The sequence below is a fragment of the Triticum aestivum genome, chromosome 4A (genome assembly GCF_018294505.1).
Source record: "Triticum aestivum cultivar Chinese Spring chromosome 4A, IWGSC CS RefSeq v2.1, whole genome shotgun sequence".
NCBI classification, from domain to species: Eukaryota; Viridiplantae; Streptophyta; class Magnoliopsida; order Poales; family Poaceae; genus Triticum; species Triticum aestivum.
In genome coordinates, this window is record NC_057803.1 from 361,122,850 (window position 1) to 361,267,028 (window position 144,179).

At 45.9% G+C, this 144,179-nt stretch overlaps 1 protein-coding gene and 1 long non-coding RNA gene across 9 annotated transcripts; one reads left to right on the plus strand and one right to left on the minus strand.

Moving 5' to 3' along the window:
- Positions 1 to 22,646: 22,646 nt before the first annotated feature.
- LOC123086106 (ubiquitin C-terminal hydrolase 12) lies at positions 22,647 to 70,582 on the minus strand. Of its 8 annotated transcripts, none has more exons than XM_044507823.1 (32): positions 70,363 to 70,582; positions 70,133 to 70,208; positions 69,844 to 69,994; positions 69,434 to 69,591; positions 68,424 to 68,689; positions 68,130 to 68,348; positions 67,952 to 68,060; positions 67,731 to 67,846; positions 65,409 to 65,507; positions 60,484 to 60,593; positions 59,204 to 59,278; positions 49,935 to 50,013; positions 49,698 to 49,844; positions 49,532 to 49,612; positions 49,322 to 49,441; positions 49,112 to 49,234; positions 48,467 to 48,544; positions 48,278 to 48,366; positions 48,074 to 48,182; positions 47,838 to 47,906; positions 47,636 to 47,746; positions 34,123 to 34,178; positions 33,850 to 34,027; positions 33,647 to 33,748; positions 33,491 to 33,562; positions 27,238 to 27,303; positions 26,893 to 26,958; positions 25,375 to 25,458; positions 25,177 to 25,293; positions 24,498 to 24,572; positions 24,323 to 24,409; positions 22,647 to 23,061 (listed from the first exon to the last, which is right to left on the minus strand). In XM_044507823.1, exons 1-32 carry the CDS (start codon positions 70,558 to 70,560, stop codon positions 23,020 to 23,022), a joined length of 3,528 nt encoding a protein of 1,175 aa, XP_044363758.1. In that variant the 5' UTR covers positions 70,561 to 70,582; the 3' UTR covers positions 22,647 to 23,019. The 8 variants fall into 8 exon arrangements, 7 of the variants coding, with proteins under 7 accessions (XP_044363758.1, XP_044363757.1, XP_044363754.1 ...); XM_044507822.1 differs by having other exon boundaries at positions 69,844 to 69,997; positions 70,363 to 70,579; XM_044507819.1 differs by lacking the exon at positions 22,647 to 23,061 and adding an exon at positions 23,860 to 24,233.
- Positions 70,583 to 70,679: 97 nt separating this feature from the next.
- Positions 70,680 to 72,727, plus strand: LOC123086108 (uncharacterized). Its single transcript, XR_006440441.1, has 2 exons — positions 70,680 to 71,207; positions 71,295 to 72,727. It is a non-coding gene; the product is annotated as an uncharacterized lncRNA (long non-coding RNA).
- The last annotated feature ends 71,452 nt before the right edge of the window (positions 72,728 to 144,179 follow it).

Consider the following 144,179-nt stretch of genomic DNA (forward strand, 5'->3'; position numbering starts at 1 on the left):
CTGTCGCGTTGACCGCGATAATGCCTGAGCCAGATCCAGCCGGCCCACTTGCCCCGCCAGCCTGCTGCTTCCACCAACTGGGCCTTAGCCCAATGTGAGCCACCCCAAGCGCCCCCTCCTTTTTTTCTTACCGCTGGGCCAGTTCAGTTTCGGCCCAGTGGATGTTTTTTTTGGTTCTGCGAATTTAGCTAATTTCCAGGGATTTGCAGATTTACAGAAAACCCCTAGCCTTCATGCATTTAATATCTCACAAACTAAGCATCACATGTAAAAACTTTGTATATGAAACTTGCTTAGTTTTTCATCTAGTTTCATAATATGTCTTTTTCATCCATGTTTAAAATGTTTAATATGCTATTTGATTAAATTTGCTTAAATAACTTGCTAAAATGCTTTATTTCATAACTTAATAACCGTAGCTCCAAACCTAACAAACTTTATATGTAAATGGGGTAGAATTTTGCATAGTTTAACTTGGTGGCATCACTTTGCATGTTTAACAACTACAAAATATGGTTTAGGGCAGAACAGTACCAAACCAAATATATGCATATGAGGGTTTTCCGGACTTGTTGTTTGTTGTTCCGGCCTCATTTAAACTTGCCTAGATAGGTAGTTTTCATTTGTTTCACCCTCTTGCCATGTTTAACAACATTTAATATTGTTGGGTACATAAACGAGATCGAACTAAATAACTTGAATGTGGTGTTTCGTCAATATGCGACAGAGTTGCATATTGTGCTCCACTTAATTTGTAGGGTTGCTTGTGCACTTTGCCATGCCATGCTTCATTAAACCGGACATGCATCATACTTGATTGTGCATCATGCCATGATTATGTGATGGTTGTTTACTATGTTGTTTGCTCCTTTCCGGTGTTGCTTCTTCGAGTTGGTTCCGGTAACGTTGCGTTTGTGAGGATCCGTTGACTATGTCCGTTTGTCTTCTTCGTGGACTCGTTTTTCTTCCTTGTTGGATTTCAGGCAAGATGACCATACCCTCGAAATCACTTCTATCTTTGCTTGCTAGATGCTCGCTCTTTTGCTATGCCTATGCTGCGATACCTACCACTTTCTTATCATGCCTCCCATATTGTTAAGCCAAGCCTCTAACCACCTTGTCCTAGCAAACCGTTGTTTGGCTATGTTACCGCTTTGCTCAGCCCCTCTTATAGCGTTGTTAGTTGCAGCTGAAGATTGAAGTTTGTTCCTTGTTGGAACATGGAGATGTTGTTCCTTGTTGGAACATGTTTACTTGTTGGAATATCACAATATCTCTTATTTAATTAATGCATCTATATACTTGGTAAAGGGTGGGAGGCTCGGCCTTATGCCTGGTGTTTTGTTCCACTCTTGCCGCCCTAGTTTCCGTCATATCGGTGTTATGTTCCCGGACTTTGCGTTCCTTACGCGGCTGGGTTATAATGGGAACCCCTTGACAGTTTGCCTTGAATAAAACTCCTCCAGGAAGGCCCAACATTGGTTTTACCATTTGCCACCTAGCCTTTTCTTTCCCTTGGGTCGGCCAGCCCAAGGGTCATCTTATTTTAACCCCCTCGGGCCAGTGCTTCTCTAAGTGTTGGTCCAACCCAGAGCACCGTGCGGGGCCGTCCCTTGGCAACTTGGGTTACGTTGGCTCCCGTACGCTTAGCTTATTCGGTGTGCTCTGAGAACGAGATATGTGCAGCTCCTATCGGGATTTGTCGGCACAGCGGGTGGTCTTGCTGGACTTGTTTTACCATTGTCGAGGATGTCTTGTAACCGGGATTCCGAGTCTGATCGGGTTTTCCCGCTAGAAGGAATATCCTTCTTTGACCGTGAGAGCTTGTGATGGGCTAAGTTGGGACATCCCTGCAGGGTTTTGAACTTTCGTAAGCCGTGCCCGCGATTATGGGCAGATGGGAATTTGTTAATGTTCGGTTGTAGAAAACCTGAAGTTTACCTTAATTAAAATGCACCAATCGCGTGTGTAACCGTGATGGTCTCTTCTCGGCAGAGTTCGGGAAGTGAACACGGTGTTGGAGTTATGCTTGACGTAGGTTGTTCTAGGATCACTTCTTGATCATAGTTTTATCGACCGCGCCTTGCCTTCTCTTCTCGCTCTCATTTGCGTATGTTTAGCCACCATATATGCTAGCCGCTTGCTGCAGCTCCACCTCATACTTTTCCTTACCCATAAGCTTAAATAGTCTTGATCGCGAGGGTGCGAGATTGTTGAGTCCCCGTGACTCACAGATACTTCCAAAACCAGTTTGCAGGTGCCGATGTTACCGAGCAGGTGACGCAACCAAGCTCAAGGAGGAGCTCGATGAAGATCTTATCCTTTGTGTTGTTCCGTTCTAGTTGATTAGTAGTGGAGCCCAGTTGGGGTCGATCGGGGATCTGTGTAGCATTTGGGGTAGTCTTCTTTCATTTTGGTTCCGTAGCCGAACCTTGATTGTATTTGAATGATTAATGCTTTATTCATGTATTGTGTGAAGTGGCGATTGTAAGCCAACTATGTATCTCTGTCCCTTATGTATTACATGGGTTGTGTGAAGATTACCTCACTTGCGACATTGCTTTCAATGCGGTTATGCCTCTAAGTCGTGCTTCGACACGTGGGAGATATAGCCGCATCGAGGGCGTTACACATCTAGTGCCCCTTAGTGATTTTGGTGTATTGAAGACTTCTAGGTTAAGGGACTAATGCGTTTGTGAGTGTACACAGGTCTATAAGTCTATGAGAAGTTTGATATTTACAAAGAAAGTCGACCCCTAAAAATGAAGTTCTTCGACTGAAGACTTTGGATTTCTGAAGACTTTGAAAGTGAAGAAATTGGTGTGACCTTGAAGACTTGGTATTCATTCGAGGAACATGAAGCGTGAAGACTTTTGTTTTCGTAGTTTCATTTTCTCTTTCTTGAGTCATAGGAAACACCGTACTGTTAAAGGGGGTCGAGGAAATACTAAGGAAAAATTATCATGTGATGCTCAACTCAAAATCCTACACCTACCAATCCTTTCGAGTGAAGCCATTGGAAATCTCATACAGTCCAGTCATATTCTTCAGTGACAGAGACGAAGTTCTTCTGGTCTCTAAGGAATTTGTTCTGACTGAGGAGTTAAGAATTCGCCAGTGCGGATTGCCTACACAGTGAGGAACATGATAACCCTGAGGATTTTGCCACTCAAAATTCCGACTGTTGTTGTGCTATGCGCCAGCTGTCCCAAAATATCTATCCACCTAACGGTCATATCATTGAAGGGCATTTATGTCTTATCATGTCGGGCTACTCCCTAGGCTATAAATAGCCGCCCCCTACAACCACTAGCTGGTTGGCAGCTCCGAGAGAAACTGACACTTGTCATTTGAGAGCAACCCATCCTCCGAGGACTTTGAGCGAAAATCATCAAGTGAGGAAAACCCAAACCCAAACACCTACAAACCCCAAGTGATCGAACATCACTGAAGAGATTAATCATGCGTGGATCCGACGCTTGTTACCTTTGAAGACTGTGCTTCTTCCAGACGGTTAGGCGTCATGGTCTAGAGCATCCAAGAGGAATTGTGGATCGCCGAGTGACCAAGTTTGTGAAGGTTTGGAAGTCACCTGAAGACTTACCACGAGTGATTGGGTGAGGTCTGTGTGACCTTAGCTCAAGGGGAATACGGTGAGGACTAAGTGTCCTGAGCTGCGTGTTTAGGACTGGGTGTCCGGGACTGTGTGTCTTTAGGTTTAAATACCTAGCCGCCCTAACCAGACGTACAACTGAGACAGCAGTTGGAACTGGTCTACCAAATCATTGTCTTCACCAAGCTTACTGGTTCTATTTCCTCAACTCTTTCATTTCCTCATAACTGTGTTGTGTGCTTGTTCATATCTGTGTTTGATGACTTTGACTGAAGATTTTCTCAATTTCCTCAGTTCAATTTCTTCAGTCTGTTTGTCTTCATCCTGTGTTATCTTGTGCTTACGCTCTCTGTACTCTGTGCTTGTCTTCATTTCATCATGATGACTATGCTTGTGCTCTGTTATGTTTACTTTTGAGTACTTATTCCGCTGCTAGTAGTTCTTCGCTAAGGTTTTTTCCTCACCGGTAAATTCCTCAGTGAAGAATTCATAAAAATTGCCTATTCACCCCCCTCTAGTCGATATAACGCACTTTCAATTAGTATCAGAGCAAGGTACTCCCTTGTTCTGTGTGATTTTGGTTTAACCACCTGGAGTTTAGTTATGTCGACCGCAGGTATGAAGAAAGTGACATGCCCCATCTTTGACGGTCACGAGTATCCCAAGTGGAAGGCCATGATGAAGAAGCGCCTCATGGCGATGAACAGCGAGTTGTGGACCGTCACTGAGATTGGTTTGACCGATCTGTGCAAGATGGCGGAAGCTGATGACATTCGCAAGTACACTCTTCTAAACCTCACGGCAAAGGATGTCATCTACTCCTGTCTGTCTCAAAATCAGTTCAGGAATATTATGCATCTCGATCATGCGAAGCTTATCTGGGACCGTCTCTCTAAGGTCTATGAAGGTCATCGAACCTGTCATGATCCTTGGTTTGAGGACTTCAAGGAATCTCTCAAAGCGATGACATTTGAACCAGAATCATCATCTTCTGCATCATGCCTTATGGCAAAAGATGCTAAGGTAACTGAATGCTACTTATCCGAGTCTAGTGATGATGAATCTGGTGATGAATTTGGACCCAGCTATGTCAAACTTGCTTCCCTTGCCACTAAACAACAAAGAGCTTTGGAAAAAGTTCAATACATGCTAAATAAGAGAGATGATATGTTGGGTGAAGAAATGGATCAGTCAAAAGCTTTGGCTGAAAGTCTTCAGAGACTTCATACTAAGTATGACACCCTTCAAGATCAACATAACACTCTTTTATCTGATCATGAGAAGCTTTCTTATGAATTTCTTCAAAGAAAGCAGGATCTTGAAAAGCTAAGAGTGAGTTATGAAGATCTTCAGAAGGAGCGCGATTCATTACTTGCTCAACAAATCAGTGCTTCTCAAGAAGAATTTGTTCCTTCATGCTTAAAGTGCATTGAACATGAATCTGCTAATTCGTCACCAGAATGTTCAAATGCTGCTAATGTTTCAAATTCTTCACATGCCTCTGCTATCACTAATACATCATCTGAGGACACTGCTAGTATCACTGACGATGCAGGGCTGAAGGAATTGTACATGACAGGCATGTACAAAAGCCTCAAAGGGCATCAGACTCTTTGTGATGTGCTTAAAAAGCAGATCCTCAACAGGAACCCTAGGAAAGAGGGAATTGCCTTTGAGAGGAAACTCAATGCTGATGGTACATATTGGAAGCCTGAGCAGTACCCCAAAACTACATGGGTTGCTGCAAAAGGACCTCTAGTTGATCCATCTAACTTATCTGGATTTGCATGTGAATCTCTTCATTCTGATGATGAGTCATTTGACTCCAACTATAAACTGTTCAAAAATCAGAATGGTGAAGTATTTGCTAGATATGTTGGCACTAACTGCAGGAACGGTTCCCCTATGAAGAAAATCTGGGTTCCCAAAAGTGCCTTGAAAGTCTTCAGGTGAATGTCCTCAGGACACCACCTGTGAAGAATAGGAACCCCAGAGCAAATTCTTCATATGGACCAAATTCTTCATATGGATCCAAGTCCTCATACGGACCAAACTCCACACGTGGATCAAATTCCTCAAAAGGATCGAAGTCCTCATATGAATATCATCGTGCTAACAACTCTGTTTCGCAGGGAAGAGCTAAGGGCTATGAATATGAGCATTATTCTTCTAATCATCATGTTCATAAGTCCTCGAAGAATTTCTCTGATTATTCATATGCTTATCCTAACTCCTCTTATGTGAAACGAAATGGACTGGCTTCTATGCCACCTTTCTCGTATGGAGCTCGCAGAGTGATGAACTCTTTGCCACCCCTTCAGATGTGGGTGGTGAAGAAAAAGAACCAATCTCTTCTGCAGGGTCAGGTCTCCAGACGTACGTAATCGTCTAAAGAATTTGCTGGAGACCTGAGTATGCCTGAAAGGACGCAGGCTAATCATGAAGAAATGAACTTTCATTTCTCACATCCTCATACTGCTTTATCTGTTCTATTGCTTGATGTAATTGATCTGATGAATTGATGTCATATTCTTCACTGATGAAGTATATGAGTTCGTAAGTTGCACTAATTCATCTGCAGGATGATCAACCCAAAGCCACTGAGTGGGTCCTCGATAGTGGATGTACAAATCACATGACTGGTGACAAGAATCTATTGATGGATGCTCCATTATCTCCGTCGCATATGAATCATATCATCTTTGCCGACAAAGGCAAAAGTCAGGTATTGGGTATAGGTAAGGTTGCGATCACAAAGGATCGACACATGGACAAAGTCATGCTTGTCGAGTCCTTAGGATACAACCTCATGTCTGTCGCAATGCTTTGCGCACTTGATATGGTTGTTGTCTTTGGCAAGTACCGCTGTGTTGTGGTTATGGAAGCTGACAATTCCAAAGTCTTCGAAGGCTTTAGGAGAGGAGACTTGTATATTGTTGATTTCTCTACAGGATCACAACCACCCATGTGCCTACTTGCAAAAGCTTCAGAAGGCTAGCTATGGCATCGATGACTTGGTCATGCAGGCATGAGGAATCTCCACACGCTTGCGAAGAAGAAGCATGTTATCGGCATCGAGAATGTCAAATTCCTCAATGATCACCTATGCGGAGCCTGTGAAGCTGGGAAGATGACAAAGGCTAAGCATCCAGCGAAGACTATCATGACCACTACTCGTCCATTTGAATTGCTTCACATGGATCTCTTCGGTCCTGATCATTATTCTGCTATTACAAATGATGCATATCTATATGGCTTTGTTATTGTTGATGATTACTCTCGATACACATGGGTACACATTGTTACTTACAAACATGAAGTGCAGGAAGTCTTCAAACGATTTTCCTCAAGGGCTTCAACCAACTTTGGTGTGAAGATCAAGCACATCAGAAGTGACAATGGAACTGAGTTTCAAGAATTCTGGTCTAGATGACTATCTTGATGAACTTGGTATTACTCATGAGTTATCTGCTCTTTATACTCCTCAGAAGAACGGCATCGTGGAGCGCAAGAACAGGACTCTTGCTGAGATGGCTCGCACTATGCTTGATAAATACAAAACGCCTCGTCGTTTCTGGATTGAGGCAATTGATACTGCGTGCCACATCATCAACAGAGTATATCTTCACAAATTCTTCAGGAAGACTGCCTATGAACTCCTCACTGATAAGAAACCCAATGTAAGTTATTTCAAAGTCTTCGGTGCTAAATGTTGGATTAGGGATCCTCATCACAACTCAAAATTTGCACCGAAAGCACATGAAGGTTTTATGCTTGGTTACGGAAAGGACTCGCACACATACAGAGTCTTCAACAACGTTCTTCACAAGGTTGTTGAAACTGTAGATGTGCGGTTTGATGAAACTAATGGCTCGCAAAGAGAGCACCTACCTACTGTGATAGATGAACCAGCACCTGAGGAAACTATCAAGTTCAAGGCTACTGAGGATGTCATTCCTACTGAAGAATCTGCTGAAGAATTCATTCCAGAACATGAAGAACGTCGAGCTAATGCACCTGAAGAAAATGGTGCTGAAGAGAATGCTGATCAAATTCATCAACGACAACCAGCTCATACTCGCATTGCAAAAGAAGTGCAAGTTGAAAAGATCATCAATGACATCAAAGCACCAGGTCCTCTCACACGCTCAAAAGCTTCACATTTATCTAACTTTTGTGGGCACTATGCTTTTGTCTCTATCACAGAGCCCACTAAGGTAGATGAAACATTTCTAGAGCCTGAGAGGATTCAGGCCATGCAAGAAGAATTACATCAGTTCGAGCTCAACAATGTCTGGGAACTGGTCAAACGTCCAGATCCTCGCAAGCACAATATCATTGACACAAAGTGGATCTACCGCAACAAGCAAGATGAAAATGGCCTTGTGGTGAGGAATAAGGCACAGCTCGTAGCTCAAGGCTACACACAGATTGAAGGAATTGATTTCGATGAAACTTTTGCACCTGTTGCTAGACTTGAGGCTATTCGCATATTACTTGCTTATGCTAACCATCATGATATCACTTTATATCAAATGGATGTGAAAAGTGCATTCCTCAATGGTAAGCTTGAGGAAGAAGTATATGTTGCTCAACCCCTAGGTTTTGAAGATCCAAAGAATCCTGACAAAGTCTTCAGACTCAACAAGGCCCTCTATGGCCTCAAGCAGGCCCCACGGGCATGGTATGATACTTTGAAGGAATTCTTCATGAAGAAAGGCTTCAATCCCGGTTCACTCGACCCTACTCTTTTCACTAAATATTATGATGGTGAATTGTTTGTGTGCCAAGTATATGTTGATGATATTATCTTTGGCTGTACTGACCAACGTTATAGTGATGGATTTTCCTACATGTTGAGTGAAGAATATCAAATGTCTATGATGGGAGAATTGAAATTCTTCTTAGGTCTTCAAATTCGTCAACAACACAATGACATATTCATATCTCAGGAGAAATACCTCAAGGATGTACTGAGGAAATTCGGCATGCAAGATTGCAAAGGCGTCAAAATTCCTATGCCCACAAATGGCCATCTGTGCACTGATGAAAATGGTATTGACTTCGATCATAAGGTATACCGCTCCATGATTGGTTCTTTATTGTACTTATGTGCATCTAGGCCAGATATAATGCTTAGTGTTTGCATGTGTGCCCGATTTCAAGCTACACCGAAGGAATCACACCATAAGGTTGTGAAGCATATTCTTTGATATGTAGCTCACACACCAACACTTGGATTATGGTACCCCAAGGGCTCGGCTTTTGATCTCATTGGATATTCTGACTCTGACTATGCTGGTGATCGTGTGGACCGCAAGTCAACATCTGGTACATGTCATTTCCTCGGACGATCTTTGGTCTGTTGGTCCTCGAAGAAACAGAACTGCGTATCACTATCTACTGCTGAATCTGAGTATATTGCCGATGGTTCTTGCTGTGCTCAATTGCTATGGATGAAGCAAACTCTCAAGGACTACGGCGTCAACATGAAGAATGTGCCTCTCTTCTGTGACAATGAGAGTGCTATCAAGATTGCTCACAACCTAGTTCAGCACTCGAAGACTAAGCACATTCAGATTCGTCATCATTTTCTTCGTGATCATGTGTTGAAGGGCGACATTTCTATTGAGCATGTTAAGACTGAAGAACAGCTAGCCGATATCTTCACAAAGCCCTTGGATGAGAAGAGATTTAGCAAGTTGCGGTGTGAGCTAAATATCCTGAAATCTTCGAATGTTCTTTGAAAAGGGCACTCATCCTAACACTTATGCAAAATTGATGACTTAGATGTGCAACACATGAAGAAACGTTTTTCTTCAATCAATGAAGAATAACACTCTAAGTGTGAAGAAATTAACGAAGAATTTGATTCTCAGAACCCTACGACAATTGTACGCGGTGTCTGAAATCATCATTCTTATACGGTGGGTCACGCCACCACCAAAAGTTGAAATTCCTCAGTTGTTCAAATTCTTCAACTTTGCATTATCTTCACTGTTTCCGTCATTTTTCTTCATTGGCTATATATATGAGTTTATGTCCTCTACAGCATTCACTTATGGCTAATTCTTCAAGTTGGTTTTTTTGCTAAGTGAATGTGATCGGACCCTTCCCCTCTATGCTATACTCAACCCAATCTATTCACAAATTCTTCATGTGCGTTCTATTTGAAACTCGTTCAAAATCTTCACTGTGTCCTTGTCAGCTGAATAATTTGCGAACGGAACTTTTAACTTATCTTATCCAAATTTTCCGCTTTGCCGCTCAAACCGTTCCACATCCCACGACATACTTATCCATTCACCCACGATCTAACACGATCTCCACTTCTCAGTACGTGAGTGACACATGTCATGCCAAGGAGAAGGGTCAGGGGCACATTCGTCCAAATTCTTCGAGCGAACAGTTTCTCACCGTGGCTATAAATACCCCCTCTCCCCTTCCTCACTTCTTTTACTCCGCTCGACCTCTCTCCAACTCGAGCTTCTCAAACCCTAGCGCCGCCGCCACTTCATCATCGCCGGTGAGGAAGAGCTTCACTGCCTCGACCTCGTCGCCGCCGTACTCGCACCGGCCGCGGAAATCTTCACTCCGCCACCGCCGTAGCCGTCTTCCTCCGCTGAGTTAGGGCGTGGAAGATCTGCACTGACAAACTTCACATCTCCACATTCCAGTTCGTCGTGTTCTTCGTCCAGGGTAATTAAAAGTTACTTTTAACGCCCTAGTTGATTCAAATGATTATCTACAAAATCTTCAAAGGTGTTTTTCTTCATATCTTCACACACTAAAACACCTCACATATCATTTGTTCTTAATTCATTTCTCTAAGCTGCAAATTTCTCTTCAAGATTCCTCAATTGTGCGGATTTCTGATCTGTACAACTCTGGAACCTAAGACTAAGAACGCTCAGTGAAATTCTTCAAGACTTATCTGGTCAAATTCCTCAAACTTGTTCTCTATAAAAACCTTCTGAGGACGCATATGACCTCTCCAAATTCCTCGCAACTATACTCTGTTCATAGGTACTCATGTCAGCTGCTGAATCACTAGGTTCTCATCAACTTAACTCATTTGCAGTGTTCCTCGAAGAAAAGTTGCATACTTCTTCGAAGAATTTGATTGTTCAAATTCCTCAACTGAAGAAAATGGCTGATGGTAAGAAGCCACAGAAAGGAGGAAAGAGGCCTGAGGTCAACACCGCATTTGAGATCCCTGATGATATATATGCTGGGTACTGCACACCTCCCGAGGAAGACAAAAATCAGCGCAAGTTGTGCATTCAGAAGAGAGAGAGGAGATGGGCTAGAGAGTGGAAGGAGTACAGATATGTCACTCCCAAATACATGAAGAAATTCGCACTCAATCCTCCATGCCCAAGATCTCCATTGGCACCTGGCCAAATAGCTGATCCCACCAGCCTCAAGCGTGGTGAGGATTATCCTGATGAATGGGCCAAGCGCCAAGCCAAGTTGGCTAAACAAGCCAAAGAAGCTGTGAGGAAATTCAACGAAGACTCTGCTGCTGCCGCTGAGGCCTCTGTCAAGCCTAAGAAGGTCATGTCAAAGCAGCCTGCGCACAAGCCAAGTGCTTCGCCTTCAATGCCCTCAAGGTCAAGTTCCTCAGCAATGCCCTCACGGCCAGAATCTTCAAAGCCATCAAGGCCAATTCCTCATGATGCTCATGCTCCTCCCAAATCCTCAGCTCACAAGTCCTCAGCTGCTCCGACAAAGTCCTCTGCACCTATGCATCTCACCACGTGTCAAAGGACCACAGGCGTCTCAATTGCCTCAGGAGCTTCAGCTAGTTCCTCAGTTGCACCAAATTCTTCAACGGGACCCTCTCTACTGAAGACAAAGGCCACTGCTGGATGAGGTCCTCGCCCTAGTCCTCAGAAGAAGCAGGTCGCCTTCCAAGTGTTGTCTGAAGAAGACGAAGCTGATGATGATGAACTTGCTGAAATCATCAGAGATAGGCAAGTCAGGGCCGCTAGAGCCAAGGGAACAGATGTGCCACTACTTTTGGATCCAAAGTTGATCCTCGAATACATTGATGTTTGGCACAAGGACCCCAACACTCCCATGCCTGACTTCAAGCTGACTCCTGGCCAAAGTCACATGCTGACCCACTTCATACAAGAAGAAAAATGGAAATATGAGAAGGCCAGGCAGATCAAGAAAGCGCAGTACAAGAAGGAGCGCTATCTGAAGAAAAACGTTGTCTCTATGACAACTGAAGAACTTGTCACTGTTCAAACTGAGATCAAGAAACTCGGTGATGAATTTGATGCATACCGCACTAATTGGCTTGGAGCCAAGGTTCGCTTTGTGAAACTTGCTGATAACTTCACCTCAAATGTTGCAGCCCCAACACAACATGAAATTCCTCAGGACAAGGACTTCACTCAACTACAAAGCTGATTTTCAGAATCACCTCTGCTACTTGCCCCCAATTGAAGTCCTCAAGCGGACCTATTCCTCAGTTGATGAAAAGGGAAAGGCACCAGCTGTTATAGATGAAGGCATTCGTCCATTAGATGGTCAGTTTCGCAAAGCTGCATCTTATTCCACCAATGATGACTCTGCCACACATGACTCCGCCAATGCACCCAAGTATATTCCTCAAGCCACTGCTCCTCGTGTGATGACTGACCATGAGCTTCTGCTTAGTCTTCACCAGAAGGTGGATCGAAACCATAAATGGGTTAAGCGTCAGTTTGGTTCATTTCTTCACAACATGACTGCTACACACAATGCAGTGAAGAAAAACCATTACTACCTCCATGAAGTTTTCGGTCGCACCTGGGCAATACTTTCACATCTGTATGGTGAAGAAGATCTCAAGAAAATGGGTCTCAAGGAAGATTTTGACTGGTCTGCACCTCCACCGAAGAAATTCAAGAAGGTCAAGGTTCCTTCCTTGGTGGCCAGCTCATATTCTTCATCGCGCGACACCGATGAGAATGAAGACTTGGACGACACTGAAGCAGGCCCTTCCACGACAAACGACCCCAACAACGCTGGCGCTCCTTCATCAACTTGATATTTTTCAGGGGCGTTAGTCCTCATATTCGATCCTTTTGGTCATTTGATGACAAAGGGGGAGAATTTTGAGTTAGTCTTCAAGCGGGTCTTTCTATATGGGCGTTTTTTTGTTAAGTTACAACTCTCGTTCTTCTGAGACTTTATTGGATCGAGTTGTAAACTTAAACCCGATGGTGCTCTGATACTTTTGATATGTTTTTCTGCATGCTTATTCCTCATATATGCTAATGCACGCATGCTGAATTACATCAGTCACCATATTTCATCATGCATTTCAAATTCTTCATTGTGATATGTCAAATGCGTGTATGAATTACAAGATATAGGGGGAGATCTCCATGATTCTACTCTTCAAGTGTGCAATGCTTCAAAAGCAAATACCTCACCATGCACATATTCAGAGGGAGTTCTTCTATATCTTGCAATCAAATTCCTCAATATCAGTATTTACACTTCACATGTTTATCCCCGTTGAAAACTTAACCTATATTGTCATCAATCACCAAAAAGGGGGAGATTGTAAGTGCATCTAGTGCCCCTTACTGATTTTGGTGTATTGAAGACTTATAGGTTAAGGGACTAATGCGTTTGTGAGTGTACACAGGTCTATAAGTCTATGAGAAGTTTGATATTTACAGAGAAAGTCGACCCCTAAAAATGAAGTTCTTCGACTGAAGACTTTGAATTTCTGAAGACTTTCTGAAGACTTTGAAAGTGAAGAAATTGGTGTGACCTTGAAGACTTGGTATTCATTCGAGGAACATGAAGCATGAAGACTTTTGTTTTCGTAGTTTCATTTTCTCTTTCTTGAGTCATAGGAAACACCATATTGTTAAAGGGGGTCGAGGAAATATTAGGAAAAATTTCCATGTGATGCTCAACTCAAAATCCTACACCTACCAATCCCTTCGAGTGAAGCCATTGGAAATCTCATACAGTCCAGTCATATTCTTCAGTGACAGAGACGAAGTTCTTCTGGTCTATGAGGAATTTGTTCTGATTGAGGAGTTAGGAATTCACCAGTGCGGAATGCCTACACAGTGAGGAACATGATAACCCTGAGGATTTTGCCACTCAAAATTCCGACCGTTGCTGTGCTATGCGCCAGCTGTCCCAAAATATCTATCCACCTAACGGTCATATCATTGAAGGGCATTTATGTCTTATCATGTCGGGCTACTCTCTAGGCTATAAATAGTCGCCCCCTACAATCACTAGCTGGTTGGCTGCTCCGAGAGAAACTGACACTTGTCATTTGAGAGCAACCCATCCTCCGAGAACTTTGAGCGAAAATCATCAAGTGAGGAAAACCCAAACCCAAACACCTACAAACCCCAAGTGATTGAGCATCACTGAATAGATTGATCCTGCGTGGATCCGACGCTTGTTACCTTTGAAGACTGTGCTTCTTCCAGACGGTTAGGCGTCATGGTCTAGAGCATCCAAGAGGAATTGTGGATCGCCGAGTGACCAAGTTTGTGAAGGTTCGGAAGTCACCTGCAGACTTACCACGAGTGATTGGGTGAGGTCTGTGTGACCTTAGCTCAAGGGGAATACGGTGAGGACTGAGTGTCCTGAGCTGCGTGTTCAGGACTGGGTGTCCGAGACTGTGTGTCCTCAGGTTTAAATACCTAGCCGCCCTAACCAGACGTACAACTGAGACAGCAGTTGGAACTGGTCTACCAAATCATTGTCTTCACCATGCTTACTGGTTCTATTTCCTCAACTCTTTCATTTCCTCATAACTATGTTGTGTGCTTGTTCATATCTATGTTTGAAGACTTTGACTGAAGATTTTCTCAATTTCCTCAGTTCAATTTCTTCAGTCTGTTTGTCTTCATCCTGTGTTATCATGTGCTTACGCTCTCTGTACTCTGTGCTTGTCTTCATTTCATCATGATGACTATGCTTGTGCTCTGTTATGTTTACTTTTTAGTACTTATTCCGCTACTAGTAGTTCTTCGCTAAGGAATTTCCTCACCGATAAATTCCTCAGTGAAGAATTCATAAAAATCGCCTATTCACCCCCCCTCTAGTCGATATAACGCACTTTCAGAGGCTGGGCATGACCCAGAAAAGTGTGTCCAGACAAAGGGGATCGGGCGTGTTGGGAAATGTGGTGCACCCCTACAGGGAAGTTGATCTATTTGAATAGCAGTGTCCCTCGGTAAAAGGATGACCCGGAGTTGTACCTTGACCTTATGACAACTAGAACCGGATACTTAATAAAACACACCCTTCCAAGTGCTAGATACAACCGGTGATCTCTCTCTCACAGGGCGACGAGGGGAGGATCATCGGGTAGGATTATGCTATGCGATGTTACTTCATGAACTTACCATCTACGCTCTTCTTCTGCTGCAAGATGGAGGTTACCAGAAGCGTAGTCTTCGATAGGACTAGCTACCCCACCCCCCCCCCCCTCTTATTCTGGCATTCTGCAGTTCCGTCCACATATGCTACCCTTTTCCATTTGATACCAATGCATACATATGTAGTGCAGCTCCTTGCTTGCGAGTACTTTGGATGAGTACTCACGGTTGCTTTGCTCCCTCTTTTTCCCCTTTCTGTACCCGATTGTTGTGACCAGATGTTGGAGTCCAGGAGCCAGAGGATCCCGAGGTTGATTCTACGTGGAGTTTGACTTCGAGGAGTAGTTAGGAGGTCCCAGGAAAGAGGCCTTGCCTTTTCGATCGTTACTACTTTTGTGCTAGCCTTCTTAAGGAAAACTTGTTTAACTTATGTCTGTACTCGGATATTGTTGCTTCCGCTGACTCGTCTATGATCGAGCTCTTGTATTCGAGCCCTCGAGGCCCCTGGCTTGTAATATAAAGCTTGTATTATTTTAATTTGTGTCTAGAGTTGTGTTGTGATATCTTCCCATGAGTCCTTGATCTTGATCGTACACCTTTGCATGTATGATTAGTGTACGGTCAAATCAGGGGCGTCACATGCGCCCTGGTTGGTTGTGCTCTCCTCGGAGCACCCCCCCCCCCCAGGCGCGGCCTTGGCCCATTAGGTGTCTTCTGGTCCATAAAAAGTCTCTGTAAAGTTTCGTTGCATTTGGACTCCATTAGGTATTGATTTTCTGCGATGTAAAAAACATGCAAAAAACATCAACTAGCACTTGGCACTATGTCAATAGGTTAGTACCAAAAAATGATATAAAATGATTATAAAACATCCAAGATTGATAATATAACAGCATGGAACAATCAAAAATTATAGATACGTTGGAGACGTATCACGCCCATTCACAGAAGATGAAATCTGGCATGCGGTTAAGGCGCTCCCCCGCGGCAAGGCCCCGGGACCTGATGGGTTCACTGCCGAATTCATCGTGGCATGCTGGGACATGGTTAAAGCCGACATTTGCCCCGTGTTCGACAAGTTCTACTCCATGAATGGGCGCAATTTGCAACACCTCAATGAGGCCCTCATCACACTCCTCCCGAAGAAGTCGGACGCCTCCTTCCTCTCTGATTACTGCCCCATCAGCTTGATACACCTTGTGGCCAAGCTCATCGCCAAAGTTCTTTCGCTCCGCCTTGCCCCGCACCTTGGCCAGCTCGTCTCCACCAATCAGAGCGCGTTCGTCGCGGGCCGGTGCGTTCATGACAATTTCATGTTGGTCCAGCAGACCGCCCGCCAGCTGCACAACCTCCGAGTGCCTCGTGTCCTCAAGCTCGACATATCGCGCGCCTTTAACACGGTCTCCTAGCCTTTCCTCATCCATGTCCTTCGCCACCTGGGCTTTGGAGGGCGTTGGATCGAGTGGATCATCATTTTTCTCTCCACATCCAGTACGCGTGTTCTCATCAATGGCTCTCCTGGGCCTCCGATCGCCCATGCCTACGGGTTGCAGCAGGGAGACCCCATTTCCCCCATGCTCTTCACTATTGCCATTGACGCCCTGAACTCGCTTCCTCTGCATGCCCACCAGTGCGGCTTGCTCCAGCGCCTCACCGCTCGCCACGCCTCGTCGAGCATATCCCTCTACATCGATGATGTTGTTATCTTACGCCACCCCTCGGTCCGCGATCTTCGAGTTATCCGCGAGCTTCTGCGTGTCTTCAACGAGGCATCCACTACGTGCTCGACGACACCCATCCGTTGCGGCGATCCCGAGTTGACTACTATCAACAACGAGCTCATGTGTGCCACCATCTGCTTCCCCATTACCTACCTTGGGATCCCTCTTTCGATTAGGAAACCCTCCGCTACATTGCTTCGCCCAATTGTCGAGAGGCTTGCTAAGAAGCTCTCCACCTGGCGCGCGGCGCTCCTCTTCCACAGCGAGCGCCTTGCCCTTGTTCGCCACGTGCTTTGCACGATCCCATCCCACATCATGGTGGCTATTGCTCTTTGTCCGACAATTCTCAAGAAGGTGAACCGGACCACTAGGGAGTTCCTTTGGCACAGTAATAAGGAGATCCGCGACGACCATGGCCCTATGCACTGGCAGCGCGTCTGCCGCCCCCTTCAACTAGGCGGTCTCAGCATTTCAGACCTTCACCGACAAGGGATCTCGCTCCATGTTCGTTGGTTGTGGCTACAACATACCGACCCCACCAGGCCTTGGGCGCATCTACACCTCCCTACTTATCCAGGCTCATCCTCCATCTTTCGGGCATCCACGTCTTGGGCCGTCGGCTACGGCTGGACCTGTCGATTCTGGACAGACCCTTGGATCGATGGCCATGCCATCTCCAATATCGCCCTACTCTCCTACCCCTCATGCCCCGCCAATGGCGGAAGGGCTTCAAGACCATAGCTGGGTTGCCGACCTGCATGGCGCCCTGACGCCGTGCAGCTCTCGAGGCGACTCCGACAGCTCACTCTATCCAACTCCCCCGACCGCCTCATATGGCGTTGGACTGCGGACACCAAGTACTACGCCAGAACATGCTACCGGGCCTTATTTGCTGGATCTACTATAGCCCCATTCTGGCACCTGGCCGGGAGATGTGGGACTCCTCTTCGAGTCAATGTTCACCTAGCTTGCCGACCTCGACCGCTACTAGACCGCCGCTAGATTGGCCCATCACGGACTACCGCACAACGACCGTTGCGTTCTCTGCGACCAGGCAGAGGAAAGCATGCAACATATTATCATCGACTACCCTGTAACACCCACAATGCGGCTATATCTCCCACATGTCGGGGCACGACTTAGAGGCATAGCCACATGGTAGGCTTGTCTCAAGAGGGGTAATCTTCACACATCCCATGTACTGAATAAGAAAGGGATAAAGAGTTGGCTTACAATCGCCACTTCACACAATACATAAATAATTCATACATCATCCAAAATACAATCAAAGGTCCGACTACGGAACCAAAATAAAAGAAGACAACCCCAAATGCTAGATCCCCGATCGTCCCAACTGGGCTCCACTACTGATCATCCGAAAAAAAACATAGTAACGGCCCGAATCCTCGTCGAACTCCCACTTGAGTTCGGTATCGTCACCTACATTGGTATCCTCGGCACCTGCAACTGTTGGGAAGTATCCGTAAGTCACGAGGACTCAGCAATCTCACACCCGCGAGATCAAGACTATTTAAGCTTATGGGTAGGAAAGGGTAGCGAGGTGGAGCTACAGCAAGCACTAAGCATATATAGTGGCTAACATACGCAAAAGAGAGCGAGAAGAGAAGCAGCGCAACGGTCGAGAGGCTAGCGGTGATCAAGAAGTGATCCAGAAGCTACTTACGTTCAAGCATAACACAAGACCGTGTTCTCTTCCCAGACTCCGCCGAAAAGAGACCATCACGGCTACACACGCAGTTGATTCATTTTAACTAAGTTAAGTGTCAAGTTCTCTACAATCGGATATTAAAAAATTCCCATCTGCCACATAACCGCGGGCACGACTCTCAAACGTTTATACCCTGCAGGGGTGTCCCAACTTAGCCCATCACAACCTCTCATGGTCAACGAAGGATATTCCTTCTCCAGGGAAGACCCGATCAGTCTCGGAATCCCGGTTACAAGACATTTCGACAATGGTAAAACAAGACCAGCAAGACCGCCCGAATGTGCCGACAAATCCCGATAGGAGCTGCACATATCTCATTCTCAAGGCACACCGGATGAACACTACGTACAACTAAAACCAACCCTCAAGTTTCCCCGAGGTGGCGCTGCAAGTGGCTCTGTTTTGGACCAACACTCAGAGGAGCACTGGCCCGGGGGTTTAAAATAAAGATGACCCTTGAGTCCGCGGAACCCAAGGGAAAAAGGCTTAGGTGGCAAATGGTAAAACCATGGTTGGGCCTTGCTGGAGGAGTTTTATTCAAAGCAAACTGTCAAGGGGTTCTCATAACACCCAACCGCGTAAGGAACGCAAAATCAAGGAACATAACACCGGTACGACGGAAACTAGGGCGGCAAGAGTGGAACAAAACACCAGGCATAAGGCCGAGCCTTCCACCCTTTACCAAGTATATAGATGCGTTAAAGTAAATAAGATATAATAATGATATCCCAACAAATCCATGTTCCAACATGGAACAAACTTCATCTTCACCTGCAACTAGCAACTCTATAAGAGGGGCTGAGCAAAAGCGGTAACATAGCCAAACAACAGTTTGCTAGGAAAGGTGGGTTAGAGGCTTGACATGGCAATATGGGAGGCATGATAAGCAAGTGGTAGGTAGCGCGACATAGCAATAGAGCGAACAACTAGCAAGCAAAGATAGCAGTGATTTTGAGGGTATGGTCATCTTGCCTGCAAAGTTCTTAGAGTTGTCGAAAGCTTGATCCTCGTTAGCGTACTCAACAGGTTCCTCCGTCACGTACTCGTCTCCCGGCTCTACCCAAAGCAATAACACAAGTAAAGGACCAACAATCAATCACAATGCAATGCACAAGCAACATGATGCAATACATGGCATGATATGCAAGACAAGATATGCAATGCATATGTGTGCTCCGGAAGGGAAAGAATGATCAAAACATCAACTTGGCAAACCAAGTGTGCCGCTGGAAAGATGAGGTGATTTTGGTTGAAATCGATATAAAAATCACCGGAAATAGATGCACGGTTTGCAAATGGCAAGCAAAACAAGGTTGATGCTATTCTGCGATTAACAGCACGATGCCACTTAGAATGCAACAAGAAACTAAGATACTGCAATCCAACATAACAACAAAGCATATGGCAGTGATGTACAAGAGATGCTTGACAAAACATGAACAGTGAGCTACGGCTAAATAATACAAGAGCATGATCAAACAAGCATGGCAAAAGTGCAAAAGATATCAGCATCATAGACTTAGTGAAAATACTAACATGTCAAAAACAATATCAGGAAGCATTATTTAGAGTAAGCAAACAACATGCTACAGTAACATATCATAGCAAACAAAGGCATGGCATGATTCTACTAAATGCATAGATCAAAAGTCCCTTACTGATCATGAGCCAAAAAGGCACAGAAGATATGATGGCACCCATGTAAACATAGCAAGTTTTATTAACAGTTTCAGACTTAGCAGAAAAACAGAGCATGGCATAAACAGAATTATGATAGCAACTTTGCGAGATCAAACCACTCGCCACAAAGCATTGCATGGCAATATAAGCATACCAATAGCAAGATGACATGTTCATGAAGCTAACCATGGCAAGAGAAAGTTCATAGGATGCATGGATCACTAGCAACAACCATGGCAATATTGATTAACATGTTAACATTCTGCCAGGAACATTTTATAGCAAAAGTAGAGCAATAACAAGACATGCTAAGGCACTCCATAATTGCAAACAGGGGCATGGATGGATAGAGCATAACCACATGTTCAAAACATCCTTACTGAAGTATCTCAAAATAAGCATGGATATCACTATAGCATCAAGTTTACATGGCATCAAAATAACAGCAGGAAAAAGACTTAGCAATATCCTAAGTCCCTGAACACAGCAACATTGTGAAGCCTAGTTTGCATGCTTGTGCTAGTCACCACAATGATCACAAAAATACAAGACAAACACCACTCTAAAGATGGCATGTTGTAGTTCAAAACACATGTAGACCCCAAGCTCATACGATGCACACATCAAATGCAACAAAAATGATAAAACCTCATGATCTGATAAGTACCAGCAGTTAACATTTTATAGCACTCTTGCATCAATGAAAAAGGCATCAAAATGTACAGTATCATGCATGGAAATGCTTCTAACGTGAAGAGCTCATCGAGACGATCAATTCAACATATCATATGCATGAATCGGAGTCACGGACACCGAGATATGAAGCAATGAAGGAGGCATAAAATTATTGCAGAAAAGGACTTGGTGGAAATTATACCCCGCAAATCTGGATCTAGGGTTCGTCGATACGCTTCCCGAGGTTCGCTGGACGACGAGCTCGCCGGAGTTGGACGCCGGGTGGAGGGAGATGGCCGGCGACGGGGTTCCTCCGGGTCGGATCTCGCCGGATCCGGCCGGCGGCGAACCGAAGAGGCGGTGGGGCGACTAGGCAACGGGCGGCGGCGACGACCCGGTCAGGCGGCAGCGGGGTGAAGCGGTGCGACGAGGAAGAGCGGCGGCGCGCGGGAGGCGGAGCCGGGAGGCGCGGCGAGAGAGAGCGGCGACGTGGGGAAGGCGGAGCCGGCGGGAGGCGCTGGGCCCGCGGGGGCCGAACGCGGGCCTGGCGGGCCGGTGGCGCGGGGACGGGGCGGAGCCACGTGGCGGCTCACTATTGGTCCGGGTGCCATGGCGGTTTCGTCCGGTGATGGCCGGACGTGTCCGGCGGCGTGGATGGGAGATAGCTAGGGTTTTGGACCCGAAATTCAGGGGAGGGGCACATATTTATAGGTGGAGGAAGTTTAGAGTGTCCAAATGAGGTGTAGTTTTCATCCACACGATCGTGATCCGACGACGGAGGACATGGAGATGGTTTAGATGTGTTATTGGGCTGTTTTGGAGGGGTGTTGGGCTGCAACACAAAAGAGGCCTTCGCGGTTACCTGGTTAACCGTTGGAGCATCAAACGGCCTCCAAATGGAACGAAATTCGACATGCGGTCTACCGGTAGTGTACCAAGGCCACTTGACAAATCTCGATCAATTCCGAGAACGTTTAACACCCGCTCACAGAAAGAGACAACAGGGGTGCGCCGGTGCATGTGGGAGTGTCGGATTGCGAAACGGCCAACGGGGAAAATATTCGGATGCACGAGACGAACACGAATGCAAATGCAATGCACATGATGACATAATATGAAATGCATGACATAAACAAAAAGCAAAACAACGTCAAAACCCAACCACGAAGGGAGATCTCATAACTTAAAGCCAAAAATGGCAAGAGTCAGAGTTACAAATATGGCAAGTTACATACGGGGTGTTACACTGCCCCTTCTCTAGGTAAATCTGGCATGATGTGCTAGCCTGGGTGTGCGCTACCTCACTTAAAGCCAAAAATGGCAAGAGTCAGAGTTACAAATATGGCAAGTTACATACGGGGTGTTACACTGCCCCTTCTCTAGGTAAATCTGGCATGATGTGCTAGCCTGGGTGTGCGCTACCTCCCCCCCCCCCCCCCCCCCCCCCACCTCCTCCATCCGGCACCGAGGAGTTTCTCCTGCGGTGCACATCGACGATCACGAGATCCCCCACTGGCCACCGCAAGGGCTTGGCCACGTGGCGATCCAAAAGATCCTAACAGCCCGGTCCATCTGGAGAGCAGTTGATGTGTATTCCACGGCGAGACAACCTCCATCTCACGACTTTTTGCGTCTATCCAAGACGAGGCCCGCTCCTAGGCTAGGGCAGGCGCGCACGGACTGAACTCGTTGCTAGCATTGGGTCATAATCTTTTAAGCAGCCCGTCACCAATCCTCTGCAGCTCTTTGTCTTGCCTTTTGATCCCCAAAAATGTACGAATTTTTTCAGATGGAGGTAGTATGTTAGTCAAATGTGACTAACAATTTTACTACTGCACACCCGCAAAAAACATTTTTACTACTGCAGCTACTTAAACCAAGAAAAAGTCCATTAGTCTCCCATTATCGCCAGATTACAACAAATGCCAATATCAAGTCGCAAAACTATACCCTTGTATACAAGCCCACTACCAATATCATATGTACTCGACTTTGCTCTAAAAATGAACCAACATCCAACATCTACCCTTAGGAGGGTGGCCTTTACACCCAATTTACAGAAACTTGATATCGTGCACCCTTGCGATGATGAACCTTGAAAAATCGTCATGGCCATGCATCAAGAGCAAAAACTGTAGCACCCAAATGGCCAAACATGCTGCTGCTTTCACCTGTTGCAGCCTACTCCTTTTCCACTCCCAGATCAACGCCTTCATCAGGGGACCAACACAGTTTTAAGGCGTACTAATTGTATATCCTCACCGGCTTCTCATGCGTGTGACGGTTCTGCAGGTGTATAAAACCACCAGCAAAAGCAAGGATATATAAGATACATGTCCTTGTGAAATAGAATGAATTAGGTGAGGCTTGCACGAAATCACGCAATAATCAAGGAAGATCTGCTACTAAGCAGGCCCTGCCCTGACGGGAGGGGGCGGCCACCCGGGCCCCCCGAAACCAAGGAGCCCCTCAGGTATGCCGTATGTCCTTCCCTATAGCCATTCATGGCACACAATGCAAAAGCCCGATCGAGCCAGCCACCAAGCTAATGCGTGTGCATCTAGCGATCTTCTAGACTGAAATAATACCACGTCTAGCTCATACTCCAATCGACCTACCACTATCTTTCGGAGATCTGGTTGATTGGCTAGCCGGCTGGGTTGTGCTGCCACTACGAGACCGGAAATGGAATACTCGAGTTTCCAACAGAGTATACCCAGCCTATCATAAAAGAGCTGCTAGCTAAACTGGGATATGATCCATAAGTGCACGTCTTGCCTCCATCATCATCCCACTCCTTAATTCCTACTTTAGTTAGCTAGCTAATTTCTTTCTTACATATTTAGGGTTAGATATCATTGCAATTTGTGATTTATCATCTGTGAGTTCGAAATGATAATCGGTAAGATTTTACTGGTTTAATCTAACTTTGTGACTTTAGCTTTGCGCCAGTTTTCAATTACTTATTGCTCTAAATTCCAGCGCAGCCATGCCATCTACAGTATAAAGTATGCATCCGGCCATGAGAAAGGAAAAAAACAAGTAGATGAGTTGCCAGAATCAAATCAACAATAACAATGTGAGTGATCATAAGCACATATTTAATTCATTACAGAAACTGCTAGTCTTGATGGGTACCAAGCACGTGTAAATTATTTGATATGAATGTTGCTTTTGGATGCACTCTACGTGTTTACTGGTAACAATTCATACATACATATATTGATTAATACATTGATGTTTACATTAAAAGCCCAGGATTATAGTTTCGCCCTGGGCCCCTGAAATCTCAGGACGGGACCTGGTACCAAGGCTACACAGTATAGGGCTGTGGCAGCATATCTATGCCCAAGCATGAGTGAGAATTAAGAAGAAATACTGTTTGACAAAAATGCAAAGCTTTGCACAAAATCCTGTAATAGCAAGGGAAGCTCCGATACAGAGATAACAAAGCATGGCTGCAGCATATTAAGCCCAAGCATGACTAAAGGTAAAATTTGACATCCAAAGTTTGGTAAGTTCACTTCCCAGCAAAGCAACTGCATACCTGATTGGCTGTATAGGCCCTTTTTGGTGCAGTGTCAGTATGCTCCAGCCCAAGATATTGTTCCCAAGCTCCATAGACATCTCTCCTCTGTAGAAACCAAAAGAAATCAGAAACCACCGAAAACAAATGTATGGGCAGAACTATAGAAGCATGTAGGGCAAAATCACCAGTTTACCTGGAAACGAGCAGATACAACATCAGAATCTTGTAGGTAGTCTGGCCGATTCATAGATATGAATGCAAATTTCCACTGAAGACATAAGCATGAATAGGTATATTAGTTCAGTAGCTGTACTATATATTCATACTACGATGCAATGCAACTCCAGGTAGACAGTAAAACCAAGGATGCAGACAGGACATGAAGCTTAAGCAATACTTCACAGCCCCTTCTATAAGATTAAGATCTACAGTGCTTTCAGCGCCAATCACCACCCGTTTTATTATGATAGCAGACAGCAGTGCTTTATTTATTGATTTAGCATATTACTAATCAACTTTGAGAGTAAAGTAAGATACGTAAACTATTCTCAGTTCACTATAGCACAACCAACTGGCTACAAAATCGGTGCTGGTTCTAACATTTGTGTTTAATTTACAATATCAGCATTATTTCAAGATTAAAAACCCTATCAGTATGAAGGGAAAAAAAGTAACTTTTATATCGCATCTACTCCCTCCGTTCCTAAATATTTGTCTTTCTAGAGATTTCAACAAGTGACTACATACGGAGCAAAATGAGTGAATCTACACTCTAAAATATGTCTATATACATCCGTATGTGGTAGTCCATTTGAAATCTCTAAAAAGACAAATATTTAGGAACGGAGGGAGTAAGAAACAAATAAGATCACCTTGGAGAATTCTTCATCAGGGACCTGGAGTTTTCTCTGTATGCGGCTCTTTACTTCCGCTAAAGTCTCACCTTCACGGATGGCAAGAAAAAAAGGATCTCCAAAATTCTGAATCTGCTGTTGGTCACAACAACGGTGTCACCTGATTGGATAAGAATGTCATAAATATATGCTGTCATTAATACGAAAGTGCAATACTTGATTCTGAAGAGAATCTTTCGCGAAGTGATAAACATGGATTAAGCGATCATTCTGACTGGGATTTTTCTCCTCCTCTGGAACCTATGAAAATGGGTATAAATAGATATGAGGACTAAAAAAAGCACATAAATTAATCACAGCAGGTACAGGAAAATGTACAGTAAGAAATCAGGGAATGGATGACACTTGGAACTTAAGGGCATCTCCATCACGGCACGCCAAACCACCACCAAAATGTCCAGGCCGAACAGTCCAGACACTTTTAATCCTCCAACACGACTAACCAAATCGGGCCGGGCCAGTCCGCACGTCCAAAATCCCCAAGGCCAGCCCCAAATCAGGGGGAGCTCTGAGGGAATTCGAACATCCGCCATGTCGGCATCCAACAACCCGGTCCCACCCCAAAAAACCCTATCAGACTCCAGAAGCCTCCACATTCACACCGGCTTCACCGGCCACCCGCCTACCCGCATTGATCCTTCGCCGCTCCGCCAGCAGCAATCATGGCCAATTAGCTGACAAGCCACCCAAGAAGCCTACCCCAGCTATTAAAAGCCGCTCGGAGATCATCCAAACCCTAGCCAGCATCCCATTTCTCTCATTTCAACTCGTCTGCGGCGCCGCTCGTAGCAAAGCCCTCGACCTCCACATCAACATTCCCGACGGCCGCTGTCACCATGGTCCACACCAAGATCACTGGGTACAAGATGTTGACAATGGAGTGTCGCGCCGAAATCACAGCGAAGGTCCGCACAGTGGACGAACACCGGAAAGCCCGCGTTGCGGCGGGCCAACCTCCAAGCTGTCCGAACCAAGCTCTAGCATGGAGATGGTATAGGACCACGGAGAGGGGCCAGCAGCGGAGGAGGCGATGGGCATCGAGGCTGCGAGGAACGTGGCGGACGGCCTCTTCACCATGTGGCACTAGGCGCTCTTGCGGTGGTCGATCAACCGAATGTGAAGCGCGCGGATGCCGCAGCCATGGCAGAGCTCCTGACGAAACCGGAAGTCATCGACGAGAACTAGGCGGTGCTCGCCGTGCAAAGTGCTGGCACGATCGACTGTGAGCCCTGCCAGCTCCGCATCAACAAAGCACAGCAGACCTGGCTCTTCGAGGAGCTCGATACCGAGGACAATGAGGCATCGGAGCAGCACGACAACAATGCCAAAGAGGCACACGTCGGCAGCTCTGGCACGGGGGCTATCGACCTCAACGTCAGGGAGTAGGAGTAATTGTTAGTTGTTTTCTAAGGATCTTTGTGTTGTATGATTCCGCTTGGTGTAGAAAACTACGAACTAGTGATGATTCCGATCAGTGTCCATCTTGTTTGAGGGATTGGGTTGGACGGCCGCTGCCCAGCAGAATGTTCGCGGACATTTGATGTGGTTTGTTTGAGGAACCGCGTTGGAGATGCCCTAAGTTCTCACGAGATGACAATCACCAAGTAAAACTAAAACATATGATATCAAAGATGTAAAAGAGGTACGACATATAACATCATTAGTCTTACATACCTCTTCAGCACGTAGCGTCCAGTACTGATCATTTATATTCTCTATCTTCTCGTGAAGTGGAAAGATCTACAAAAACATAATTAGTAATAGCTACAATGATATATGGAAAAAATGATACTCCCACCGATCCAAATTAATTGCCGCAGCCGTAGTACAACTTTGTACTAAAGTTGCGTCAATTAATATGGATCAGAGGGAGTATTTAACTGCTGAAACATTTTCAAAGGGCATTCGTTAGTAGTTCAAAGATTTTACTTCTGAAGGCTAAAGAAACCTCAAGAACAATAAAGCTCTTTTTCAGGAAGACATGAAATAGAAGACTAGCACATGATTTCAAATACATACCTTATAGATCTTGTGGTAAAAGACCTCTAGCACGCGTAGCTCGGCAGTGGGACTGGATAGATCAACCTGTTGATTAGTAGTACAAGGTTTAGAAATGGTTCTTATTGGACAAACCATCCGCAGAAACACACCACTTTGCAGTTGTATAACCTACAGTAGATCGCAATGGTCGTAAAGATAAAAGGCAGCTTCCCTTTCTTGTAGAAGCTAAATGGCAAAGGTTTAAGTGAGAACCAAAAAATCAAATAGGCGTGACCATGTGTTCGAGGGACAGAAGTGTTAGAGTTATAATATAAGTCATGTACCCCTTTGTATTTATCCCGTTGTATAAGGGGTTTCCTGCATATGTTCCACACCTGTACATGTATATATATCGGCCTATGGCCTCATGGGAATACAAGTTGCATATTCCTAACATGGTATTAGAGCCTTAGGGTTTCTTTTTTTAGCACGCGCAACTCCTCTCGATCCAATCTCCCGTCCACGCAGCCGCCGCCCTTCGTCTCTTGGCCGGCGCTGCTCTCCGGTGCCTTCACCACCGCAGGTCAACCCTGCTCTTGGGCCGTCGCTGTCCCGTCTCATCTGCAGGTCCGCCCGAGCGATCCCGTCAGCAGCTCCCGTCAGCAGGTCCGCCCGAGCGATCCCGAGCGATCTCCTTCCGGACGACCGCTTCATCCCCGCGCCCCGAGCCGACGGTGGACAAGGCTGCTCCAGATCCATCGATCCCGTAGCAGCTCCCGTACGACCGCTTCCCATCGATCCCGTCAGCAGCTCCCGTACGACCGCTTCCCATCGATCCATTGATCTACTTCCGGCCGACCGCTCCATATCCATCGAGGTGGCGCAGTTCGAGGGGTTCGAGGGCTCCACGATCTACTTCCCGGACGACCGCTTCGACAAGGCTGCAGTCTCGTTCCCAGCCGGCCCCAAGCGACGGGACCCTAATCTCCTGCTCCCGCTAATCTCTGCCTAAAAAAAATGTCTGCTGCATCGGGCTATGTTGCTGTCCCTCGCTGTCCGGTGATCTTCGATGGTACTAACTACACTGAGTTCACTGGCTTCATGCGCATTCACATGCGTGGCATCCGTCTCTGGTGTGTTCTTTCTGGCGAGGTCTGCTGTCCGCCACGTCCGGTTCCTCCGGTGGCTCCTATTCCGCCGACTCCACCGGTTCTTCCTCCGGATGCTAATCAGGCCGCCAAGGATGCGGCTAAGCTTGCTGATGAGGCTGCTGATCGTGCTTATGATGAGAGGGTTTTGGCTTATGACGAGGCTCTTCAGACGTATCATGGTGCTCTGTCTGTTTACACCCAGTGGCTTGATGATGATGCTCGTGCTGCAGCTATTCTCACTGCTAGTGTTCTGCCTCAGTTTGCTTCTGAGTTTCTGGGTCTTCCTACTGTCTTTGAGATGTGGACCCGTCTTCGTCAGCGCTATCAGCCCTCTGGTGATGCCTTATACCTTTCTGTGGTCCGTCAGGAGCATGCTCTTCAGCAGGGTGACTCTACTGTTGATGACTTCTATGCACAGAGTTCTGCTATCTGGCGCCAGCTTGATTCTCTCCGCAGTGCTGGTTGTCGTACCTGCCCCTGTTGCCAGGCTGTCCAGGCCAATTTGGAGTTTCATCGCGTCTATGAGTTCCTGTCTCGGCTCCGTAAGGAGTTTGAGCCCCGGCGTGCTCAGTTGTTTGCTCGTGGCCGTATTTCTCTCATGGAGGCGCTTTCTGAGATTCGTGCTGAGGAGACTCGCTTACGTGGTGCTGGTTTGCTGGAGGTTCCCTCTGTGCTCGCTACTCGTGCTCCTACGCCACCTGCTGCACCGACCCCTTCTCGCTCGAGTGCTCCGCCGCTCTTGCCCACTCCTTCTGGAGGCTCAGGTCGCCCCCGTCCACATTGCGACTATTGCAACAATGATGGTCATCTTGAGTCTCAGTGCTACACGAAGAAGAAACACCTGCGCAAGGCGCGATCATCATCTTCAGGGACTTTGTCATCCACCTCGACAGCTTCAGCCATTGCTTTGACTGACCAGGATATTCTAAGACTTAAGCGTCTGCTCGCGGCTTCAGGTTCTTCCTCGACGGGTACTGCTGGTTCTGTGACTGATGCTTCCCGCACTGAGCAATCACCCTCTACACAGTCAGGTACATCCCCATGGGTTCTGGACTCTGGAGCTTCTTTTCATATGTCTTCTCATTCTTCCACTTTGTCCTCTCTTCGATCACTGGATTCTCCTGTTCATGTCTTCACTGCTGATGGTACTCCACTTTTTGTTGCTAGTAGAGGCAATCTTACCACTCCTTATTCTGTTCCTGATGTTGCTCATGTTCCTCGACTTACCATGAATCTGTTTTCTGCTGGTCAACTTACTGATTCTGGTTGTCGCGTCATCCTTGACGTTGACTCTTGTTCTGTCCAGGACCGTCGCACGCACACTCTGGTTGGGGCTGGCCCTCGCCGCCGTGATTCTCAGGGTCTTTGGGAGTTGGACTGGCTTCATGTTCCTTCCGCTGCCACCACCATCGCCAGTTCTTCCGCTTCTGTCGCCTCCGTTACTGGTTCCTTCCAGCAGTGGCATCATCGACTTGGTCATCTGTGTGGTTCTCGGTTGTCTTCTTTAGTTCGTCGAGGTCTTCTGGGGTCTGTCTCAGGAGATGTCTCTTTAGAGTGTCAGGGTTGTCGTCTTGGCAAGCAGATTCAGTTACCATATTCACATAGTGAGTCAGTGTCCAAGCGTCCTTTCGATTTAGTCCATTCTGATGTATGGGGTCCGGCCCCTTTCGCTTCGAAAGGTGGTCATAAATACTATATTATTTTCATAGATGATTTCTCTCGTTACACATGGCTTTATTTCATGACTTCTCGTTCTGAGGTGTTGTCTATTTATAAGCATTTTGCTGCCATGGTTCATACTCAGTTCTCTTCACCCATTCGTGTTTTTCGTGCTGACTCCGCTGGCGAGTATATCTCTAAGATGTTGCGTGGTGTTCTTGCTGAGCAAGGGACTCTCTCTCAATTCTCTTGTCCTGGTGCTCATGCTCAGAATGGTGTGGCTGAGCGAAAGCATCGACATCTTCTTGAGACGGCTCGTGCATTGATGATTGCTGCCTCTCTCCCGCCTCATTTTTGGGCTGAGGCCGTCTCCACATCCACCTATCTTATCAATATACAGCCTTCCGCTGCTCTACAGGGTGGTGTTCCTTTCGAGCGACTTTTTGATCGTTCTCCCGATTATTCGATGCTTCGCTCGTTTGGTTGTGTTTGCTATGTTCTTCTTGCCCCTCGCGAACGCACCAAACTGACCGCTCAGTCTGTTGAGTGTGTCTTCTTAGGCTACAGTGATGAGCATAAGGGCTATCGTTGTTGGGATCCTATCGGTCGTCGGATGCGTATCTCTCGAGACGTGACTTTTGATGAGTCTCGTCCCTTCTACCCACGCCCATCTTCCTCGACTTTTTCAGTGCATGATATCTCTTTCCTCACTTTTCCTGACTCACCTATCACCCCCGTCGAGCCTGTACCTCTCCGTTCCACTTCCTCTCCTTCTCCACCTCTAGTTGATTTGCAGCCACCATCCTCCCCGGTCTCCTCGCCTAGCATGTCACCGGGTTCTCCACCTTCATCTCCGGTGACTTCCTCCCCGGTCTCCTCTCCCAGCATGTCACCGGATTCTACACCTTCATCTCCGGTGACTTCTTCGTCGCCACCCCCCGATTCTACCTTGACGATTCCTCCTTCTATTATTCCATCTTTTCCTCAGCATTACACTCGTCGTCCACGACCAGTCGATGCCTCTGTGGATGAGTCGTCATCTTCCTCTCAGCCTACTTATGGCTTGCGTTCTCGTCCTCGTCCGCCTGTTGATCGCTTTGGATTTCCCACCGCTGGTGCTGCTGTTCTTGAGCCGACTTCTTACCGTCAGGCTGTTGTTCATCCTGAATGGCAGTTTGCGATGGCAGAGGAGATTGCTGCTCTTGAACGCACTGGTACCTGGGATCTTGTTTCTCTTCCTCCCGGAGTCCGTCCGATCACTTGTAAGTGGGTCTACAAGGTTAAGACTCGCTCCGATGGTTCTCTTGAGCGTCACAAAGCTCGTCTTGTGGCTCGTGGTTTTCAGCAGGAGCACGGTCGTGATTATGACGAGACTTTTGCTCCTGTGGCCCATATGACCACTGTTCGTACACTTCTTGCCGTTGCCTCTGCACGCCACTGGTCTATATCTCAGCTTGATGTTAAGAATGCCTTTCTTAATGGTGAGCTGCGTGAGGAGGTGTACATGCAGCCACCACCTGGGTATTCTGTTCCTGATGGCATGGTATGTCGTCTTCGTCGCTCTCTCTATGGCCTTAAGCAAGCCCCCCGCGCCTGGTTTGAGCGCTTTGCCTCTGTGATCACTGCTGCTGGTTTTTCAGCAAGTGCTCATGATCCAGCATTGTTTATTCACCTTTCTCCTCGTGGTCGGACTCTTCTTCTTCTCTATGTTGATGACATGATCATCACGGGGGATGACCCCGAGTATATTGCCTTTGTAAAGGCCCGTCTTAGTGAGCAGTTTCTTATGTCTGATCTTGGACCTCTTCGCTACTTTCTTGGGATTGAAGTCTCTTCTACCTCTGATGGCTTTTTTATATCCCAGGAAAAGTATATCCAGGATCTTCTTGCTCGTGCTGCTCTTACTGACGAGCGCGTTGTTGAGACTCCTATGGAGCTCAATGTTCACCTCCGTGCTACTGATGGTGATCCTCTCCCTGACCCGACGCGTTATCGTCATCTTGTTGGCAGTCTTGTCTATCTAGCTGTCACTCGTCCGGACATCTCTTATCCGGTTCATATTCTGAGTCAGTTTGTCTCTGCTCCCACCTCGGTTCACTATAGTCATCTTCGTGTTCTCCGATATCTTCGAGGCACGATCTCTCACCGTCTATTCTTTCCTCGCTCCAGTTCTTTACAGCTTCAGGCCTATTCGGATACTACGTGGGCTAGTGATCCTTCAGATCGCCGTTCACTTTCTGCTTACTGTGTTTTTCTTGGTGGTTCTCTCATTGCCTGGAAGACGAAGAAACAGCTTGCAGTTTCCCGTTCGAGTGCCGAGGCTGAGTTGCGAGCAATGGCTCTTTTGACGGCAGAGGTGACTTGGTTACGGTGGTTACTTCAGGATTTTGGTGTTTCCGTCACTACACCGACTCTGCTCTTATCTGACAGTACAGGTGCTATCAACATTGCGCGCGATCCTGTGAAGCATGAGCTCACCAAGCATATTGGTGTTGATGCTTTCTATGTGCGCGCTGGTGTGCAGGATCAGGTTATTGCTCTTCAGTATGTGCCTTCCGAGTTACAGTTGGCGGATTTCCTGACGAAGGCCCAGACTAGAGCACAACATGGCTTTTATCTCTCCAAACTCAGTGTTGTTCATCCACCATGAGTTTGAGGGGGGTGTTAGAGTTATAATATAAGTCATGTACCCCTTTGTATTTATCCCGTTGTATAAGGGGTTTCCTGCATATGTTCCACACCTGTACATGTATATATATCGGCCTATGGCCTCATGGGAATACAAATTGCATATTCCTAACAAGAAGCAAGTATGACTAGACTTGACTTAACTGAGACATCTACTAAAAGGTATACATGTAGGGGGTCTTTACACATCTAACTGCATAATCCCACGGTTCCAAAATCTAAGTGCTTTTACTTTTCACAGTTTTAATTCATGATTTTGACTATAATTTTTATTTAAAATATGCCTACAAATTAGTGCTCCCTCTGTTCACTATTATACGATGTTCTAACTTTTTCTAAATCGAATGTATGTAGACATCACTCATTTCAGTCTGTATCTAGTACATAGTGAAATATCTAAAACATCTTATAATAGTGAGCGGCGACATAAAACACTTTGCAAGACAAATACAACAATGTTATTCGTACATGCTCGATTCATATACTTCTTCACAAATTTTGGAATAGAGGGAGCATATATTAAGTAATCTCACCCAAATTGAATCCGCAACAAAAAATGCAGCTGGCTAAATTTCCTGCTAAACAAAATCAGCCTCCAATCATGAATGATTGTGATCTCCCGATGTCACCTACCTCTCAGGAAGTTAGACATGCACCCCAAAGCCCAAAAGACTCCTTATGAATATATCCAAGAACAATCAATTGGTGTATCTCAGTTCCAATATTGTAAATGTGCAACAAGAAACTAAAAAAGAATTCAGGAAAGGACAGAAAAGGGCTGTATAAGTAATAACCTTAGTTTTCAAGTCAATTATCACATCAGCAATGGTGCTGTTCTTAGGAAGCCTGATGCTGTGAATGACAACCTAAACAAAGAATATCTCATAAGAAAGTTCATTTCGCATCCGAGGATAAATAAACAATATCTCAAATGATTTCAGTGAAAAAACCTCCTCCTTTGTAGCATGGTGGAATGCAACTTTAAGGGTTTTAAGGAACTGCAATTCCGGCAAAGGAATATCCAATACTTCGTAATACAAGATGTCAGACGTCTGTATCATACAGTAAGTATCTTTAATGGATATGCATTCTGCATTATCGTTATGCTGAAAACATGCTCATACTGGAAAAAAAAACAAGTGAAAGGGTTAACCTGATTATAGTGGACGAGCATGTCCAATAAATGCTCCACACCCTGATATCTGATGGGTTGCGGTTTAGGCTGCTGTGAATAGCAGTTATGGGATGTAAGGCGAATTTTCGCTGGATCATCCAACCCAAGCTGGTGGGCAACTCTCTCAACAACATCATCGTATGTGTGAAGCTTTGACCTTAACGCATGAGAAAACAAATAAATAAAAATATGAGATAATGAGTTAATTGACATTTTAAATAAATAGACAAACACGTTTGGAAAATCCCTCACAATTCCAAACAAAATTCATCATCCTTTGGTTTCTCCAACGACCGAAAGTGCACAACCTGCAATAAACAGAATAGCTACTCAGACAAATATAAAATACAACACAGTAAACAAAAGCTGTCAGAGAAACTAGTCATGCCGTCCAGGTCCATACCATGTTGTGACAAATCAAATGTAAACAAGCATCAGAAAGAGAATAACTCAAGAAAAACAGGTAGAGAACAAAAGCAAGCAAAATTTCCGGGTGAACTAAGGGTGTGCTCGGTATGTGCCCAAAGTTTGCCTTACAAAAATTTGGCTACCCAAGATTTTGGTTGAGATTTTCCTTGCCCATAAGTTGGTCAACATTGTGAGCATTAATCTTGTCATGATCAGTTATGTAGATGTTGTATCATGGCATGCAAAGCTAACAATGCATGTCAGCAAGGAGCAGCAGCTAGACTCTCAAGGATAGAGAATGTACTCCCTCCGTCCCATAATATAAGAGGGAATAGCTGAAGCAGCACAAGGTTGTGGAGGAGCAACTCCACCTTGCTGCTACAATGTGTACAACACAACTGTTGAAGGGAACAGCTTCAACGTGCTGCGCTAGAGCGAACCAACCTGTGGTTGGATGGTTAGAGGGACTATGGTATCCCCCGGCCATCAGGGTTCAAACCCTGGTGCTCGCATTTATTCCTGGATTTATTTCAGGATTTCCGGCGATGCACATTCAGTGGGAGGAGACGTTCCCGTCGACGACGAGGTGCCTACGGCGACTTCATAAATTTCAAGATGATATGCCGGCTCAGTCTTTCGGAGGTGCTCATAGGGGTATGGTGTGCGTGTATACGAGCGCTTGCGTCTGTACTGTGTTAAAAAAACGTGTTGCGCTAGATATTGCCCTAGAGGCGAATGTAGGCCTATAGGGCAGCAGGAGTTCAATCCGAAACTCCTAGGACACAAGATCTACTCCAAGATCTTAGATAAGAACAAGTTCTAGGGTAGTGGATACATAGTCTGCTTACAAAGTAGAGGTGAGGACCTCTATTTATAGGTCTTTGGGAAGCCTTCACATTCTTCTACTTATAGCTGGAACACTCTAGAAAACATTATTTAGGACTCACCATTCTACTCACAGCTGCTTATAACTAGAGAACTCTACCGAAAAAGGCTTTCGCCCTGCTTTATATTATAAAGCAACTGCCCAGGCCAAACACCCAACAAGGTTCAAACACACGCACACACAACAGTCTAACAGGAAAGAGAATCCAAGGGTTAATGCTGAGGGCACAGCTCGACAAGCCCTGAAATCCAGAAAAAAACATGCACACGCGAGGTGCAGAGAGCAAGAGCAACTAGTCGGGCTCGGGGGGTGGGGGGGGGGGGCAGAGGCACCAAGCGGAAGGCCATCGATCGAAGGTCGGCGAGGAGAGTGTTGATGACGTCCCGGTCCTGGGGGGCGGCTAAGCGGCCGCCAAAGCTGCAAGTAGCCACACATTTTGAAGATAGCGTCAGTAGCACGTCGAAGAGGCACCTTCTGGATAACAAGCTTATTGCGAACGGTCCAAAGCGTCCAGGCAAGGACCCCAACGCATAATCATCTAATATGGCGGTAGCGAGGAAAGGAGGCATGCATCTCAAGCAGGTCAGGGAAGTTGGTGTTGCACCACTGGTGTAACGCCCCGAGACCGATGTGCCAGGTGTCGTTCAGTTATTCGCTGTTGTTGCCTTGTCATTGCTTGCGTGTCATGCATTGCATATCATGTCATCATGCGCATTTCATTTGCATACGTGTTCGTCTCATGCATCCGAGCATTTTCCCCGTTGTCCGTTTTGCATTCCGGCGTTCCGCTCTCCTCCGGTGGTCATTTCTACCTTTCTTTTGTGTGTGGGGATTAAACATTTCCGGATTGGACCGAGACTTGCCAAGCGGCCTTGGTTTACTACCGGTAGACCGCCTGTCAAGTTTCGTATCATTTGGACTTCGTTTGATACTCCAACGGTTAACCGAGGGACCGAGAAGGCCTCGTGTGTGTTGCAGCCCAACACCCTTCCATTTTGGCCCAAAACCCACCTAACTCTGCTCCATCATCTAGAGCGTTCGATCACGATCGCGTGGCCGAAAACCGCACCTCATTTGGACTCTCCTAGCTCCCTCTATACCTATATATACACCCCCCTCCGAAATTCGCAGTTCATTCTTCCCCTAACCCTAAAAATTCTCAGATCCGCGCCGCCGGACGTTTCTTCCCGCGCCGGACATGTCCGCGCCGCCCGCCGCGACCAACCACGGCGTGCCACGTCAGCGCCGCCGTCCTCTCTCTCCTCCACCGCGCCAGGCCCGCCGGGCCCGGATCGGACCCGCGTAGCCCAATCGGTCGCCGCCGCCCGAGTCTTCCTCCGCCGCCGCCTCCGAGCCTCGTCGCCGGCGCCGACTCTCGCCGCCTCGCTGCCTCCGTCGCCGGATCTTCACCACCGCGGCCGGAAACGGACGGATCCCGTCCGGATCCGCACCTCAGGGGCCTCCTCTGCTCCTCCCCGACGGCAAGCCGCCGCTGCCGCCTCGCCGTTGACCTCGAGCGCCGCCGCCCTTGCCTCCTAGGATCCCATCGGGATCGAGGGAGACGAGCGCCTCCGCCTCCTCCCCGCATGGGCCGAAGCTCCAAGGCCCAGCATCGCCGGCCCAGCTTCCCGCAGCCAGCGCCAGGCCTCCTCTCCAGTCGCAGGCGCCAAGGCCCAGCGCCGCCTTGGCCTCCCAGGCCAGCTCCATCCGGCCCAGCGCGCCGCCCCCGCCTCGGCCTGCTTCCCCTCCAGCCGGGCCGAAGCCCGTGGTGAGAGAGCACCCAGCGCCCCATTTTTTTCCTTCTGCTGTTGGGCTTGCCCAGATTCGGCCCGATTCATGTTTTTTTCTGCGGAGCGATTTTGCCCATTTGTCCAGGGTTTGCCAGTTTTGCAGAATAGTCCTCCTAGTTCATGCATCTAATAACTCACTAACCGTGCATCGGTTTAAAATGTTTTATATATGAAACTTGCTCAGAATTTTGTGTAGATTAATAATATCCAACTTTCATCCATGTTTGAAATGTTAAAAATGTTGTTTGCATTAATTTGCTCCTATGCCATGTTAAAATGATTTATTTCATAACTAATTAACCGTAACTCCGATTTTAATAATCTTTATATGTAAATGGGGTAGAAAAATGCCTAGTTTAACATGGTGGCCTCACTTTGCATGTTTATCAACTCTAAAACATGGTTTAGGGCAGAACAGTACCAAATCCTTAAATTGCACATGGGGATTTTTCCGGACTTGTTCTTCGTTGCTTCCGGCCTCATTTAACCTTGACTAGTTAGGTAGTTTTACTTTGCTTCACCCTCTTGCCATGCTAACAACATTTAATATTGTTGGGTACATAAACGGGATCAAACTAAATAACTTATCGTGGTGTTATGTCAATATGCAACTCGTTGCATATTGAGCTCCACTTAATTTGTAGGATTGCTTGTGCATTTTGCCATGCCATGCATACTTAAACCGGACATGCATCATACTTGATTGTGCATCATGCCATGATTATGTGATGGTTGTTTACCATGATTGTTTGCTCCTTTCCGATGTTTGCTCCTTCGGGTTGGTTCCGATAACGTCGTGTTGTGAGGATTCGTTCGTCTACGTTCCGTTTGTCTTCTTCATGGACTCGTTCTTCTTCCTTGCGGGATCTCAGGCAAGATGATCATACCCTCGAAATCACTACTATCTTTGCTTTGCTAGATGCTCGCTCTTTTACTATGCCAATGCTACGATGCCTACCTTTTGCTTGTCAGCCTCCCAATTGCCATGTCAAACCTCTAATCCACCATGTCCTAGCAAACCATTGATTGGCTATGTTACCGCTTTGCTCAGCCCCTCTTATAGCGTTGCTAGTTGCAGGTGAAGATTGGAGGCCGTTCCTTGTTGGAACATCTTTTATTTACTTGTTGGGGATATCATTATATTGCCATGTTATCTTAATGCATCTATATACTTGGTAAAGGGTGGAAGGCTCGGCCTTATACCTGGTGTTTTGTTCCACTCTTGCCGCCCTAGTTTCTGTCATATCGGTGTTATGTTCCCGGATTTTGCGTCCCTTACGCGGTTGGGCTATAATGGGAACCCCTTGATAGTTCGACTTAAGTAAAGCTCTTCCAGCAATGCCCAACATTGGTTTTACCATTCGCCACCTAGCCTTTTCTTTTCTCTTGGGAGTCGCGCTCCTAAGGGTCATCATTATTTTACCCCCCACCCCCGAGCCAGTGCTCCTCTGAGTGTTGGTCCAAACTAGAGTCCTGTGCAGCGCCCCCTCGGGGAAACTCGAGGTTTGGTTTTAGTTGTATGGAGCGCTCATCTGAGTGTGCCCTGAGAAAGAGATATGTGCAGCTCCTATCGGGATTTGTCGGCACATTCGGGCGGTGTTGCTGGTTTAGTTTTACCCTGTCGAAATGTCTTGTTGTACCGGGATACCGAGTCTGATCGAAACGTCTCGGGTGAAGGTCTATTCCTTCGTTGACCGTGAGAGCTTGTGATGGGCTAAGTTGGGACACCCCTGCAGGGATTTGAACTTTCGAAAGCCGTGCCCGCGGTTATGGGCAGATGGGAATTTGTTAACGTCCGGTTGTAGAAAACTGAAATTGACCTTAATTAAAATGAATCAACAGCGTGTGTAACCGTGATGGTCTCTTTCCGGCGGAGTCCGGGAAGTGAACACGGTTGTTGGAGTTATGCTTGACGTAGGTCGTTACAGGATCACTTCTTGATCATACTCTTATCGACCGTGCTTTGCCTTCTCTTCTCGCTCTCTTTTGCGTATGTTAGCCACCATATATGCTAGTCGCTTGCTGCAGCTCCACCTCATACCTTTACCTTACCCATAAGCTTAAATAGTATTGATCGCGAGGGTGCGAGATTGTTGAGTCCCTGTGGCTCACAGATACTTCTAAAACCAGCTTGCAGGTGCCAATGAGTCCGTGCAGATGACGCAACCAAGCTCAGGAGGAGCTCGATGAAGATCGTGTTCTTTATGTTGTTTCATTCTAGTTGATCAGTAGTGGAGCCCAGTTGGGGTCGATCGGGGACCTTTGTCGCATTTGGGGTTCTTCTTTTATTTTGGTTCCGTAGTCGGATCTTGATTGTATTTGGATGTTGTAATGCTTTATTCATGTAATTGTGTGAAGTGGCGATTGTAAGCCAACTATGTATCTCTTTCCCTTATTATATCACATGGGTTGTGTGAAGATTACCTCACTTGCGACATATGCCTTCAATGCGATTATGCCTCTAAGTCGTGCTTCGACACGTGGGAGATATAGTCGCATCGAGGGTGTTACAACTGGCCACCGACCGTCTCGCGAAAACACGACCATAGAAACTGGGCCGTGGAGCAAGTGAAGAAGATGTGGTTCGCATCCTCCACCGTGCCGCATAGGGGACAAATCCCGTCTCCAGGTCCATTACGCTTAAGGACCTCCACGCCGGACGGGAGGCGGCCGCGGGTCCATTGCCATGGGAAGATCTTGATTTTCAGGGGCAAGCGGATGCCCCAAATCAAACTAAAGGGCTCGTGGGCCGTCGAGGGGGCGATGGCCGCGTAGAGGGATTTGATGGAGAAGCAGCCGGGGGGCTACAGTCGCCAAGAGATAGCGTCCGGGGTGTCGGCGACGTTCATCGGGAGGAGGGCGATGTCCTGGAGGAGGGCATCCCAAGCGGCCACTTCAGGTGGGCCGAAGGGACGGCGGAAGGTGAGGCGCCCTAAGTCAATAAGGGCCACCTCGACAGAGACCCGAGGGTCGATCGCAATGGCGAAAAGCTCCGGAAATCGCGTGGTCAGGGGAAGGTCGCCAATCCACCGATCAAACCAGAACATGGTCGAGGACCCAATACCAACCAAGATAGACGTGCCAATGCGGAGTACAGGCAGCAGCTGGATGACGGCTTGCCAAAACTGGGAGCCGCCAGAGCGCTGACAGAATGCGAGTGGCTGTCCCCGAAGGTACTTGTTCCGGATGATGGTGAGCCAAAGGCCTCCATCGCCATTAGCAATGCGCCAGAGCCAACGTGTCAACGTGTCAGGAGTGCAATGTTCATGCGCCGGGAGGACAAAATCCCAAGACCGCCCTGGTCCTTGGGTTTGCAAATGTCGGGCCAGCTCATCATATGGTACTTCTGCTTATCACCCTCTCCAGCCCAGAAGAATCTGGATTGGTACTTGGCGATTTCCTGATGATGCGTCTCATGAAGGTTGTAAAAGCTCATGAGGAACCAAAGAAGGCTGGCAAGCGAGGAGTTAAAGAAAAGAAAGACTACAAGAAGTTAAAGCGAGAACTCTAGAAACAGCAGGTAGGGTAAAGAAAAGAAAGACTACACTAGAGTAGAAGCATCTAGAAGTAGCCAAACAAATCTGACATACGATTTTATTTTTATTTTTCCTCATCTAGTGTTTGGAACTCGCGCTCGAGTTATCTTCATAGAGCGCTTCTTCTGGACGGTAGAGAGTCAAGTCCGCAACATTCTTGCTATCATGTGATCAACATGCTTTTGATTTCTAAAATGATTCAAGAATTGATGGTCACTATAGACAATGAACTCTTTAGGCAGCAAATAGACTTTCCAAGTTTTCAAGGCTCTGAGAACGGCATACACTTCTTGCTGATAGGTACTTCATTTCTGTCTAGCTTCGCATAACTTCTCGCTAAAGAAAGCAATGGGCTACCTTTCTTGAGATAGAAGAGCTCCAATGCCTACTCCACTTGCATCATACTCCAACTCAAAAGTCATGTTGAAATCAGGTAGCACCAAGACAGGAGCTTTTGAGAGTTTTTGCTTGATCTCATTGAAACTAGAGTCGCTTCTGTCCATTGGAACTTTCCCTTCTTCACCCAATCGGTAATTGGCGTGATGATAGTGTTGAAACTCTTCATAAATCGCCTATACAAAATTGCAAGGCCATGAAAACCTCTTACCTCAGAAATGGTCTTCGGAGTTGGCCATTTTTGGATTGCTTCAACCTTAAAATCATCAACACGAATATCGTCACATGTTATGATGAAGAATCCTAGGAAAAGAAGTTGTGCTTGTAGGAAAACAGATTTCTTCAAGTTGACATAGAGCTCATTTTTCCTTGGTACTTCTAGCACCTTCCGAATGTGATCATTCTTCCTCGTCCTTGTTATAGATCAATATGTCATCGAAATAGACCACAACAAAGTGGGATAAGAAGGGTCGAAATACTTGATTCATCAAGTGCATAAAGGTACTTGGTGCATTTGAGAGTCCAAAGGGCATGACTAGCCACTCAAACAACCCTTCCTTTATCTTGAAGGCTGTTTTCCATTCATCACCGGGTCTGATACGGATTTGATGATATCCACTTCTTAAATCTAGCTTTGTGCACACTCTTAAGCTGATCCAACATATCATCCAAACAGGGAATAGGGAAACTATACCTTACTGTGTTGGCTCTACTATCCGTACACATGCGCCAAGACCCATCTTTCTTTGGCGCGAGCAGGGCTAGTACAGCACATGGGTTAATACTTCCTCGAATGTGTCCCTTTTGCAGCGATTCCTCCACTTTCTCCTTCAATATATTATGCTCTTTTGAACTTATTTCGACAGTGTAGAAGATTAGGAAGACTTGCTCCCAGAATTAAGTCAATTCTATGTTGAATTCCTCTCATCGGTGGCAGGCCTTGTGGCCCTCCAAGTATGTTCTGAAATTCAGCCAATAAACCACGTACCTTTGCTGGAATTTCAACAGTCAGGTGCTCTTCTCCTTTTACAACAAGTGCAGCACATAAATCTGTCTCCTTCAAGTCTTCCATAAACTCATGAGAGGTGTGGGAGATAGTTAACATAGTTTTCCCCTCCACCTTAGAGGTATTACCTTCAGTTTTGTTTGGTAGAATAATGAAAGAGTAACAATTTTCCTTGCCCTTGTGTGTAGTACCACATCAAATTGCCAAGGTCTCCCAAGAATATGGTTGGCGTCCATATCAACCACGTCACACAACACATTTGAGCAATAATGCTTGCCCAAAGAAAGTGGCAAGTTGCATTGTTCGGTGATCCTCATATTCACTCCTTTCTTGATCCGTCCAATAATGTAGGAATTTGGATGATCACAGGTTTCAAGCATTAAATGGTTCACCAACTTCTGGAAGATAAAATTCTTCTGATGAATCTCCTTCATTGGTAGCAGGGGGGACACCCTTTATTATCATCTCAACCAGCTGGTCAAATCTCCGATTAAGATCTTCACACATCTCTTTGATTTGTTGCTCTGCAGCATCCATCCTCTTCTCCGGTTGCTCCATTGCTTGCTGCAGCTCGCTTTCAAAGAGAACAGCAAGAACTAGTATGGATTAACGGGGCTCTGATACCACCTGAAGCAGCACAAGGTTGTGGAGGAGCAACTCTACCTTGCTGCTACAATGTGTACAACACAACTGTTGAAGGAACAGCTTCAACGTGCTACGCTAGATATCGAATAGTGGTTTACCCCCTCTCCCACCCGGCGTCGAAAGCGGGTGTCTGACTCCTTTTGAAGTGATTGCTAAAAGTAGACGTGAGGACCTCTATTTATAGGGCTTTGGGAAGCCTTCACATTCTTCTACTTATAGCTAGAACACTGTAGAAAACATTATTTAGGATTCACCATTTTACTCACAGCTACTTATAACTAGAGAACTCTAGAAACAGCAGGTAGAGTAAAGAAAAGAAAGACTACACTAGAGTATAAGCAGCCAAACAAATCTCTACATAATAATAAAGGGGCTACTGCTTCTAGCGGTACGTCATGAAATTTGCCCCCGAAGTTGCCACGAATTACCCACTATGCCACCCATAAGTCAAAAAAATGTTTTCTTTTCTTTTTACAAGTCGCTGCACCGAACAAGGTTTATTAGCCAGCGGCCCACAAATCTGCTACTAGCATGCAAGCGGTCCAATGGCTAGGGTGCAACCCTTCCACCCGATAGACCTGGGTTCGATCCCAGGTGAGTGCACTTTTTTGTTTAATTTTTTTATCGAGCATATTCAAATACTTTTTAAAACATTCGTATCTTTTTAGTCCTAACTCGAAATCTAGCATATTATATTTGAAATTTTCTCAGAAAAATGTGTAGATTCCAATTATGCTATCATCTTGCATGTTAATCATTTCTAAAATTTGATTTAGGATGCAATCTTAATTAATACTTTCTTTATATAGGGTATTTTGAAAATGACTATTATATATCTTCCTATACCATTTAAATTGGCACAAACGCTATTATTAGCATCAAAGGGGATGTTGATTCCAATCAGCTACCATATGCTAAAGGTTACAACAAGCAAGGTTGTCAGAATCGTGATTCTGTTATACGATTCTATGACTTTACGATTCAAACTAACCCCTATGACTCTACGATTTTAGTTCTTAGAAGCTACGTTTATACGATTCTGATAGTGAAGATTCTATGATTTGCGATCCTACCATCGAAGCTCCGATCCGATTCAAAATCACGATTCTGACAACCTTGACAACAAGTATACAATTATCCTCTCTATTTCGCACAATGCACAATAACCGACCCGGATACGATGATTTACACTAAACTACTAATATGTTTGCAACACTAAACTACTAATATGTTTGCAACTAAATTAAATCTTGACTTAGATTACAATTATAAACGCATACATCAGCAAGAAAAAATAATGCTCGTATGCACAAGTTATCGTTGAATACTAAAATGTATTCTCTATTTTTATCCTAATGCAATATTTGTTGGGAATCACTATGGAGGAACAACAACAAAGGCTATTTGTTGGGAATCACTATGGAGGAACAACAACAAAGGCATAAAAAGATAACTGCGACTAGGTAGATATTTTGGTTATCTAATAAATTAAAAACACCTTGAGTACAGTAAAAATCATTCCAACTTTATGTTTTTGCACAACACCACTTATCTTGTTGTTTGTCATGCAACATCATGAAAGATTTCAAGGAATTTGTTGATGCCATCGGCTGTGTGTATGAGTAGTCATTTTTTCTCCCGGTGCAACGCACGGGCGCATGTTTGCTAGTCTGACATGCGATTTTATTTTTATATTTCCTCATCTAGTGTTCCTCATCAATAGCTGTCACCAGTAAAAAGCAGTCTTATTTGATTTTGAGCTACAGAGAGACAGCAGTAGTACCTAGACAGTAGTAAAAGCTTGCACTGAGCTGTCCCAGCTAGCTGTTAGGAAAGGTACCATAGCCGGTTTGTATGGTCCTATAAAACGACAATTATCCTGCTTCTAATACTAAGCTTGTAGCACTTGAGATATCGAATAAAGTTTCCTACTAGTAGTAGCTCTTTGTCTACGTGCGTGTGAAGCACATCCCTTTAGAGCTCAAGTCCTGTTAGAGCTAGAGCTAGTGGTTCTAAAAATTGGTATCAGAGCCAGGTTTATTAGCTTGAGTGAGGTATGGATAAAGGAGCTATTGTTTCCCTTCAATACCCTATGCTCACACAGAGCAACTACTTGGCATGGTCAATCAAGATGAAGGTGTCCATGTGTGCCCAAAGGGTTTGGGATTCTGTCGAGCCAAAAGATCCTAAAGTGCCCACGGATGAGAAGGGTCAAATGGCATTGGCAGCCATTACCAAGGGATACAAGGGGCATGCTCTTCCTGGTGGCCAAAAAGGAGACAACCAAGGCGATTTGGGAGGCCATGAAGATACTGCACATCTGAGCACGTGGACTCTCAAGACAGAATTTGAGTGGTTGCGCGTGAAGGAGTCGGAGTCGGTTAACGATTTTGCTGCCCAGTTGATGACCATCATCAACAAGATCAGGGCACTCAGCGAGAAGTTCAAGGAGACTTCTGCAATCAAGAAGTTCCTTCGCGCCATCACCAACAAGTTTCTCCAAATTACTTCGACTATTGGACGATTTGGTGACCTTAAAACCATGACGGTGGAAGAGATTATTGGACGATTGAAGGCACATGAGGAGTGTCTAGGAGAAATCGGTGATGCTCGCGAGGAGCACTTGCTGCTGACCCGCACTGAGCGGGAGTCCATGTTCAACAGGAATGAAGGAGGCCAAAGCTCAGGCAAGAAAAACCGCAAGTTCAATGAGGCAAAGGTTCGTTCCTACAATTCTGATGACTATGGGTTGTACTATTTTTATTTGAATTATTGTTGCATTAGAGTATTTATCTTTCCATTGCTTAAGATTGTGCTATTTATCTTTAATTGTTTTGAGTAGTATGGGTACAGAAAAAAAACTGGCAATGGACATTTGGTGCCTGCAGTTGGATGGCCTCCACCCCTATCCCTGTCCGCAGACGTTTTGGTGATCTGCGTTGGAGTTGCCCTAAGACTGGCGAAATCTGATCCACTGCAGATCTGCACATCACCATCACTTGTATCCACCAGAACTCAACCAAACTCAGCGCAGCCAATGCCCTTGGCCAACAGATCAGAGGTAATACTCCCTCCGTCCCAAAATAACTGCCTCAAGCTTAGTACAACTTTGTACTAGAATTAGTACAAAGAATTAGTACAAAGTTGAGACACTTATTTTGGGACGGAGAGAGTAGCATCATGGTCTCATCTTCTTTCCCTTGAAAAATATCAAGTCATATTATGTCAAAATGCCGCCAGGCGTCACGGCTGATCAGGATCAGCGTTTAGATATGGAATTAGGAGGATAAAGTAGACGGGAGATAGATTGCGATTATTCTTCCATACCAAAAAAATTATGTGCCCTATCAACCACATCTAAACAAATATCATCTCTAAGTAGATATCTTATCTCAAGTTGGCCTAAGGCCAGTTACGGGATAACTTTCTCATATAGAAATAACTTCCTGGCTAAGAATATTTAACGGAATTCTATAAATAGAGTAGAAACAGCTAGGGCTGGCTGGATTAAGAAGTTGGCATGCCATATGAGTATTTTCTTGATGAAAGCGAGTACAGAAGATTAGAATGCCAACATCACTTTTCCCTTCAGGTGTTGCATCAACAAAAGATCGTCTAAAGCAGTCGTGTGACTCTTGTCACAGCACCACCAGCTCGCCAACTGTGTGTCCCTGCAGCTATTACCTGGAGGGGCATCGGTTTGAGAGAGACACAGCAGAATTACCATTGCCCTCGCCTCCCTCTAATCCTGCAAGCATCTCCTCTCGCATGGTTTTTTTTGGGGGGGTGGGTACGACTAACCATAGTTACCGGATTCACTAACAAGCCGCTGAACACGGATCTAGATCGATCGATTCAGATCGGAATTCGAGATAGCTCCGGTTACAATTCGCTCCCCAATTCGTTGAAGGGAAGGAACCCACGGTGCGCCAGCCACCCAGCAATGCATGTTTGGAGAAGTGTGGCAGAACAGGGCAGGGCGGCAGCTGGTATATGGTTAGGGTTGGGCTGAGCGTGCCTGTGCTTGAGAGGATAAGAGAGAGGAAAAGGACCCTGGCCTGCACAAGAAGAAAATGGTGGCAAAGGGAGCTGAGGACCAAGGACAAAGGGTGAGAGGAAGAGAATGTTGGCCTGCATAGAAGTGGCGACGCTGTAAAAGGTAGGGGATGGGAAGAACTCGAGGGGAATTTTAGTGACATACTGCCCTAGCTGTTCACTTGATGAGCTTTGGCCCATTAGACAAGCGGTGAGCAAGTGCTTGTTGTCTCTCAGTTTCTCTTTTTTTTTGTACATATTTGTACAAGCTTGAATCTTTTGTGACAAACATGTTCAGCGAATTCCAATGTTTCAATTCACTAACCCAATTTCCAATTCGCAAATCCGAGAAGTATACCCCCAGCGAATCCGATTCGTATGAGGTAGCGAATCACGAATTGCGAATCAGGCAACTATGGCCCTAACAATACCCTCCGACTAGCCTCAAGTGGGCAGTGCTGCATGATCTTACTCCCTTCGCTTACATTTACTATGGAAATTTCATTGGCCCAGCGACGCCTTCACGTCACAGATTTCTCTTCCACCACCACCACCCTTTGCTTCTTTCTACACACCCCTTCCCTTCCTACCAAGGGACATAAGCAACTCCAGTAATGCATAGGCACCCTGGCAATCACATTGATTGGTCTCGCCAGGACACCATGACAGCAAATGGTCTAAATTGCCAATATATATATATAGCGACCTTAAACAAGTTCTGTGGGAAGCTATGATAGACACAGTTTTACCTATTGTTCAATTACACATTGTTCAAGAACTTTATGGCATATAGTGATCCCCGTCCCAAAGGAACTTAACAGTGGTATTACTACCTCCTTTCCGGTTTGTAAGGCCCACCTGATATACAATTCGTATTACATTGGTCGAATTGTTGATCTATAGGGATAGGCGTGAGCCTTATAAACCGGGAGGGAGTATTATATCTTAGTCAAAGTGAAGAGAAAAAGAAAGCTGCAAGTAACTCGAAAGCTTTCCTGGGAATGACCAACATAGCATAATAGCATATAAAACAGAAAAATGAGTTGAGCATATTATGCTATACCTGCCTATTATGAACATACTCCAAAAACAAAGGGACGTCAGGATAGCGCACTTGAGTACCACTGTCTGCTTTAGGTGACTTTTGGAAACAGACTATGTCCCCATCTTCAAGCTAGCAATATTGTGGAATTTGGGGAATTAATAAGTAAGCAGTTTAATTCGAGTTCTGCATTTCTCAAATCGAAGAAACACTGTTGACAAACCTGACTAGCACGGAAAGTAAGCTTCTTGTCAATATGTTCGCACATTACATTTGGCTCAAACTTAATTTCCTGCATTAAAAATTGAACCGACTCAAGTACAATCGTCATGTAAGGTTATCACCATTTAACTTGATAAACCTCAAAATGACTATTGTAAGTAAAGCAGAGAAAACTTTAAGCTTTGACATCTTGACTTTGAATGTATAAATGTATCAAATCGTCGATTTAACACTTGCCTCATATAGCTCGATCTCTTCATCCGGGGTAAACCCAGCCATTTCAGTTAGTTTTCTCAAAATATCTGAAGGTTTCCCCAAGGCCTTTACAAAGAACCGCCCCACAAAACTACACCGGTTGACGAATGTAACATGTAAGCATAAGGAAATTTACAGTTATATATATGAAAGGATGGTGAAGAGGGCAATTCAAAGAGAATTTACCAAAGCACTTCTTTTTCGGGATTGTACAGTTTGAAGAAAAGAAGAATATCTTCCTTGCTCTTCTCGGGAGGAGGAAGAGGCTGCAAATCCTACATCAGTAATCAGATGTAATTAAGCAACCTGAATCCTGTCCAAGACATACTCTAAAATAAATAACATACAGAAAAGGAAGCGAGCAACTCCAGTTACCAGTCCAAATTCCACTTCCAAAAACAGCTTCAGTTCAGCATTCTGTGCCTTATTTGATATCTCCCTCAGTTGCCCCACCTGTGCAGAAGAAAACATAGTGATTGGACTATTGGCACATAATTGAAGCAAAGCTGATAGAAAGATAACAAAATGTAAGCAACACAACAAGATTCTACATTGTTCTCACAATTTTTTCTAAAGTAATCTAAACAATTAAGCACACTGGATTGAGCTACTGAATTGGTTCTTGGAAATAACCAGCTTTGCGCAACGAAATTTATGAACAAATATACAATAGAACACACTGAAGAAAAACTATACAATGCTGTACACTCAACAACTCCAAACTATAAAGGTCTTGCTTTTTCCCAAGTATCCGCACACTACACACTGCTGTAATTTTAAGTTTGGTTGGTGGTAAATCCAAAAAATGAGCGCCATTTGGAAGTTGGGCGAGTCCTTGGAATGACTACATATTTTCACATTGTTTATGTTATTCCCCTCGTAAGAGTTCTATATTATGTCACAGCAAAGCATACTGCATTGATAGTAGATCTAACCCCGCGATCAGAATAGTCAACTGGACCTAAGCCAACCAAAATGAGATAACAGATTAAAGCTTCACTTTCCAACAATTTAACTTACAGATTGTGTTTCTTCATGAGGATTCAATGGGCGATTTGGTCTGTATGTATGGTTTTGCCTCTTAGCCCACAGCCAGAAGCGCTGAAACTGTACTGGGATGCCATATTCCTTTGCAACTTCCTCCTATTAAACAGTTTGTAGCAGTTAGATTACAAATTACTAATCTTTAGCAACGATAACAACTTGCATGGAGTTCCAGGGACATGTTACCTTGAAAGTACTAAATGGCAATTGCTTCTGTATTCGGAAGCTACGGACCTTTTCATGGTCCACCAGATCAAAATATATGTCCTTACCAGTTTGCTCCTTTAAATCCTCATCCCGGGCAATCTGGATACAGTTTCAAAAGAAGCTCTGTGAGCAACAAACTCAAAAGGAAAATCCAAGCTATGATGAACACTACAATAAGCAGATCCTGACCTTTATGATGGTATAGAGATGGGCTTCAGCTTTTTCTTTCTTCTTATGTTCTTTCTCTTCTTGTTCTTTCTTCAACCTTATCTGTGAATCCACATTCATCATTCAAATATACCACAATGAAGTAGTGTTTTCAAAACTGATGGGGGAAATATAATATTCTACATACCCTTAAATGTTCAGCAATGTCCTTCTCATCAACATTACACATTATTTTCTCTTTGTCACTCTCACGGATGTATACAAGCATGTAGGCATTTGAATACTTCGTGAATTTGAATGGAGTGTTGTTGAATCCAGGGTTTATTTGAGGTAACTTCATAATCAAAAAGAGAGAGCCATGTAGATGATGGTGATGAGTAGAACAAACATTAATTGTTCAATATCGGTGTGAAATGGAACATACCTCTTCCTCACCCCCATACTGCTCTTCAAAGGCCTTTTTAGTATCTTCTTTTGTTACACGCTCGTCATCAAATTTATACCTGTTACACAAAATAATATTTTCCAAAATGTGTCAACAATTGGAAACTGCTTGCAAAGATGTGGAAAACAGAAACATACTCGTGTAAACATTCTTGCCATCAGGACAACTACCATTTGGAAAAAGCCCGTAAACGTAGAGGATTATGGCGTTGGTAAGGGGAGACAGACTTGGATTAGGCATTTTGGGCGAGAAAGACCAAGTCGTCGTTCTTGACTCATTGACAATACCCAGACCCTTACGGAACTATCTTTGGGTGTGCTTGGATTCTAGGCCAGCCTAACTCTAGCCTTGCTTAGCAAGGATGGGTGTTTGCTACTCCCTTCGTCCCACAATACGTGCCGCAGGAATTTTTGCACATAGACCAAAGAGGGAGCAGATGAATACAATGTTGGACGAGAACACCACTATCTAACTGTAACTGATGCAGTGAATATCTCGAGTTTATGCTAAGTCTATTAGATCCACGAGCAACGCACTTCCTCTCTCCTGCATGTGTGAGGCTCTCCGCAGCAACTGTTCGGCTTGGTCATTAATTCCTTGCATGCAGCGAGAGGAGGCAATGTTGTATTGATGAGGAACAATAAAGAGAAGGAAAAGAAAAAGGGAATCAGAAGTCAATGTTGCCCACTGAGGAAATTTGTTAACACAGCTATCCATGATGATGAAGACAATGGGGAAGAATACGAATCTGAAGATGTACAGGGTAAGAAGAGGTTTGTCAAGAAGAAAGGTGAACAGGTGGTATGTGTGATTCAGCGTCTCCTTTGTTCCACGCCACAACCTAATGACAAACAACGGAAGAAAATATTTTAGGGCAAATGCACAAGTCGGTGATTGATAATTGCACCTGCAAGAATCTTATCTCGCAGAATTTGGTGAACCATTTAAATATTGAAACTCATGATTATCCAAATCCCTACACTATCAGGTGGATCAAGAAAGGAGTGGACATGTAAGAAGTTTTCGTGGCCTTGCAACTTTCTACAGGCAATTTGTGAAGAATTTCAGCACTGTCATGGCACCAATTATCGAGTGTCTAAAGAAGGGAAAGTTCCAATGGACAGAAGCGACTGAAGCTAATTTCAATAAGATCAAGCAAAAACTCTCACAAGCTCCTGTCTTGGTGCTACCTGATTTCCACAAGGCTTCTGAGTTGGAGTGTGATGCAAATAGAGTAGGCATTGGAGCTGTCCTATCTCAAGAAAGGAAGCTCGTTGTTTTCTTTAGTGAGAAGTTAAGTGAAGCTAGGCAGAAATGGAGTACTTGTCAACAAGAATTGTATGCAGTTTTTCAAGCTTTAAAAACGTGGCAAGTCTATTTGCTGCCTAAAGAGCTCATCGTTTACACTGAACATCAATCCTTGAAGCATTTTCGAAATCAAAAGCATGTTGATCATATGATAGCAAGATGGACAACATATCCGGAGAGGTTTAACTATCTCATTGTGCATAAATCTGGAGCAACCAATCGAGTAGCCAATGCTTTGAGTTGTCGTGCATGTCTCTTGATTTCTTTTGAGGTTGAAATTCCAGGCAGGTGACGAAGACTTTGGCCATGTTTGGGTAAAGCACATACAGCCATTAGGTGACGACTATTTGGTGCAAGATGGCTATCTCTTCAAAAATGATTGTTTGCGCATCCAAGAAGTTCTCTACGTGACAAACTTTTTCGAGAAAACACAAAGGACCTTTGCATTTCATTTCATGGGAAAGGTAGAACAGGCCTCCTAGGAGGTGAGCAGTGTCATGCATACTATCAATGGACGTCCCAGGTTGTGGGCAGAACAACCCGAAGCCCCTGGGCTCCAGCCTTTGCCCAACATCGGGTCTCATCCTTGATCCTATCCACTAACGATTCGATGGATGATGTGGCGTTGTCAAAGACACACGCGTTCCTGTGCTTCCATAACATCCAGGGTACAAGAAGCGTGATGGACTTGAGGGCCTTCTCATTCGCCGGCAGCGTGAGCTCTTTCGCGCGCAGCCACCACTCCATGACTTTGGGTTCCTGATTTGGAATTTGGACCGGAATATGCAACCAGTCAAGGATGATATGCCAAGTCTGACGAGCAAAGCGGCAGGTCAGGAGCAGGTGCTGTAGTCTCCATGGCCTGACAAACTGATCAGAGACCTCAATTCAAGTGATCTTAGTGGCCATGTTGGAACTCCGCCTATGTTGTCTCAACATAGTCGGTCCCAAGCCCGGGTAGAGGAGGGTTGTGATAGGCTTGGCGAGCCAACGGAAAAACTCAGCCACTCTTATGGAGATAAAACCCAAAAGATTTTCATTGGGGCATAACCCTCTCAGCGACACGCAACATCGGAACCCGGGTGTGGTGGCAAATGGGCAAGGGCCAGGCTGTCACCCCCCCTGGTTGCGCACCGTATCTTGATCCGGATACGGTGGCAAGTGAGCGAGGATCGGGTCGTCGCACCCTTAGTGGAGCGCTACATCGGCGCCCCGATGTAGTGGAAAATGAGCAAGGGTCTTCGCATTTGACTCGACGAGTGCGAAGGGTAAGGAAGCTAGCCGAGCCTAGCAGGATTCGCTTAGGTAGCTGGAACGTAGGGTCCCTAACAAGGAAGCTTCGGGAGCTAGTTGATGCAGCGGTGAGGAAAGGTGTTGATATCCTTTGCGTCCAAGAAACCAAATGGAGGGGACAGAAGGCAAAGGAGGTGGAGGAGGTAGAGGATACCGGCTTCAAGTTGTGGTACACAGGGACAGCTGTAAACAGAAATGGCGTAGGCATCTTGATCAACAAGAGCCTCAAGTATGGAGTGGTAGACGTCAAGAGACGTGGGGATCGGATTATCCTGGTCAAGCTGGTAGTTGGGTACTTAGTTCTCAATGTTATCAGCGTGTATGCCCCGCAAGTAGGCCACAATGAGAACACCAAGAGGGAGTTCTGGGAAGGCCTGGAAGACATGGTTAGGAGTGTACCGATCGGCGAGAAGCTCTTCATAGGAGGAGACCTCAATGGCCACGTGGTTACATCTAACACAGGTTTTGAAGGGGCACATGGGGACTTTGGCTATGGCATCAGGAATCAAGGAGAAGATGTCTTACGCTTTGCTCTAGCCTATGACATGATTGTAGCTAACACCCTCTTTAGAAAGAGAGAATCACATCTGGTGACTTTTAGTAGTGGCCAACACTCTAGCCAGATTGATTTCATCCTCTCGAGAAGAGAAGACAGGCGTGTGTGCCTAGACTGTAAGGTGATACCTGGAGAGAGTGTTGTACCTCAGCATAAGTTGGTTGTTGACTTACGCTTTCGGATTCGTGTCAAGCGGGATAAGCGTGCCAACGTCGCTAGAACGGAGTGATGGAAGCTCAAGGGGGGAGGTAGCTCAGGCGTTCAAGGAGAGGGTCATTAAGGAGGGCCCTTGGGAGGAAGGAGGGGATGCGGACAATGTGTGGATGAAGACGGCGACTTGCATTCGTAAGGTGGCCTCGGAGGAGTTTGGAGTGTCCAGGGGAAGGAGAAGCGAAGATAAGAATACCTGGTGGTGGAATGATGATATCCAGAAGGCGATTAAAGAGAAGAAAAATTGCTTCAGACGCATATACCTGGATAGGAGTGCAGACAACATAGAGAGGTACAAGATGGCGAAGAAGGCCGCAAAGCGAGTTGTCCGTGAAGTAAGGGGTCAGGCATATGAGGACATCTACAAACAGTTAGGCACGAAGGAAGGCGAAAGGGACATCTATAAGATGGCCAAGATCCGAGAGAGGAAGACGAGGGATATTGGCCAAGTCAAATGCATCAAAGACGGAGCAAACCAACTCCTGGAGAAAGACGAGGAGATTAAGCATAGATGGCGGGAGTACTTCACAAGTTGTTCAATGAGGCTTTGATGAGACCAGCATGCATTTTGTGCGGCGAATCCAGGAGTCTGAGGTCAAGGAGGCTTTAAAAAGGATGAAAGGAGGCAAGGCGATGGGCCCTGATTATATCCCCATTAAGGTGTGGAAAGGCCTCGGGGACATAGCGATAGTATGGCTAACCAAGCTTTTCAACCTCATTTTTTGGGCAAACAAGATGCCCGAAGAATGGAGACGGAGTATATTGGTACCAATCTTCAAGAACAAGGGGGATGTTCAGTGGTGTACTAATTACCGTGGAATTAAGCTGACGAGCCATACAATGAAGCTATGGGAGAGAGTCATTGAGCACCGCTTTAAGAAGAATGACAAGCGTGACCAAAAATCAGTTTGGTTTCATGCCTGGGAGGTTGGTGTTCATTGACTTGGAGAAGGCCTATGATAAGATACCGCGGAATGTCATGTGGTGGGCCTTGGAGAAACACAAGTCCCAGCAAAGTACATTACCCTCATCAAGGACATGTACGATAATGTTGTGACAAGTGTTCAAACAAGTGATGTCGACACTGATGACTTTCCAATTGAGATAGGACTGCATCAGGGGTCAGCTTTGAGCCCTTATCTTTTTGCCTTGGTGATGGATGAGGTCACAAGGGATATACAAGGAGATATCTCATGGTGTATGCTCTTTGCGGATGATGTGGTGCTAGTTGACGATAGTCGGACGAGGGTAAATAGGAAGTAAGAGTTATGGAGACAAACCTTGGAATCGAAAGGGTTTAGGCTTAGTAGAACTAAAACCGAGTACCTGATGCGCGGTGTCAGTACTACTAGGTGTGAGGAGGAGGTTAGCCTTGATGGGCAGGTGGTACCTCAGATGGACACCTTTCGATATTTGGGGTCAGTGTTGTAGGAGGATGGGGGTATTGATGAAGATGTGAACCATCGAATCAAAGCCGGATGGATGAAGTGGCGCCAAGCTTCTGGCATTGTCTGTGACAAGAGAGTGCCACAAAAGCTAAAAGGCAAGTTCTATAGGACGGCTGTTCGGACCGCAATGTTGTATGGCGCTGACTGTTGGCCGACTATAAGGCTGACATGTGCAACAGTTAGGTGTGGCGGAGATGCATATGTTGAGATGGATGTGGCCACACGAGGAAGGATAGAGTCCGGAATGATGATATACAAGATAGAGTTGGGGTAACACCAATTGAAGAGAAGCTTGTCCAACATCGTCTAAGATGGTTTGGGCATATTCAACAAAGGCCTCCAGAAGCTCCAGTGCATAGCGAATGGCTAAAGCGTGCGGAGAATGTCAAGAGAGGTCGGGGTAGACCGAATTTGACATGGGAGGAGTCTGTTAAGAGAGACATGAAGGATTGGAGTATCACCAAAGAACTAGCTATGGATAGGGGTGCGTGGAGGCTTGCTATCTATGTGCCAGAGCCATGAGTTGGTCGCAAGATCTTATGGGTTTCACCTCTAGCCTACCCCAACTTGTTTGGGACTAAAGGCTTTGTTGTTGTTGTTGTTGTTGTTAGTGGCCATGTTGGACACGACAAGGCTATGACTAACCTAGAGGCTCGTTATTTTTGGCTACAACTAAAGAGAGGTGCAGGAAAGTTTGTTCAGCAGTGCCCCATATGTCGAACCTACAAAGGACAAGTCCAGAACACAAGATTATACATGCCTTTGCCTGTTCCTGTTTGCTCCATGGGAGAATATCACTATGGACTTTGTCTTTGGTTTGCCAAGAACAGAATGAGCAAGTGATGTTGTGTTTGTGGTCATGGGACAGATTCTCTAAAATGGCTCATTTCATTCCGTGTGGCAAACCTATTCTTTCGAGAAGTGGCAAGTTTCGTGTTGCATTTTGGCTCACTTTGTGGACGCAATTCAACACTGACTTAAAATTTTCTAGCACTACCCATCCACAAACAGATGGACAAACGGAAGTGGTGACCAAATTATTGGGTAATCTGATTGGTTGCATTTGTGGAGAAAGAAAGGGACAATGGGATTTGGCTTTATCACTTGCAGAGTTCTCCTACAACAACTCCAAGCATAGATCCAAAGGAAGGAATCCCTTTTCCATTATCTACACTAAAGTTCCAACACATGTAGTGGACCCGGTGAAGCTACCATCAAGGGGAAACTCAAAATCAGCATTGTCCTTTGTTGATAATGACACCGAGTTATTTGAAGAAATTCTTGTGTTTCAAAAGTACAAAATCAGGAATATAAACAATTTGTTGACTGCAAGAAGCTGAAATCATTTCAAGTTGTTGATAAGGTGATGGTCTACCTCCGAAAGAAAGACCGCCTTTAGGTGTTAAAAGGAAGCTTAGGCAGCGAAGGTATGGGCCCTTCTCTATTATGAGGAAGATAAATGATAATGCCAATGTGATGGATCTTCCAAGTGAGACGGGTATATCCAACACATTCAATGTTGCGCATTTGACTCTCCATCACCCAGAAGAAGCGCTCTATGAAGATAACTAAAGGTCGAGTTCCAAACAACCAGAGGAGAATGATGAGGAACAATAGAGAGAAGGAAAAGAAAAGAAAATCATAAGTCAAATCCATTTGCCTACTTCTAGATACTTCTACTCTATTCTAGTATTTGCTTGTTTTCCTAGCTTTAGCTACTATTTTCTAGAGTCTTCTAGCTATGAGTGGAACATTGTATCTTAAGTAATGTTTTCTAGAGTATTCTAGCTATAAGTAGAAGTTTAGGTGTGAAGGCTTCCCAAAGCCTAAAAATAGAGGTCCTCACCTCTATTTGGGACCAGATTACATCTTGGTTTCCCAAAGCCTCTATTTTGGAACCAGAATACATCTTAAAGCCTCTATTTTGGAACCAGAACTGAGATGTGAAGGCTTCCCAAAGCCTATAAATAGAGGTCCCCGCTACCTGTAACAAACTTGGTGTTCTTATCTAAGATCTTGGATTACATCTTGTGCTCTAGTTGTTTTGAATTGAACTCATGCTGCCATATCGGCCTATATTTGCCTCTAGAGCGATATCTAGCGCAGCACATTAAAGTAGTTCCTTCAACACTTGTGTTGTACACTTCGTAGCAACCAAGTGGGGTTACTCCAACACAACCTTGTGTTGCTTCAAGTATGCATGCGCTCGGTTGGCACTTTAATTCCTCACATGCAATGCCGATAATTACTCTCGGCCGAGCGCATGAGGGGTAAATCGGAAAGATTACAGAGTATCTACATACATGCCACTTAAATCAGGATGAAATCACTCAAACTGTACACCATCTATTCAGGATGGAGTAGAAAATAAACTACTAGCTTTGCCAAGCAAACTATCAGAAATGGGCTACAAGATCCTTGCCCTGCCAGGAGAGCTGCACTGGCTCTCCCGTAGAAATCGTTAACTCGTTAACTGGGCATAGTTGAATGGCGATAGAGGATTAATAGGCGAGTCAGCCAGTTAATCGGCTACTAAGTGACCCACTGAGAAGGGATTTATCGGCCAGTTAATTGATTTATCAGTCCATGTTTTGAACAATGCTACTGCATAACCCTAGTTACTGAAAGGTAGATAAAAGTAAATGACAATATTCTTCATTGCTTTACTAGGAGGGGGTGGTCGGAGTCATCAGCCTCAATAAAGAACTGTGCACACCCCCTGAACATAAATCTCGTCGCAGTTGAGGCCCTGATGAAGATGTTGTGCCAACTCAGCTGGGGTGGGGCCCCGAACCTATTGTGTCAGGGTTGGCTCTGGAGTGCTTGACGGTAGAACATATGCTAGTGGTGCGGGCGAGGAATGTGTGGGAGTTGAGTCAACCGTAGGAGGATCAGAGAGGCACAACAGCCCCGTAGGCCAAGAGGCACAACTGTGCGGGCCTGGGATGCGGAGTTGGCATCGTGGGCGGTTGTTGCAGCCACGGAATCTAGTGGTGGGGGCAGGGCCAGCAAGAGTTGCTCAAGCACCCTCAAGCGCTGCACCAGCTAGGCGAGGAGCGCCCAGTCATCCGCTCATGTGAAGGCCTCCAAATTGCTTCATGATGATCTTCATCTGCTCCACGGTCTTGATCTTCCACACAAAACTGAAAGGATCTACTACTGACAGAACCCTAATTATTGAAAAACAGATAAAAGTAAATGACAATATTCTTCTCTGCTTTATTGAGAGGGGTCAGCCCTTTATATAGTAGACAAGACCTGACCGACAAGCTGGTAAATCTACTCGAATTCTAATAAGATCTCTAAACTAACCGGATTCCTTCCTCACGAACTTGCTTAATCAACTAGGGGGGCAGTTCTTTTGGGGCATATGGGTGGCTGTCAAAATAAGCTGCCCCTACCCAGCTTATTCTGGCAGTTTATTTTAGGTTGGGCTACCAAAATAAGCTGGGTAGGGGGCAGCTTATTTTGGCCGCCACCCAAAACCCCATCAGAACTGCCCCTATTACTCTAATTAAACGACAAGGCTCAAGTTTGATGGGCTAGCCCACATAACACTGGGTCAGCAAGAATCAGGTGAATGCTACATAATGTCATGCTAACAAATAAAACAAAGCCGTGGTTGAACATACGCTCAGATCTTTATAATTAACTTGTCAGATGGTAAAATGAACCAAATAATTTCCCTTGCTACTCTTGTAGGCTCTACCTCGTGCTAGCTAGAAGTTCTTGCCTAGCTAGGCATCATAAACAAAATATCTGAAACACACCCTTGGTCTCAAATACTTGAGCCTACAAGGAAACTAACCCAAATAAAACCTCATCCGTGTAAAATTATCTTCGTCTATTGAATGATACACAAATCTCATGTATTCTTGGCAAAACTGTTGTTCTCTCTAACTCTCAATTCAAGCAGTGGCAGCGAATACCACCAGAAGTGTAACTTAAGATACCACAGTCTACTATGAGTCTATCACGTCTGGGTGCAGTCAGAGTAACCAAACCTATTGGAACAAGTAATGACAATGTATTCTAAAGAAAGTCAATGGAGTTCATGCTAGCTGACTGGTCATAGCTTACAGAAAATCCTGGAAACAGTTATCTCATGAAAACTTGGATGAGGGAGATGGAAAGAGAGCAACTTGGTCCAATTAACAAATACTTGCACAAATTTACAAACTATACCCAAGATTATCATTATTCTCATCTGTAAGCACAACAATTCACATGATACTTTGGATACTAGGTTGGGATGGTAGCGAAGCATCTAACAAATACCTGTCCTAGTAAGCTAGTTTATGTTGTCAAGTTGAGACACGTGTATATCCATGTATATTCAGCTACCATCAAGTGGCCATGAATAAGAAAACGAGAAGCAATTAATTGAGTAAATTGTGGTACTAGAAGACCACAAAAGTCATTAGAGAAATAACCATTGATCTGCTAGCGTTGGCCGTATGAATGCATAGTAATGACCACCATGTACTCCTCCGCTATGAACAAGAACGCTGAGAAAGCAAATAAACAAGATTAGTACAGAAGGAAGATGTAGCAAGGAATTCATGATACCTATTTGCACACTAGTATTAGACACAATAGGTTGGTCTGCAAGAAACTGGTTTATACAAATAAATCAACAGGTTATTTGGATCCCAAGTATTGTCCAAACCAGATTTTCTTAAGATAGTTAAGATCCTGTCTGGTTAGGAACACAATTTAACTAAATTCGCTTTTACCAGGACTGGACTTGTTGGCTCTGTAAAAAAGAACTACCGCCTGGTTTCCAAGAAAACACCATGCCCTAACTAGTACTCCCTCCGGTCCTCAATAGTCTGCGTCTAAGATTTTTCTGTTTTTCCTTAAATGCTCTGCGTGATCCACTTTTTCAGCAGCTGTTTCCAAGTTTACCCCTAATTTAGAGCAGTGCATGCAGCCGGATAGTGATTACAGTCCAAACGCATGCATGCATAGAGGAGGCAGGGGAAGCGTGCGCAGAGAATCCAAGAAGACTGAAGCACGAATAGAGAAAAAAGGAGCCAATGGCTACATGCGTATTAATAGCCATACATCTTTCCAGGTCGTTGCATGCAGGGATAAAACAGTCCAAAATAACCCATCGGATGGCTTGCTTGGTATGCGTGCGCTGAGTTATACGCAAACTAAAAAAGAACGGAGGGAGTACTCCCTCCGATCCATATTACTTGTCACTCAAACAGATGTATCTAGCATTGAAATACGTCTAGATATATGCGTCTGAGTGACAAGTAATATGGATCAGAGGGAGTAATTACTTAAATTCGTATTTAGAACTTGCACAAACACATTTTGACAAACATTAGTAACAAATATGAAATTCATATGACAAGGAGATCTTTTTTTATGCCTGGCAGATTCTAAGGAGGCGCTTCAGTGGACAGATTCTTATAGTTGACTAAGTATGAATCATCATTCAGGAACACTCCTCTGTCATATATAACAAAACATTTGCCTCCGTTCAAGTCCCTGTCCACTAAAGCATAGCAACTAATAACCTATGCTCATCAATAGGTTCGAGATGAAAGAAACAGATGTTACTGTTACAATGTCTTTTGCAATGTGAGTCCCCAGACTACTATATTAAACCATTGGGAACCTGTGATAGACAAATTACTCAACTTCAACTTCAAACAATCCAGAGTTCCTACAACTGAATGCATAACATTAAAGTAATCACCTGTGGAGAGTATAAAGGTTTCTTATACTTCTATCTGCATCTGGAGCAAGATACTTGCCATCATCTCTATCCAGATCAAGTTGCAAAGGAAACTCGTAGCGGTCATTAATCTGCAAAAGCAGGCATGACAAGCTCAGAACTGGAAAGTTAATCTTTTAACATGTGGAAGAAGATAATAGCTACTCAGCTGCATATTTTCTCATTATCTTTATGTGTGATTTTCTTTTATTTCTATCTATCCTTTTGTGAACACTAGCATAACATTTGGAGTTCATTGTGGTTTGCTTCCAACTTCGACAACATCTTGAACTTTAATTTGCTTGATTCCGTGCTACTAATCCCTACCAGGCTCCACTATAACCCATATGTGTAGGTGTGAGGTTGGACAAGGCTCATTACCAAGTGCATTCATTTCATATTGTCAATTGTGAGATCGCTTGATCCTTCACCAACATCAGAAAGAGGTAACTTTGGTATTGTTCAATCCCTTCTCTACTCACACCGGGCTCGAGTGTCAATATGGATAGGGAAGGCACATCACATCCGGTCTAAGCCTACAATGATCACTTCGATGCCAAGTGGGACTACATCAACACCAAGATGGACGCACAAATAGAGCTCATCAAAAACATGCTCAACAAATGCAAGTCATCTTCATCTCCAAGATCATCTTCAAGACGGCAATCTAGTGCACATGCTTCCAAGGTATCTTCAAGATCAAACCGGCATCTACATCGTCTGACAAGAAGCTCCGGTGACTACATCAACTCGACCACCAACTATAAGGAAGAGTGACCACTCCATCTTTGGAGGCACCCCAAGTGAGATGGACACTCCCATCATTGGAGCGTCCAACATGTCGAAATGTCCGACACCAGTCAGAGTAACCAACTTGTGCCCGCACGCACGGATTTAGGCCCAGCCCATGTATCTCTCCTCCCTCCTACCTCTTCATGGCTAGAACTATATATACCTTTCCCCACTCTCTAGGGTGAGCAAAGCATCTAGACTAAACTTGATAGAGCTTTGTTCATCCACCCCCTCCATTGATCAACACCTACTAACGGAGAACCTTGCATTGTTGTGAAGACCTCCTAAGGGAGAAGAATCCCTTTGGATTAGCAAGACCTCCGCATCCTTTGGATTGGAGAAGATCTAATCACCACTCAAGACACATCTCTCCTAGAGATTTGGATAAACTACCTAGTTATTTCCTTTGATGTTGTTGGATTCATGTGTATCTTGTGTTGACTCTATGGTATGAGCAGTATCTTGGTCTGAATCTTGTCCGATAGTGTTTTCCCAATGTGTTCTTCGTGTTCTTCATGATTTTCCCCAAATTCACCTCAATTGTGAAGATTGGGCCACACCTTAGGGTTTGCCCTACATCACCTAGCATGCGCCTAAGAGCGTGTCAGTTATCGTCTCGAACACCTGCCCGCCGATCAGAGGGATGTGCCCGACTAGTTGTGGCATGCACATGGTTGGTTGTGTACAAGGCTTCCGTGTCGGCTTCGTGTCGAGGAGAACTCACAATTGGTTGAATAAAAACATACTCTAGCAACTTTTCTATACAGCCTTTGCATGCAAGATAGCTTTTCAGGGTCTCAAACCTGGAGCATTACCAAGACCTTGGAACTAATTAATTAGGTGCATTATGAGTGCTTGAGGACCTCCACTTGCACATTGATGTCAATGTACTACAAGCTATACATGAGTCTACAGATTTCCTCTCTTTGTTTTGGATTTGCTTAACCCACCAATTGATTTGAATCCATATCACTAAGATCCCTAAACAAAGAACCAACGTCGTGTCATCAATTGGCGAAAGTTGGATGTCGTGACACCATACAAACCACTTGCAGATACTCTTTCTCCCTCCAATGACCTTAATGGTGTCCGATCGTAGAACGGTTGTTCTCTCACTAAAGACCTTTCCATCTCTAATTTTCTTTAGATTTTGTTCCCTCCACATGCTACCTACGGATAGAACTTGGACAGAGGCATCTGACTATTAATTCGGCATCTGACAATACACGTACTTGCATAAGAATGACAATACATGCATGTTTTGGTTTCACCTATTTAGCAAGTGATATGTTATGCTCTAACAACAACAACAACAACAACAAAGCCTTTAGTCCCAAACAAGTTGGGGTAGGCTAGAGGTGAAACCCATAAGATCTCGCGACCAACTCATGGCTCTGGCACATGGATAGCAAGCTTCCACGCACCCCTGTCCATAGCTAGTTCTATGACTACAAAATTATGACCATTGTTGATTCAAGATACTTAGGTTTCTTGAAGATGTTTCATGAGATATCTCTACTATCCACCAATTTAAAGAGGGTGGAGAGGGTAAGAACGTCTAGTGTATTTCGTGTTTAGGTTAACTCCCTTTGTATCTGAAAAGACAACAACAACGACAACAACAACAACAACAACAATCCACGCACCCCTGTCCATAGCTAGTTCTATGACTACAAAATTATGACCATTGTTGATTCAAGATACTTAGGTTTCTTGAAGATGTTTCATGAGATATCTCTACTATCCACCAATTTAAAGAGGGTGGAGAGGGTAAGAAGGTCTAGTGTATTTCGTGTTTAGGTTAAGACAACAACAATAAAGCCTTTAGTCCCAAACAAGTTGGGTAGGCTAGAGCTGAAGCCCATATCTCGAAACCAAATCATAATTCTAGCACATGGATAGCTAACTTCCACGCACCCCTATTCTTGGTTAGTTCTTTGGTGATATTCCAGTCCTTTGGACTCCTCCCATGTCAAGTTTGGTCTACCCGCCCTCTCTTGACATTATCAGCACGCTTTAACAGTCCGCTATGCACTAGTGCTTCTGGAGGCCTGCATTGTATATGCCCAAACCATCTCACACGATGTTGGACAAGCTTCTCTTCAATCGGTGCTACCCCAACTCTATCATGTATATCATCATTCCAAACCCGATCATTCCTTGTGTGGCTACACCATCCATCTCAAGATGCATATCTCCGATATACTTGATTGTTGAACATGTCGTCTTTTAGTTGACCAACACTGCCATACAACATTGTGGGTCGAATCGTCTGTCCTATACAACCTGCATTTTAGCTTTTGTGGCACTCTCTTGTCACAGATAACGCCAGAAGTTTGGCGCCACTTCATCCATCTGGCTTTGATTTGATAGCTCACATCTTCAACGATATCACCAAAGCAATCGGTGACGCCATCACTTGTTCGAACACTTGTCACAACCTTATCGTACATATCCTTGATGAGGGTAATGTACTTTGTTGGGACTTTGTGTTTCTCCAAGGCCCACCACATGACATATTTTTTCATCAAATTTTTCAAATGGATATATGCAGCAACCATAAGCCGAATTGAAGGAGACACAAGCAGCAGCCAAAGGAAATATTATAAGAGGAAGCTTTTCCCAAATACTTTGTTGGTACCGTTTTAATTTTTGCTTGATATACGAAACTCTGACAAACTACCTTTTATATTAAGTGCAGCGTTTAGACAAGAAATTTTGAGGCAGTGAAGATAAATTGGTTAGGTTATTTGGGTGCTTTAGATAATGTGTCTATGACACTCAAGTATCCAACCTGCCGATTGTACCTCTGATTATAGGGGCACCTACAGGTTGAGGTTAGCATAACTAGGTCGTACGATTTTTCTCCTTTGCAATTTGTTTTTGGTATAACCTTCATACCTAATGGAGACTAGGGAAGGTGGTAAAAAAAGGTTCTTAACTCAGAACAGTGTTTAATCACTGCCAAGATGTACATGCAAAATGTCAACAGTTGAGACATTTATTTATTTGTTGTTATGCATCCGTTGTAAAAAAATGATATGTGCATAAACTAAATGATCATGTTCTCATTTTCTTTCAATCATGTTTGTGGTATACTTGTTAAGCTGTTATTCTTATAGAGAAATCTTTGCTCAACTTTTCATTGCAACGCTTGGGGTATCCACTAGTATATGTGAGTTACCAAGCTAAGCTCAAGATCGAAGTCAGTATAGTTTCGAGCTCAAGCTGAGTCTACCTGGCCTAGCTCAAATGCTGCACACTGGCAGCCATGTGTGAAAGTAGCTCTAAAGTATTTAGTACAGCAATAGGGTGAACACACATGCATACATACATAAATAATTTAATGCAAGATTGGTGAGGAACAATAGAGAGAAGTAACAGAAGAAGAAAAAACAGAAGTCAAATCTGTTTGACTACTTCTAGATAATTCTACTCCTCTGTCTAGTATTTGCTTTTCTTTTCTTAGCAGTTAGCACTGGCTATTGTTTTCTAGAGTCTTCTAGCTATGAGTAGAATGTTGAATCTCACGTAATGTTTTCTAGCTATAAGTAGAAGTTGAGATGCGAAGGTTTCCAAAGCCCTATAAATAGAGGTCCATACCTCTAGTTTGTAACTCAGCCTATGTACCCATTACCTATATTAGAACTATGTGTTCTTGTCTAAGATCTTGGACTACATCTTGTGCTTTGGGAGTTTTTTATTGACCTGCTGCCATATCGGAGTATATTCACCTCTAGAGGGATATCTAGCGCACCAAGTTGAAGTAGTTCTTTCAACACTTGTGATGTACACTTTCTAGCAACAAAGGTGGAGGAGCTGCTCCACAACCTTGTGCTGCTTCAAAGATAATGTGTTTATGGAAACAATTGGTGATTCTTACGGTTCCAATATTCCATAAAAATATCCAAATCACATCATTTGTTACTTTCACAAACCAGGTATTATGTACTCCCTCCGTCCCAAAATAAGTGTCTTATACAAAGTTGAGACACTCATTTTGGGACGGAGGGAGTACATAAATAATGTAAAGAATATGCAACCGCTTCAATATGTAGAAAACTATAGAAGTAAAATAATAGATAAAAGAATCAGCAAGGTATGACAGTCCCAACCTTAACCATGGTATCTCTCATATAATCGTACTCAAAACGCTTCAGCTGAAGTTGCAAAACAGGGGGGAAATCGAGGAAGAGAACACCCTTTTTTGCATCCTGAAATATCAAGATTGAAATCCAGTCACCAAGACAATACCAAAATAAATTAGAGAAGAAGAGAAACTGCATTTCTCAAGCTAATGGAAGGTACCCCCGTGCTCATAAATAGATGACGTTTTAGACATGCGAAGTGTCTCAAACATGAGATTTGTGACTGTTTCTTTTAATGTGAATATGTTAACAAAATTCTATAAGAAAATGTGGACATCTTTCCCTAATATAATAAAGCACGGATTGACTCCGTCGGGTTCGCCGTTGCGGCAAATTTGCAGAAAGGTCCCTGCGTTTATCGGTATTCAACCCGCAATTCAAATCGAACCGGTACGAAGGGGAGAAAAACGCAGCCACGATGTGCCTCGCGACATCGATGGAAAGACCAAGGGACACCAGCGGCATCGATGGGCGCTCGCCTGGGCGGCGGATCTTGGCTGCTCCGCCATGGATCCGGTGGCGGACGGATCGAGACGGGAGACGCGGCAACCTCCATGGCGGGTCCCTGAAGGAAACCAGCGGTGGACGGATGAGAGGGAGAGGCGGCGATCTCCATGGCGGGCTCCTTGGAGGACACTAGCAGCGGCCGGCAGATCCGGCCAACACCGGCAGACGGAACGAGACGAAGGGGTGGTGTCTCTATGGCGGGCTCCCTGGAGAAAACATGTGAGAGATTAGAGAGAGAAGGGGAAGACAGGATAGGAGATGGGGGCGGGAGTCGGCTTGGCCTGCTTGCGCGGTTGGAGGAGGCAGGGGGCGGCCTAGGGTGCGCGCGCACGGGCGTGATCTGCTGCTGTGGGGGGAACTGCAGGCTAGCCTTGGAGAGTTAAAGGCCGCCGCCATGTGCTCTGCTGTTGTGGCTGCTCCTATGGCGAAGAAGATGAAGAGAAAGGGGGCGATTTGGTTTTGGGGTATGAGAAGGGAATAGAAATGAGTGGTGGTGGGTAGGACGGTATGTCTCTTAGAGATAAGATGGGCTTTTGTGTACTGCGGTAGCTTCACGAGGACATGTGTACATATGTGTTTGTTGTCCATATTTGCCTCTAATTGTTTCTCTTGACGGACTATACGCTAGACCGTAAACGGACGTCCGTCTTGTTCGGATTTTGTTCGTTTGCGTCTAGAAAACGGACGTCCATACCCAGCTTTTGTTGGAGGCGTCCAACGCTGCAGACTATCCCAAAAACTGTCCGACCACGGCCCCACCGTGTCCGCCGCGCCGGTCGCGCCCACTATGCGCTCGAGCTTACCTGTGCACACACGCGCTCGTCCCAAAGCTGGCCCGTGCTCTCGCGCCGCTCCGTCCGCCGAGCGCAAGGCGCTGCCCCGCCCCGCAGCTGCCGCCGCAACGCCCTCCCGCTATAGCCGTCGACCCATGGCTCGCGCCGGCCTGCCCTGCAGCAGTCGACCCTCGGCGCTTGGGGCTCGAGCCGTCCCGCCCTGCAGCCGCCGACCAGCCACGCCCCGCAATTGCCGCTGCCGGGCCCTGCGGTCCACCTCACGCCCCCCCCCCCTCCCCCTCACGCGGGCATGCTCATCTCCGCGTCCGCCCCCACGCTTGCTCGCAGCAAAGCCCACCTCCGCGCTCTCGCAAGCGCCGCAGCCACTGCGAGCCTCTAAGCGCCGAGCTCCGGAACCGCCGCAGCTCGCCTGGCGCAACGGCCACCCTAGCGTGCCCGCATGCTCGCCAACCAGCGCACCCGCACGCCTGCCACCACGCGCTGACCGGCCGTTCCACAAAGGCCATTGATGTGTTCAACCAAGGAGGGGTGGTTCTGGACGCCAACCCACGACGACAGGGAGATGCGGCGGCTCGAGCCCAGAGCGGAACCACCGGCCGGGGATGCACGCTGCGGTGCAGATCCGGCGTGACTCGACGGGGTCACACACGCCAGCATTGTGGGGAAGAAACAGAGAAAGGAGGAGAGAGAGAGGTGAGTGGGTGAGAGGACCTATCTTTTTCGCCTGTTGCAATGCACGGGCTCTTTTGCTAGTATTTTATGAAAAATATAGTTACTATTTCCATCTGAAGAATCTAAATAATTTTTTGTATGTTAGAGACAATTAAATGCATTCTTTCCAAAACATCATCTATTTCTGAACAGAGGTTGTGTACGGTATGCAGATTCACGTGACACAGTTCCAATCAAGATTCAAGATCTTCATAAAAGCACCAATTCAAGTTTCAGATTACAGCTTAATGGAAAGAAGAATATGTGGTGTGTGTACCTGTAAACCATGATTCTCTGCATGATACTTGTTATCGCCCTCAAGACGTTCAACCTCAACATATTTATCGAACGATGCATACACGTCACGACAACCTTTAACATCAAGTTGAAGGTCTGCAAGGAAATAATACAGCATTATCTCAGCTATAAAGATTGAAACACAAAGATTGAAACACAGCTAATGGGAACCTGGTACCAAGATAATGTGTAGTTACGTACCATAAAAGGACTCCTTCCTGTTAGATTTATAGTCCACGTTTATACACTCAATATAATTAATGTGGTGACCTTCAAATAATTGCTCGATTGTTCCTTCTACAACAGTTCCCTAGGGAGAAAGCTAAGTTAATAGAAGCCCATGTGCTACATATAGGAAGCCTTACACTAAATTCATTACCTTCATCTTATCTTCAAGTTTCTCACAGAGAACTCTGTTGAGCTCTTGTACATCATGCTGCATGAAGGAATCATATGTGTCCCATCCAAAAGATTTCGTCAACTCTTTTGTAGCTACACTGTTGTCACTGTACTGGAGCTTATAAAAAAGGGTTTGCAGAGCCAAGGGAATACTTCCAGATGGCATGTCGTTTTCGGTGGTTGGCATATGATACACAGCCTGCAAGAAAACCTCAGTTAGTCGACTAGTACAGAAAACAATAATGCCTAGAAAGTTACAATGCATAAACCAGACCTTTCTGAAGTATGGTATGTGGTACAATGTTTGTAGAAGAGAGTTCATATAACAGGTCGCTCCTTGGTTTTTCAAACCAACATAACCTGTTTCCTTTTTTGAGTCATATGTCCAATAGTCAACCATTTTGCGGGCAGCAACCTCTGCCTCCACAACAATAGTATCATTCACAAGGTAACCTCTACTTGGATCATATAACTCACTCAAAGGCATAAAAGAAGTGAAACCCCAATCACTCTCACGTGCACTAAATTGATGTTGAGTATCTGCCAGACAGAGAAGAATAGTGCATTAGAGATGCATTTATACCATAGAAATTAGACATTGGCAAACAGAAAGAAGAGCAAGCAGCAGTACTCAGAATCAGTAGGTCAAGTTCAAATATCCTTCCTAATTAGTCCCACCGTTCCAAAATACAAGGTGTATTAGTTTTTTCAAAAGTCACACATATGCATGTTTGACCAAGTTATAGAAAAAAGTATCAATATCTGCGGTACCAAATTTAAACTATTAGATCCATCACAAAAGTATTTCATATTTTATTTATTTTGTATTGTAAATATTGATATTTTATTCTATAATTTTTGTCAAACATATATAAGTTTGACTTGCACGATAAATGATGCACCTTATTTTCAACTATGAAGATGAACAAACAAAAGATGTCGCGTGGCATTTAAAAGCATGAGGGTCACAACCCAGACTTAATTTTGGGGAGTGAAGCAACATGTGACCGAGTGTTCAAACAGTAAACCAAAACAAAGCTAGATTAAAATTGTAATTGTGAGCCTGTGAGGAATTCATTGTTTAGGACAGAACAGTGTCTAAATGAGATTGATTGCTATTTTATGCTACGAAACCCTGGAGTTCTTCAATAGGAGTAGTAGTTTTGCATACAGAGACAGTTTAGTGGAGACTAGAATAGTGCTAGCGCTCCTTTACAGTTCACTCAAGTTTAAGTGCAAATCTACGTAATGCAGGGTTATGTACAGCATGAAGAAGGAATGCACCTTTTCGTGTCGTATACTTCTGATCAATCTGGTTTACAACAGATAAGCTAAACTGGGCAGAACGGCTCCAACCATATGGGAGATTGACCGAGTCGGCGACGTCCAAGTACATTGACAGGTGCTCCACATTATTCCCCTTGGGGAAAATAAGAACACGCCTGCATCAAAGCCACAGACGTTACCAAGTTAAAACATTCTGAAAAGTCGCAGCAGCTGCAGCTAGTATAAGGCTCAGTTTGTGGTTGCTGAACTGGGCTTATCTTATAATCGGCTGTGCAAAAATACACGGAACTAGAGATAAGTTGGTTAAACAAACACCAAACTAGGCAAAGCTGGTTGGGTAGGCTGGGTTATCATAATACACCGCAATGCCAACACAGCCGAATACGTGAAGAGACATAGGAGCTCACCATTTGTACCCACCGACGGCAAACACATCAGAGTAGTGCTTCTTCCCGTTGAGCCGGGTAAAACTTGCGATTGTCCAAGTGAACCGCGATGTCTGTGGGTCCTCAGAAGGCTGGCTCTCGGCTGTGCTTGCCGCTTCCGTCTGTGCCACCACTGCTACCATAGACATCAGAAGCCCCGGATTACGAACAATCCAAACGGGCATACCAGCACCACACATTCCCGAATCATGGTACGAATCAGGATGAAGCAAAGCACCAATCGAGATAGAGCTAGGGGCGCACACGATACCTTCCATGGGCTGGGCAGTGTCTGCATCGGCGGTGGCTAGCTCCTGGTGGGGAACAAGCATCTCGTCGTTCTCCTGCTGCGAGGTAGGAGAAGCAACGGCAAGTCGGGTTAGATCCGCCCCACCATAGAGGCGCAGTAGCCCCACCCGATCGCGGGGCCACGGGGAAGTGCAGCCGCGAGGAGGGGAGATCGGGCAATGGCGAGGAGGGTGAGGGTGCATGCGCGCGTACCTCGAGAGGGGCGGGAGTCATGATAGTCATATCGGCGTCGTAATAACCGTGGTCGTCTTTGGACGCGGCCGCAGAGAGGCGGGCGGAGCCGGAGCCGGCGGGGGCAAGGGCTGGAGAGGATGCGGCGAGGCGGAGCAGATGGGAGTTGGGCTGTGGGAGGAAGGGGAGGAGTGGCCGCGACGTGGAGCCTGATTTCATTTCCGTGCCGCAAGTAAAACAGTAAAAAAAAATGTGTAAGAGCTTCTCTAGCGATCCCGCAAACCGGGCCATCCTGCAAAAAGAAAACCGCCGGTTTGTGGGACGTAGACCGTTTTGCCGACCCGAACAGATCCGTAAATTCGGTCTTTCCAGAAATTTTTTGTGGGATCCTCCAAATCTACGGGAGAAGCGTCTGTTTTTGTCGGTTCCCTTTTCCTACTCATTTCTGCTTGCTTCCATTTGCGCTTCCACTCCCCGTCGTCGTCGCAGCCGCCGCACATCCCCACCTATTCTTGCTGCCCCTGGCTGCCCCACGTCGTCAGAAAGCTCCTCCGCCCCGCGTTGCATCCGTTCCACCAAGTTTCAGCGTGGGGGTGCCCATTTGTGTCCGGGGCCTCACGGCGGCCGCCGGCGCCATGGATCCACCCCGGAGCTTCGCACGCGGTCTTGTAGCGGGTGAATCCGGTTGGTTCCGGCACCGGTGAGCTTAGGAATCGGTGGGCCTCGCAGCGCACACCAGAGGAAGGAGTCGGCGCGGCTTTGCTTCAGCCAAGGGGAGAAGAAAGGGTCGGCATGACTTTGCTTCGGCCTGCGGGGGAGAAGAAAGGGGCGGCGGGGCTTTGCTTCGACGGCCAGCTTCGAGCGAGGTATGTCCAACGCCCGTGGAATTGTGTTTGATTTGGCTCGGTTGAGGTTCAGGTGAAATTCACGGGTGATTCGGGGGCATTTTGTAGATGGATTGGAGTTCATCCTCATCGTCTTCGTCTGATGACTTGGACATAGAAGAGATGTTCGTCAGCGACAATGTCGACAACCTAGTGTTGGTGCATCTCGTGAACGAAATTGAGGCGGGCCTGAAGAAAAAGCGGCGCGGATCCATGGTCGGCCGGCTATGCATTCCCCGCAACCGAGCTCTCGACGACAAGATGCTCATGAAGGACTACTTCGCCGAGGTACCGACATATCCGGTCACCTCTTTTGTAGGTGATATCGAATGCGTAGGTCCCTATTCGTGCGCATCATTGAAGCTTGGGAGCAAAATTGTCATATTTTCACTCGGCATAGGAATGTCGCCGGTTTTTTTGGCTTTAGTGCATATCAAAAAATATCGGCAACGACGAGAGTGATTGCATATGGTGTTCCGGTCGAATACGCGGATGAATATCTCTGCATTGGAGAAGATACCACCATCAAATGCGCAAGATAATGATTCAAGTTTTTGTCCCGGAGTACCTTCGTGCTCCAAACGAATAAGACGCAAAGAGGCTCATGGCAATGAACGAAAAAAGGGAATCACGGGGCATGCTAGGTAGTATTGACTACATGCATTAAAGGTGGAAGAACTGTCTAGTGGCTTGGGCAGGCAATACACCGGCCATAAACGAAAACCCACCACTGTGCTTGAAGCCGTGGCTTCGCATGATTTATGGATTTGACATTGTTTCTTTGGTTCGCTAGGGTCTCTCAATGATATGAATGTCCTGCAACGGTCTCATCTATTTGCTCAGCTAGCTAGTGACAAAGCTCCGACGTACAACTATACCGTCAATGGCCATGAGTATAACATGGGGTACTATCTGGTCGATGGTATTTATCCTTCCTGATCAACATTTGTGAAGACCATTAGTGATCGCATAATCAAGAAACGCAATTTCTTTGTCGAAGAACAAGAAGCTTGCCGAAAGGATACCGAGAGGGCATTTGGTGTCTTGCAAGCTTGGTTTGCCATTGTTTGAGGTCCTGCTCGCTTTTGGGATAAAAAAATCCTTCGGAAATATCATGACTGCTTGTGTAATTTTACACAATATGATCGTCGAGGATGAGAGAGATTTGGACTTGGACTACAATTGTGACAATGTTGGTAGCCATGTGAAGCCTGCTAGGGACACAGATGAGATCACTGCATTTCTTGAGACGCACTAGAAGATCGAGAACTGTGATTCACACAACCAACTCAAGCATGATCCTATTGAGCATCGTTGGCAACTCTATGGGGGTACATTCTCCCTTCTTATTCATTTGTATTTGTGTGTGATTTTGAACAATTTGGTGTTGTAATAATAATTCGAATTCAAACATTTGCTGTAATGAGACCAATTGTTGCATTGTGAATTGCTTTTAAGACAATCTGTATTCATTTGTTTAATTTATATTATGATTCCATTCAGTTTTCTCTGTTCAAATCTCTAAGTTATGAAGTTATGCAAAATTTGCGGTACTGACAACCCTCCGGCGCAGAACAGATCCCGTAAAACATGGGTTTGCGGGGTCTGTTCCGTCGGAGGGTTCACGGGACTGCAAAAAAGTTTTGTGAGACAGCCAGTTGCGGGATCTGCTAGAGATGCTCTAATGCTGGCATCTCCAATGCGGATCACCTCCATAAATTTCCAAATGAGCAATTTTCGACAAATCTTTGGATTTCTCATTTTCTTCATCAGATGACATGGAGGTGCCGGCCATCCAGCCGGAGTCACCAAATGTCCGTGTGGTTTAAACGGGTAGGACAAGAAATGTGGGCAAAAATAACAAATTTCAATAATTCAGATGCAAACAAACGAAATTTAACAAGTTTGAAATAAACTTAACCGAAACTAAGCTAAAAATAGGCATAGTAGTGGATGGCGACCCCATAGGCGTGGCATCCAAGACCACGGGAACCTCGGTCATCATCGTCGACATCCGAACTGGTGTCGCCATCGTCACGCCGGTGGCGGAAGACCTGCCATGCGTTGCGACATCCCTCTCGGGTTGTCGCAGGGCGCTCATGTCGCAGCCGCCCAGCCACATCCTCTACTGACTTGTGTCATTTCCTCGGCTTGGTAGCAGATGGCGCGCTCGGAATCTGCCAGCCCCGCTTGGAAGAGCTAGGTGTTGAGGCGGCGTCGTCTACGAGCGTCAGACTCGATGGTGGTTTTGGACTGACCGAGGGCCATGCCTCCTGAAGGAAATATGCCCTAGAGGCAATAATAAAGTTGTTATTTTATATTTCCTTATATCATGATAAATGTTTATTATTCATGCTAGAATTGTATTAAACGGAAACTTGATACATGTGTAGATACATAGACAAAACACTGTGTCCCTAGTAAGCCTCTACTAGACTAGCTCGTTAATCGAAGCTAGTTAAGTTTCCTAACCATAGACATGTGTTGTCATTTGATGAAAATGATCACATCATTAGGAGAATTATGTGATGGACAAGACCTATCCGTTAGCTTAGCATATTGATCGTTCAGTCTCATTGTTATTGCTTTCTTCATGTCATATACATATTCCTTTGACTGTGAGATTATGCAACTCCCGGACACCAGAGGAATACTTTGTGTGCTATCAAATGTCACAACGTAACTAGGTGATTATAAAGATGCTCTATAGGTATCTCCGAAGGTGTTTGTTGGGTTGGCATCGATCGAGATTAGGATTTGTCACTCCGAGTATCGGAGAGGTATCTCTGGGCCCTCTCGGTAATGCACATCATAAGAAGCCTTACAAGCAAAGTGACTAATGAGTTGGTTGTGGGATGATGTATTATGGAATGAGTAAAGAGACTTTCCGGTAACGAGGTTGAACTAGGTATGAAGATACCGACGATCGAGTCTCGGGCAAGTAACATATCGATGACAAAGGGAATAACGTATGTTGTCATTACGGTTCGACCGATAAAGATCTTCGTAGAATATGTAGGAGCCAATATGAGCATCCAAGTTCCACTATTAGTTATTGACCGGAGAGGTGTCTCGGTCATGTCTACATAGTTCTTGAACCCGTAGGGTCCGCACGCCTAATGTTCGATGATGATTTAGTATTATATGAGTTATGTTATTTGGTGATCGAATGTTGTTCGGAGTCCCGGATGAGATCACGGACATGATGAGGAGTCTCAAAATGGTCGAGAGGTAAAGATTGATATATAGGACGATAGTATTCGGACACCAAAAGTGTTCCGGAGTGTATCAGATATTTATCGGAGCACCGGAGGGGTTTACCGGACACCCCGAGAGGTTAATGGGCCACATGGGCCAAAGGGGAAGGGGCACACCAGCCCACAGGGGCTGGAGCACCCCTCCTAGGACACCGGCCAAGTGGGAGAAGGAAAGGGGGGTCGGCCTCCCCCTTCCTTTCCTCTCCCCTCTCTTCCTTTTCCCTTCCGACAAATATGGTAGGTGGCGAATTGGGATAGGCCCCCAAGTAGGATTCCTCCTACTCGGGGCACCCCAAGGCTGTTCCCCTCCCCCTCCCACCTATATATATGTGAGGAGGGGGCGCCTAGAACACACACCAACAATTGTTAGCCGTGTGCGGCGCCCCCTCCGCAGATTACGCTTTCGGTCATATCTTCGTAGTGCTTAGGTCAAGCCCTGCGCGGATCACTTCACCATCACCGTCACCACGCCGCCGTGCTGAAGGAACTCATCTTGTTCCTAGACACCTCTGCTGGATCAAAAAGACGAGGGATGTCATCGAGCTGAATGTGTGCAGAACTCGGAGGTGCCGTATGTTCGGTGCTTGATCGGTCGGATCTAAAAGAAGTTCGACTACATCAACCGCGTTGTCAAATGCTTATGCTTTTGGTCAACGAGGGTATGTGGACACACTCTCCCCCCTCGTTGCTATGCATCTCCTAGATAGATCTTGCATGAGCGTAGGAATTTTTTTGAAATTGCATGCTACGTTTCCCAACAGTGGCATCCGAGCCAGGTCTATGCGTAGATGATATGCACGAGTAGAACACAAAGAGTTATGGGCGGTGATCGCATACTGCTTACCACCAATGTCTTATTTTGATTCGGTGGTATTGTTGGATGAAGCGGCCCGGACCAACCTTACATGACCACGTTCATGAGACCAGTTCCACCGACAGACATGCAACTAGTTTTGCATAAAGGTGGCTGGCGGGTGTCTGTTTCTCCAACTTTAGTTGAATCGAATTTGACTGCGGCCAGTCCTTGTTGAAGCTTAAAACAGCAAACTTGATAAATCACTGTTGTGGTTTTGATGCGTGGGTAAGAACGGTTCTTGCTAGAAGCCCGTAGTAGCCACGTAAAACTTGCAACAACAAAGTAGAGGACGTCTAACTTGTTTTTGCATGGCATGTTGTGATGTGATATGGTCAAGACATGATGTGATATACGTTATTGTATGAGATGATCATGTTTTGTAAAAGTTATTGGCAACCGGCAGGAGCCTTATGGTTGTCTCCTTATTGTATGAAAAACGAACGCCATGTAATTGCTTACTTTATCACTATGCGTTAGCGATAGTTGTAGAATAAATAGTTGGTGCGACGACCATGACGCTATGATGGAGATCAAGGTGTCAAGACAGGGATGATGGAGATCATGATGATGCTTTGGAGATGGAGACAAAAGCATAAGATGATGATGACCATATCATGTCACATATTTTGATTGCATGTGATGTTTATCTTTTATGCATCTTATTTTGCTTAGTACGATGGTAGCATTATAAGATGATCCCTTACTAAAATTTCAAGGTATAAGTGTTCTCCCCGAGTATGCACCGTTGCGACAGTTCGTCGTGTTGAGACACCACGTGATGATTGGGTGTGATAGACTCTACATTCACATACAACGGGTGCAAGAAAGTTTTACACATGCGGAATACTCGGGTTAAACTTGACGAGCCTGGCATGTACAGACATGGCCTCGGAACACTGGAGACTGAAAGGTCGAACGTGAATCATATAGTAGATATGATAAATGTCGGTGCAAGAAACCATGGGTCCATTGCCCAGACTGTGCATAGGCACGGGAGCAAGTTTATAGCACCAAGGTCAGGCCAAAGTACACGGAATCAAGATCTTAAAAGGACCAACGTGCAGATCAAGAGGACCAAGACCAAGCCAGAGAAGTAAGAAACCACCAGGAGAAAAGCCTCCCTTGCTGGACAGGCGAGCCCGGCAAGGACGGGGTTACCCCAGAAGAAGACCTCCAAGACGCCCCAGCAGGGCCTGTCGGGACTCACGGAGACGAAGCCACCTCACTAAACCACTTCACCACGACGCACGTCGCCGATCAGTGCGGTGTCAAGCCGTAAAGTGACTAAGTGGCAGCCATATGCCACATGGCAACCTCTTTCTACAGGAAATACCTACAGACGACACATGTCCTACGACGTGTCAAGCGAGCAGGCGCGAAGCTGGCAAAATGGCCCCCAGCAAGGCTTGCTGGGCAAGCGACGATGTGACGCTGAGCGGCACATTTAATGTGCTCTGTCAGCCTGTAGAGTTAGGTATGATAGCACTTTTTGCTATGTTATCAGTGCATAATGACTAATTTACCACTATGGTGACCCCTTAACCTATAAAAGGAGGTCTGAGGCAACCTTGGAAAGGGTTGGACCCTGGATTAGCAAGTCCACCCCCTCACATTTCATACGCACGTAGCCGTTTCGCCCTAAGGCAACCCTGCCGGGCAAACGGGCTACAACCACCACCATTTGTCCACCATCAATCCACCAAAGCAGAAGTAGGGTTTTACGCCTCACGACGGCCCGAACCTGGGTAAAACTGCTAGTGTTGTTGGGAGGGTGGATGAACAGTTCCCGACGGGGGGTTGAATGAACAGGCCCCCGTGGTAGTAGAGGCCGTTGCCGCTGGATGAACAGTACCCCGATCGATCGAGCCGGTGGATGAATAGGACCCCGTGGAGGGCTGGATGAATAGGACCCCATGGAGGGCTGGATGAATAGGACCCCATGGAGGGCTGGTTGAACAGTAGCCGATGGAGGGCTGGATGAACCATAGCCCATGAGGGGTGGTTGAACAGGACCCCGTGGGAAGGGCTGGTTGAACAGTAGCCGGTGGAAGAGCGCGAGGTGGAGCCTGAATGAACAGGAGCCCATGGATGAACAGTCGCAGGTGGAGGCTGGAGGAGGTCGACGGTGGATGAACAGGAGCCCGTGGAGGCAGTCGATGGTGGATGAACAGTAGCCCATGGAGGCAATCGACGATGGAGATGAATAGTATCCCGTGGAGTCCCGTTTTGTGGTACGCCACACCCCTCCCGATGAACAGGACCCTTGTTTCGACCGCAACGCTCCAACACAAGTCTGTTTTCTCTGTTTTGCGGTACGCCACACCCCTCCCGATCAACAGGACCCCGTTTCGACCGTAGAAGGTCTGTTTCCTCCGTTTTGCGGTACGCTAGACCCCTCCTGATGAACAGGATCCCATTTCGACCATGGCCGGTTGAACACAAGGCCATTTCCTCCGTTCTGTGGTACGCCAGGCCTCGTTTCCATCGGCTGTTCCATCCAAACCGGTTGGCTCCCGATGAACAGCACGCATTCCGTTGCCTCCCGATGAACAAGACGCATTCCGTTGCCTCCCCATGAACACGACGACGACGCAGTTTCTCCGTTCGGACCCAACCATATACAGGAGCCCTGGCCGTACGTATGCGCGAGTAGGCGTTCGAGACCCCGCCCGTATGTACGTACGTGGCCGTATTTACTTTCTTGCACCCTGGCCGCTGTACGTACGTGTACATGCTACGTGCGCGCCTCTACTAGACACGTGCACGCCTCTACTATGACACATGCCCTTCCTTACACGGCCACGGTTCAACGCTGCAGCCTGCAGACAGACCGATCGTATGTACGTACACGTTCGCGACCAGAATGACAACGTTACGTATGCTTCGACCAGGTGGGTCCCGATTGTCAGGCACTTCCTTGCGTGCAAAGATGTAGTTGGTGGGTCCCAGTAGTCAGGGGGCGAATCATTATTTTTTTGCCCGTAATATGGACGCACTTCCTTGTGTGCGAAGATGTAGCTGGTGGGTCCCAGCAGTGAGGGGAAAACATTTTTTTCATGAAATATAGTGGCCCGTCCAGTGGTCCCTGCTGTCAGGTGGAGGAATCATTATTTTACGCGTAATAAGGAGGCATTTCCTTGTGTGCGGTTGTGGACCCAGCTATCAGCCTCTCCACGTACAGTCCATGTCCGATGGATGTCATTCGTTGATCATGTTGACAATGGCGCGTCGAGAGCATCAGGAAGGGAATGACACGGATCCGGAGAAGACTCAGAAGTGGTTGCCCACGCGGTGGGGAGTACGAGGGTTTACTGGTCCGGTTGCCATCACTGAAAAATAACAGGAGGTGTGGGTGAGTAGAGAAATGGCCTGACCAGCAATGGAGTAGGGTGGGGTGGTGCGGCCTGTGCGCCAGCATAGCCGGCCACGGGAGGCGGGAGCAGGCAGTCCCACCGGCGCTGGTTTGGGCGGCTGGAGCAAGAAGACCAGAGGTTGAAGAAGCACTACGGCCGTTGGATGGACATCGTACGATCTCTGTAGCTAGAGTCATTTATATTGACTAAGTTGACAAAACCCTTGGTACGCGTCAACTTAGTAGGCCCACAGGTCAGTCTTCGAAACGGTGTGCCCCAGATGTCAGAGGGAGGAATCATTTTTTGGGTGGCTGAAGCTAGAATATTCAAGATTGAAAAAGAAGCATGACATCCGTTGGATGGACATCCAACGGCCACTGCTGCTAGAACCGCGTGTTGACTATAAGTTGATAAAGCCTTACATATGCGTCAACTTACTTTTTTAGAGGACACGTCAACTTAGTAGGCCCACAAGTGTGTGGCAAAGAATTTATAGCCCATTTTTGAATTTTAATGAAATTTATTACAACCCATTTACAGTTTGTAAAAATACAACCTATTTTCTAGCTAGGACAACGATTAATAATTTCAACCAACAGTTCAAAACAAAATTCAATAAAATTTCCCACATTTTGATGGGATCCGAAATATTTTTATCCCGAAATTTCTAGTCAGATTAAATACAATTTCAATGTAAAAATTTGTATTACGTAAAAATTCCAACGAAACATTGCGCACTTAACAATTAATGAAATTAGAATTTTCAAAATCCAAAAAGAAATTATAAACTAATTACGTGTTTGGTGCATTTTTTATAGTTACTGCATAGTTTGTATAATGACATTTCGTTTATTATTACTTAAAGCCCATTTTCTTGTTAAGCCTAATGCACCCTCCTTGGAAAGATTTGCAGCCCAGCGGGGCAGAGAATAACAAGTTGACCTTGCCTGGGTATTCCTCAAAAAAAAGTATAGTTGGGCTAGCCATTTTCAGCTTAAAAAAATTAATATATGGGCTGGATATCTGGCCTGGGCTAGACGGGCCATAGCCCGCCCAGTTAATACCCTGCTCTCCTTTGAACAACAACAAAAACATCGCTCAAGAAAAACTCTGCAGTGTTCACACCTCAAAAACACAAATACTGGTCGAGCTGCTTGGTCTCAGTTGTCGGCCGCTCCTTGTGCAATTATCTCGTTTATTGACTATATAGGTTGACAATGGTGTGGGACCGTGATGTCAGGAAACCAGGAGGAAGCAACAACTATTATAGTTGTATATAATAAGGAGGCACTTGCGTACGTGTGGCTATGGACCTGGTGGGTCCTCACTGTCATCCTCTCCAAGTAAAGTCATCTCCTCATTCCTCATGCCCGTTGACCATGTTGACAATGCGAGACGGCGGCGCCACGGTGAGTGCAACAACTCGAAGGACGACGGAGAGGGCCTCGCGGGCCCTATGGATGGTTTGATACAGCGCCCGCTGCTCATTCGGGAAGCCAGGATCATAGGGCCACATGTCCACGACGGCATTGTCATTCGCTTGTTCACCGGTGCTCGTTGAGGAGACGGAGGTTGCAGCACAGGTCCTCCTACGCTGGTAGCTCTTCCACAATTAGGGCGTCGAAGTGCGGCCGCACCTGCTCTATGATGAACACGGCATGGACTGGCTTGGACAGTGGTGCCGGCTCCTAGTCGGAAGCTACGTCCATCGTCTGATTGTCGACGCTTAGCTCGGCGAGCTCGCTAGCGAGCCAGCATGTCCGGCTGTTGGACCAACGCGCTACCAAGCACGAGTCTGACTGTCGTGGCCCACCCAGACTGCCTCCCTCGCTCGTGCGCGCTTTCCATCTGAAACGGTTAGCGCCGCCCTCCCCGCTTCCCGGTGCAAGTGATTGCTCCGCCTTCAAACGACACAAGTGCCGTCCGTCCGTCTGCCGCCCACATTAATGATACGCTGTTGCCGAGGCGGCTACTCGGGTGCCACACGTCCGTCCCTCCACCGCCCATCATTGCTATATAAACTGCTGCACCGGCCATAGCCGCAGTCATCCGCCTTCGTTCCCTTTCTTCTGTCCACACCACTACTGCCCACCATGGCTTCCTCGCGCTCCAGCGCTCTTCGGGGCGGACGACGGACCACAAGGAGATGGCAGCCATTGCTGCCGACTGGCTGGCCGGCAGGCAGCTGAAGGACGAGGATGTCCCAATGGAGAACATGGTAGTCGACGATCCGGTGCCAACCCCCTCCTCCGCGCCATCCTCGCCGGTGCATTGCACCATGACCATCGGTAAGGCTCGTGCTCAATAGATGGACACGGTGAGGCAGAAGCGTGAGGAGCAGTTTCAGCAGGCACAGGCCGATGCCGCCTACAACCACCATCTCCTCCAGGAGCACCTGCAGGCGGAGGAGCAGATCACCACGGAGCGGGCAGAGCAGGAGGCGTTGTTTGACTCATACTGCTCTGCCCGCGAGGGCCGCCTCAAGCGCCGGCGGTACCGCATGCGGGTGGCGGAGGCTGTGGCTGCCTACAAAGAGGGTAATGAAGCGGGCGAGGCGTTGTTTGGTGAGACCGAGGATGAGGGAGAGGACAATGCCGGCTCCGACGAGTCCCCGCTCCGCTAGCGTCGACGAGGCCCTGCTCCGCCGAGGCCCTGCGGCGCCAACAACGAGGCAGAAGACACCGCCGGCTTCGCCGAGGCCCCGCCTCGCCGGCACTAAGGCGAAGAACCTCCGCCGAGGCCCTGCCCCGCCAACAACGAGGTAGAGGACATCACCGGCTCAGCCGAGGCCCCATCCTGCCGGCAACGAGGGGGAGGATTTCCCCCGCTCCGCCGAGGCGCCGCCCCGCCGGGAACGAGACAGAGGACATCACCGACTCCATCAAGGCCCCGCCCCGCTGCTAATGAGGCCGCACCACACAGAAAACGAGGAAGAGTAGAACACGGTAGGTCGCCGCCGCTCGGGTCCAAGTAAGGCCACCACTACTACCCTCCGGTTGAAGCCAAGCTAGGCGGTTTGACCATTGATGGCCGATTAGCTTCTTGGCGGCGACGTGGAGTCGGAGAGCTATGTTAGAGAAGGACGCTGCTTCAGTTGGGTCACTGACACATGGGCCCAACAGGCATCTGGGCCACATGTCAGTTACACAACTGCACCTGCAGTTAAGTCACTGAAGCTCAGTCTGCTGGAGAATAAGCTTCTGATCCGCTCAGCCGGACAAAGGTGGGTAGATTCGGTTAATTAATTATACCTCAAGCGCACCCCTTTTTAGTTGAAGAATGTATGAAATGTAATGAAATCTGGCATGTTTATATGAAATCCGACCATGTATGAATGAATTTAGTTCGATTAGTTTGAATTCTTGTATCACTGGCATTGGATGAACATGCAAAACAATACGTACTAGGATTATTCCCAGGGTGATCACCTCGTTTGCAGCAGTTTCACATGTACTCCATCCGGTCCTTTTTAGTCTGTATACAAGTTATATCTGTAGTCAAAGTATCTCTACTTTGACCAATTTTTTAGAAAAGTATGAACATTCAAAATGTAAAATCAACTGACTTGAAAGAAATCTAATATGCGAAGTAAAAAGGAACAGAGGGAGTACAAAGAGTTTGAGCTGCTTTTTAGCGTTCCTGTACATTGCAATCAAACACAGGCCTGACAATTCATAGAGAACATTCAAAACAATCGATGATTATGCATCTCAGCGATTCACATGTTAGAGCCAATATTTACTTTACAACTAAACAATAAAGAAAAATCGATCGATGCTGCTGACAGCAAAGGGCGTCCCATTCAAAAATATCAAACGCATGTGTTCTTGCTAACATCAATGAGCAAAATTTGACAAGGTTGTCCCATTCCAGAATGTCAAATGCGTGCTGTTTTGTGTACATAAATGAGCAAAATTTGACAAGGTTTTCCTCAAAAATATCAAATGCCTCCGATTATGGAATGGGCAGGGTTTGCCATCAGTTCGGACATTGACATGGCACCTCGTGCTAAATAAATCAGCTGTTCTTTTTGTGCAGTTCCACCAAAATCAACCAAATTCGCGCATAGCTTGTACGATTTCGCCTTTATATGTTGCAACGCCTTGAACATATCGACACCTTCTTTCTTGTGGTGGAAATGAATGATTCGATGTATTCATAAAAAAATTTGTGCAGTTTCCATTGAAATCAATCTGAGCACCCCTATTTGCACAAATACAAAATAAGTGATTAGTATAAAGCAAACTGTACTATGAATTGACAGTTTAAACAGCCACCTACATGCACTGGTACGTGTCGGTCCTAAACAAATGGTTTTTAACCCCTTTCCGCAACGGCATTCGGAACCGTCGCCAAATGAGTGTGGGTGATAGGGGGGTCCTTCCCACACGACCCAGAAACTGTTGGGGATATGCCCTCCTGGCACACACGCTCGGCAAAATGAGATCGTGTGCAACCGGCGAGCGCTCAAATATGGAAATATGTACAGTAGTTCTAAAAAATACAATTATACGGCGAAATTGTTTCCGGTCGCAAGTACATCCCACACAGTTAGTCCCCGCTAAATGTTTCCGTTCGTATATACATCCCACATAGTCGCTACAAGGAAAACGTTTGCGCAAGGTGGTGTAACGCAAACAGTTTTAAAAAGAATATCATGTGTGATTGTTCACTGATCCAACACGGTTTATTCCTAGAAACTGTGTGCGTTGCCTGAGGTCATCGCCCATGATGTTTTATCATTAATTGTTTGCAATAGGAAAACCCAATTAGCAAGCTAATTGGCCAATTAGCAGGCTAATTTCCCTATTATTAATAATCCATTTACTAATCTAATTGACATTCATATTAAGCACATAATATATTCCATTTCCATATTAAGGAAGCAGGATTTCATAAATTGAAATACATCGGAGTACAACATGATATAGCTTCAGCACTCAGCTACCCCATTATACAACTGCACCAGCAGCAAGTTTCACATGCAACATCCAGAACCTTTAGAAATTAGCATCATAGACTATACATAGAGAGATGCATCTCATCTGGAAAACTGCTGAAGCAGAAGGCGAATATTGAGCCTTCATTCATGTTGAAGGTCTTTGCAACTTTAGGCCAGTGCATGTGGATGATTGACCGCCCATCCTTCGACCTCTTCAGGAACACTTCAATATTGAACCGTGGGTGGTGTATGAAAACTTTCCTCGCCTCCTGACCACAGAGGTGGTTTGATAGGTAATCATCAATGAACACTGAAAACAAGGATGTGCATAAATATCTTCTCTATATTGTAAATGAGGCAAAGGAATAAAAAAGGCAAGGTATAATAGTTAGTATCATCTTGTAAACCTTAGTGTTTTCCATTGTTTCCCTGCAACACATATAAGGTAGTTAGTCATCAAGTTAAGTAAGGGTTCGCATGCTATCAGTAAAATATGTTGATGAAAAATAAGCACATTGCAGATTCATCAGATTAATTCAAGCCACATGGAAAACACATTTATCCAAACCAAGCATGATTCAGAACTAGGAAGTATAGCACTTGTATATGTTTCTCATGTATTAAGTGCAGCCAAATTTGATTTATTCCTCACATGGTATACAATAACAGAATGCAGCCACAGCAATTGAACATTGCATTGCAGAATTGAACCAAGCAGTTAACTAAACACCACAACAAATGAACCAAACATTAACTAAGCACCACATTGCACAATATAACATACTCCTAATAGAAGATCAGATAGTTAACCAAACCAAGCATGCTAACAACTTGGAAATATAGCAATTGTATTTGTTTCTCATGTATTTAGTACATCCAAATTCGATTTATTCCTCACATGGTATACAATAACAGAATGCAGCCACAACAATTAAACATCGCATTGCAGAATTGAACCAAACAGTTAACTAAACACCACAACAAATGAACCAAACGTTAACTGAGCACCACATTGCACAATATAACAATACTCCTAATAGAAGATCAGATAGTTAACCAAACCAAGCATGCTTAACAACTTGGAAATATATCAATTGTATTTGTTTCTCATGTATTTAGTATAGCCAAATTTGATTTATTCCTCACATGGTATACAATAACAGAATGCAGCCACAACAATTGAACGTCGCATTGCAGAATTGAACCAAGCAGTTAACTAAACACCACAACAAGTGAACCAAGCCACAACAAATGAACCAAGCAGTTAACTAAACACCAATTGAACAATATAACATACTCCTAATAGAAGATCAGACCGTTAACCAAACCAAGCATGCTTAACAACTTGGAAATATTGCACCCTGAAGAATTGAACATCACATTTGCAGAATTGAACCAAGCAATTAATTGAACACCACATTGCACGACATATAGAACATATACACTATAGCAGGAGATTGCATGGTAAAAGTAGATAGCACAATTCACTAGAATTTGTTAAGGAAAGGCAGTAGCTAGCAAACTGAACATGGGTCCTTATAGTGAGCTAATAAGACAAGCTACTCATTGTCGGGGATATCGATGACGATTGGCTCCTTGGACATGGAAGAGGGCGAGGCCTCCGCATCATTGGTGCCCTCATTGTAGTGGTGAGTTGCCTGAGCCGCTCCGGGCACCAACCTGCTAGCTCTCGAGATGAGGTAAGCATGGGCACGCTGAGAAAACACCTCGTAGTCTTCATCGAAGGCACCGATGGTGGCCTCGAGAAAATGCTATGAATTGTCGTTTAAAGCAGCCAACCGCGTCACGGCGTCAGTGCGCGAGGCGTCAACGATGACCTCGATAGCGAGGTGCTCCTCCAAGATCTGGGGGCCGGCTCGAATGGCAGCCATCGCGACCTCGTTCATGCATGCGACTGCGATTTGCTTCTCTGCTGCCAAATGCTCCTTGAGGTCCTGGCTATACTGCGTGCACCATGGCTTAGGTTGGCGCTTATTTGGTGGAGGGTACGGGGACTTGGGTGGAAGGTGTCGTGCTCGTGCCGGCGGTCGGGGCATGTGGGATGTGGAAGGAGGAGGAGGATGGGGGTCGGGTGTGGATTACCTGCCAGGATAGGCGAGGCCGAGCAGCGTGAAGGAGGGTCGCCGCAGTGAGGAGGCGGCGGCGCTGCAAGTAAGGAGTGAAGGTTTCAACTTGGAAAAGAAGGCAAAAACAGGGGAAATGTGGCTTTTGGTAAGGGGGAGGGGCGGGGAGGTAGATATTCCGTGGAAGCCAAAAATTTGGAATCGCTTTGGCCAAAAAATTGGCACGCAAACTGTCATCAGACACGGTCTAAAGATATTTTGTGCCGCATCTCACACGGTTGGTTATAATAAACTGTGTGGGATCTACTTGATTTTTCGTCTTGATTTGAATTACATAATGGGGGCACAACGGCCATGGACGGTGGTTGAATGGCTAGACCTTTTATCTGCAGTTATCATGCAACTATATGTGTGTCATAAAAGAATTGGAATTATTCATGGTTCATTTGGACATTTTTATGCATTAAGTGAGTTTTCAATGCATTTATGTGCATAATTCAAATTTGAACTGCATGCACATGCTCCAATGCATATAAATTGGTTGAAAAATCAAATCTTTGTCCTTGGGTGCATGCTTAGGTCCCATGCAAGAAATGGGAATGAATTTTAAACACCAGGGCACCGTTGATTGCTGGCAAAACATTGAGATGCCTGGTTTTTAAATTCTAGTAAATCCAAAACTCGTCTGAAATTCATAAAACTTAGCATGCTGTCATGGAGCGGCATCAACATGCCGTGGTAATTTTTTGTCCCATTTTCGGCAGGTTTGGGTATATGCTTCTCACAAACCAGAGCTTCTCACAACAAGCATGATGGTTTCGGTAGGGAACGCCCCACCTTTGGGGATGAAACGATATCCATTGCCTCTCATTGCTTTCAAAAATTTTCTCGTGTCAACATAGAACAACAGGAGTGTTGTGTTATTTTTTGTGATTTTTCAGGGTTTGTTTGGACATGTTTATGCATTAAGTGAGTTTTCAATGCATTTATGTGCATAAGCCAAATTTGAACTACATGCACATGCTCGAGTGCATATAAATTGGTTGAAAAATCATGCCTTTATCCTTGGGTGCATGCTTAGGTCCCAAGCAAGAAATGGGAGTGAATTTCAAACACTAGGGCACCGTTGATTGCCGACAAAACATTGAGATGCCTGGTTCTTAAATTCTAGTAAATCCAAAACTCGTTTGAAATTCATGAAACTTGGGATGCTACCATGGAGCGGCATCAACATGCCGTGGTAAATTTTTTGTCCCATTTGCGGCAGGTTTGGGTATATGCTTCTCACAAACCAGAGCTTCTCACAACAAACATGATGGTTTCGGTAGGGAATGCCCCACCTTTGGGGACGAAACGATATCCATTGCCTCTTATTGCTTTCAAAAAATTTCTCATGTCAACATAGAACAACAGGAGTGTCGTGTCATTTTTTGTGATTTTTTGGGGTTCGTTTGGACATTTTTATGCATTAAGTGAGTTTTCAATGCATTTATGTGCATAATTCAAATTTGAACTACATGCACATGCTCCGGTGCATATAAATTGGTTGAAAAATCAAATCTTTGTCCTTGGGTGCATGCTTAGGTCCCATGCAAGAAATGGGAATGAATTTCAAACACCAGGCACCGATGATTGCCGGCAAAAGATTGAGATGCCTGGTTTTTAAGTTCTAGTAAATCCAAAACTCGTCTGAAATTCATGAAACTTGGCATGCTATCATGGAGCGGCATCAACATGCCGTGGTAAATTTTTTGTCCCATTTGGGGCAGGTTTGGGTATATGCTTCTCACAACAAGCATGATGGTTTCAGTAGGGAACGCCCCACCTTTGGGGACGAAACGATATCCATTGCCTCTTATTGCTTTCAAAAAAAATCTCGTGTCAACATAGAACAACATGAGTGTTGTGTTATTTTTTGCGATTTTTCGAGGTTCGTTTGGACATTTTTATGCATTAACTGAGTTTTCAATGCATTTATGTGCATAATTCAAATTTTAACTACATGCACATGCTCCGGTGCATATAAATTGGTTGAAAAATCAAATATTTGTCCTTGGGTGCATGCTTAGGTCCCATGCAATAAATGGGAATGAATTTCAAACACCAGGGCACCGTTGATTGCCGGCAAAACATTAAGATGCCTGGTTTTTAAATTTTAGTAAATCCAAAACTCTTCTAAAATTCATGAAACATGGCATGCTATCATGGAGCGGCATCAACATGTCATGGTAAATTTTTTATCCCATTTGGGGCAGGTCTGGGTATACGCTTCTCACAAACCAGAGGTTCTCACAACAAGCATGATGGTTTTGATAGGGAATGCTCCACCTTTGGGGACGAAACGACATCCATTGCCTCTTATTGCTTTCAATTTTTTTCTCGTGTCAACATAGAACAACATGAATGTTGTGTTATTTTTTGTGATTTTTCGGGGTTCATTTGGACATTTTTATGCATTAAGTGATTTTCAATGCATTAATGTGCATAATTCAAATTTGAACTACATGCACATGCTCCGGTGCATATAAATTGGTTGAAAAATCAAATTTTTTGTCCATGGGTGCATGCTTAGGTCCCGTGCAAGAAATGGGAATGAATGTCAAACACCCTGCCACCATCACTCGGCCGCAAACATTGAGATGCCTGGTTTTTAAATTCTAGTGAATCCAAAACTCGTCTGAAATTCATGAAACTTGGCATGCTATCATGGAGCGGCATCAACATGCAGTGGTAAATTTTTTTTCTCATTTGGGGCAGGTTTGGGTATATGCTTCTCACAATCCAGAGCTTCTCACAACAAGCATGATGGTTTCAGAAAGAACACCTGTATGCAAAGTGAGAGCAGGATTTGTGCATCTCTTGAACTCTAACGGTTCTTTTGGATGACCCGTGTGAACCACTTACAAACAATTTGGTGTGATTTGCATCTGTCATATTGGGTATGTTGCCATTTGTCAAACTAGAAAGATTGACATTTGTTGATCTAGTAACATTGCCATTTGCCAACCTTGTAACACTGCGATTTATCAAAATATGAAGCTAAAAATCACTAGCAGTATCTAGTTTTTGCAACTAAAATTCAGTAATTAAGCATAGATGGAGGCGAGGAGGCGTGTTCAGCCAGGCGTGCAACGGGCGGCGGAGTACTATTTGATTTGACAGCGGGCGACGCAGTTCCCAATACAGCTATAATGCAGATGAGGGAGAGGGTAGCTGTTCCTGAAATGTTGAACGACCAATGATGCATCCTCCTTCAATTAGCATCATGCGAATGCATAAGGGAAGTAATGGGAGGACTGGGAAAAGAGAGGCAGCACGATGTGAATGCAACACAGTTTGCACTCATATAAAGGCACCCCTCCATTCCAATGCATCTACCACATCGTACGCACCTAAGCATTTGCCTAAGCACCTACACTAATAATTGCAAAAGTGCCCACTCCAGACCCATGGCGGTGATGCGCGCGAGCAGCCAGCAGCTATGCCAGATGGTTCACGATGCCGGCCAGCGGCATGGCACCGTGGATCATCTCCATATGGTGTTGGCGACCGGCTGGTGGATGGCCGTCGTCGACGCCAGCTACGACTCTCAGTTGGACCAGATGATTGTTCGCACCACCAACAGGTTCACCTTCGCCAAGAAGCTCACGGACGACATCGCCGTACTCCTCCAGCCCGCGCGCCCGGGCTCCTCATTGCCTGCCACCCTAATCAACCTCCATGGTCGGAACCTCTTTCAAGCACTGGTGGCCCTGCGACTGCCCGCCGACGCCACGAAGAATGTCCACCTAGAGGTCGCGCTCGCCGTGAGGCGCCTCGCCCTGCAAGAAATCGTCGACCTACACATCCATGTGTATGAGAGAATCGTGTACATAGGTATCTACAAGTCCAGTGAGGACGCTACGACGTTGGCCTTCTTCAGTCGGCTGGATGAAGGAAATATGCCCTAGAGGCAATGATAAAGTTATTATTTATTTCCTTATATCATGATAAATGTTTATTATTCATGCTAGAATTGTATTAACCGGAAACATAATACATGTGTGAATACATAGACAAGCAGAGTGTCACTAGAATGCCTCTACTTGACTAGCTCGTTGATCAAAGATGGTTATGTTTCCTAACCATAGACATGAGTTGTCATTTGATTAACGGGATCACATCATTAGGAGAATGATGTGATTGACTTGACCCATTCCGTTAGCTTAGCACTTGATCGTTTAGTTTGTTGCTATTGCTTTCTTCATAACTTATACATGTTCTTATGACTATGAGATTATGCAACTCCCGTTTACCGGAGGAACACTTTGTGTGCTACCAAACGTCACAACGTAACTGGGTGATTATAAAGGTGCTCTACAGGTGTCTCCGAAGGTACTTGTTGGGTTGGCGTATTTCGAGATTAGGATTTGTCACTCCGATTATCAGAGAGGTATCTCTGGGCCCTCTCGGTAATGCACATCACTCAAGCCTTGCAAGCATTGCAACTAATAAGTTAGTTGCAGGATGATGTATTACGGAACGAGTAAAGAGACTTGCCGGTAACGAGATTGAACTAGGTATTGAGATACCGACGATCGAATCTCGGGCAAGTAACATACCGATGACAAAGGGAACAACGTATGTTGTTATGCTGTCTGACTAATAAAGATCTTCGTAGAATATGTAGGAGCCAATATGAGCATCCAGGTTCCGCTATTGGTTATTGATCGGAGACGTGTCTCGGTCATGTCTACATAGTTCTCGAACCCGTAGGGTCCGCACGCTTAAAGTTCGGTGACGATCGTAATTAGGGTTTTTGTGTTTTGATGTACCGAAGGTTGTTCGGAGTCCCGGATGTGATCACGGACATGACGAGGAGTCTCGAAATGGTCGAGACATAAAGATTGATATATTGGAAGCCTATATTTGGATATCGGAATCGTTCCGGGTGAAATCGGGATTTTAACGGAGTACTGGGGGTTACCGGAACCCCCCGGGGGTTAATGGGCCTACATGGGCCCTAAGGGAGAAGAGGAGGGCCGGCCAGGGCAGGCCGCGCGCCCCCTCCCCCTTAGTCCGAATAGGACAAGGAAGGGGGGGGGCGCCCCCTTTCCTCTTTCCCCCTTCCCCTTTCCTTCTCCAACAAGGCAAGAGGGGGGAGTCCTACTCCCGGTGGGAGTAGGACTCCTCCAGGCGCACCCCTAGGGGCCGGCCGCACCTCCCCCCTCCCTCCTTTATATACGGGGGCAAGGGGGCACCCCATGACACACACGTTGATCTTCATGATCGTTCCTTAGCCGTGTGCAGTGCCCCCTTCCACCATATTCCACCTCGGTCATATCGTAGTGGTGCTTAGGCGAAGCCCTGCGTCGGTAGAACATCATCACCGTCATCACGCCGTCATGCTGACGAAACTCTCCCTCAACACTCGGCTGGATCGGAGCTCGAGGGACGTCACCGAGTTGAACGTGTGCAGAACTCGGAGGTGCCGTACGTTCGGTACTTGGATCGATCGGATCGGGAAGACGTACGACTACTTCCTCTACGTTGTGTCAACGCTTCCGTTGCCAGTCTACGAGGGTACGTAGATAACACTCTCCCCTCTTGTTGCTATGCATCACCATGATCTTGCGTGTGCGTAGGAATTTTTTTGAAATTACTACGTTCCCCAACAGTGGCATCCGAGCCAAGTTTTATGCGTTGATGTTATATGCATGAGTAGAACACAAGTGAGTTGTGGGCGATATAAGTCATACTGCGTACCAGCATGCCATACTTTGGTCCGGCGGTATTGTTGGATGAAGCGGCCCGGACCGACATTACGCGTACGCTTACGCAAGACTGGTTCTACCGACGTGCTTTGCACACAGGTGGCTGGCGGGTGTCAGTTTCTCCAACTTTAGTTGAGTCGAGTGTGGCTACGCCCGGTCCTTGCGAAGGTTAAAACAACACCAACTTGACAAACTATCGTTGTGGTTTTGATGCGTAGGTAAGAACGGTTCTTGCTAAGCCCGTAGCAGCCACGTAAAACTTGCAACAACAAAGTAGAGGACGTCTAACTTGTTTTTGCAGGGCATGTTGTGATGTGATATGGTCAAGACATGATGCTATATTTTATTGTATGAGATGATCATGTTTTGTAACTGAGTTATCGGCAACTGGCAGGAGCCATATGGTTGTCGCTTTATTGTATGCAATGCAATCACGCTGTAATGCTTTACTTTATCACTAAGCGGTAGCGATAGTCGTGGAAGCATAAGATTGGCGAGACGACAACGATGCTACGATGGAGATCAAGGTGTCGCGCCGGTGACGATGGTGATCATGACGGTACTTCGGAGATGGAGATCACAAGTACAAGATGATGATGGCCATATCATATCACTTATATTGATTGCATGTGATGTTTATCTTTTATGCATCTTATCTTGCTTTGATTGACGGTAGCATTATAAGATGATCTCTCACTAAATTTCAAGATAAAAGTGTTCTCCTGAGTATGCACCGTTGCCAAAGTTCGTCGTGCCCAGACACCACGTGATGATCGGGTGTGATAAGCTCTACGTCCATCTACAACGGGTGCAAGCCAGTTTTGCACATGCAGAATACTCAGGTTAAACTTGACGAGCCTAGCATATGCAGATATGGCCTCGGAACACTGAGACCGAAAGGTCGAGCGTGAATCATATAGTAGATATCATCAACATATTGATGTTCGCCATTGAAAGCTACTCCATTTCACGTGATGATCGGTTATGGTTTAGTTGATTTGGATCACGTGATCACTTAGAAGATTAGAGGGATGTCTTTCTAAGTGGGAGTTCTTAGGTAATATGATTAATTGAACTTAAATTTATCATGAACTTAGTACCTGATAGTATCTTGCTTGTCTATGTTTGATTGTAGATAGATGGCCCGTGCCGTTGTTCCGTTGAATTTTAATGCGTTCCTTGAGAAAGCAAAGTTGAAAGATGATGGTAGCAATTACACGGACTGGGTCCGTAACTTGAGGATTATCCTCATTGCTGCACAGAAGAATTACGTCCTGGAAGCACCGCTGGGTGCCAGGCCTGCTGCTGGAGCAACACCAGATGTTATGAACGTCTGGCAGAGCAAAGCTGATGACTACTCGATAGTTCAGTGTGCCATGCTTTACGGCTTAGAATCGGGACTTCAACGACGTTTTGAACGTCATGGAGCATATGAGATGTTCCAGGAGTTGAAGTTAATATTTCAAGCAAATGCCCGGATTGAGAGATATGAAGTCTCCAATAAGTTCTATAGCTGCAAGATGGAGGAGAATAGTTCTGTCAGTGAACATATACTCAAAATGTCTGGGTATCATAATCACTTGACTCAACTGGGAGTTAATCTTCCTGTTGATAGTGTCATTGACAGAGTTCTTCAATCACTGCCACCAAGCTACAAGAGCTTCGTGATGAACTATAACATGCAAGGGATGGATAAGACAATTCCCGAGCTCTTCGCAATGCTAAAGGCTGCGGAGGTAGAAATCAAGAAGGAGCATCAAGTGTTGATGGTCAACAAGACCGCCAGTTTCAAGAAAAAGGGCAAAGGGAAGAAGAAGGGGAACTTCAAGAAGAACAGCAAGCAAGTTGCTGCTCAGGAGAAGAAACCCAAATCTGGACCTAAGCCTGAAACTGAGTGCTTCTACTGCAAGCAGACTAGACACTGGAAGCGGAACTGCCCCAAGAATTTGGCGGATAAGAAGGATGGCAAGGTGAACAAAGGTATATGTGATATACATGTTATTGATGTGTACCTTACTAGAGCTCGCAGTAGCACCTGGGTATTTGATACTGGTTTTGTTGCTAATATTTGCAACTCGAAACAGGGACTACGGATTAAGCAAACACTGGCGAAGGACGAGGTGACGATGCGCGTGGGAAATGGTTCCAAAGTCGATGTGACCGCAGTCGGCACGCTACCTCTACATCTACCTTCAGGATTAGTATTAGACCTAAATAATTGTTATTTGGTGCCAGCGTTGAGCATGAACATTATATTTGGATCTTGTTTGATGCGAGACAGTTATTCATTTAAATCAGAGAATAATGGTTGTTCTATTTATATGAGTAATATCTTTTATGGTCATGCACCCTTGAAGAGTGGTATATTTTTGATGAATCTCGATAGTAGTGATACACATATTCATAATGTTGAAGCCAAAAGATGCAGAGTTGATGATGATAGTGCAACTTATTTGTGGCACTGCCGTTTAGGTCATATCGGTGTAAAGCGCATGAAGAAACTCCATACTGATGGACTTTTGGAATCACTTGATTATGAATCACTTGGTACTTGCGAACCGTGCCTCATGGGCAAGATGACTAAAACGCCATTCTCCGGTACTATGGAGAGAGCAACAGATTTGTTGGAAATCATACATACAGATGTATGTGGTCCGATGAATGTTGAGGCTCGTGGCGGATATCGTTATTTTCTCACCTTCACAGATGATTTAAGCAGATATGGGTATATCTACTTAATGAAGCATAAGTCTGAAACATTTGAAAAGTTCAAAGAATTTCAGAGTGAAGTTGAAAATCATCGTAACAAGAAAATAAAGTTTCTACGATCTGATCGTGGAGGAGAATATTTGAGTTACGAGTTTGGTCTACATTTGAAACAATGCGGAATAGTTTCGCAACTCACGCCACCCGGAACACCACAGCGTAATGGTGTGTCCGAACGTCGTAATCGTACTTTACTAGATATGGTGCGATCTATGATGTCTCTTACTGATTTACCGCTATCGTTTTGGGGTTATGCTTTAGAGACGGCTGCATTCACGTTAAATAGGGCACCATCGAAATCCGTTGAGACGACGCCTTATGAACTATGGTTTGGCAAGAAACCAAAGTTGTCGTTTCTGAAAGTTTGGGGCTGCGATGCTTATGTGAAAAAGCTTCAACCTGATAAGCTCGAACCCAAATCGGAGAAATGTGTCTTCATAGGATACCCAAAGGAGACTGTTGGGTACACCTTCTATCACAGATCCGAAGGCAAGACATTCGTTGCTAAGAATGGATCCTTTCTAGAGAAGGAGTTTCTCTCGAAAGAAGTGAGTGGGAGGAAAGTAGAACTTGATGAGGTAACTGTACCTGCTCCTTTATTGGAAAGTAGTACATCACAGAAACCGGTTTCTGTGACACCTATACCAATTAGTGAGGAAGCCAATGATAATGATCATGAAACTTCAGATCAAGTTACTATCGAACCCCGTAGATCAACCAAAGTAAGGTCCACACCAGAGTGGTACGGTAATCCTGTTCTGGAAGTCATGCTACTAGATCATGATGAACCTACGAACTATGAAGAAGCGATGGTGAGCCCAGATTCCGCAAAATGGCTAGAAGCCATGAAATCTGAGATGGGATCCATGTATGAGAACAAAGTGTGGACTTTGGTTGACTTGCCCGTTGATCGGCAAGCAATTGAGAATAAATGGATCTTCAAGAAGAAGACTGACACTGACGGTAATGTTACTGTCTACAAAGCTCGACTTGTTGCGAAAGGTTTTCGACAAGTTCAAGGGATTGACTACGATGAGACCTTCTCACCCGTAGCGATGCTTAAGTCTGTCCGAATCATGTTAGCAATTGCCGCATTTTATGATTATGAAATTTGGCAGATGGATGTCAAAACTGCATTCCTGAATGGATTTCTGGAAGAAGAGTTGTATATGATGCAACCGGAAGGTTTTGTCGATCCAAACGGAGCTAACAAAGTGTGCCAGCTCCAGCGATCCATTTATGGACTAGTGCAAGCCTCTCGAAGTTGGAATAAACGCTTTGATAGTGTGATCAAAGCATTTGGTTTTGTACAGACTTTTGGAGAAGCCTGTATTTACAAGAAAGTGAGTGGGAGCTCTGTAGCATTTCTGATATTATATGTGGATGACATATTACTGATTGGAAATGATATAGAATTTCTGGATAGCATAAAGGGATACTTGAATAAGAGTTTTTCAATGAAAGACCTCGGTGAAGCTGCTTACATATTGGGCATTAAGATCTATAGAGATAGATCAAGACGCTTAATTGGACTTTCACAAAGCACATACCTTGACAAAGTTTTGAAGAAGTTCAAAATGGATCAATCAAAGAAAGGGTTCTTGCCTATGTTACAAGGTGTGAAGTTGAGTAAGACTCAATGTCCGATCACCGCAGAAGATAGAGAGAAAATGAAAGATGTTCCCTATGCTTCAGCCATAGGCTCTATCATGTATGCAATGCTGTGTACCAGACCTGATGTGTGCCTTGCTATAAGTCTAGCAGGGAGGTACCAAAGTAATCCAGGAGTGGATCACTGGACAGCGGTCAAGAACATCCTGAAGTACCTGAAAAGGACTAAGGATATGTTTCTCGTATATGGAGGTGACAAAGAGCTCATCGTAAATGGTTACGTGGATGCAAGCTTTGACACTGATCTGGACGATTCTAAATTGCAAACCGGATATGTGTTTATATTGAACGGTGGAGCTGTCAGTTGGTGCAGTTCTAAACAAAGCGTCATGGCGCGATCTACATGTGAAGCAGAGTACATAGCTGCTTCGGAAGCAGCAAATGAAGGCATCTGGATGAAGGAGTTCATATCCGATCTAGGTGTCATACCTAGTGCATCGGGTCCAATGAAAATCTTTTGTGACAATACTGGTGCAATTGCCTTCATGAAGGAATCCAGATTTGACAAGGGAACCAAGCACATCAAGAGATGCTTCAATTCCATTCGGGATTTAGTCCAAGTGGGAGACATAGAAATTTGCAAGATACATACGGATCTGAATGTTGCAGACCCGCTGACTAAGCCTCTTCCACGAGCAAAACATGATCAGCACCAAGGCTCCATGGGTGTTAGAATCATTACTGTGTAATCTAGATTATTGACTCTAGTGCAAGTGGGAGACTGAAGGAAATATGCCCTAGAGGCAATAATAAAGTTATTATCTATTTCCTTATATCATGATAAATGTTTATTATTCATGCTAGAATTGTATTAACCGGAAACATAATACATGTGTGAATACATAGACAAATAGAGCGTCACTAGTATGCCTCTACTTGACTAGCTCGTTGATTAAAGATGGTTATGTTTCCTAGCCATAGACATGAGTTGTCATTTGATTAACGGGATCACATCATTAGGAGAATGATGTGATTGACTTGACCCATTCTGTTAGCTTAGCACTTGATCATTTAGTTTGTTGCTATTGCTTTCTTCATAACTTATACATGTTCCTATGACTATGAGATTATGCAACTCCCGTTTACCGGAGGAACACTTTGTGTGCTACCAAACGTCACAACGTAACTGGGTGATTATAAAGGTGCTCTACAGGTGTCTCCGAAGGTACTTGTTGGGTTGGCGTATTTCGAGATTAGGATTTGTCACTCCGATTGTCGGAGAGGTATCTCTGGGCCCTCTCGGTAATGCACATTACTCAAGCCTTACAAGCATTGCAACTAATAAGTTAGTTGCGGGATGATGTATTACGGAATAGTAAAGAGACTTCCCGGTAACGAGATTGAACTAGGTATTGAGATACCGACGATCGAATCTCGGGCAAGTAACATACCGATGACAAAGGGAACAACGTATGTTGTTATGCGGTCTGACCGATAAAAATCTTCGTAGAATATGTAGGAGCCAATATGAGCATCCAGGTTCCGCTATTGGTTATTGACCGGAGACATGTCTCGGTCATGTCTACATAGTTCTCGAACTCGTAGGGTCCGCACGCTTAAAGTTCGGTGACGATCATAATTAGGGTTTTTGTGTTTTGATGTACCGAAGATTGTTCGGAGTCCCGGATGTGATCACGGACATGACGAGGAGTCTTGAAATGGCCAAGACATAAAGATTGATATATTGGAAGCCTATATTTGGATATCGGAATAGTTCTGGGTGAAATCAGGATTTTACGAGAGTACCGGGGGTTACCGGAACCCCCCGGGGGTTAATGGGCCTACATGGGCCCTAAGGGAGAAGAGGAGGGCCGGCCAGGGCAGGCTGCGCCCCCCTCCCCCCTAGTCCAAATAGGACAAGGAAGGGGGGAGGGCGGCGCCCCCCTTTCCTCTTCCCCCCTTCCCCTTTCCTTCTCCAACAAGGCAAGAGGGGGGAATCCTACTCCCAGTGGGAGTAGGACTCCTCCAGGCGCACCCCTAGGGGCCGGCCGCACCTCCCCCCTCCCTCCTTTATATACGGGGGCAAGGGGGCACCCCATGACACACAAGTTGATCTTCGTGATCGTTCCTTAGCCGTATGCGGTGCCCCCTTCCACCATATTCCACCTCGGTCATATCGTAGCGGTGCTTAGGCGAAGCCCTGCGTTGGTAGAACATCATCACTGTCATCACGCCATCGTGCTGACGAAACTCTCCTTCAACACTCGGCTGGATCGGAGCTCGAGGGACATCACCGAGTTGAACGTGTGCAGAACTTGGAGGTGCCGTACGTTCGGTACTTTGATCGGTCGGATTGGGAAGATGTACGACTACTTCCTCTACGTTGTGTCAACGCTTCCGTTGCCGGTCTACGAGGGTACGTAGACAACAGTCTCCCCTCTCGTTGCTATGCATCACCATGATCTTGCGTGTGCGTAGGAATTTTTTTGAAATTATTACGTTCCCCAACACTGGAAGCTTTGGATGCCTTTGTTGAGAAGCACCTTGACCTCGCCACAAAAGCCGCCGCTCCTTAGCCGCCAGTCCGTAGCCCGGCCGGCGCACTGAGTTGAGGAGGAGGAGGTCGTACGTTGATGGATGCATCTTTCTTCTTGTCTCCTGTAACCACCACTACGATTGCATCATCGTGGCCTTAATTCTTATTTTGCTATTGCATTCTCGTTCCAGTCAATACAGACATGTGCGATCCATTTGCTCAATACAGACATGTCCGTTCCAGTCTTATTTTGATTGGCTTGAATGAAGGTCTATCCCACCGTTAGGTGCCGCAGCGCGCTGTGCTTGCCGTTAGGCGTTGCGGCGCGCTTTGCTCGCATCCATTGGTGCGCTCTTCTCGCGTCCGTCGGCGCGCTCGGCTTGTGGATAGCTTTTCCTCGCGTGTTCAACTGCTATATGTGGAGCGCTCTACTCACGTCCCTCTGCGCGCGCTCTGCTAGCAGTTGGGCATGCGCACGATCATGTCGGGGGCCCCATATGCATGCGGTTGCACCACGCGTGTTGCCACGCGATGCAGTTATGTGCGATACGTTGGAGTTACGCGCTGCAAATTAGAACTGCCATCAGGGCCTGCCGATTTTCCTGGCCGTCCGGCTTCCCCTTTAATTCCCGCGACCATTATAACCTTAGTCTCTTCAACCTTTTGAGCGCGCCCCACAACACAACAAGCACACCCACGACGACAACACATAGAGAGGGGATGTCCGGTAGCACTCCAATGGAGTTCGACGAGCTTATAGTGGAGACCCACGCGAGGGAGATGGATCTCTCGGTGGTGTACACCATCGACCCGGCCGTGGTGGACTACTACATCAACAGCGTTGAGCGGTTGGTTGCTGGAGACAAGTACAAGGTGGTCGGCATCAACCTCCAGTACACCACCGGTCATCCCGGCATAGATCAGAAGGTTGCCGTTGCCCAGTTGTGCATGCGCCATCATGTCCTCATCTACCACTACTGCATGGCCACAGAGCCTTGCGACCATTTCAACAGGTTTGTCAACAACACTAACTACAAGTTCGCCATGGTGGATACCACCAACGATGTAAAAGCACTCAGTGTTATGGGCTTGGCCTGCAAGAACCTTGTCGAAATCCGTGACCACTACAGGGTCTGGGGCAGCACGAAGAAGGACTCCCTGGTCGAACTCACCTCGGCCTTCATCGACCCCTACTATGAAAAGATGAAGCAGGATGCCCAGAGAACAAGTCCCGTATCCTGGCACGGGGCCTGGATTCGACAACTGGATGAACCTCACCTCAGGTTCGCGGCCAAGAGCGTGTACACATGCTATGAGATGCATAGGCGGATCGTTGACATGAGCAAGTGCTTCGTTACCAAAATCGACGAGCCCGGATCGAGCCACAAGCAGAGCAAGCGTCACAAGAAGTAGATGATGATCAGATGATCGTTTATGCTAGTTAATCATGCATGTAATATATAGTTTACTTTATTGTTGGTGTGTGGAAATGTCATGTGTGTAGTAGCCACCTATGTAATTATGCATGTAATAGTTTACTTTGGTGTGTGCAAATGCCATGGTTGTAGTAGCCACCTATGTAATTGGATGTTTAATTTGGTTATGCAAGCATGTCCTTATAAGTGTGTGTGTGTGTGTGTCCTATATGCAAAACTGAACCGTATGCCCTTCATCGCACACGCAGATAAAATCTGAACCGTGTTTGATGCATCCTCCATCGCAAACGTTTTGCACCTTTTTTGACGGTTGTCATACAGCACCGTTTGTGATTATTGCATCGCACGCAATTTCTTGAAGGGTCTCTGATCGTAGTGCCGTGTTAGCAGTATCCTGCAGTAGTGATGGTCCATGTAGAGCACACTTTAAGAAAAATGGATCTCACCGGAAAGAATCCTAGAACAACATTGTACTTGTGCATCACAACAAAAATATGGAGATCTATCAGTCCTTCCGAGCTGAAGTTAGTTTGGTCTTGTGGGGAGTAATGTAACCATCCTTCAACTACTCCTTCTGATGAGAAGATAGACATGGCTTCTTCATCCTGGCATAATCGGAACTAGTCACTTCACGTACTCCATATTCTTCTTCAGAGGAGGATGATCCTATTGTGCAAAGACAAGAGGACAACTAAATGCTAGCATCCCTGTTTGCTCGAAAAAAGGAAAGGAAATGTTTAAAACAACACAGATGAAGCACTTCTGAAGGACAATACCACTTTCTCATGACAGTATCTAAACAGTAGCACAACACCAATAGAGATGACAAAGCTCAATAATATGGATGAAATCCGTGCGAAGTAACAACCTTTGTCAGGAGGCTTATTGTGTAGAGCATACAGATCAAGCACTTCTGTGGAACCATCTGTTGTTATCTACTATGGTTGCCATGCTTACTATATACTCCTCGATTAGTTTAATGTTTCCAACATCTTCTTGTGCAGTTCCACTAAAATATATGGTATCTTCAAAGAAGATCCCTGTTTGCACAAGTAGAGATAATTACATATTACATTAAGAGTGACATCAAATCAGTGGCAAAACAATTGCTCATTCCATCCATAGCAATAAATTAAGATGCAAAACTATATCATTACTTGTGTCATCATAGTTCCAGTGCTTCATTACAGAACCAGGAGTTGATTTTTGTTTTTCTTTCGCTTGTTCTTCCCCTTCATCACTTGGTTTAATAATAGACAAGCTTCACCTTCAATGTAAGATTTGGCATGTCAATTAGGGAGCACAAGTATATCACTAAACAACGACATTAATTTTCTGATGAAAGTGGCAAAATACATGCCAAAAGTTGTGCAATATCCTTATCTTACCTCAATGGGATATTACGGTGCACATACAGATGAGAAGTCTTGTCTCCATTTGTGCAGTTCAGTAAAATCAAGCAACATTACCATACAAGTAGCACAACATATGAAAGCACACTACACAATCATGTGAAAGAAGGCTAGTACTGACCTCTCATGACGCGGAATTCAAACAACCCACACGAAGAAGATCTGAACCAAATTTGCCAACACACATAGTTAGTAAGATCTCCTCTTGTACAGTTCCACTAAGATCAAGCAATCAAGCAACATTGTCGGTGTGACATTTTGGTTGAACTGCACAAAACACTCTTAAAACAAAAGTGTTTTGTGCAGTGCAACAAAAGGTCACAATAGCAACAAGGTGAAGTAGATAACCCTATTTACATAGAGGTGCAAAGGAAACAACAAGTGGTCAATAATGGTGGATGACACAAAAGCCAACAAAAAGAAGCATCTAACTTATCTAATTGGGAAATAAAGCAAGACAATAGCATTTCTCAAATGGTGGCATTGATTCATATTAACAGAGAGATTATATCAACAATAAAATTCATTAAACATGTAATTTGCTTTTAACTGTGGCATTGCATCAATTTTCCAGCGGCATTATTAGAGGGTGTTTGTTTATAGGGACTTTTTGGTGTAGGGACTAAAAAAGTCCCTTTCAGTCCCATCTAAACCAAAAAGGAGGGACTTTTAGGGACTAAAAGTGGGCATTTGGGACTAAAGAAAGAAGACCTTGGGGAGAGTCTTTTTGGGACTTTTTCCAACAGTTGCCCCTGCCCCGCATCGCACCTTCTCTCTATTAGTTCATTACTAGGGGTAACATGGTATTTTAGCATGTCATTTAATAACCTCTAGTCCATGTATAGTCCTTGGAACCAAGCAGGTACGGACTAGGGACTTTTTAGTTGGGACTAAAAAAAAGTCTAAGGACTTTTTAACCAAACAGGGCCTTAGATTAACAATAGCTAAAGAGTTGCACGGGACAATGGACTCACCATCACCATGTGCATCTACCGATGTATGAAGGGGTGATACATAGTCTGTTGCAACAAAGAACAAACAACCAAGGAGCATATTTGTGTTGGTCCCAGTTTTGTTATCTTTAGACACCTTTCCCTATGTGAGCGCAGCAAATCTAGTCTTGCTGAAACTCTACAGCCTTGTCCCCCAAAACAAAAAGATCAGTTCGTTATAGATGTGCGTACTGCGTTTGTCATTGTTTTGCCTTTTCGACCAACATAGGTGCTGGATAGACAGTCTGTACTAGTACTTCCCCCCTTCCTTTCCTCTTTGAACCACGTCCTAGATTCATGCTATACAACTTTCCCACTACTTTCCCCCTTCCTTTCCTCTTTGAACCACGTCCTAGATTCATGCTATACAACTTTCCCCACTACTTTCCTCTTTGAACCACGTCCTAGATTCATGCTATACAACTTTCCCTCTTCCTTTCCTTTTTGAACCATGTCCTAGATTCATGCGATACAACTTTCCCCACTACTTCCCCCCATTCCTTTCATCTTTGAACCATGTCCTAGATTCATGCTATACAACTTTCCCCACTACTTTCCTGTTTGATCCAACACTAAGATTCGAGTGCAGAAGCGGAAAAAGCCCACATGCAGCTAGAGCAATGCATGTGGAATAAGTAAATTATACCTTAAGGTTCTTGGGGTGTGGTTCGGTGGGCGACCGGAGGCTGTTCTGCCCACACTATGTACGGCGGCGAGGAAGAAGGGGTCAGAGACCCTCCCGCGCCGCCGCTGGGTGAAAGAGAATAGCTGCGCTAGTAGTGGATTCCCTCCCTCGCCGACTGCGACAACGTTAAGCTTCCTTCCCTTCCCGGAAGACGGATCCTACCGGCTCTTTGACCAGCAGTGAGGGGAGAGAGAGAGAGGCCAACGAAGTCTTGTTTAGATCTGGAGAGGGTGAGAGAGTGTGAAGAGAGCAACTACAAGCGCTGAGGCTCCAGCGTGTATATATATAGTGGAGAGAGAGTGTGAAGAGTGCAAACCCTAGAAAACAAGCGCCGAGGCCGAGATTGCATAGCTCCGTATCCATGCATTTTGACCAGTCAAAGAATCCTCCTGGCACTGCCCCAGATCACTTTCTCTCTCTGTCATGCGGGGCCTACTTGTCATTGGGTGAAAGAAAGAAGTCGAACAAACACAAAATTATGCTCAAGTGTGGTTATCGAACCCGAGACCTCTAGTTTGATGAGCGAACATGCTAACCAGCTACACCACCCCCACGTTATGTTTAACGAGAGGAATGTAACCTTTTATACATTCCTGCATTCGTGTGACAAGCATGTCGTTATGTTTAACCAGGACGGAGGTAGTACGCGAAATTTGCCGTCGGAAGCAAGCCGATCTGGCTCTCCTGAGCTAGCAAGGTTTTTCTAGCCCACCCAAGCTAGCTGGCCCACAAAAGCTAACATATTTTAACAGTTCCAAAGACCTAACCTTGCCCGGCTAGGCTATAAACTGTTCTTGCTAAGGATCCAAACGCTCCCTAAGTAACTCGCACGATATTCCTATTCTATGAACGTGTGTGTGCATGTGCGCATGTGTGTGTGTTTAACATCATGTGTGTGTTAGAGAGAGCGACACATCGACCTAGTCCTACAGAGAGATGGTGTGTAGTGTACAATTTAGCCGCAAGAGTCGGTGCATCCTCTTATTTCCGGGCGTCCGGTCGGGACAGGCGGACCACTCCACGCCCGCTCCTGACCAGCCTGGCCCACCCAAAGCCCCTCCATTGCCCGCGCGCGCTTCCCGCCCGAAACGGTCACCATCGCTCCAAAGAATCAGTGCCGAATTCATGCCCGGGAAGAGCGGACATGACCTCTCACTGGCGCCTGCGTTGAAGAGATAAGCGGATTGAAGAGTGATGGTTGCTTCGTCCATCCAACTTACTGCTGGGTCTATGTAATTTGACGGCTCATTGGTCATTATTACTAAGGTGGTAGGACTGCTCGATGTCCCACGCTTTCGGCGAAAGGAGGTACTACTAGATTACAATTTTCTCCATTCTTACAACGGAGGAGTGCGAGAGCAGTGAAAACACGCAGGCTCAGTGATTACATGGCCCACCTCACATTATCACCATATTTTCCGAACACTATGTGACACCTAACTCTTTACATAGTACTAGTATAGTACGTACTGTAATTTATTAGTGAGATAAATTTGTACAATGCTATGAAGCTTCCAGCTTCTGTTTCATGTATCTTGCGTCCAAGGTTGCCCGTTGCAACATTTCATAAAATACAAAGGAGACTAACATGCATGCTATTGCATCTCAATGACTGACAGATCATAGCCAATATGTACTCCCTCCGTTCCAAAATAAGTGTCTCAACTTTATGCAAACTTTAGTACAAAGTTGTACTACTACTAAAGTTGACACTTATTTTGGAACGGAGGCAGCTAAAGAAAAAAACGATCCATGCAGTCCCTAGCCCTTGAACCGTAAACCCTAACCAGGCTTTAATTTGCTAGCAACGTTGGAGCTTCTGGAGAAATGAAGTTTGCAACCCTTTAACTATCGGATCATTTTGTGCAGTTTCACCAAAATCGAGATGAGCATCCCTATGGCAAAGAAATTGAAGAAGCGTGACTAGAATAAGATTACTGGGACTAGTTGATGAGACATAAACTCATCACAAATACAGTACGTAGAAGCTAGTAGAGGTATGTGCGGGGCAAAGAAGTAGAGAAATATCCACAGATGTGGGCAGCTAGAGCAGTGGTGCAAGCCGGCTGTAAAGGAAGTTGTACCTGAGGGATGTCGGGACGTAGCTCAACCTAGAGGAGGGCGGCGGGAGGTGGCAACTGCCCACGTCGCAGCAGTGAGCAAGGGACGAAGGCAACCTCACCGGCTTTGTGAGAGAGAACGGCAGGGACCCCTGATCGGGATGTGCCGACAGTGGGTTTTCGCCATCGGCGACGGTGACCGCATCTACACTAAGCATCCACCCCTTCCCCTTGTGGGCGTGATCCGCCGGGATGTTAGAGATGTGGCCACAGTTGTTTTGTGTGAGAGAGTGTGAAGAGAGCAGCCCCAGCAAGCAACCGTGTAGGCTCGTCCTGGCTATGTATATAGTGGAGCGGTTTCCTTTTCTCTCCATATGAACCTATTTATATTGCGTATGTGCCACTGAAGAAGAAAAACTTTATTTATAAATGACGCGACACCGTTCATGCGTGGTTCCCGACCCTCCATTATTTATAAGTGAGTAACTACTACTAAACGCGTCAAATTATCACGTGGGCTGCATCATCTTACAGAAATGAGCTCCACCGTGTCATGTGCGTGCTTGGGGAAGACGCAAAAGATGCAAAGATGCTACTAGTACACTACATGCGTGGGTGTGTGCACCTCTTCTCTTCGGGCATGGTTATTAAAAGTATAGCCCACTACTGTACTACCACACGGTTATTATATATGGGCAAAGAGTATAGGCAGTAATAATGACTAATAAGCCGTGAAATCATCAGGCCCACCTTTCTCTATGTTTGACCGAGGAAGCAGCCATCATCTCACTCCTCGTTGAATATCCATCCGCTGCTACCTCCGCGAATAAATAAAAATCTGCTTCTGCCTCCGTAGCATGGTTAATAATATAGCCATGTCAATCACGACGTAGAAATATCATTCACTGATACAATAGGGATGGGTCTAAGGCTGGTGATTTTTTACTTTGTCTCTTTCTCTTTTTGTCTCATTTACTCATTTTACATAGGAGCACGTGTAGAGGATGGTTATTCCTTTCGATGGGACTTCTTCATGGGGTTTATGACCAAGGCTGGTCATAGTGGGGAGTAACTTAGACTAGTAACATGGTTTTGTTACTAGTCCATGTTACTACCTTCATAATGGGTAGTAACATATAGATGGTAACATACAAACCTTCATTAATTGAGACATAGACTCATTTTACCTCAGGGTGTGTTATGTTATAGTAACATATTATGTTATCACAAGCATCTCTTCCCTCATTAACTCCATGCCACATAAGCAAATTTGTCTTGGGATGTGTCATGTTACTACATAAGTTACTCCCACTATGACTAGCCTAAGCAGCTCCAAATTATGCCCGCTGCCCACCACTCTGAATTGTGCCATCTATGATAGGGAGTAGTCCCATTGCAACAATGAGGTCCACTAGGTCTAGCACGTCCTATAAGAAGAGACTGTCACACAAAACATACATCTTGTTGCCTTCTTCCTCGTACAGTTCGTACCACTGGTACGTACTACTAGTACTAGTACTACTCGTTCTCCTATAAACCTTGTGCTTGGCATCTCCAAAATATTAACCTTGCGATTGGCTCTTCGCCTCTTCGGGAAGTCGAGCAATAATGGTACTGCAGTATATATCGTTCTGGCTATATGAGACCGAATGAATTGCTGCACGTCCACCACGTGGGCGAGGGAGAGTGCGTACTATTACGTCCGTTCCAATATTAACTACATCCGGAGCAAAATGAGTGAATCTACACTCTAAAATACGTCTATATACATCAGTGTTTGGAGTATGTACTAGTAGTTCATATTGAAATCTACTAAAGGACATATATTCCAAAGAATATGATAATCTCTCTAACCAAGTTAGGGACAAGGAGTAAACAGAGGGAGTAGTAAAATTTTCTCCTCGTCCTGCGAGCCACCGCACGCGTGGGCGGGGGAGCGGGCGTAAGGCGTAGTAAGCAAGCTTCACCTCGTCCTGCGAGCCACCGCGCCCGTGGGCGGGGGAGACGGCGTACTAAGCAAACTTCTCCTCGTTTTGCGAGTTGATGGGACACATCAAAAGTAATACGCATAGAGCATCCCGAGTGTATAGAGCATTGCCTCTAAGGTAGGCCCCACATGGTTTGCCTCTTTTTTAACATAACACGTCAAGTCACGATTTGTTTGTCACCCGTGGTAGACGATCCTCCATCAAGTGGACAACCAATACACGTTTCAAATTACCACATGGGCTGCCTTTTCGTAAATAAATGAGCTCCACCATGTACCTGCACGGGTGTGGTTGGGAAAGAGACGGGAGTACGTGCACCATGCGTGCACCTCTTCTCTTCGTGCATGTCCCCCACGTACATGGGTGTGACGCCCCAAGACTAGGCTCCAGATGCCTTCCATGTTTTCCAAGTTTTGTCGTGTGTTTTGTTTTGCTTGTCGCATTCATCATTGCATACTTTGCATTGCATCATGTCATCATGCCATCATGTCTTTAATCTTTGCAACTCCACTAAATAAATTGCATGGATCTTCGGTCCATTTAAACCGAGGGAATTCACATGGTGATTCTCTTTACAACATATCCTCCCAATATTAGGGAGCTATAATAAATATTCTAGTCCTTTTGGAATTAACCATAACACACTTGCAAATATTCCCCATGTCTTTTCTGCTTCAAGTTTGCTCCTCAAACTTCGCCCATAATTTCTTTCATATTTTGCTGAGCTCCACCAAAGATCTTAACATTTTTGGACACTTCTCAAACCAAGTCCTAGTTCAAACCCATTTGAATGAAATTCAAATGAGTTTGAATTTACATCTTTCAATCATGCTTCTCTTCTATTTTTTGGAACCATCGCATTTTTGTGAGTCCAAGAAAATAACCCCCATGCCCAAATTCTTTCTCCAACTCTTTCTTTCTCTCATTTTATTTTCTTTGCTATTTACTGTTTTTGGTAAATAAAAGAGAAGGGAATAGAAGAGGAGGAGAGAAAGAGAGATAGCCCACCTAGGCCCCCCAACCACCAGTGCCGGCCCAAGTCCAAGTGTAACACCCACGATGCGACTATATCTCCCACGTGTCGGGGCACGACTTAGAGGCATAACCGCATGGTAGGCATGTCGCAAGAGGGGTAATCTTTACACATCCCATGTACTGAATAAGGAAGGGGTAAAGAGTTGGCTTACAATCGCCACTTCACACAATACATAAATATAGCATTACATCATCCAGAATACAATCAAGGTCCGACTACGGAACCGAATAAAGAAAGACAACCCCAAATGCTAGATCCCCGATTGCCCCAACTTGGCTCCTCTACTGATCATCCGGAAAAGACACATAGTAACGTCCCGAATCCTCGTCGAACTCCCACTTGAGTTCGGTCGCGTCCCCTGCACTGGCATCATCGGCACCTGCATCTGTTTTGAAGTATCTGTGAGTCACGGGGACTCAGCAATCTCACACCCTCGCGATCAAGACTATTTAAGCTTAAAGGTAGAAAAAGGTAGTGAGGTGGAGCTGCAGCAAGCACTAGCATGTATGGTGGCTAACTTACGCAAATGAGAGCAAGAAGAGAAGCAAAGCACGGTCGAAAAGCTATAAAGATCAAGAAGTGATCCTGAAACTACTTACGTTCAAGCATAACACGACACCGTGTTCTCTTTCCGAACTCCGCCGAAAAGAGACCATCACGGTTACACACACAGTTGATTCATTTTAATTAGATTAAGTGTCAAGTTCTCTACAACCTGACATTAACAAATTCCCATCTGCCCATAACCGCGGGCACGACTTTCGAAAGTTCAAAACCCTACAAAGGTGTCCCAACTTAGTCCATCACAAGCTCTCATGGTCAACGAAGGATATTCCTTCTCCCAGGAAGACACGATCAGACTCGGAATCCCGGCTACAAGACATTTCGACAATGGTAAAACAAGACCAGCAAAGCCACCCGATGCGCCGACAAATCCCGATAGGAGTCGCACGTGTGTTGTTCTCAGGGCACACCGGATGGGCAATACGTCGGTTGGCATAAACCATGGTTGCCCAGGGGGCGCCGGACATCGCCCAGTTTGGACCAACACTCAGAGGAGCACTGGCCCGAGGGTTTAAAATAAAGATGACCCTTGAGTCCGCGGAACCCAAGGGAAAAAGGCTTAGGTGGCAAATGGTAAAACCAAGGTTGGGCCTTACTGGAGGAGTTTGATTCAAGGTGAACTGTCAAGGGGTTCCCATAACACCCAACCGCGTAAGAAATGCAAAATCAAGGAACATAACACTGGTATGACGGAAACTAGGGCGGCAAGAGTGGAACAAAACACCAGGCATAAGGCCGAGCCTTCCATCCTTTACCAAGTATATAAATGCATTAAAGTAAACAAGATATTAATAATGATATCCCAACAATAACCATGTTCCAACATGGAACAAACTTCAACTTCACCTGCAACTAGCAACGCTATAAGAGGGGCCGAGCAAAGCGGTAACATAGCCAAACAACGGTTTTCTAGGAAAAGGTGGGTTAGAGGCCTGTAATGGCAATATGGGAGGCATGATATAGCAAGTGGTAGGTATCGCGACATAGAAATAGAGCGAGCAACTAGCAAGCAAAGATAGAAGTGATTTCGAGGGTATGGTCATCTTGCCTGCAAAGTTCTCCGAGTTAACGAAAGCTTGATCCTTGTAAGCGTACTCAACGGGTTCCTCGATCATGTACTCGTCTCCCGGCTCTAGCCAAGACAAGCACACAAGAAAAAGACCAACAATCAATCACGGTGCAATGCACAAGCAACATGATGCAAAACATGGCATGATATGCGGGATGTGATACGCAATGTGTCGGGGATATACCCCGCGGCGTAAACCGGCCGAAAGTATAACCCGGCTGGACTTGGCGGTCTACTTGAGATCCGGCTGACACTTGGCGGTTCACTGGCGACCCGCCCTGACCTGGCGATTTACAAGCAACCGCCTCGTCATTATGGCTCACTGGTGACCCGGCGGGCGGGTTAGATGGATGACGAGGACCAAGGCCCAGAAGGCTGGTTCACATTTAATGGTGGGCCGGTTTATGAGGAAAGCACAAGGAATATTCCCTTACAAAGGAAGCAAGACTAGGACTCCACTTGTAATAGAGTAATCCTAATCCTAATAGGACTAGTCATGTAAACCGCCCCTTCAACATATATAAGGAGGGGCAGGGCACCCCAAGAGGGACAAGATTGACAAGTTCCACAAGTTGGACAAGTTAGGTTTAGACAATAGTTCTCGAGATAGAGCACTCTTGTAACCGTGATCATCATCATCAATATCAATGAAGCAGGATGTAGGCTTTTACCTCCACCGTGAGGGGCCGAACCTAGGTAAAACATCGCGTCTCTCGTCCCGCTCAACCCCTCTCAAGCTACCACATAGATGCGTTGGCCTCGCGACTAAGTCCTGACACTAAGGACATCTGCTGTGACAATTCCATGATAGTTGGCGCCCACCGTGGGGCCTGCGTACGGTGGTGTTGAGTTCTTGGAGGGATCTTTCCTAGGGTTCGAGAAATTCGCAATTTTCCGGACCAAGAAAAGTCAGTGCACAAGGATTTACATCGTGGACGAGGAGTTGGAAACTGAGACTCAAATTTTAGGGTTGTATGCTATACGGCCATGATGACCCGCCGAGTCCGAAACAAAAGTTTTTGATGATAGCAGATTCTAGGTTTGTGTGTTATACAACCATAGTGATCACAAGTCGCCAAAGCAAGCATATCCCACCAAAGAAGTGCTGCAATTGTTCCAAGTTTTTTCACTGTTCCACGTCCGTGATTTTTAGACTTCAAGTCCTAAGGGAATAAACTATTGCTACTGCTGCTTTTTCCTGACATGAAGACTAATCAAGTTTAGAAGTACACGGTGGGCATCTTCGACTCGTATGTGATCTGAAGCCAAAATCAGTTATTTCCTTTGGTCAGCTCCGATTGATACACACACACAAGGAAGCTACCAGGAGACCGATTCAAGAAATATGAAAGAAAATTACTACGTGAGTCCACCTGAAAAAAAAGAATCAAAGAAAAAAGACCACGATCCGGAAACGGAGCCGGCCATGACCCGGACTCATTGACCACGCCCGCGTCCTCGCCTCGAGGCGCCGGCCTCCGCCGCTGTTCCGACCCCGAGCCGGCCTCGCCTCGCCATGGAACTCTGAGCAGTGTCGCCTCTGGGCCATTTCTGCCTGTGCCGAGCCGCTATAGTTGCCCATCGCCTCCAGGCCGATCGCCGTCGGAGCGCCCTCGTTGTTCGATCCGCCAGTGCCTCTCCGACTGTGCCGCAAGCAGCTCCCCCTCAGTCTCAGTTGGCTTCATGGCTTCATCTCTTCGCCGTGCGACTCCGCCTCTACCGCGGCTATGCTTCGCCAGCTCCCTACTGTTACAGCTCTGCCCGGTGCCTCTTTGCCGCGACCACCTCCACAGGCCAGCTCTGCCTCTACCCTATCCGCGACAACGCATCCCCTGACCTCTGCCTTTGGGTTGAGCTAGCACCATAGTCAGATAGCCTAGTTTTAAGTCGCGCTTGCGACATCACTCATGGACGTGTATTCACCCTCGCCCCTCGGGCCAAGCCGCCGCATCCACCGCGCCACTTGCCTTCATCACCACGCCCCAGGCCGGTTTGTCGCGACGCCTCTCTTCACCGGGCGACTCCTCGAGCCGCCGCCTGGCGCCGCAGCACGCCGCCTCGCGGAATCATTGGCCCCGAGCCACTAGCCAGCTCCGGCTAAATGCTTGGGATCGTTCGATGCTATTGTCGCATCTTCCGAACTTAAAGTGCTGTTATAATGAAGCTTCATGTGTTGAAGAAAGTTAAAGAAGAAAGGAGCGACTTCTATGCAATCGCTATAGCTGATATTGATCGCGCCATGAAGAAATCTGTTGATAACTTGCTACATGTGCCGGGAGGAGCTTCAGACTTGCATAAATGGAGGGCACAAACATACCATCTTGAGGACTCTATTGGCAAGTTGAAGCTCATGATTGATAACTACAAATGGCAGCACTGATGGAAAACTGAAACAATTTGGGAACACACTGTGAGAGATTAACAGGAGACTAGAAAAAGAAGTGACGCCATGTTATCTGACGGATCCACAAGTAATCACTTGGGGTACAAGGCATGCCACACCTAAATTCATCTCGCGTCAAGCGGCATGGTTCAGGTCACTGACAAAATGCATGCTTTGCCCACCATCCTCGTAGTCCAGTGTACATCATATTTGCTGGGTCACCCGGCGGATGCGTATGCACACGGAGGGATCGGTGAACGGGTTGTCGGGTCAGACGGATTAAGCCTACCTTGCGCTTTCGGCAAGCAACTTTGACTCACCGCAGAAACTGACTCATCGCATGGTCTCCGGCTTCGACGGCTCGGCCGTGGTCAATCCTACAGCAGTCGACGTGGTGGCCAGAGTCAGACGTGCGGACGAACGTTACCCACAAATAACCTGTTGTTCAAAAATATTAGGTGATATCTGTCTAATTTTTTTGTACTTAATTCTTGTGAGAACAACTATTCTGCCCTACAGTGTTGTTATCTCCAGGACAATTATCCACTATAAAAGTGACGCCAAGATCCTGAGTATGGAGTGCGAGCCGGTGACATCTGCATTGGAGTCTGCGCTGCCTGACGAATATGTGTGCAAATTGCCACCCCGCAGTATGGTTTATATCAATACGAGGTCAAGTCACCCGTTTGTGCCTGCGGCTGGATTTTTGTGTCCGCGCCGGCTCACAAACATTGCGGCCGCGCTCGACTCTCTTGTCTGCACCGGCTTGCAACATCGCGGCCGACTCATCTGTCTGTTGCCGCGACTGAGTCGCCCGTGATTATTTTCAGCTTTGCCGTGGTGATCACCAACTCCGCGGCTGATATTTCCTGGCCTAACATATCAGGTGAAATCCATCCATTATATTTTTATATTATATATTGCTTTCTTTAAAAAAAGAGAAATTACTTTGGTTTGCAAGTTTTCCAATGCAGGACAAATTGTCTACTATAAAAAGGGATTATTATATCACTAAGCTATTGAATAAATCATGCCGGTTTATATCACAATTAAATATGGAGAATCTCAAGCCAACTCCTTGAGTCGTCATGAGACTTGGGGGCTACAATGACATGACTCAGGAACTCCGGGTCATTGGAGGGAATGATAACCCGGTTCCGGAGGACACCGCCATATTGATGAAAATTTAAAGGCCGTCAGAAAATTGTCGGTTCAAAATAAAGATTCTGGTTTAAAATCCGGTTCAAGAGACATCTCTCTCCCGAAAAGCTTTGAAGCTCTCAAATTCGGTTCAAACATCCGGCTCAAGGTAAATTTGTCTCTTACAAAGCTTTTGAAGCTCTCAAATCTGGTTCAAACATCCGGCTCAAGGACAATCTGTATCCCACAAAGTTTTGAAGCTTTCAAATCCGATTTTAAAGTTCTGGTTCAAAAAGAATTAATTTCTCGCAAGTTCGAGTTTAAAGGCTGTCAGAATATTTCCAGCTGAAAATAAAGATTCTGGTTTAAAATTCGGCTCAAGGGAAAGACGTCTCCCACAAAGCTTTGAAGCTCTCAATCTCCGGTTGAAAATCCCGGTTCAAGAAGAATTTATCTCTTGCGAAAAGTTAAAGGTTGCCGAAGAGGGCCTGTTGCCATGATGCGCGGTTCAAACATGGGTTATCCCGCCTTATTGGCTTATCATATTATTGATCACATGGGGGCTTCTGTTTATAAAGCGGAGTTCTGATTACATATTGATTCGGCTATCAAGCCAATATTATCATAAGGGGCCAAAGAGAGTTTGTTGCACAACACAACTCAAACATAGGCACCCGACGAGCACAACTCAGAAATATATCACTTGGGGGCTTGGTCGTATTCGAACCATAGCTACACCTCTTGATTGGCGTAAGGCCACCCGGGAAGTTACTTGGGGGCTCTTTGCTTCGCAACGGACTAAGAGTTTGCAACCTTGTAATAGGCTATCAAGCCAGGCTTGGAAGCCAGGTGTACGCACCTAAAAACCCGGATTAACCTGCCTTCTTTAAGTAAGTCACTCCGCCCAGGTAAACCTGGTACGACCCGCGAACGTTTGACAGTCAATCTCATAGACCCTGAACTTGTCAAAGTTAAAACATGATTGGTTAAAGATTGAGGTCCATCTTAAGAGGCTTTGTGAAATGGTTAATTCAGTGGCCTGGCAGCCCATGAAAAGCCTCAATTTGGAGCTTGGCAGCTCGTAAAAAGCCTCGCATGTTCTTTTTTGAGTTCTATTTGCCAAGTTTTTTCGCCTTTGTTGAGGTTCATAATATCTTCTGATAAACCGGCGTCCTTGACCCGGCTTGGCTTTCAACTACAAGTTGTCAGTACATGATCAGTTATAATCTGGTGTTCATTAACCCGGTCTGGTTTTAACTAACAAGTCACCAGTATGAAATAAATCGGTGTTTATCACAACCCGGAACGATTTTATCATAAACCGACACAATATGGGAGGAGTTATCAGTACTCAAAATTTGGGTTATCACCCTTACTACAAAAAGTTGGTAAACCAACGATGTGATTCAATGTCACAGGTATGATATATTTCATATTTGATTATTCTTAAGTGCAGCCTTGGTTATAAACCCGGGTTATATGTTGGGCATTATGACCCGTCCGACGGTAAACCACTAGGACACTATAACTTGTTGTATGCAGAAACAGGTTGAATAAAGCATAATTATAAATCACCGGCGTTTATTAACCTGGCCTGGCTTTCGACTATAAATCGCCAGTATGATGATAAATTATCCGGTGTTTATTAAACCGGCCTGGCATGGGATTATAAGTCGTCAGTATATATTTGGATTACGCCATTGTAATCCGGCGCTCATAAATCATTGGATTATATTGTTCAAATCTTCAAATAGCCAACATGGATGGATTTTATTATGGTTATCAATAACCAGTATTATGATTAAGGTTTTCAAAGTCGCTTTAGCACAATGGCTATTATATTATCAATGGATATGATTTATTCTATAATTGAAGGAATAGTCCCGAGTCGCTGCAGGCTTATGACCCGGCACTTGGGGGCTACATTATTCAAGTTGAGATTATGTCAAATATGCAAGTCGCATGTCGCTGCAAGCATGCACCATGACACTTGGGGGCTAATGCAAAGTCATTTTTATTGGCCTTATTGAAGACCCGACTCATTACATTATAATGAGCCGGCCCTTGGGGGCTACCAATTGCTCCTGTCAACAGGGTACACAAGTTTTTATCCATTATATTGAAGGGTCCACTCCTCAGTTGGTAAAGCACAAAGCTCTTAACCTTGTGGACGTTGGTTCAAGCACCATGATGGGAGTTACATCATATGATGTTATTTTCAATGAAGTATGTATAAAGTCCCAGCTCAATATTATCTTACTGAGCCGGCCCTTGGGGGCTACACGTTGCTGTTCAAATTTACATGATCATATTTATAAAGTCCCTGCTCATTATTGCATAATGACCTGGCCCTTGGGGGTTACACTGATTGGAGTTTTTATAAGCAATTACAAGTCCCAGGTTGTTGCAAGCATGACAAACCGGTACTTGGGGGCTACATATATGGAGTATTCAGTTTACATGATTGAGATGAACAAACCGGATTTCTTCAAGATTGAAACACTTATTGGAGCAAGTCTTAAGTTATCACTATGTTCTCCTCTTAATACTTGGGGGCTACAGGTATTATGCATATAAAGGAGGAACATCTTCATTTTATCAGTTTTGAGCAAATCAGGAAGATCAATTACATGACCCGGTGTCGACAACAATTATGACCCGGTGCCATCAATATTTATAAACCGGCCATTTTGGTAATATTAAACCGGCAAATTTTACATCTTCAAACCGGCTGAATATCAGATAAGTATTTCAATACCCATATTTCTTAAACCGACACTTTGGAAGCCGACTCAAGTGGATTATTCTTCACAATATTTCTCTGTGAGAAACCAATGTCAACAAATTGAGTATGAAGCTAGCTTGTTAACCCGAATTTTCTAGAAGGAGGAAAGGACAAGGAATTAAGGATGATCAGGTGCCGGTTTACAAGAATTCTTAACCCGGAGCATAATCTGTCAAGTTTGTTCCTATGTTTGTCTTACAGAATCAGTTTAATATGGATAAATCCAAATTAAACTGGGGGCTAATGTCGAGGATATACCCGCGGCGTAGACCGGCCGGAAGTATAACCCGGCTGGACTTGGCGGTCTACTTGAGATCCGGCTGACACTTGGCGGTTCACTGGCGACCCGCCCTGACCTGGCGATTTACAAGCAACCCGCCTGGTCATTATGGCTCACTAGTGACCCGATGGGCGGGTCAGATGGATGACGAGGACCAAGGCTCAGAAGGCCGGTTCACATTTAATGGTGGGCCGGTTTATGAGGAAAGCATAAGGAATATTCCCTTACAAAGGAAGCAAGACTAGGACTCCACTTGTAATAGAGTAATCCTAATCCTAATAGGACTAGTCATGTAAACCGCCCCTTCAACATATATAAGGAGGGGCAGGGCACCCCAAGAGGGACAAGATTGACAAGTTCCACAAGTTGGACAAGTTAGGTTTAGACAATAGCTCTCGAGATAGAGCACTCTTGTAACCGTGATCATCATGATCAATATCAATGAAGCAGGATGTAGGCTTTTACCTCCACCGTGAGGGGCCGAACCCGGGTAAAACATCGCGTCTCTCATCTCGCTCAACCCCTCTCAAGCTACCACATAGATGCGTTGGCCTCGCGACTAAGTCCTGACAAGGACATCTGCCATGACAATTCCACGACACAATGCATATGCGTGCTTCAGAAAGGAAGGATTGATCCAGGCATCAACTTGGCAAACCAAGTGCGCCGCTGGAAAGATGAGTTGATTTCGGTCGAAATCGATATAAAGATCACCGGAATCGGATGCACGGTTTGCAAATGGCAAGCAAAACAAGAATGACACAATTCTGCGATTAACAGCATGATGCCATCTAGAATGCAACAAAAAACTAATCTACTGCACTCCAACAAAGCAACAAAGCACATGGCAGTGATCTACTCAAGATGCTTGACAAAATATGAACACTGAGCTACGGCTAAATCACAGAAGAGCAGGTTCAAACAAGCATGGCAAAAGTGCAAAAGATATCAGCTTCATAGACTTAGTGAAAAACTAACATGCCAGGAATTAACATCAGGAAGCAATGTTTAGAGCAAGCAAACAATATGCTACAGGGCCAGATCATAGCAATACAAGCCATGGCATGAATCTACTCAAAGGATAGCACAAAAGTCCCTTACTGACCATAAGCCAAAAAGGATCAGAAGATATGATGGCACCCATGTAAACATAGCAAGTTTCGTTAACAGATCGAGACAACAGAAAACTAAGCATGGCATAAACAGAATTATGAAGGCAACTTTGCGAGCTTGATTCACTCATCACAAAGCCTTGCATGACAAACTAAGCATACTACCAGCAAGAAGACATGATCATAAGGCTAACCATGGCAAGAACAAGTTTATAGCATGCTTGGATCAACAACAACCTTGGCAAAATTGATTAACACGTAAACAATCTGTCAGGAACATTTTATAGCAAAAGTAGAGCAATATTGAGTCATGCTAGGGCACTCCATAAATTCAAACAGGGGCATGGATGGATAGAGCATAACCATATGTCAAAATCATCCTTACTGAACATACTCAAAACAAGCATGGATCACTCTGTAGCATCATGGATACATGGCATAAAAATAACAGCAGAGCAATGGCAGTAAAATTCTAAGTCTCTGAAATCAGCAATATCACGAGAGCTATTTTGGATGCTTGTTCTAATCACCACAAAGATCACAAAAATACATGGCATACACCCCTGTAAATATGGCATGGCATAGACAAAACACATGCAGAGCTCATGTTCATATGAAGCACACAACAAATCTGGCAAAAATGACAAAAGCTCATACTCTGCTAAGAATCAGCACCTAACATTTTATAGCGCTCTTGCATCAACGATTTGGGCGTCAAGATGGACTCAAACAAGCATGTCACAATGGAACAAAATGAAGAGCACATCCTGATGAACATTTTGATATATCATGCACATGAAACGGTGATATGGTGATGAAGTTATGATGCGTTGAACAGAGCAATAAAATATGAGGGGGAAAAGACTTAGGGAAAATTAGACCTCCGAAAACTGGATCTAGGGTTTGCACGTCCTTCGAGGATGACTGGGTAGCTCGCCGGAGTAGGAGGTCGCGGTGGCCGGAGTAGGAGGGGAAGGACGTCACCGGAGTAGATGAGGGTGTCGCCGGAGTAGCACGGGCGTCGGCGGAGGATCGGCGGCGCATGGGGCGACGCGCGCGCCGGCGAGTGGCGGTGGTCAGAGTTGGCCGGCGAGGTGGCGCTCTCCAGTCGGGGAGCGGGCGGTGGACGGCGGCGAAGCCGCGGAGCGGCGGACGAGGACGACTGAGTCGGGGGCGGTTGCCCGCAGTCGGGGGCAGCGGCGGCTCGGGCCCCGCGGGCCGGATCTGGGCCACCGGGCCCGTGGCGGCGCGGTGGGAACAACGGCGGAGGCGACAGGTGGCGTGCTCTCACTGGCGCGCGGTGGCGGCGGGTTTCGTCCGGCGGTGCGCGGACATGTCCGCCGGGCGAGAGGGAGGAGAAGACTAGGGTTAGACCCGAGATTTCGGAAGAGATCACATAGGTAGGAGGTGGTGGGAGTGTCCAAATGAGGTGCAGTTTTCGCCCACGCGATCGTGATCCGACGGCGGAGGGCATGGGAGTGGTTTGGAAGGGTTATTGGACCATTTTGGAGGGGTGTTGGGCTGCAACACACACGATGCCTTTACGGTTCCCCGGTTAACTGTTGGAGTATCGAAGGGACTCCAAATGGCCCGAAACTTGACAGGCGGTCTACCGGTGGTGTACCAAGGCTGCTTGGCAAATCTCGGTCCATTCTGAGAATGTTTACCAACCGCTCACAAAAAGAGACAAAAGGGGGCGCCGGAGGACGTAGGAGTGTCGGATTGCAAAACGGACAACGGGGAAAAAGCTCGGATGCATGAGACGAACATGTATGCAAATGAGATGCATATGATGACATGATATGAAATGCATGACATGAAAAAAAATGCAAAACGAAGACAAAACCCAACCACGAGGGAATCTCATAACTTAACGTCGAAAATGGCAAGAGTCGGAGTACAAATATGGCAAGTTACATTCGGGGTGTTACACCAAGGCCCAGCTGACCCCCTCCTATTCTAACCCTAGGCCCGACCGAACCCTCACATTGTCCTCTCGCTCGTTCCCTTGCGCCGTCTTCCCTCATATCGATCTCTCCCTCTCCCTCGCTCGTGCCACCACCTGCAGAGAAAGAGAGAGGAGCGACCCCCTCGTCCTCCAGTCCCGCTCCTGTCGCCGGCTACCGAGGAGCCGCACCGCTCCTTCCCGTCCTCGCACGCGCCAGGGACCGAGCTCTTCTCGCTGCGCCTCTCTTGGCTTCGACCCCAACCAGATGCATCCAACGAGCTCCCCGAGCTCGCTCGACCGCGCCCCCTATGTTCCTCACGACCCTGCTGTGCACCTTCTCCGCCCCGCCATCCCTCGTCCCAACCAACAACAAGAGCTTGAGCCATGCCATGGCCGCTGCCTTCTTCCAGCGTCGTCGGCCGCCTTGTTTTGACTGGCAGGTCAAGAACGACTCCGTCGCGTCCTTCCCACACCTCCACACATCGTCCGCGAGCGCCTGGAGCTTCGTCACCTGCACTCACACCCAGATTCGGTCATCCCTGCCGCAAACTCCGCGTTCCTTCAGTTCAGCGCGCCGCCACCCAGTTCGCCGGATCCGCTGCCTGCTGGCCCCTTCTTCACCTCCTCGTTGTTTTGCTGCACGAGACGAGGCATCGCCTCATTCAGTTCGCCAGCCGCCGTCGCGGCCTCAACTTCCATGGATGGCCTCCTGTACATTGAACGTGAGGAGACCCGCTGCATTGACTGGATCGGTGCCGCTCCAGGCCACCGCATTGTACAACTACGTTGAGATAACCCGGATATGCCAAGACCCGGACCGATAAGTACCATGATGTCCATCGATCGCCAAGTACCCCTTCGGATACACAAGTCCCTCGAAGGTCCACCGATCCCTAGTACGACTACAGGACTGGAATTAAGTACCACGATGACCCTTAACATGTACCACTACACCGCACCGAAACGCAAAGACCATCCTGGATATTGCCAAGTACCACTTCGGTTCCGGAACGCGATGAGAACCACGATACCCTTGTCCCGTCAAGTTCAACTACAACGACTACAACATGTACCACTACCGTCGCCGAAAACCCGTGTACCGCAAGCAGCAAGTTCGACCACCGTCCCGAGAACCACTACTTCCACTACTATCGAACCCAATCCGCTCCGAGAATCGCTTCGAAGGTATAACCGCCGGAATGACGCCCATGGACGAATGCATGTGTGTTGTATGATATGCATGTTTAGATGTTGTTTTCGCCCGTGAACGTTAATTGTTCCTCCTCGTTGCCATGCCGACCACCCGTGGGAACCCGGTAACTGGGATCACCCCACCATCTTTTGCACACTCCCGCCACACTTCCTTTGCACTGGTATCTCCATGAGCTACCGGAACCGATATGTTGCCATGGCATCATTTTCGGATTCGTTGCCGTGGCACCCCTTTCGTTTCCGCCACGATGACAAAATGCTTCATATCATGCTCTTATCAACATTTCCAAATTGCATAAAACTTGCACATGTCATCCGCATCATGATAATAACATTTAAAATGTTTAAAATTGTTGTTGCATTAAATTTCTAATGCACATGAGGATTTATCAGAATTGTTGTTTGATGTTTCCGGCCTCATTTAAAATGCCTAACTATGTTTTTTACTCATGTTTCACCTCCTGCCATGTTAAGAACATTTAATTTTGTTGTGTACATAACCAGGAGTGAACTAAATAATGGAATGTGGTGTTTCGTCAATATGCAACTTATTACATATTGTGCTCCACTTAATTTGTAGTATTGTTTGTGCACTTTGCCATGCCATGCCTCATTAAACCGGACATGCATAATACTTGATTGTGCATAATGCCATGTTTATGCTTGTTGGTTTACCATGTTGTTTGCTCCTTTCCAGTGTTGCTTCTTCTTGTTAGTTCCGGTAATGTTACGATTGTGAGGATCCATTCGAATACGTCCATTTGTCTTCTTCATGGACTCGTTCTTCTTCCTTGCGGGATTTCAGGCAAGATGACCATACCCTCGATATCACTTCTATCTTTGCTTGCTAGTTGTTCGCTCTATCGCTATGTCGCGCTACCTACCACTTGTTTATCATGCCTCCCATATTGCCATGTCAAGCCTCTAACCACCTTTCTAGCAAACCATTGTTTGGCTATGTTACCGCTTTTGCTCAGCCCCCTCTTATAGCATTGCTAGTTGCAGGTGAAGTTGAAGTTTGTTCCATGTTGGGGATATGTTGGTATATCACATTATCTCTTATTTAATTAGTGCATCTATATACTTGGTAAAGGGTGGAAGGCTCGGCCTTATGCCTGGTGTTTTATTCCACTCTTGCCGCCCTAGTTTCTGTCATGCCGGTGTTATGTTCCTTGATTTTGCATTCCTTATGCGGTTGGGTGTTATGGGAACCCCTTGATAGTTTGCCTTGAATAAAAATCCTCCAGCAAGGCCCAACCTTGGTTTTAACATTTGCCACCTAAGCCTTTTCCCTTGGGTTCCGCGGACTCAAGGGTCACCTTTATTTTAAACCCCCGGGCCAGTGCTCCTCTGAGTGTTGGTCCAAACTAGAGCACCGTGCGGGACCGTCCCTTGGCAACTTGGTTTATGTTGGTACTTGTATGCTTAGCTTATCCGGTGTGCCCTGAGAACAAGATATGTGCATCTCCTATCGGGATTTGTCGGCACAGTCGGGTGGTCTTGCTGGTCTTGTTTTACCATTGTCGAAATCTCTTGTAACCAGGATTCTGAGACTGATCGGGTCTTTCCGGGAGAAGGAATATCCTTTGTTGACCATGAGAGCTTGTGATGGGCTAAGTTGGGACACCCCTGCAGGGTTTAAACTTTCGAGAGCCGTGCCTGCGGTTATGTGGCAGATGGGAATTTGTTAATATCCGTTTGTAGAGAACTTGAAACTTGAATTAATTAAAAAGCATCAACCGCGTGTGTAGCCGTGATGGTATCTTTTCGGTGGAGTCCGGGAAGTGAACACGGTGTTGTGTTATGCTTGAACGTAAGTAGTTTTAGGATCACTTCTTGATCACTTCTAGCTTCTCGACCGTTGTGTTGCTTCTCTTCTCGCTCTTATTTGCGTATGTTAGCCACCATATTTGCTTAGCACTTGCTGCAGCTCCACCTCACCACCTTATCCTACCCATAAGCTTAAATAGTCTTGATCTCGCGGGTGTGAGATTGCTGAGTCCTCGTGACTCACAGATACTTCCAAACAGTTGCAGGTGCCGATGATACCAGTGCAGGTGACACCACCGAGCTCAAGTGGGAGCGCGATGAAGATCTTGGTCGTTGTTATGTGTCTTTTCCGGATGATCAGTAGTTGAGCCTAGTTGGGGCGATCGGGGATCTAGAATTTGGTGTTGTCTTCTTTTATTTTGGTTCCGTAGTCGGACCTTGATTGTACTCTGGATGATGTATGTTTTACTTGTTATTTGTGTGAAGTGGCGATTGTAAGCCAACTCTGTATCCCTTTCTTATTAAGTACATGGGATTGTGTGAATATTACCCCTTTTGCGATAAAACCACAATGCGGTTATGCCTCTAAGTCGTGCCTCAGCACGTGGGAGATATAACTGCATCATGGGCGTTACAAGTTGGTATTAGAGCCATCCCCGACTTAGGAGCCCCCTGCTTGATCGAATCTCTGACGTTGTTGAGTCTAGTACAAAATGTTTTGAGTCTTAGGATTATATATATTGGAGAGTAGGATACTTTTTACTTCTCGGTCCCTTCGTCGCTTTAGTGAGGTCTCCCGACGTAGAAGTTTTGACTTTCCTCTCCTCAAATTTCACGATTTTTTTAGGATCAGGCGGGTATCTTGGAATCGTTCTGATATTCTTGTGACGAGAACATTGTTCTTGGTGCCTCCTGACGTTTAGGGGTTGTGGCAGTGTCCCGGGGAGTTGAGCTCCGAGGTGTTGTCGTCACAATTTTATCGTTGCAGTTATCGAATACCTGAGTTCGTCGACATCGAAAATCTCTTTTATGCAGTTGTTGGTGAGATAACCTCGACGCCACCCAGTATTGGGGCGGGAGTTCGGGAGTATTGCCATAACTCCTATAACGAATGCTTTTTGAAGGTTGAGGTACATGATTTTTGAAGGTTTCTTGGTTATGTGTTGAAGAATGGATACAATTGGATGTAGGGATTGTTAGTTTGAGTGAGATATTATGCTTCCCCTGTATCCCCAACACCTGATTGCATAACCAGAAAGTTTCGGGAGTTTTTAGGTGGGAATTCAAGTATCTCGTAGGATATCTTTCCAACAGACACATGATACAATATGGGGTCTATCATATGTTTGTTCCGGTTTATTGTGCAAGCCAAATCCTTTGTTTTGTTTTGAGTTGTGGTATTCGAGTTGCTTCAATGTCAAGTGTTGATTCCATACCTTTCCTAAGTGGTGTTCTCATACTTCTATGTGAATACTAATCCTTCTTGATCATTGAGATTGTCTTGTCAATCCTTTTCAACCGGTGTTTTCATCTTCAAGTTATTCCTTCCACTTCATCCTTGTAAGATCAACTCTCATCTTCTCAACGGTGTCGTTTCCCCATCTCCATTTATTTTTCTTTCCCACCCTCCCACCCTTTTTGTTCACTGAGTCTGAAGTCGCGAATCGAGTATCCTTTTATTCATGCCGAATGGTCACGCCAATTCTTTTCCAACCGATGTGCTCCTCTTCAAGTGGATCCGATCATTTTCAACATCCACAAGATCAATTCTAAGTTTTCTCAACAGTATATATTCCACCGGTCCCAAGTTATCTTTGTTTTTCCCGCCCTCCCACCCTTTTTCTTCAAGGACTCTGATTTCTTAATCGACTATCCATTTTATTCACGATAAGCCTCTCCATTCTTTTCCGTCAATGTTCTTATCCAGTGATTCTCAGGAAGGTACTAACAGAGCTTCAAGTTATCATTCTTCGTTCTCTTTTATTTTCCGGTGGATTCAATCCAAGATTTCGGTGTTAATCTTATCCCTTTCCTCATTTCACAATGCTTTCTCATACCGGTGCACCTCTTAATCGCTCATCTCTCTCTATTCATATCCGAAGTGTTGAAGATATCTCAGGAGATTCGTGTTCTCATTCCTTATCTGTCCAAGATATCTCAAGGCTGTTATATCTTTTGAGCCATTTAATTCAACCGGTGCAACCTCTCTTTTAAATCATTCCAACGGTGTTTCTCTTGAGTGGGCCCTAACCCACAGGTCTTTCCCCAGGATCTTACCTGACTCCTCTAATTTTCCCGGAGTTACTCTCAAATTCTTTTCCAAGTTAACGTAAGAATGAATTATCATCAGTCATATGTCTTTCTCCAAGATCTTTCAAATTCTTTTCATCGTTGGTTCAACCTTTCTCATTTTCATCCCGGAGTATCTCAACAATTCATGGTGGTGTTTCTCATCGTCATTCTCTACATTTGAAGACCAAAGAAGAGTTTTTCCTCCAAATCTTATCCGTTCTCTTAGAGATGTGAAGTTCAAGCTTGCTGCCATCCTCTCATAATTGTTTTCGATTGTGAGAATTCTTTTCACCCACCCGGAGCAATTCAAGAGTCTTTTCAGTTTGATTCTCCGGAGCCCATCATCTCAGAATTATTCATTCCAGCTTTCAGCTCTCGTTCTCCAAATCTTACCGGTGCATCGTCCAAGTATTATCTAGCCAGCTCATGATCTCTTCGTTCTCTATATCTAGTTCCCTCAAGTATCTTCATTCGTTTTCCAATTCTTCTAAGCGATTTATGCTCTCTTCATTGATTTTCAATTCTTACGGCGGTTTGTTCAAGATTCCTCCTTCTATGTTCTCACACTAATTCATTTGTTCTTCCCAAACCCGACCGGTGATTCGTTGAAGACCTTCTCAAGTTTGCGCTATATCTATCTTAATCCTTTCTATGAGAATAAGTAGTATGCCAAATCCGTTGCTGGTCATCAATTTAAATTGGTGAAGGATACACATAACATAATTATTATTCTTGCTTCATCTAGGTGATGGATTCATTCTTCCGGAGTTTGTTCACGATGAGTAAATTCTCGGTTCAAGTGCTTCATACTTTCCCGGAGTTCCAAGATCTCTCAATTATATCACCATGAGGATTCATCTAAATCATTGCAAGGATTCACCTTGTGTTTTCAACTTCTCTATCTTTATATCACCCTTATCACCGGAGTTCTTCATGGAGGCTCTACATGATGGTTCAACAAGGATTTAATTCCTTCTCGAAGTGTTCATCGAGACTCTTTTCAGAGGAGCTCAAGTATTCTTCATCTTGCATTCCGAAGTGCAATTCTTTCTACATTATCTTTTGAGATGGCGTTATGTCATTTTTAACAAATTCTTTGTGTTTCATGATTCAGAAGTTCACGATTGAGATATTTAAACCCATCACTTTCTTCCTTGGAGTTATATTGGTATATATTTCACCTAAAGCCTTCCATTGGGAATGTTGCTCTTTGTGATGATTACCTATGATCCAAGTTTTCTTATCACCTCGGTGGAAGAAGTTTTTTTTATCTTTTCTAGCTCTCAATCAAATATTTTCCCCGTGAGTGGCAGGTTGTCACCTCATAATTTTGAGATGTCTTCCATAAGCCCACATCAAGCTTATCCTTTCGTTGTTGATAATCCAACAACTCCGTTCTAGCATTTGTTGTAAGCGTGCTCTCTCAAGATCTTGTTTCCCTCCGTTCATTCCATTCCATTCTTTCATTTCTTCCGGAGGTAGTGTGTTGTTGATTTCATCAAGTATCTTCTCATCTTATCAAGTTCATGTTCAATTCTTTCCATTTACAGTTAGAGTGTTGCCCAAATTATATCATTCTTATTCCTTCTCTATCTTGTTTTAACCGGAGTATTGGATCCTCTTCTAACCGGAGTCTCATCCAAGTGCTTTCATTTTGCCAAGTTCATATTATTGCCTTCCATTTCCAACCGAAGTGTTGTTGTAATTGATCTTTATCGTTCCTTGTACATCTCGTTTCATCCGGAGTGCTTGCATGAACTTCCTATCCATTGGAACCCTTTTTCTTATGTCTTTCAACCTACAAGGTTCTAGTAATATTCCTTGTTCCTCTTTTCTAACGGAGTGTTTTCAACTGTTTTCATCTTCGTTGTATTCTTTCTTTCAATTTGTTCAACCTCGCAAGGTACTTTGGTTTCACTCATTTGTCAAAGAAGCAACTTAGTTTTACCTCTTCCCCTTCCTCTTCCGTTTCCCCCGGTGCCATCCTAGATCTCGAGACGAGATCCTCTCGTAGTGGTGGAGTGTTGTGATGCCCCAAGACCGGCACTCTAGATGCCTTCCATGTTTTCCGAGTTTCGTAATGTGTTTTGTTTTGCTTGTTGCATTCATCATTGCATACTTTGCATTGCATCATGTCATCATGCCATCATGTATTTAATCTTTGAAACTCCACTAAATAAATTGCATGGATCTTTGGTCCATTTAAACCGAGGGAATTCACATGGTGATTCTCTTTACAACATATCCTCCCAATATTAGGGAGCTATAATAAATATTCCATTCCTTTTGGAATTAACCATAACACACTTGCAAATATTCCCCATGTCTTTTCTGCTTCAAGTTTGCTCCTCAAACTTCGCCCATAAATTCTTTCATCTTTTCCTGAGCTCCACCAAAAATCTTAACATTTTTGGACACTTCTCAAACCAAGTCCTAGTTCAAACCCATTTGAATGAAATTCAAATGAGTTTGAATTTACATCTTTCAATCATGCCTCTCTTCTATTTTTTTGGAACCAGCGCATTTTTGTGAGTCCAAGAAAATAACCCCCATGCCCAAATTCTTTCTCCAGCCTTTCTTTCTCTCATTTTATTTTCTTTGCTATTTACTATTTTAGGTAAATAAAAGAGAAGGGAATAGAAGAAGAGGAGAGAAAGAGAGAAAGCCCACCTAGGCCTCCCAACCACCAGCACCGGCCCAAGGCCAAGGCCCAGCCGACCCCCTCCCATTCTAACCCTAGGCCTGACCGAACCCTCACCTTGTGCTCTCCCTCGTTCCCTTGCGCCGCCTCTCCCTCATCTCGATCTCTCCCTCTCCCTCGCTCATGCCGCCACCCGCAGAGAAAGAGAGGAGCGCCCCCCCTCGTCCTCTAGTCCCGCTCCCGTCGCCGGCTACCGAGGAGCCGCACCACGCCTTCCCGTCTTCGCACGCGCCAGGGGCCGAGCTCTTCTCGATGCGCCTCTCTTGGCTTCGACACCGACCAGATGCGCCCGACGAGCTCCTCGAGCGAGCTCGCCCATGGCCCCTACGTTCCTCGCGACCCCGCTGCGCACTTTCTCCGCCCGCCATCCCTCGTCCCGACCAGCAACAGGAGCTCGAGCCATGCCATGGCCGCTGCCTTCTTCTAGTGTCGTCGGCTGCCTCGTTTGACTGGAAGTTCAAGAACGACTCCGTCGCGTCCTTCCTGCACCTCCACACGCCGTCCGCGAGGGCCTGGAGCTTTGTCACATGCACCCGTGCCCAGATACGGTCAACCCCGCTGCCAAACTCCGCGTTCCTTCAGTTCGTCGCGCCGCCACCCAGTTCGCCGGATCCGCTGCCTGCCGGCCCCTTCTCCGCCTCGCCGTCGTTTTGCTGTAGGAGCCGAGGCGTCACCTCCTTCAGTTTGCTAGCCGCTGTCGCGGCCTCAACCTCCATGGATGGCCTCCTGTACACCGAACGGGAGGAGACCGCTGCATTGACTGGATTGGTGCCGCTCCAGGCCACCGCACTGTACAACTACATTGAGATAACCCGGATACGCCAAGACCCGGACCGACAAGTACCACGACATCTGTCAATCGCCAAGTACCCCTTCGGATACGCAAAACCGGAATGAAGTACCACGATGACCCTTAACATGTACCACTACACCGCACCAAAACACAAAGACCGTCTTGGATATTGCCAAGTGCCACTTCGGTTACCGAACGCGACGAGAACCACGACACCCTTGTCCCGTCAAGTTCGACTACAACGACTACAACATGTACCACTACCGTCGCCGAAAACCAGTGTACCACAAGCAGCAAGTTCAACCACCCTCCCGAGAACCACTACTTCCGCTACTATCGAACCCAATCCGCTCCAAAAATGAACACTTCGAAGGTATAACCGCCGGAACGACGCCCGTGGATGAATGCATGTGTGTTGTATGAGATGCATGTTTAGATGTTGTTTTCTCCCGTGAACATTAGTTGTTCCTCCTCGTTGCCATGCCATCCACCCGTGGGAATCCGGTAACTAGGATCACCCCACCATCTTTTGCACACTCCCACCACACTTCCTTTGCACCGGTATCTCCATGAGCTACCGGAACTGATATGTTGCCGTGGCATCATTTTTGGATTCGTTGCCGTGGCACCCCTTTCGTTTTCGCCACGATGACAAAATGCTTCATATCATGCTCTTGTCAACATTTCCAAATTGCATAAAACTTGCACATGTCATCTGCATCATGATAATAACATTTAAAATGTTTAAAATTGTTGTTGCATTAAATTACTAATGCACATGAGGATTTGCCAGAATTGTTGTTTGATGTTTCCGGCCTCATTTAAAATGCCCAATTGTGTTTTTACTCATGGTTCACCTCCTGCCATGTTAAGAACATTCAATTTTGTTGGGTACATAACCGGGAGTGAACTAAATGATCGAATGTGGTGTTTTGTCAATATGCAACTTGTTACATATTGAGCTCCACTTAATTTGTAGTATTGTTTGTGCACTTTGCCATGCCACGCCTCATTAAACCGGACATGCACCATGCCATGTTTATGCTTGTTGGTTTACCATGTTGTTTTCTCCTTTCCGGTGTTGCTTCTTCTTGTTAGTTGCGGTAACGTTATGATTGCGAGGATCCGTTCGACTACGTCCGTTTGTCTTCTTCATGGACTCGTTCTTCTTCCTTGCGGGATTTCAGGCAAGATGACCATATCCTCGATATCACTTCTATCTTTGCTTGCTAGTTGTTCGCTCTGCCGCTATGTCGCTCTACCTACCACTTGTTTATCATGCCTCCCATATTGCCATGTCAAGCCTCTAACCCACCTTTCTAGCAAACCATTGTTTGCCTATGTTACCACTTTTGCTCAGCCCCCTCTTATAGCATTGCTAGTTGCAGGTGAAGTTGAAGTTTGTTCCATGTTGGAACGTGGATATGTTGGGATACCACATTATCTCTTATTTAATTAATGCATCTATATACTTGGTAAAGGGTGGAAGGCTCGACCTTATGCCTGGTGTTTTGTTCCACTCTTGCCGCCCTAGTTTTTGTCATACTGGTGTTATGTTCCTTGATTTTGCGTTCCTTACGCGGTTGGGTGTTATGGGAACCCCTTGACAATCCGCCTTGAATAAAACTCCTCCAGCAAGGCCCAACCTTGGTTTTAACACTTGCCACCTAAGCCTTTGCCCTTGGGTTCCGCGGACTCAAGGGTCATCTTTATTTTAAACCCCCGGGCCAGTGCTCCTATGAGTGTTGGTCCAAACTAGAGCACCGTGCGGGACCGTCCCTTGGCAACTTGGGTTATGTTGGTACTTGTATGCTTAGCTTATCCGGTGTGCCCTGAGAATGAGATATGTGCAGCTCCTATTGGGTTTGTCAGCACAGTCGGGTGGTCTTGCTGGTCTTGCTTTACCATTGTTTAAATGTCTTGTAACCGGGATTCCGAGACTGATCGGTTCTTTCCGGGAGAAGGAATATCCTTCATTGATCATGAGAGCTTGTGATGAGCTTAGTTGGGACACCCCTGCAGGGTTTAAACTTTCAAGAGCCGTGCCTGCGATTATGTGGCAGATGGGAATTTGTTAATATCCGGTTGTAGAGAACTTGACACTTGAATTAATTAAAACGCATCAATCGCGCGTGTAGCCGTGATGGTCTCTTTTCGGCGGAGTCCAGGAAGTGAACACGGTCTTGTGTTATGCTTGAACATAAGTAGTTTCAGGGTCACTTCTTGATCACTTCTAGCTTCTCGACCGTTGCGTTGCTTATCTTCTCGCTCTTATTTGCGTATGTTAGCCACCATATTTGCTTAGCGCTTGCTGCAGCTCCACCTCTCCACCTTATCCTACCTATAAGCTTAAATAGTCTTGATCTCGCGGGTGTGAGATTGCTGAGTCCTCGTTACTCACGGATACTTCCAAACAGTTGTAGGCGCCGATGATACCAGTGCAGGTGACACCACCGAGATCAAGTGGGAGCGCGATGAAGATCTTGGTCGTTGTTATGTGTCTTTTCCAGATGATCAGAAGTGGAGCCCAGTTGGGGTGATCGGGGATCTAGCATTTGGGGTTGTCTTCTTTTATTTTGGTTCCGTAGTCAGACCTTGATTGTACTCTAGATGATGTATGTGTAACTTGTTATTTGTGTGAAGTGGCGATTGTAAGCCAACTCTTATTCAGTACATGGGATTGTGTGAAGATTACCCCTCTTGCGACAAAACCACCATGTGGTTATGCCTCTAAGTCGTGCCTCGACACGTGGGAGATATAGCCGCATCGTGGGCGTTACAGTGGGTGTGTGTGAGAGAGATACAAACCTAGACAGATGGCGTGTGCATTTGTGAGTGTTTTTTGTTGGGGGGGGGTGATTTCGTGAATGTATTTGTGGGAATATGTGTCGATGACATCTCAAACAAAAATTTGACACATGCAATGTGTGTGAAATAGAGGCCTATCGATATCATATATAGAGGGGGCGATCCACGAGAAGAGAGGGAGGGGTCATAGATATCAATAGAGTCAAAGAGAGGATCAAGTGGGTGGGTGCGAGATCGATGAAGAGAGCCATCAAAATTGTGTGTGTGCAAGTTAAAGATATAAGGCGACTAACGTACGGGAACGTCGGAGGGCACATGGCAAGTCTGTGTGTGGCAGGGAGACATGACTAGAGCGCTCGATGTATCGGTGTGTGTGGGGGGGGGGAGGGGGGAGGCAGAGGCCTAACTAGAGAGGTAGAACGACTCGTATATGTGTTGAGAAGGAGAGACCCAACTATGTCTTGAGGGAGATCAGTCGACACCCATACATAACTGAAGGACGTGAAATAGGTTGGACAGAGAGAGAGAAAGAGGAGAGAGAGAGGGCGAGGGAGAGGGGTAGAGTGATGGATGGGTGATGGAGTTGCTTCTAGAAGATGGTGGGATAGGCCTACTAGACAAACTGAGGGTAGAATTGCAATATAATCAATAAGAGTGGGGATGTGTTTCTGTGTGTGCCTGTGCATGATAGATGTGTCGGGACGCATGCATGGATGATGAAGGGGAACCATGTGTCTGGTAAGCAAACCTAACTAGATCGGTAGATCAATTGTTGTTTGTCGGAGGAAGGGAGAGACATAACTAATGAGGTAGATCGATCGATGCGTGGGGAAAATCGAGTTATAAGGACATAGCTAGCTATATGTATAGCGGGAGATCGGTCGGTGTACATCCATTTGTTAGAGGCAAATAAGGCCCAGCGAGATGGACAGACAGAGAGAATGGAGCTAGGAGGTGGTGCAAGATGCCGAGCTGCTAGCTAGATAGGGGGAGGAGTGTGCGATTGTGAGATCGATGAAAAGAGGGTCGAGAGTTTACACGTGTGTGGCACCATATGAGAGACACGAGGCATGGACACAGAAAGGAGGAGATGGAAGGTGCGTGTGTATGTTGTAGGCAGATATCGCTGGAGAGGTTTATCGATCGGTGTGTGTCGGAAAGGAGTTGTGGATACTGTGGGAGAACGACATAAAGAAAGAATGTGCGCGATGGATAGAATGCTGAGGGATGGGGAGGGCGAGGAGGGCATGTGCATGCATGAGTGAAAGTTAGTGCTAGCTACAAAGGTTGGAGGATTGTGTGGGTGTAAGAAACTAACAAAGATGATAATTTGATATGAAAGTGGATTCACATATTTGAATAGGAGATCATAGTGTTATAAACATATGCATGCATCAATATAGCGGTGATACGCGTGCTGTGGTTTTGCACATGTTATACCCTAACGTGATAATGCATGGTGTTTGCAACTCACAGCTAAATGTCGAACAATCTAAACCATACTATGCATCGAACAATCTCACATTTTATTTGAATTTGTGATACTGTGTGGTGTTTGCAGCTTACAACTAAATATCAAACAATCTAAACAATACTATATATCGAACAATCTCACATTTTATTTGAATTTGTGGTAATGTGTGGTGTTTGCAACTCACATCTAAATACTTGTAAGAGTAGGGGGCGGGGCACCATACATTATGTGATAAACACATTATACATATGAGACATGGTTTAGATTATGAAGATCAAGCTAGAGCTTGAAATGTACTGTGATTTGAAATCAACATAAAGTGGATTCAAAAAATCGAGTTCGAGTTCATATAGTACACATAGTTCATATCTAACTCGATAGTAATCATGTGCTGTGCTGTGAAGATAATACACAAACGATGGTTTAACTTGACAATAATGATGATTGTAAATCTTATTAAAATAGAGAAACGAATTCAAATGGTTTTACTTCACAACAATCATTATTGGAGATCTTATTCAAATAGAGAAACGAATTCAAATTTAGTTCATATTGAAGCGGTAGTATATACGTTTGGAATGTACTAAAACATTCATTTGAGTAGCAGGTTGCATGCATTATACACGTAGCGAAATATTTTAATTGAACATAACACGATTCAAAGTTTTGAATGGCATTTGTAGTGCGAATTGGTTTGGTACAATATACGGGACTAGAATCTCTTGTGTGGTGCGAATTGATTTTTTTTTGTTTTTTCATCGACGAAAGTGCGAATTGATTTGGTACATTACACGTTAGGATTGTTCGGAAATTCAACCCGTGCCTTGTTACCCCGAAATATTTAAGATACTTCTTTGTCTCGTTGTGCTCCGAAAACTCCCTCCATCTCAACCCGCACCTTACTATCCCAAAATTACAACACGCGCGAAAACTCCCGCCTCATGCGAAATCCCGACACGCGAAATGCCCGTGATACCCCTGAACCGAAAGAACCGTCTAGCACAAATTGGTGGGGGTACTTCCGTAACTTACCCCACATTTCGGACAAGCGGGTCCCTAAGCCATGGTTCCCCACTCCCATCCCATCGGTCCACCCATTTGTACACCGAGGCCGCGAAAACCCACGAAGCCCCACACCCTCCTCCATCCGCCACTCAGCCGGAGCCTCTTCCCTGACGACGTCATCCACAACAACACCTCGACGTCCCTCATCCATCGTACCGGATGAGGATCGATCTCGTCGTCCCACCGGTTCAGCCACCCCGTCCTCCATGTCCAAGGAGCTGCCCTGATGTTCCCCTCGTCTTTCACGCCTCCTCCATTCCCACACCACCGTCTTCACCTGCACCACCGGAAGAGCAGCATCATCACCGTTTCCTTAGATGAAGCTGAGGCCTAATTGGCGCCAGCAAAGAGGTTGTACACTAATTTCCGCATTTTCTTCTTGATTCGATCTCACGGTGCTGCCGGTGCTCGGTCCCGAGCTGACATGGCGTGGCTCCATCCACGGCGGTGTCGCTCCCTTGGCGGCGATGTCCACATCATTAGGAGCTGCTGTTGCTTTAGCTCTCGCTCGCTCTGCTTCTATGCTCTTGCTCTTGGTCCCCTACCTGGTCTGCTCTTGCTCGCGCTGCTGCTCTCGTCTTGCTCTTGCTTGCGATGCTGCTCCGATTTGGCTACACTTCAGTCGACTGAATCAACTTTTGGGTCAGTCAATTTTCAGGGGGTGGGGGTGGGGTGGGGTGGGGGGGGGGCTTGCCAGAGTTAAGGAAGAACCAGCCGCAACGGGGAGGGGGGCTTGCTGGAGAGGTACCCCACTATCTATCTTAGGGTTCAGGGTGGGAGCGGTGGTCGCTGGCGGTGGTGGGGCGGTGGCGTGGGGATTGCCGAAGAAAAAGCTCGGCACGGGGGGGGGGGGAGGGGCTAGAGGGATGGCCTGGGCGGCCGCAGACCGGCGGTGGGGAGTGATTTTGGGGCGGGCGGGGCGGCGAACCGCCGGCCGCGGGCGGCGGGGGCGGCGGTTTGGCCGGTAGTGTTAGTTGACTGATGCTGCTACATGACCAGCTTCCCCGGCTCTCGCACACACTGCTGCTACTGCTTTTCTGCTACTAGTGCGTTTAGTTTCAACAGTAAAATTCAGTTTCGACAGTTAAGTTCAGTTTCGACAGTTAAATTCAGTTTCGACAGTTAAGTTCAGAGATGAGCGGCTGATGTATTTTACATCTAGCACTTTGTGGTTATGTATTTTATGTCATCTATTGGATATGCTATTAGAATTCCACTCAGGTTAATGTTGTCTCTCTTGTCCTACTTCAGCCTCGGCGTCGTACAACTCACCGAAGCTGCTCCAACGATGAAACCCTCCATCACAGCGAAGCAGTACCGTGAGCTCCATCTCCAGACGCCTAAGATCTTCTTCCCCTCCTCCGACAGCCATGTCAGCCGGAGCATCCTCACCGACCAACCCAATCACGCGGAGATCGACATGGCTTCGCCAAAGAGGTTGTACACTTGCTGCATCTCTTTTTTACTCTACATGTTATATATATATTGTCCACCGAGCACACGTAGTAACGTGAAATATGATTATTTTCTCCTACTATATGACAAGCAGTGAGGTACCAGGCAACTTAGCTATCCATGATGGACTCTCTCGAATGCCATCATTATTTATCTCTGCGCGTTTGAGCTATGCATTTGTCGATGGGACTGTGAGTTGAGCTAGTAGGGCAGTGGCCTGGGTCCAAAGTAGTAGAAGTAGCACAAAAACATTTTTGAGTGTAGGCTTTTCCTTGCTCAAGCCTGCCTACTAGAATCGCTAGTGCTTGAAAGGAAAAGTGAAGGAAAACATAGGAATTGGAAAGTTTCCTATGGTACTACTATTCATGCATTTGGTTCAAAGGAATGGAGCAAAGGAAAACTGTAGGATTTGTTCCTTTAGTGTCTCTTTGAAAGAAAAACCGTAGGAATTTTAATATCCACTTGTCCTCCTTTTCAAATTCCTATTCATGAAGCATAAGACTAAGAGATAGTAGCATAATAGCATTATAACCGTACATTTTCTTGTGGTTTGACTTAATCTCACCATGCTTCTTTGCATCCTGTGATCTTCCAATTCTTGTGAACTAAACACCCAGATCAGCAAAAATCCCATGTTTTTAAATTCTCTGTTTTGCACATGCATTCCTATCCTATTACTGTGTATTTCCTATCTCTGCGTTGTTAGAATCCTCCAATTCAAACGAGCACTTATAGAATTACTTCTCTTATAAATAGTTGTCAAAGAAAACCTTGTGTGGTTTGTTCCGCTCCTGCTGCACCGTCGTCCACCCCAACTCAGCTGCTCCAACAACAAAAGGGTCCAGCACAGCAGGGATCCGGCCTCCAGACTGTCTTTCGCCGCCTCATATCTTCTTCCCCGCCGCGGGCAGCCATGACAACTACATTACTATCATCAACCGAGCAGATGACCTTGAGGACTACACGGGTCCGCAAGAGAGGTCGCACTCTTTCGTGTCTGCTTACATTATGCATCACTTAATATTACATGCTACTTTATCGTCTTGTTCACTGATTAGACTCTAAGTCAGCTCCAAATTAACGGTCAAACTTGAGTTTTTAAATGGTTGTGGGGTACATATCGGGGCTGCAATCAATAGTATCTATCTACTATCTGGTTAATCTCTGGTGTCTACTATGAGTTTCATGTTGGGTGGGAAACAAACAGTAAATAAGCCATTATCTGTATTTTTTAACTGAAGACATTATCTTCATGCTATCATTGGTTTTGGGTCTATACACAGGTTGCTACCATCACTCTGGATTTCTGCATGCACTCCTTACATAATCTCACTATGTTCTACCTGGCGCCCACTGTGGGGCTATCACATGATGGTTTCGAGTTCTTAAAGGGCAGCTTTGATGGACTCAAGGGATATGCTGTGGGCCGGATGACGAAGAGTCGTCGCGGCAAGCTCTACATCGACAACGCAGGATGGGGCCCCGAGGACGATTCGATTGAATACGGGTACCAGGTCCCCTTTGGTGGAATTCACGTCTTCATCAGCAAGATTGGCGAACCGGGCCCTGAGCCGGACACCTGCACCGACATCATCAAGACAGCTCAATGTTCAAGCCCTTCCCCGGTTCACCTCGTGGTGAAGCATGTTTTCATAGGCATCATCCATGGAGCAGGATATGAGGACGGACCGGCATCCGATGGAGAAACCGTTATCTGCTCCGACGACGAGTCTTCTGGAGAGACCGAATCGCTCTACCAGTTGCAGGATGGCTGGATTGGTGGAGGTTATGAGGGCAACAGTATTCTGGACTCCCCTGATTTGCCCAATCGGGCCGCTATCTTCATGGCTGGTACACAATCAGCACCCCACTCATCAACCGCCGTGGCGATGCTCTCCGGTTCAGCAACAGCCACACCAACGGGGGCAGGGGGCTCTGCGCCACATCCGGCTCAAGTTCTGTCCGACTTGTTTGGCGCTTTGGCAACATTGATGGCCGCGGAGGTGGACGCAACAGCCCGGGATCAGCACAACACGGAGATCGCAAAGGTAAAGGATGAGATAACCCAGGCTAAAGCGTATCTAGAGGCAGAGAATGCTAGGATGGCTTCGGAACGGGCCGAGTTGGAAGCTCAGGCCTACCGGATTAGGCTGGATCAGAACGCTTCAGAAGAAGTCATGAGAAGAAGATACCGGTTGCATCTCCCGTCCAGTTATGAGCCAAGAAATCTCTTCAATACGCCGGGAGCAGGAATGAGTAACCAACCAATATTAAACCGGACGGAGGTGCTAGGAACAAGAGTGCCGGTTCAGCCACGTACGATGGACCCGCCTCATCAGAACAACATTGTAACACAATATGTTCCAACACCTCCTGGGCATTACTCCAACCCGTTGGACAACATTGTGGCAGCCGCTTCACGATTGGCAGCCCTCCCCACCGACGGCGAGTCACCAGTAGCGGTTGAGACACGACGGGCCAGAGATCTCCTTCAAACAGCTCTAAACCAGTAGCAGGCTTATTCACACAGTCGTGAGAGGATTCATTCCACCCCCCGTCCAAGCCGGAGCTACAGTAGGCACGTTGAGGATGAACCGGCCGTGTCAAGCAGTGCACGTCGCCGTAACTCGCCGCGAGGGCACAACCCGGCCGGGGGAGGTGCTAATGCGCAGGATGTGGTGGATCATGGTCGCGCACGTCGAGAGGCCGAGTTAGCCGCTCTGCACGGAGTCCGTCAACCTACTCCGGTTCACCCTACCGCTTCAGTAGAGCCAGTTGTGGTATTCAGTTCCTTAGGGGTGCCGTGTCTTACCCCTGCCCTGCGTAATGTGAGACTGCCTAAGGATTTCAAAGGACCTCGTAAGGTACCCAATTACACCGCCAATCTGCAACCAGAGGCGTGGGTTGAAAGCTACGAGATGGCAATGGGGATGTTGGATGTGGATGAAGCAGTATGTGCTAAATACTTCACCATGATGTTGGAAGGGACAGCTCGTACCTGGTTGAAGAGCTTACCAACTAACTCTGTCGGATCATGGGCCGAATTGAAGCACCGGTTTATCCAGAACTTCAAAGATACTTGTAAGCAGCCCATGTCAATTGTGGATCTGGCCGTTTGTGTCCAAGAGGATGGGGAGTCCACGACCCATTGGGTGAAGCGGGTCTCAGCTATTTTGCATTCATCAGATCGTATCAATGCAGACACCACAGTGCTAACGTTGGAGGGCAATTGCCGTTTTCTGCCGCTCAAACAGAAGTTAGGAAGGCTCAGACGTCACTGCAATGATATGTCAATGCTAATGGCCGCTTTGGTTAAATACGCTGATTCAGATACTACCAAGGACCCTGACTCAGAGGAGGACAAACCGGGGAAAGGGAAAAAGAACGACAACACCAAGGGTCAGCAGCATAATCCAGCAGGCCATGGGAACAATGGTAAGCGCAAGGCCGACAACAGCTTGGACTTTGTGGCTAACACCAATGCTCAGGACAATGGTCAGCGCCGTAAGGGCAAGCAGCCCCAGAGAGGTGGAGGTTCGGGCCCCAATTTGGAGCGCCTGTTAAACCAACCCTGTCCAAAGCATGGATCAAAGGAGAAGCCAGCATCGCATCTTTGGAATGATTGCTATATCATGCAAGATTTCAAGAATTCCAATATGTTTCAGTATGATAATGGCCCGCTCGGCGGTTCAGGAGGTGGTTTCCACGGGCCGGGTTATGGAGGTGGCAGCTCCGGTTCAGGATTCCAGGGCAATCAAACCGGGTACAACAGTCAAGGGAATCAGGGCAACCAGGGAGGTTACAACCATCAGGGGAACCAGCAGTAGCAGCAGCAGTCGGGTTATCAGAGCAATCCTAAACAGTTAAATAGTGGGCAATATCATGTCTTCACCACTAGCTTGTGTAAGCGCGATCAGAAGCTTCACAAAAGGGCGGTAAACTCTATTGAACCGGAGGTGCCTCAATATTTGCGCTGGTCTGAGCAACCCATTTTGTGGAGTAGAGAGGATCACCCGCCCCGGGTTGACAATCCGGGTCATCTGGCATTGGTGGTGGCCCTTCAAGTCGGGGGATATAAGTTCACTAAGGTACTCATGGATGGGGGAAGTAGTATCAACATTCTATATTACGATACCTTCCGTCGTATGGGGTTGATAGATAAGAATCTTAAACCATCAAACACCGTTTTTCATGGTGTGGTACCTGGTAAGTCTGCATATCATCATGATTCCAGATCAGAAACATTGACTTTTGAGGTGGTAAAAATCAAAAGTCCTTATCATGCTTTGTTTGGGCGTCCGGCTTACGCTAAGTTCATGGCGAGGCCGTGTTATGTGTATCTGCAGCTTAAGATGCCAGGTCATAAGGGGACCGTCACAGTACACGGGAGCAGGAAGATCGCTTTGGAATGTGAGGAAGGTGATGCGGCTTATGCTGAGTCGGTTTGTGCCACTGAGGAGTTGAAATTTTATAAGGACCAAGTTGATCCGGCAGATATGACTTCTTTGAAAAAGCCAACTACGGAACACGATCCGGCGTTGAAATTTAAATCGGCCACAGATACTAAGATGGTTGATTTTGTTCCTGGCGATTCATCCAAGCAGTTCAGCATCAGTGCTAACCTGGATCCCAAATAGGAAAGCACGCTCATCGAGTTCATCCGTGAGAACCGGGACATCTTTGCATGGAAACCTTCTGACATGCTAGGTGTACCGAGGGAACTCGCTGAGCACACACTTAACATTGATCCTAAGTTTAAACCGGTCCGGCAGTTTCTCCATCGCTTTAATGAAGAAAGGCGCAAGGCTATTGGTGAAGAGGTAGCTCAGTTGTTGGCCGCAGGGTTTATCGTGGAGGTCTTTCACCCAGAGTGGTTAGCCAATCCGGTGCTGGTTCTTAAGAAAAACGGCACTTGGCGTATGTGTGTGGATTACACATACTTGAACAAGGCTTGCCCTGCAGACCCCTTTGCCCTCCCTCGTATTGATCAGATCATTGATGCTACGGCGGGTTGTGACCGTTTGTGTTTTCTGGACGCTTATTCTGGTTATCATCAGATCAAAATTGCAGTTAAGGACCAGGAGAAGACAACTTTCATAACTCCCTTTGGAGCCTTCTGCTATGTCTCCATGCCCTTTGGGCTCAAGAGTGCCCAGGCGACTTATCAGCGCTGTGTTCAGAATTGTCTTCATAAGCAGATTGGGCGTAATGTTCATGCATATGTGGATGATATTGTGATAAAGTACAGGAAGGAGGAAACATTGATAGATGACTTGAGAGAAACCTTTGACAACCTCCGGATTTACAAGGTGATGCTTAATCCGGAAAAGTGTGTCTTCGGTGTACCGGCAGGCAAACTCTTGGGTTTTCTGGTGTCAAACAGAGGCATTGAGGCTAATCTAGAAAAAATCTCAACAATTACATCTTTGGCTAAACAGGCGTGTATCAATGATGTTCAACGTTTGGCTGGCCGGATTGCGGCTTTGAGCCGGTTTATCAGTCGCCTTGGGGAGAAGGCTATTCCTTTATATCAGATGCTAAAGAAAACAAATGATTTTTTCTGGAGCGAGGCAGCTGATAAAGCATTTGAGGATCTGAAAAGGCAGTTAGTTGAACCGCCTGTGCTTGCAACCCCAATCGATAAAGAGCCGTTACTGCTGTATGTGGCTCCTAATGCCCGAGCTGTTAGCGTGACCATTGTGGTGGAGCGCAAGGAAGCTGGAAAGGAGTATCCGGTTCAATGACCGGTTTATTATATCAGCGAGGTACTCATTGAAGCAAAGCAGAGGTATCCACATTGGCAGAAGCTGGTGTATGGAGTGTTTATGGCAAGCCGAAAGCTCAAACATTATTTTCAGGGTCATCTATCACAGTGGTCAGTTCAGCCCCTCTGGGAGATATTATTCAAAACAGAGAAGCAACTGGCCGGATTGCTAAGTGGGCTATTGAGCTTGGACCTCACGGGCTCAAATACACACCTCGCACAGCCATTAAATCCCAAGCACTTGTGGACTTCATCAATGATTGGACAGAGTTGCAGGCACCAGAGGAAAAGCCAGATAACACGTATTGGACTATTCATTTTGATGGATCCAGACAGTTGGAGGGCTCGGGGGCTGGAGTCATACTAACTTCCCCAAGAGGTGACAAGTTTTGTTATGTCCTCCGTTTAATGTTCCCCTGTACTAACAATGCAGCTGAGTATGAGACCTTACTCCACGGTCTTCGGATGGCTAAGGAGATGAACTTAAGCCGGGTTAAGTGCTTTGGGGATTCAGATCTGGTGGCTCAACAGGTGTCTGGCACTTGGGATTCTAAAGACCCACTCATGGCTGCATATCGACGAGAGGTGGACACAGTGGCTGGTCACTTCAAGGGTTATCAGGTGGACCATATAGACCGGCGAAAGAACGAAGCGGCAGACGCTTTAAGCCGCCTTGGTTCTCAGCGTAAACCGGTCCCACCAAATGTCTTTCTTGACGTGCTGCATAATCCATCGGTCAAGATACTAACAGAAGAGGAGTTGGCTATTCCTGATCCGGAGGCTCAATTGGTGGCAGCTTTGCATGTCATACTAGATTGGACAATCCCATACCTAGCTTACATGAACCGGGCGAATTACCGGAGGATGAAACCTCGGCCCGACAAATAATCCGGCGTTCCAAATCAATGACCATACTCAATGGAGAGTTACATTGTTACAGCGTTTCAGGGGCAATTCAGCGTTGTGTCTCTCCTCAAGAGGGTTGTGAGATTCTAAGAGAAATCCATGAAGGGGATTGTGGTCACCACGCCGGTTCAAAGTCTTTGGTTGCTAAAACTTTTCGCCACGGTTTTTATTGGTTAACAGCTCACGCTAATGCGGAGGACTTAGTCAAAAGATATGATGGTTGTCAAAAATTCGCACGCCGTGCTCATATTCCAGCTCAGGAGTTGAGGATGATTCCAATAACGTGGCCATTTGCGACTTGGGGGCTTGATATGGTTGGACCCTTTAAGCGTTCCAAGGACAAAAAGACCCACTTATTAGTGGCAGTTGACAAATTCACCAAATGGGTGGAAGCAGAGCCATTCAGTAAGTGTGATGCGGTCACGACGCTTCAATTCATCAAAAAAGTGATATTCCGGTTTGGCTTTCCACACAGTATTATAACTGATAATGGTACTAATCTGTCAAAGGGAGAGATGGAAGAATTTTGCCAACTTGAGCACATCCGGCTTGATGTAGCATCGGTGGCTCACCCCCAATCTAATGGTCAAGCGGAGAGGGCAAATCAAGAAATTTTGAGAGGTATTAAACCCCGGCTTATGGTTCCTTTGAAGCGGACACCGGGTTGTTGGGTGGAGGAATTACCTTCTGTGTTATGGAGCATCAACACCACGCCTAACAGACCTACGGGTTACACACCTTTCTTCATGGTTTATGGAGCGGAGGCGGTTCTCCCTAGTGACATCCGTCATGACTCGCCCCGTGTGGCAGCTTATGTTGAAGCTGATAATGAGACATCACGTGAGGATTCCCTGGACTTGTTAGATGAGGAGCGTGATCTTGCAGCAGCATGTTCGGCGATTTATCAACAAGATCTCCGACGTTATCACAGCCGCCGGGTTAAGACCAGAACCTTTCATGAGGGCGATTTGGTGCTCCGGCTCATCCAGGATCAAACTGATACGCACAAGTTACCCCCACTTTGGGAAGGACCCTTTGTGGTCAGCAAGAATCTGGACAACGGGTCGTACTACCTCATTGATGTTCAAGAGCATAAAGACTCACGTAAATCGGAGGAGGAGACCAAGCGGCCGTGGAATATAGCTCTTCTTCGGCCTTACTATACTTGAGCCATAGGCTCTTCATATGTACATATTTATGACAATGTATATATTATGTAATAAATCGGAGTCTCGAATAAAGCAGGGTCTCTGTTCTTTTTACATCACGTGTGTGCTTCCAAAAGTTTCTACTGACAAAGCGGAGTTTTGTTAAACCGGTCTCTGCAGCCGCACGGATACAAAAGAAAATCACTAGGGGGATTGGTCATATCTGAACTGTAGCTACACCTCTTGATCGGTTTGAAACCACAAAGGGATATCACTAGGGGGCTTGGTCATATCTGAACCGTGGCTACACCTCTTGATTGGCGTAAAGTCAACATGAATTTACTTCCGGGCCAAAGAGAGTGTTGCAAAAGCATAAGCTCAAACATGGGCACCCATTGAGCATAGCTCAAAAAGTTACCTGGGGGCTCTTTGCAAAGCAACAAAGAGTTTAAAAGGACCCTTGTAGTTGGCTATCGAGCCACGCCTTGGAAGCCTAGTGTATTCACCTAAAACCCTGGGTTAACCCGCCTTCATTAAGTAAGCCACTCCTATCCAGGTAATCCTGGTATGACCCGCCGAACATTTGACAAGTCAATCTTATATAGACCATGAACTTGTCAAAGTTAAAACAACGATTGGTTAATGGGAGGCCCATCTTAAAAGGCTTTGTTGAGTGGTTTAACTCAGCGGCCTGGCAGCCCATGAAAAGCCTCGATTTGGAGCCTGGCAGCTCGTAAAAGCCTCACATGTTCTTTTTGAGTTCTATTTGCTAAGTATTTCACCTTTGTTGAGGTTCATAATATCTTCTGATAGGCCGGCGTCCTTGACACGGCTTGGCTTTCAACTACAAGTTGTCAGTACATGATCAGGTATAGTCCGACATTTATTAACCCGGTCTGGTTTTGACTAACAAGTCGCCAATGTGATAAGGAAAACCCGGTGTTTATTACATCCCGGTACGGTTTATGATCATAATCCGGCAAATTAAGGATGGAGTTATCAAATGCTCCGGATTGGTGTTTACACCTTTATCATACAAGCAGTTGGACAGCCAACGAGGTATGTTGCAGATATTATTATACTTTGATTATCCATCCAAGTATTGTCTATGTTTGGGCATTATGACCCGTCCAGTGGTAAACCAGTAGGACACTTTCAAGTTCTTATATACAGAAACACAAATCGTCATGGGCTATGCATAAATAGATCCCAAAAAGTGGAGCACGTTTCTAGAATATCAAAGCACCACAACACATGCTCGATGGCATGATAGATAAAGGAGTTTTTGCTATCCTATTACACGAAGCTTCAAAACAGCTCCGATTGAGTAATTGTTTTTCAGCATTGGCACACAATAGCTGGTAAACCGGCTACCAGTTTAAGATGCTTCGTCTGGACGGTTTGACGGTTGAGGGTCATTCGGTGCAATCACTTATTCTTAATCCCTCCCTAGAGGCTGGAAATCAACCGTCGACCAATCGATTCTGGTTAAAGCTTGAAACACGGCTTCTTCATGGA

What these genes read in the sequence shown, in the direction of transcription:
- LOC123086106 (XM_044507818.1), bottom strand. Translation starts at nt 70,560, where the DNA reads ATGAAATCAGGCTCCACGTCGCGGCCACTCCTCCCCTTCCTCCCACAG. An exon ending in ATCTCTATACCATCATAAAG is followed by an intron (nt 49,442 to 49,531) that starts GTCAGGATCTGC and finishes AACTGTATCCAG; the next exon opens with ATTGCCCGGGATGAGGATTT. An exon ending in ACCATGCTACAAAGGAGGAG is followed by an intron (nt 33,563 to 33,646) that starts GTTTTTTCACTG and finishes TTCTTTGTTTAG; the next exon opens with GTTGTCATTCACAGCATCAG.